Source organism: Lepus europaeus, chromosome 20, assembly GCF_033115175.1.
Source record: "Lepus europaeus isolate LE1 chromosome 20, mLepTim1.pri, whole genome shotgun sequence".
NCBI classification, from domain to species: domain Eukaryota; kingdom Metazoa; phylum Chordata; class Mammalia; order Lagomorpha; family Leporidae; genus Lepus; species Lepus europaeus.
This window is the reverse complement of record NC_084846.1, coordinates 35,483,721-35,595,193: the sequence shown is the minus strand read 5'-3', so window position 1 is coordinate 35,595,193 and position 111,473 is coordinate 35,483,721. Positions and strand designations below refer to the sequence as shown.

Below are 111,473 nucleotides of genomic sequence, written 5' to 3'. Positions count from 1 at the left end.
GGATGCCCTCTCTGGGCCCACAGATGTCCACGTCCTGTCCCCAGAACCTGCGAATGTGTGACCTAGCGTGGCAACAAAGGCTGTCCAGAGGTGGTTCATGATCATTCAGGATCATTCAGAATGGGCCCTTAAAAGCCGAGAGCTTGTCCTGTATGGGCACGGACATGTGAATGGGGAAAGGGCCCTGAGACAGACAGAGAGAGAGAGAGAGAGGGAGAGAGAGAGGAGAAAGATCTTCCATCAGCTGGTTCACTCTCTAAATGATTACAATTCTCAAGGCTGGGCCAGGCCAAAGCCAGGAGTCAGAAACTCCCATTTGGGTCTCCCACGTAGGTGGCAGGGACCCATGTACTTGACCCATCATCTGCTGCCTCCCAGGGTGAACATTAGCAGGAAGATGGCAGGCACTCTGATATGGGATATGGACCTCCTAAGTGGTGGCTTAACCCACTGAGCTACAAGGCCCACCCCGACATGGGCATCCTAACTGGCATTTTAACTGCTAGGCCAAATGCCTGCCCCATGCCACCTGTGTCACACCTTGAACCTAGAGAACTGTGAGACAATTGTTTTTTGTTGTTGAAGCCACTGAGTTTGTGGTCATTTGTAACATGGTAATAGGAAACCAATACATTCCCTCATTAGCCCATGAGGTGAGAGGAGACTCCCATTGAGGGGGTGAGCACGGCCCTCCTGGTGCACCCCAAGGCAGACCAGTCTCCACCCTCCACAGTGACAGCCCTGGCTTCATGTGTAGAGTACTCCGTACCTTTTACAGGCAGCATCTAATTTTATGTTCACAATATTCCTCTGGTGGGGCCAAGGCAGATGCTACTGAGCTCAATGACATACAAGGAAACTGAGGCAAAGGGCAACTGCCTGCCACTGGCAGAATCCCAGGAGGGCAGGCTCCTTCCCCAAGTGCCACCAGTAGTAAGAAAGCCTGCAGGAGAGCCCGCACGCTCACGTGCAGACCACGTGCCGTGTGCTCATGCCTCTCCCCTAGCTGGGTGAAACTGACTTCTTGCAACCGTCCCCCGCTTCCCCAGGCCTCCTTCGCCAGGCAGGCTCCGTGTTCACAGGAGGCCCTGGGATCGAGGGCGCCCTAAGGGGCCGCTTTCCAGGACTCTCAGCTTCCTGGTGGAGTTGCTATTCCTTAGTTCTCTGAATCGCTCCTCACCACTTCCTACAGCTGCATCCGCTCTGACCCGCTCCTCTTCTGCTTCTCAGCTGACGGGGTCCCCTTTTGGGTGGGGGTAGAGGCCCTGAAAATCTGCTCAACTTCTTCATTACCTCTGTTTAAAATCTCACCACCTTGGGGAGGCAGCTGGGGCACAACAGGTTAAGCCACTGTTGAGACATCTGCACTCCATGCTGGAGTGCCTGGGATTCAGTCCTGCCTGCTTGCGATCCAGCTTCCTACCGAGGCACCTGAGAGGCAGCAGGTGCTGGCCCAAGCATTTGGCTTCCTGTCACCCATTTGAGACACCTGAATGGGGTTCCGGTCTCCTGCTTTGGCCTGGTTCAGCTCTGGCTGTTGTGGGCATTTGTGGAAAGAACCACTGGACGGAAGATTTCTCTCCCTGTCTCTCTAGCTCTCCATCACTCTCTCTTTCAAATAAACAAAATCTCTTAAAAAAAAAAAAAAAAAAACCTTCACTTATGCAGCTCAATGCCACCTACTGCAGGAAGTCTTCTCTGATTGTTGCAGTTGAAGACTGCCATGGCATGTACTGGACTGCTCGACATGCGCCTCATTTTTTATTTTTTATAAAAGATTTATTTATTTGAAAGGCAGAGTTACAGAGGCAGAGGCAGAGAGGGAGAGAGGTCTTCCATCTGCTGGTTCACTCCCTAAATGGCTGCAACAGCTCTAAATCCAACAGTGCCGATCGGAAGCCAGGAGCCAGGAGCTTCCTCTGGGTCCCCCATGTGGGTGCAGGGGCCCAAGGACTTGGGTCATCTTCTACTGCTTTCCCAGGCCATAGTAGAGAGCTGGATCGGAAGTGGAGCAGCCGGGATTTGAACTGGTGCCCATATAGGATGCTGGGCCCCTCTTCACTTTCTTTATGCCACACATTTGTCTTCTGGACTCGGTACCTTGCCCGTAGTAGGTTTTGTGACTCCGTGGATCTGTATTGACTCCCGTTGGGTCTGCAGCAGGTGAGAGCTGCCTTCTGCCCTCAGACTGTAAGTGCACACATTGTTCTCTGTGTGGTGTGCAGCATTTCTGCTCGCGAGCATTTTTGTTGTTGTTTTTTAAAGAATTATTTGAGAGGTGGAGTTAGAGAGAGAGTGAAAATCTTCCATCTGCTGGTTCACTCCCCAACTGGCCCCAACAGTTGGAGCTGGACTGATCCAAAGCCAGGAACCAGGAGCAGGTGCAGGGGCCCAAGCACTTGGGCCATCTTCCACTGCTTTCCCAAGCTATAAGCAGAGAGCTGGATTGGAAGTGGAGCAGCCGGAACTCAAACTGGCGCCCACATGAGATGCCGGCACCGCAGGCGGAGGCTTAGCCCAGTGCACCACAGCACCGGCCCCTTGAATACCTTTTAAACCACACTTTGGTGCTCTATTTTCTGGCTTTCTGGTGAGACCTTGCTCCCACAAGCAACACTGCCCATGTGGAAAGCCGTTTTGAGTTCCCAACAAATTGTCTTAGAAACTGGAAACAGTCTGCTCTTCAGAGGGGTCACGTGACAACTTTCAAAAGGAAATAAGATGGGGTGGGCATCTGGCACAGGATGTCCACATCCGATCTGGAAGTGGCCAGTTTCAATCCTGGCTCCTCTTCCAATCCCAGCCTCCTGCTAATGCGCTCCCTGGAGGCGGCAAGTGATGACACAAGGAGTTGGGTCCCTGCCACCACATGGGAGGCCTGCACTGAGCTCCTGGTTCTTGGCTTTGGCTTGGCCCAGCCCTGGCAGTTGCAGGCAGCTGAGGAGTGAACCAGCAGAAGGAAGATCTCTTAGAGAGAGGGAATCTTCTGTCCTCTGGTTCACTTCCCACAAAGCCACATGGCCAAGACTGGGCCAGGCCAAAGCCAGGAGGCTGGAATTCCATTCTGGGTCTCCCACGTGGGTGGCATGGACTCAAGCACTCAGGCCATCTTGCACTGCCTTTCTGGGCACATTCGCAGGGAGTAGGATGGGAAGTGGAGCAGCTGGGAATAGAACTGGCACCCAAACAGGAAGCTGGCATTGCAGGTAGCAGCTTAACCCACTTTACTACAAAGCTGGCTCCAAAAGAAAATTCTCAGGATCAAGCACAGATGGTCAGAGGAGTGGAACGAATCCCCTCAAAATGAAGCTTTGAATCGCAAAGTGAGAGATCTATGAATGGAAAACACACTTCAGAGGTTGTCAAATATGTAAGATTTAAAACCTCCAGTCCTGCTGGTTGTGGGGTTTTAATGACGATAAAGTGAGTGACACAGAACATACTCATTTGTCCTCAGCCGTTTACAACCTCACCTGGGAATTCCCAGCGCGAAGGCACGGCGACTTTGGTTTCCAGGTGGCTGATCCTATCCAGAGCCGCCGCAGGCCATGGACCTGACGGTGTGACAGCGCCTCAGAAGGAAGTGCTGCGCAGAGACTGTTGCCCCGAGGCCATCAGTAGCACGCAGGTGCAAAGGCTCCTTTTCAAACTCTGACTTTGGACCCAAGCATTCCCCAGACCATGTGCAAATTCTGTTAAATTCTGCCAGACCTCCCTCCCGCCCCCTGCAAAAGAGAAATCCATAGGTTGAACTAAACATACAGGAAAACGCACATGGTAGTGACGGGTGGGCTTTTAAAACAAACTCCTCCCTTACCGCGTGTACACGACACGAAGGCAAAATGAGCTTTCTCCAGGTTTAAACAGCCACCTGGCGGCGCCGTGCCCTTGGGTCTCCGCTTGGACAAAGGAAGTAACTGGAGCTCTGGTGCCCTCCCTGAATGCCCAGGCACTTCACCGTCCCTTTTCCTGCTAAGCCAGCCTCTGGTGAAGTCCCAGCAACGTCCACTGTTCTTGGAGTGACTATTTTTTAATTAGTTTTTAAGAAAATATTTACTCATTTGAAAGGCAGAGTGATGAGAGGGAGAGAGACAGATTCAGAGATTGATCTTCCATCTTCTGGTTCACTCACCAGCTGCTCACAACAGCTAGGGCTGGGCCAGGCGGAAGCCAGCAGCTCAGAACCCCACCTGGTTCTCCTGCGTGGGTGGCAGGAACCCAACCACTTGAACCACTACCTGCTGCTTCCCAGGGTGTGCACGAGCGGGAAGCTGGATAGCAGCAGAGTGGGGACCCAGCGGAGGCACTCCGATATGGGACAGGGGTGTCTGAAGCGGCATCCTAACTGCTGTGCCGACTGCCTGCCCCAGTATCTTTTGAGGGATTTCATTCAGTTACGTTCAAAGTTATTTTGGATAAGACATACTCTTGTCATGCTGTTAACTTTTCCCCCCTGATCACAAGTTTATTTTTTCATTTTATTCAAAACGCAGAATGAGACGAGATCTTCCCTCCACTGGTTCATTCCACAGATGTAAACAGGCAGAAGCCAGGAGTAAAAAACTCCATCTTGGTATCCCACGTGGATGGCAGCAGCCCAAGTTCATAGCCCATGGTCCACTGCCTTCCAGGCATGGTAGCAACAAGCTGGACTGAAGTGTGGAGTAGCGAGGATTTGATCCCAGGCACAGATGTGCTACGTGGCTGTCCCAAGCGGTACCACAAGGCTGGCCCCTCATCACTTTGTATGTCTATGTTCCTTTCTTCCTCTCATTTACCAAACGATTTTCACCATTTCCCCACAGTCCTGGTCCACAGCTACACGCACAAGGACAGCAGCCCAGTTCAGTAAAGGATAAAATATGAAAATATCTGATCCCTAGTTGTTGTGATGTCAGGACACTAGTGGTTCCAAAGGCAGATGTTTGTGGGATCAAGAGCGAAGAATACAGCCATTTTGATCTGATTCTGATGCGGAAGTTGGACAGGTCAGTCCCGTGCCGTGTGCTTCCACAATCCTGGGACTTACACCTGGAAAGCAGCGCTCGCTGGGGAGAACTGGCTCCATAACCACGCTCCTTTCAGGGGTACCAGACTCAGTAACAGTGACCTCTATCTTTACAGAATGGAGCAGAGGCAGCCCTCAACCTGGGGGTGACAGGGACCCACTGTGTCCCCCTAGCAGAGCCTGAGCAGGTCATCAGGAAGCAGGGTGCCTGTGGCCCCCTTATAGTCCTCATGCCATCTCATCAGTGCCAAGGCTCTCACAGTCCCCACCAGAGAACATCCCCACTTACACTTACCCCCGTCCCATCACTAAAGGGAGCACACGTCCCCGGGGGTCAGGACAGTTTCCGGGGAACTGCAATTTATGGCCACATACATGAAGGTGCCAGGAGTCGTCGGTGGAAATGCCATGGACTGTTCTGAAGCTTACCAGTCTGCCTGGCAAGATGGTGTGCTCGGACAGTGTCGTATTCCCCTGCGGGGTTCCTGCAGCGACGTGACGGGACACGACCGTGACCAGCCCGTCCGTGTGTGTCCTCTGTGCCTCACGGACTGCAGGTGCTCTTCCTGCGGAAGTCACCCCTGTGAAAGCTGAGGGACCGCCAGGAGCGCCACAGCAGAGGCGAAGGGAGCAAGAGGTGCTGCAGCTCATTTGTGTGATCTTTCTTTCAAGATGGACTTATTTATTTTGAAAGGCAGAGTGACACACACACACACACACACAGAATATCTTCCACCCACGGGTTTAACTCCCCAGGGCTACAAACAGCCAGGTCTGTGCCAGGCTGAAACCAGGAGCCGGGTGCTCCATCTGATTCTCCCACCGGGGTAGCAGAGGCCAAGTACTTGAGCCATCGTCAGCTGCCTTCCCAGGTGCATTACATTGGCAGGGAGCTGGACGGGAAGCAGAGCAGCCCAGACTGGAACCGGCGCTGTGATACAGGATGCTGGCGTCCCGAGAGGGGCTTAACCCACTGCACCACAACATCAGCTCCTGTGTGCTGGTTTCTTAACAAACGATGCTGGTACTGTCACCAACTTTTAAGTGGACCACAAGTCACACAGATGATACACAGGACAGGCCAGCCACAGATGTATGCAGGTCAAACAGGGTAATTTTATTCTCATTTTTTAAGAAATATACAATAGAAGTTTTACAATTCAGTATGATTAGACTTGATTTATAATTTTAACACTTAAAAAAAAAAAACCAGCAACCAACCAGAATTAGTACAAACTACAGAACTATCACAGCAAAGAGGAGCTACCCTTCTGATCAAAACACGTGCTGCAGCTAAGCTTCTCAGAAAACTTCCTGGGTTTTCTAAGCTAAACCTTCTGAGACAGGGTTTGTGGAAAACCTTTCATCTCAAGTAGTTCTACTATTTTTGTAACCATTAAATGTTTTCACAAACTCAATCAGATGCTTCCTGAATGTAGGAACCTATGCCCTGAAACACCTAAGTCTTCACCTTTCTTTTCTAGCTATAAAATATTAGTATTTCAAGAAAATAACAAAATATTTTCTAAGGACAGAAGCTTTCTCAAAACTTCAATTACCTTTTCTGGCTCAGTACCTGACTGAAATGTTCCAATGTTTTATATTGCACAGAAAAAAACTTGAGCAGCATACTATGTGTGTGTAAGCTGATGGAAAATAAGATTGGACAAAAACCCCTAAATTGCGTTCCATTTTACATGATTTAAATATATAGTTTCTATATCTTTAATTGGCGTAAGTAAAAAGGTAAACTTTACAACAGCACAGGAATACAAATGTATTTAGAATTTTACAAAATATATCCTACTCCTTAGAGACATGCACAATCTTTTACTTTCAGAGTTACCACACAGGGAGCTAGTTTATCCTCCTTCATAAGGAAAGTTAGAAGGCAAGTGTATAAAATGTTTTTGAGTAAGGATCCACATTCCTTTTGTCTTAGACAAGTATCTATGGAATGCTGGAAATAATGGAAGAATTCCCCAGTTACAAAGTCCTAAGACTTGAGTGGCACATTATGCTATGAGGAATGACAACAGACTTCAAGTAACAAGGGCTTCTGGCTGGGGGAAGGGCCCCGAGTGGTGGCCTGAGGAAAGGGTCACAGCAGGCAATCTGATGCCCTCTCCGGAGTCCCAGCCAGCTCCCCAGTACGGTTCCAGGCTCCCCGGCGCAGCAACACCCCCCCCCCCCCCCCCCGCAGACCCGCTCCCGGGGCTGAGGATCAGGACACTGGCCCCTCACAGCGCTGAAGGGCGCCCGACTCATCCCAAGGCCACAGGGCAGAGGGCCGCTGGCTGCGGCTTCCACCTGACTTTCTGCACAACATGTAAGATGGGAACAAAACCCGCCTGCAGACACTGCTCTGGCTTCATCGAGAGACCTCCAACCAGCAGATGAAATTCTCATTCTTTCTAAAAGAACTCTTACACCTCTGTACATCAGACACTGCTCTTGGGATACTTGCGGTCAGACTAAGTGCTTCCCTCGTTCCTTGGCTATGCTGCAACTTTTCACTTCTCTTCCGTGCTCATGTGCTTTCTTCCCGGCTTTCCAAAGGAAGTTCTCCTCAGAAATGTTAAATGCTTACTACAGCACTTGGAAAGCAGATAAGGCTGAGGGAGCCTGGTCATGTGCTCTGGTTTCCTGCTGTTTCCTGAAGCCCAAGTAGATGAGAATTGTTCTGGGGCTTGGGGGCCAGCGATCACAATGGGATTTGGGGATAGACTATTCACATTGGTTACATATGCAAAACAATTCTAGGCCTTTATCTGACATGCAGCTTTTCTATCCATGGAGGCCAGGACCAGTAGCTTGAACTTCCTCTTCCTTACCTACGTCACTGGCATTTTCGCGCTTGGGATGAATTCAAGCGTATGAGAGGTTTTCTTCCAAACACTCCTTTCGAGTCACCTGGAAGCAGGGAAGCCGCCAGCAGGCTACAGCCGGAGTCTGCAAGCCCGCACACCTGAGGAGGCTGGTTCCCCGTGGCTTCCTCAGGCCTTGGCCAGGGTGGCGTGGACACTCCACCACTCCCACTGTTCTCAGTGACATGCTAGAAGCTGGCCTGATGCCGGCACACTCAACTTATGTTGGTTAGGAGGCTACTGCTTCAGAGCTGGCCAGCCAGGGGAGCCTGGAATGTAAGCCGGAAGTGTGCAGGCTCAGGGGCCAAGGGGCCAGGCTTCCCTGGGACCCCTGTCTACCAGGCAATGGCCTGGCCTGCCTGAAAGTTCCACATCCCAAGAAGATATACTTACAGGAAGAACACTTACACTCTTCCAATCCTTTCTATGACAACAGTTCTATTTCCTGAAATTATTCATTTTAGGTTGAAGGCCAGTTAAGTGACCACTTTATGAGTCAAATTTTAACTAGAAACATTAATAGAAAGTTCAAATAATATGTATATTCAAATAGGGGACAAGTAATACTAAAGCAAAAGTGAATTTCATGTAGCTATTTTTATTTCAGTGGATTCCAAAGTATAGGTTGAGCTGATTCTGAGTAGTGAGAGATGGGAGCTCACCTCAACCATGCACACCACACAGACTGAGGAAAACCAGCATCTTGTCACTGTCTGCCCCTCCCAAGGGCTCCTGGCTCCTGGCCTTGTAACCTTCTGGGGCTGAAAGCAAAGACTGCGCGCAAATGCACAGGACTGCCCTGGCTAATGCTGTGCCCTCACAGAACAAGAGGCCAGAGTGGATTCTTTGTAGTCTCGGCACAATGCTGTTTCAAGTACCTTTGAAGGCTGTGTTTGGTATTACTTCCTTTTCTTCAAATATGATTTCCCAAGGTTCACTTTCCTGGTGGAAGTCAATTAATGGAATCCTCACATCAAACCCTTCCACTGATCATCACCGGAAGCTTCTTATGCTATCATGCTCAAAGGAAAGTCAGCTTTCGGCTTACTGGACTTGTGTCAGAACACAAACGGGGAAACTGAGGGGTATCTGGCTGACGCCCTCGGCTCACTTCACATGCCATAGGAGGATCAGCCTCTTAGATAAGCATTTCCTAAATGATCAGTCAAGTGTAAACAGTGTCTCTCTTCATCAGGCCCCTTATTTCACCAACATTCTTTAGAATACACAGATTAGGCTCACAAGGTATTTTTTCCCCAAGTGTCCTTTGTTACACAAAAGGCAGCCTTTTCACCGTAAGTACTCCCTGAGAACACCCACCCCAAGTCCCCCTGGAAAGCACATGGGAGCTGAGCATGGCAAACACGTGAGGTCCAGCTATGTACAGATCAGCAGTGGATGGCACAAACGTGCAGTCGCTAACGTGAAACCAGACGTCTTCTACAACAGGTGCGGCTAACGTGAAATCACATGTCTTTTATGAAATAGGTGACCAATGGCCTGGCTGCAGTTTTAGTCTGCACGCGAAGATGAGGTTTTTGTTTTAATATTTACGAGTAATCGTGCTTCTCCTTTACAAGAGTAAAGGACCTGACTACAGGGGGATTTTCAGTCTGGGAAGTAGGAAGGCCAAAGGCCTTGAAAAGCTTTATGAAGACTAAAACTGAGAATACGACAGAAAAACCTGTACCTCTGACACACCCTATGGAACCTGCTCAAAAGAAGAACTAGAAGGCACACACATGGGGCTAAAAAAAGCTGTCGAAAAACTGTAACACGACTGGAGCTGACAAAAGCCACGGCCAGGTCTCTAAAGGACTGCTGGACAGACTCGCTCCTGTCAGCTGCTTCCAGCACGGGACCAGCACGAGGCCAGCCTGCACAGCCTCTTCACAGCTAGGACGGGAAGGGAAGTGAGCTCCCTGAGGCCTCAGAACTGGCCCTTAAGGATTCGGAAGGAACACCACCCCCTCCTGCAGGCTACTGCCCCTAGCTTTCACACATTTGGGAAGGAGTGAGATGATAAGTGTTTTGAAATCATCATATAATTCAGGGAAATAACAAAGGCTGGACTACGTGGCCACTTAACTTTATAAGCACATTTTAGGGCCAACTTGAGAGAAATTAAAATAATAATATAACTTAATTTTAGCAAATATAAATTACATCGACCATGTAGATATCCAAATAGCAAAGCAAGATAAAATTTACAGAAGTAAAAATTTTTCTAGAGTAAACAAATGTATAACGTCAGAACTGAAAATCGATGGAAAGGTCCACGGTGCGTTTAATCAGGCTCAGAATGAAACAAAAGCAGTCAATCTCAACCCAACCTGGAGAGCCGTCCCTGTGATGGCTACGATTTCATCTCCAGCATCCTGTGACAATCACTCAGACAGGGCTCAAGTGTCTGTGTCCACAGTCCGACGCGTCGTCCCCCTGCTGTGCACCGTGGCCAGTGACTAGTCTGGCAGCAGCAGACACACAGGGGACACTGAAACCTAAGACAGCAATGGAGGCCTCCAACGCCCTGCTCAGGGCTTCCCGTCTGGCGGCTCAGTGAGACTCTGAGGGGTGGAGCTGGTGAAAGTGGAAAGCCACGAAGACATAGCCGTCTTCGCGCTGGAAAAAGCTCCTCCCACTGACTGGCCTGGGTGAAGAGGCGGGGAAAACAAGAAGAATGTCTTCACTTTGTCAAGAGACAATCAAAGACCAATGCTGTTTAATAAATGTTAACTCACTGGAATACTCCAGTATGTTCATAGTTACTAATATAATTGACATTTCTAATTTCAAAATGGTTCCTTTTCATGTGAATGTCTTATAGGAAACTGAATAATTTCCTGGGGTAGGTGCCTAGTCTAAGCATTCTGAAATTATCAAACTGTTTAGTACCCACAGGGATAGCAATACTGGCCATACATTAGCATTACTTGGAAAGCTTAAAAAGTGATCCCTGCTCTCTGTACCTTAATTACTAAGTGGACAATCAGGAACATCCTATCTAGAGTGGAGCAGTTAGGCTGTTTTAGGGAAATTTACTTTTGTCATCTAAAACTATGTTATACTAAAGGAAAACATACAGAGTTCTACCTGTGTCAGGTCTGTTTTGTATTAAAGAACTTTACCTCAAAAGTTGGTGCTAAAGGGAGCTCATTTGCACATGATAATCACTATTCTTGAGGAAGGGAGTGTGGAAGGGCTTGGGCCTGAGAGTATAATGGCCAGCAGCAGCATCACTCACAAGTGGGTACAGCAGTCCTCCCTTACTGTGGTTTCACTGTCAGCCTTGCTCTGAAAACAGTGAGGGAAAATTCCAAAACCAAAGAATTCACGAATATAAAATGGTGCACTGTTCTGAAATCTCACACCGTCCTCTTCCACCCTGTTCGGGACATGAATCATCTCTCTGTCCGGTGTACCCACACTGCCTCAGGTACCTCTTACAGCTCAGCAGCCCTCTGGGTTAGCAGAGTGACTGCCTTGGATCACAGTGTTGGCATTCAAGGAACCTTTCTTTGACCTAACAATGGCCCTGAAGTGCAAGTGTAGTGACGCTGGCAACTCAGACTTGTCAAAGAGAAGCCATAAAGTGCCTCCTTTAAGTGAAAAGGTGAAAATGCAATAAGATACCTTGGGAGAGACCATGTTTACATTTTCATTATAGCATTTTTCATTATAATTGCTCTCTACTTTATTAATAGTTGTTTTTACGATGCCCAATTTATAAGTGAAACTTTATCACAATTATGTGTACAGGAAAAAGCTTTATGTATACAGGATTTGGGACTATCTGTGGTTTCAGGCATCTACTGTGGATCCTGGAACATACCCCCCACTATTTTAACAATCTACATTGTATACATTTAAATGGAGTAGAATTTTTGTAATAAAAACAAATTCAAAATAAGTCAAATATATACCACTGCATGGAAATAAATACATCAAATTCCACAGCAGGGCTCACTGTTCTGCTGGTCTTTTAAATAAATGAGTCTAGGGTTATCTTAGTCTCTCTCTAGAGCTACAGAATGTTGAAGTCATAAGCACACCTACACAGAGATCAGCTGGGTTTGAGGCTTCTGAATTGTGTTCAGTATGGGTTAGTCAACCTACTGCAGCAGCTAAGTTTATATACTGATGTGACAAAGAAAATGGGGGACAATGTAAGTAACTGGTGAATCAGAGATAATCGTGAACTCTTTGTACTACTGCAATGTTCAAGGTTGAAATTTTATCAAGGAGTGGCCTAGGACTGCTTGGTGGGCTGTCCCAGAGCCAAAGTCAACCTCATGGAATTTCTAGCCACTCTCTCAAGACAACATCTGTGGGACTCGCCTCCTCCACCCAGCATTAGTGCTACTCGTGGGGATTTGTAATGGGGCAGTGGCTGTTAATATCTGAGAAGCTCCTGACTCTAGTCCATCCCTCTGGAGGTACCTGGGGACCTGCACGACAGGGATTCCAGCAAATGCACTGAGCCACAGGAACACTCCACATCCCTACTACTACTACCAGCCACTATCGCAAAAGAAAAATAAAAAGAAATGTAAAAGGAGACTATTTACTATGGAGTCCAACTGGAACTAAAGACATAGAAGGTAATCTTCAGGAAAAAGCCTCCAAGCTTTTTTTTCTAAAAGCTATCTTCCAAAAGTGATAGAAACAACCGATCCTCCAGATGTGCAGAAACAATGAAATACGAACAACCAAGGCAAGATGATGCCCTAAGGGAACACAACACCATCAGTGACAGGCCCTGAAGGAAGACTGGTGGAATGCCTGAGAAGGACTTAGAATGATTAAAGGGCTACTCCAAGAGACACAGAGCGTATGGACACACAGCTGTGTAGAGGAAATCAGCAAAGGACAAGAATGAGGGACTCAGCAAAGAGACAGAGATACTGGAAATACCTGGACAGAAATATTAGAAATCAAGAACTCAGTCAGACACTGGAATGCCTTAATAGCAGACTTGATCAAGTAAAACAAAGAAGCTGATCTTGAAGACAGATATTTTGAAATATCTCAGTCACATAAAACAAAAAAGAAAGCAACCTAAAAAGAATGAAAACAGAGTTTGGGATCTCTGGGATACTAGTTTTGGGAATTCCTGTAGAAGGGGAAAAGAATGGCTTAGAAAACCTTTTCAATGAACCAAGAGCAGAAAACTTCCCTAATTTGAAGCAAGATACAGACATCCAAATACAGGAAGCTCCTAGGACCCCAAAGAGACATGATCAGAAAAGAACCTCACCACAACACATTTTTAAAAGCACAACAAGAATATTCTAGAGTTTGCAAGAAAAAAGTACCAGGTCACTTTTAAACGAATTCTCATTAGACAGCAGAATCCTCCACAGAAACCATGCAGGCTAGCAGAGAATGGAGAGATAATACAATTTCTGAGTTTCTGTAATATTTTACCTATGCTGTTAAATTTGTAGTAGTATAGTTGTTTATAATATTCTCTTATTATCCTTTTAATGTCTGTGAGATCTATGGTGACATTTCCACATTCATTCCCAACAAATAATTTGTATATTTTCTTTATCAATGTGTAAAAATTTTGTAAATAATGCTGATTTTTTCAAAAAGCCAACTGCTGGTTTCATGCATTTTCTTCATTATAAGATACTACATTGAAAGGCAGCAGCTATTAACGCCTACTTTATTACAAGTCTCTGCTATTTATAAAAAACATGGTCAGTAAGAAGAATGGAGTAGAAAAACTCCAAAGCCTCAATCAGAACAGATCCTATCAGAAAATTCTGTCACACTCCATCAGGTGTGGCGAAATTTGCTGACCTTTGATATCTTGTGACACAGGATATCAGTTTTTTAATGAATAAGACAAAATATTTAAAAACTTCTGTATTCTTATGTGTACCCAGATCTGTATAACTTTGTTTTTATCAGTTATATAATGAAGATAGAAAACAAGTGTGTTAGAATTCTAGTGTGTTCCTGGCTAAAGGCATGCCTTACCCACAGCTTTTCCTGTTTGTACAACATTCCGGCTGGTTGTGACCATGACGTTTCCAATTTTTTTGCCACGTTCACTGTTCTGGACAGAACTGAGTAATGAAAAGAAGTGTTAAGTACAATTTTAAAAAATCTTACACACACAAAACACACACTAACTACTCTGAAACCATCCCAAATTAGAACTATTGGGAAAAGGAGATCAACTATTCATTTTTTTGTTATGAATAAATTACTTATCTTTTAAGCATATGAACTTTCAAAATATACTAAAGGAACATCCAGTTGAACCAAAAAGTGGCCAAAACATAAGGATGTATGGTTACATCTTCTAAGAGTCACACTTTGTTAAAGGCATTTCACCAAAAAGAGAATGGCAGATTCTGTTAGTAGTTCACACCATTCTTTGTGGAACAGCAGTGTTTTCATTTTTAAACATACACACTGCTGAGCTAGAGAATGTTCTGCACATATTTGGTTACTATTTGAAGCCTAAGTGTATCAAGTAGAGAAATACAATTCCCAATTAGCAATGAAACACATGGCTTAAATTCAAACAAGAATCTTCCCATATTTTCTCTAAGTACTCACTGTGAGAATCTTAACTTCATGTCTGACACTGAGTACTGGCCTTGAAATGGATGGCTGCAAAACAAAGTTTGAATTTGGCCTATGAGTATTTCACCAATAATTGCAAAAAATAAAGTTATTATCAGAAGATATATATTTACTAATATCAGAATATTAGTAAACCTCTAAGGGGTAACATGGCTGGGAGGTAGTGATCTGAACCTGATACAAGGAAATGAGGCTTTAACAGAGCTCTCCACTTACAGCTGTGAGATCCCAAAGAGATTACTTAACCCTCTGAGCTTCAGTTTCCTCAATTATAAAACAAATGTGTGTGTGAGTGCGAACCCCTGGATTGGGGAGGGGGCAGGGCATGCTGTGTTAATGCTACCCTCATATTCTGATTTAGCTGGTCTGGGATGTAAGCCAAGCATCAACATTTTTAAGGCTGCCCTGGGTGAGTCACTGATTTAGGCCATGGTCACAGATATACTTTGATCCTAGACACCTTATAAATGTGTGCTATTCTTGATCATGTGAAGATTTGTAGATGATTCAGCAAAATCTGTACTTTCTATATTATTCTTACTTCCCTATTTCCATTGTACAAAAGGAGAAAAGTATATTAAAACAAAACAAAACAAAACAACAAGCAACTTGATCACAGTTACACTGTAAAAGACAGGGTCAATAAATACCAAACTCATCTCATCCTCCTGGGTCTCTCTCTCAAGGTCTAGGAGAGAAAGCATCCGGGTGAAACTGACAGCTACTTATCAAATGCTGTTTATGGTTTTTCAAATGACAACAAACTTCTAAGGGCTAAAGTAAGCAATGTAACATTTCTTCCATTTTCTGGATTCCTCAATCACAGTGTTGAATAAATTAAAGGATCATTTAATCATTCTCTATGTTCCTGGAAAGGTTGTATCTAAAGAATGAAACTTGTCAGCAGCACGTTAACTTAGAGAGCTGTCCTTTAGGAACTGAAATTACTATTAGTCTAAATTACACTCTGTGATAATGACTGAAGACTATTGCCTTTTATTTTTAATTTGATGAAAGTGTTGCAAATCTGCTATCATGGTTGCATAATTTCCCTACTTACAAGGGCCTTCTTCAGCCTTCTTTTCAACCTCAGTGACCTCAATTTCCTTACACATTTTTCTAACCACTATTTTACAATCCTTTAAAAGCTCGTTCCAACTAAGCCTCTTAAGGACCTGCATTAAAATCTGCAGAGCCGGTTCAAGTCAAAGGCCCCAGATGCAGAGACTGGGATGACAGCTGACAGCTACAGCAGAGCTGCCTTCAGGGCGTGGCCACTGAGCTTCTCCCCCGCAAACGGGCTCACATCTGTTTCCCTTCAGCATGCTTCAGAACACAGTCCTTGTAAGTCAGTGTGGGAGAAGTCTTGGAAATCTTAGCCCGTTCATTTAATATTACTAAAGTGGCTTTGCCTTTTCATTCTCTATGACAATCTAGCTTTCTGGTGCAGCCAAGCGTGATGATGAAATTCATCAGCACTGGTGCTGGGCCTCGTTATTTTCCTTGATAGATGACACAAAGCTTAACAGACACATTCTCCAAAAAACGCTCTTTGCCAGCTCACCCACAACACTTCCCAAGTTGCCATGGCTTAAGTATCTGGGTTATGGGTATGTGGTGGTGAGGGATATCTTTTCGAACATCACTTAAGTTCTATCTCCAATTTATCTAAGTAAACACCAACCCCCAAATAATAGGATAATAAGTACAAAATTAACTTTTGACTCTTTTTTCACCAAAAAGTAAAAGTTTAAAATACAATGAGGTGGAAAGGAAGGAGGGAGGATGGGAATGTCATTATGTTCTTAGAATTGTATCTACAAAGCACATTGAGTCTGTTAAAAACTAATTACAGGGGCTGATGCTGTGGCACAGTAGGTTAATCCTCTGCCTGCAGCGCCAGCATCCCATATGGGCGCCAGTTCTAGTCCTGGCTGCTCCTCTTCCCATCCAGCTCTCCACTATGGCCTGGGAAAGCAGTAGAAGATGGCCCAAGTCCTTGGGTCCCTGCACCTGTGTGGGAGACCCGGAAGAAGCTCCTGGCTCCTGATCGGCGCAGCTCCGGCTGTTGTGGCCAACTGGAGAGTGAACCAGCAGATGGAAGACCTTTCACTCTGTCTGTCCCTCTCACTGTAACTCTACCTCTCAAATAAATAAATAAAAATCTAAAAAAACAACAAAAAAACTAATTATAAATTAAAATTAAAAATTTTAGGAAAAGAAAAAAATACAATGAAAACAGGCAATGTATGTTTCTATCATTTAAAAAAAACAAACAGGCAAGGCAGGGCATGGCAGGGCAGTGCTGCGGGAGTCAGTGGGTTAAGCTGCTGCTTTTGACGCTGGTATCCTACACTGGAGGCTAGTGGAAGTCCTGGCACCCTGCTTCCAATCCAGCTCCTTGCTAATGTGCCTGGAAGGGCAGTGGAGGATGGCCAAAGTGCTTGGGCTCCTGCCACCCATGTGGGAGATCTGGATGGAGTTCCTGGCTCCTGGCATTGGCCCGGCCCAGCCTTCGCTGTTGTGGTCATTTGGGGAATGAACCAGAGAATGAAAGATTTCTCTGTATCTCCTCCTCTGTCGCCCTGCCATTCAAATAAATACATAAATAAATAAATCTTAAAAAACAACTGGGGGTAGATATTTGGGCTTATGATTAAGATGCTGGCTGAGGGGTCAGCATTGTGGTACAGCAGTTGAGCTGTTGCTTGTGACACCAGCATCTCTTATTGGAGAGCAGGTTTGAGTCCTGAATGCTCTGCTTCCAATCTAGCTCCCTGCTAATGGGCCTGGGAAAGCAGTGGACAATGGCTAAAGTACCTGGGCCCCTGCTACGTGGAGACCTAAATGGAGTTCCAGGCACCTGGCTTCAGCCTATTCAAGTCTTGGCCATTGTGGCCATCTGGGGAGTGAACCAGCAGATGGAAGACTTCTCTCTCTTTCTGTATAACTCTGTCTTTCTAATAAATAATTAAAAAAAAAAAATTCTGGCTGAGATGCATGCATCCCATGTTGGAGTGCCTGGGTTTAAGTCCCAATTCTGCTTCTGATCCCAACTCCCTGCTAATTCACACCCTGGAAGGCAGTGGATGATGGCTCGCATAGCGGAGTCATTGGCAGCCATATGAGAGTCTTGGGTTGAGTTCCTGGTTCTTGGCTTTAGCATGGCCCAGTCAAGGCTGTTGCAGACATTTAGGGAGTGAACTGGCCCATGGAAGCTCTCTCAAGTAAATAATTTTAAAAAATCATTGTAATCGGTCGGCGCCGTGGCTTAACAGGCTAATCCTCCGCCTTGCGGCGCCAGCACACCAGGTTCTAGTCCCGGTTGGGGCGCCGGATTCTATCCCGGTTGCCCCTCTTCCAGGCCAGCTCTCTGCTATGGCCTGGGAAGGCAGTGGAGGATGGCCCAAGTCCTTGGGCCCTGCACCCGCATGGGAGACCAGGAGAAGCACCTGGCTCCTGCCTTCGGATCAGCGAGATGCGCTGGCCACAGCGGCCATTGGAGGGTGAACCAATGGAAGGAAGACCTTTCTCTCTGTCTCTCTCTCACTATCCACTCTGCCTGTCAAAAAAAAAAAAAAAAAAAAATCATTGTAATCTAGAAAGCGATTTCCCAGAGTGTACACACTATTTCAATCAATCTCCTTCAATTCTATTCTGTGTTCTGTGGCATTCACACATAGATGCTATTTCATAATGGCCCCAATCTACAGCATGTCTTCTGTGTCTATGTAGGGATAAAGTCTTCAGTTAGTCAATATTCAATGTGTCAATGCTGTGACAGGAATTAACTTTTTGTGAATTTTAGAATCTAACGTGAAAACCTGAATACACATCGAGGAGTTCATATATCAATTTTAATGGTTTGCCACACTTCCTGTTTTAAAACACCCTTCCAGTTTGATACCAGGGGTATTTCCTTCTAGGCTTCTATCTTATTTTGAATCCTGTTAAAGGATGCGTTACAGCTCCAGGGAAACGTAGAGAAGAACCACCATGCAGCAGCATCACCACGAGCCCTGTGCTTCCTCTCCGCACCACATGAAGGGCGGGAGAAATGTCACTGCTGCCAGTATTACCATGTGCTTTCTGGATAAGAACTTTGAGTGTGGAAACAGTTTGTAAGCTGCTTCTCTGTATTTGGGAGCCTTTTTGTAACCTACTTATGGAGACTCTTGAAGATACAATATCAAAATTAAGATGATTTTCTTTGTATTGGGCACATGGAGAACTACCATTTTCTGTATCATACGTCAATCTTCAGAGAATGTGCTTACTTTGGATTTATTTCTGCAAGTGCTGGATGCTTGTTGCTATTCCATACCCTGTAGTTGTGAGTATTCTTCCACGCTGTGACAAAAGTTGTCCCATAGTCCGATAATATCTTTTCATTATCTGCCAAGGAAACATTTGAAAAAAGTTGAGCTGGACCATAGCCATTCAGGGACTTGAAGAGTAACAACCAAAAGGGGTAAAGGAATGGCTTTATCCCCCCACCCTCCCACTCTTTTTGGAAGATAGCCTACCAGATGTCAGGAAACTTGGGTCTAGTTCCAGAAATCCTGTTAAGAAGCTATGTGGCCTTTGGCAAGTCACTTAATCACTCAGAACTTCATTTTCCTAACTGGAAAATAAGAGGGTTGAGCCAGATATTTTCCAAGGTTCCTTATAACTCCAAAATATTTCCATGTTCTCCTTACATTATGAGGATAGCATTATTTATTAAACAAAAACTACAGACTTGAAGGTGAATAAACAAACTGATTTATACATATGGAGTAGGCAATTAGGAGATCTTCCTATCTTTTCACAAATGTCATTTTTCTATGAAAAACGATTGAGAATGATTACAATCAATCGGCTCTTTCAGCCACTATTCTCTTTTTTGGGCTTTGTCTATTTAGTGTTTCCTTCTTGGGTTTCCAAGCATTTCACTGTCAAAAATATTTGAGATAACAATAGAGATTTTCATATGTAATGTAAAAAGTGTTTGGCTTTATCAATACCAAGGGAATGCTTCAATGTGGAGCACTTCTTCCACTGGGAAGAATACAGAAAGTCTGGAGAACTGATTCAAGTGGCTACTGCTACACATATTAACTGCCTGCTGTTTGCTTTGAAGGTGAAATCCAACTACCTTCTGCTATTGGGAAAGGAAGAGAAGTTCCATATGCAGCATGAGGAAGTTTTTCTAAGAACCTATTTCTTTCCTTGACCTTGTTCATTTACGAGCATGGGTCTGAGCCAGACTGGGTTAAAATCCCAGCTCAGCCTCTTCGCAGGTGGTTGAGCCAACTATTTAACGTTTCTGCTTCTCATTTCTTTTCCATAAAATGGAGATGATAAGGTATCTACCTCCAGGATTGCTGTGAGGATGAAATACATTATTAGATGTAAAGTGCTCAGACAGGTCCCTTCACAGGTTAACTGTTTAAAAAAAAAAATTAGCACCTATTATTCCGTGGCTTACGGCCTCCTGGACTCTTGAAGCCACATGAATGATGGGAAATAGGGTTTTCTTTCACGGTAACTCAGTAAGTCTCAGGTGTGACATCTGCAGTGGCAATAAAAATTTTCAAATACTCCATTGACAGAAGAAGACTTCTTTCTTAGCCTTCCTTTACAAATGAAAAACATGTCTGAAGCCTGGTGACTGACTAACCTGGAAGGTGGAGGTGGTATTGATTTAAACAAATCTACTGACACAATAACATGAACGTTCTTGGTGCCATTATGGAACTGCTTATACAAAAATGGCTGAGATGGTAAATTTTATGTGTATTTCACTACAATGAAAAAAATAGTAGGAGAGATAACTGAAGAGGAAGAACACAGCTCAACACTCTTTTAATGACAACAGAGCTACTAATTTTTGTCGCACGTCTGAGGTGGACAATCTCACTGCAGAGCTCCACTCTCATTTTTTTCTCTGGAGAACAATACAGCTTTAATACAGTACTGGATTCATGTTCACCTGCCCCATTTTACCCATTTAATAGGAATGATACTGTTTCTCACAATGGGATGTTAAGTATGAAGGTTTAAGCAATTAGATTGTGAGTTTCAATGGTTTCTGTTTTTACTATTTCTTCTCTACGTATCTTAAAAATTTCTAACAAGTACTCATAATTACCCACCAAATGCTGATATTCCCTTACAGACAATGAAATACTTATCAGCTATATAAAGTCATAAAGAACTGCATTTACTGACTTCATATATGTTTATGTTTTTCTTATAAAGAAAAGGTAGATTTCAGGAAACATGTATGAAGGGATCCATTTTTGTAGAAGGACCACCCAAAATACCATAAAACCCAAGTCTAGAATATATGCATAGAAAAAAGTCTGGAAGGATATAAAATACTCAAAATGTTTAAGATTGGTTATTTCTATATAAGGGAGTAACAGGTAATTTTCTATAATGAATATATATTTCTTGTGCAATTCAAATTACCATAAATGTTACAAAATGAAAAATTACAACACAAAAGGTACCTATGTGCTTGGCATGATTTCTTACCTAACGGTAGCGTGGCAGCCAGCAGGGCGTGGATGTAGACTGCAAACTGGGCCCGGATCCACTCGTCACCTCCCTCCCAGCCTGTGCCATCCAGGAAGACGTCATCCCGGTTCTCAGTCACGTGCCTCACCAGGTAATCTGCGAACCTTAGGTCTGCAGTGGTCGGGTTAAGCAGCTTCCTGAGTTCTGGATCATGGATCTGGATCACAGCTTCTTCCACCTAGAGGGCACCCAGGTGTAAGTCAGAGTCTGGGCAATTATGCAAATACAGACACCCATGCCACACTTTGAAGAGGAATTATTGGGAAGGCGGAGCTGGAAATATGAGGAACAGCATTCTCAAAAGTTGAGTCTAAGGAAGAAACAGCTTTTGATACTTTTTTTTTTACTTAAAAATGTTCATTTTGTTTCTAGAAAATACATACATAAATGTATTACTTTGATTGGTAAAAGTAATTCATGCAGATTATAAATATTTTGGAAAATACAGAAATACAGGATGATAAAAAAAATCATCTTTATCTTCCCACCAGAAATGAATAAACTTAACAACTAAAATTCCTAAAATTTTTGCTTTTAAGTGCACAGATATTTCAGAATACTTTTCTTATGTACTTTTTTTTTTTTTTTTTTTTTGGACAGGCAGAGTGGACAGTGAGAGAGAGAGACAGAGAGATTATGTATTATTTTGTATACAAAGAAATGTATGTCACTTACAGGTTAGTTCTGAAGTACATTAATAAAATAAATATCCACGAGCCTACCAATCAATTTCAGAAAAAGAGTATAAGCCATGATCTTGAAGCAATTTTGTGGTCTTCTCATTTGTATCTTCCTGTCCTGGATGTTATATTATTTTTTTCTTCCTCAAAACTGGGATCATCATAAATCTAGCTCTGAATCTTAGATCGCTCTTTTATCATCACCATTTTCCAATGAAGCATGTTTTGGTGCTTTGTGTCAGAAACTACAAAAACTTTAGTGCAGCGAAGTTTCTTTTTCTCTTTGAAAAATGAGTTCACTTGTAAAATTCAATGATTTTAGTTTCTTATAGATTGATAAAAATGTTAAATATTTACTGCTAGATTCCTTCATCTTGATAACAGCAGCACACCAAACAGGTTAGAAGGATTTAAATTATTTAAACAATAAAAACATTTTAATGAGTCATGAGATCACGGTAGGCCAGAATGCTGGAGTCCTGGATCACTTGCTTATTAGCTGTGTGCTATCAGGCAAGTCTCTGCTCGTTAGCTTCTACAGGTGTAAAACGCAGACAGTAACAGTACCTATTTCCCGGGGCTGTTATGAGAATTAAATCAGTTAATTTGCATAAAGTGCTCAGATGCCTTGCGCATAGCAAGCAATATCATGATTAGTGCGGTTACTATACTTTCACTTTCAGATTTAAGAAAGGAACAAAGGGAGCACCAGGGTCAAGGGCACACTCATACATGAACGTACTTCCACAATGGCATCACTGAGGTGTTTCTGTTGTCGAAAAAGGATGTTAGTAGCTCCAGCAACAAATCCCCGAACGGTGACATCAGACAGAAGATGATGCTGCTGCAATGCCATATATGGCAGACACAGATACCCCTATGAATTATAAGAGCAATAGACAGTATTAGAGAAGTGAAGGGACAGCTACCTCCTCTTCAAGCCCAGCATGTCAACAGTGGGATGAGATGCTCCCATCGTCCCCTGCCTGTCCCTAATGCAGCCAGCCGACCTCTGACTCACTACACTAACAGTCCAGGTGGAACCTCAGGCCTCGCCCTCACTAAACCCAGTTACTGATTAGCTCATCTTCTCCATGAATGGTCAAATCATGCAAGGTGGTTTAACATGAAGGATGTCTTACTTAGTTACTTTTTTCCTTGGTTCAACTTAAAAGTCTCTACAGTAATTAATAAGCTGGACTTTTTCACTTCAGAAATGAAGTATTAAACTCATGAAAAAAAAAAAAAAACCTTAAGAAATGAAGTATTAAACTCATGGAAAAAAACCACCGTTTAGTAGAAAGTTGTTAAGATTTTAAATCACAAACTCTGGCACATAACACCAAAGAGAATAAAAAAGCACCTCACAGCATTTATTTTATATGGTTAAAAATCATGCAAAAATATTTCAAAGCATCTGCTACTAAATATTTAATGAAAAAATGACACCAGTAGCAGTTACATATCTAATTAACTTCCGTTTGAATTGTATTTAAAAATAACACTGCCCTGAAAATCAGTTGAAGTGATAAACTGCAGAAGACATTTAAGTATTCAAAAAAACCCATATATTATCTGACAGTAAAGGTGTTACCTGACACTGGGAGGGGTTGGTGTTGTGGTACAGTGGGTTAAGCTAACATTCATGATGCTGGCATTTCATACTTGAGTGTTGGTTTGAGTCCTGGCTGCTCCCATTCCCATCCAGCCCCCTGTTAATATGCCTGGGAAGGCAGCAGAAAATGGCCCAAGTGTATCAGCAGGAGTTCCTGGCTTCTACCTTTGGCCTAGACCAGTCCCAGCTATTGTGGCCATTTGGGGAATGAACCAATGGATGGATGATTGCTGTCACTCTGCCTTTCAAAAAATAAATTGGGGCCAGCGCTGTGGTGCAGTGGGTTAATGCCCTAGCCTGAAGCGCCAGCATCCCATATGGGCGCCGGTTCTAGTCCCGGCTGCTCCTCTTCCGATCCAGCTCTCTGGATCCAGCTATGAAGACTGAGTCCCTTAACTTGTTTTCGCCTCAAATTTTATGCCAGTTTTTTTTTTTTTTTTAAACTTCTCATTCTCCTTTTAAACACTGAATTACAGTTATCTGGATGACATCTTGTTCTTTTTATATAATGAGACAAATCTCTCCAAGGAGAGGAGATCCCTGTTGTAATTTCAAATTCTTTACTGCATCTAGGAGAGTGTTTTGTACCTAACATGTGGGTTGTTACATGAGGGAAGCTTCTGGAACTGAAACAGAGGTCTAGTAATTTGGTTTTATCCTTACTCTTTCTTTTTTTTTTTTTTTTTTTGACAGGCAGAGTGGACAGTGAGAGAGACAGAGAGAGAGAGAGACAGAGAGAAAGGTCTTCCTTTTGCCGTTGGTTCACCCTCCAACGGCTGCCGCGGCCAGTGCGCTGCGGCCGGCACACCGCGCTGATCCGAAACCAGGAGCCAGGTGCTTCTCTTGGTCTCCCTTGCGGGTGCGGGGCCCAAGGACTTGGGCCATCCTCCACTGCACTCCCTGGCCACAGCAGAGAGCTGGCCTGGAAGAGGGGCAACCGGGATAGAATCCGGCGCCCCAACCGGGACTAGAACCTGGTGTGCTGGCGCCGCTAGGCGGAGGATTAGCCTGTTGAGCCACGGTGCCGGCCTTTATCCTTACTCTTGATGTCTTTACCTACTCAGTAAAAACACTAAAAGAAGCAGCAAAAACAAATCCATGTCTGTGTGTTAGAGACAGACATTTAGTACAGTGTTTCTTGATGCAGGCCCTTGGGACTAGAAGCAGAAAGGACCCCTGCTCTTCATCCAGAATCACTTAGTCCAAACAACAGGTTTGCAGATCAGGGGTCCTAGCGGATGCTTGGCTTTGTGTATTGTGTATTTACTTTAATTTTTGATTATTTATGTAAGTGATGGAGAATCAGAGGAATAGAATGCTCCTCCATCGCTGGTTCACTTTCCAAATGCTCACAACACCTTGGGCTGGGCCACAGTGCAGAGCCAGAAACACAATCCAAGCCTCCAACATGGTTGGCAGGAACCCAATTATTTAAGCCATCACCATTGCACTACCAGGCACTGTGTTAGCAAGAAGCTGGAGTCAGGAGACAGAGCTGGGAATCAAACTCAGGAACTCACATGTGGAACACGGGCATCTTAACCAGCACATTAATGGCTAGGCTAAATGTCCACCCTGACACCTCCTTTCCCAAGTGCCTCTTTCTAGACATAAACAAGACAACACTGAATGCTCTTCTATACTTGAAGTGACCGACCCCCAAGGAATATCCACCCCGCCAAACAGGATGAGAATCCTTCCTCATCTTCTTGATAAGGTACTTTCTGTTAGAGAAAAGTTTACTATCAACAGTGGTATTTCCTTTTTTAATTAAAGAGATTTAAAATTATTGTTGTTTGAGTAAAAAGGAGAGAGAGAGACAGCGTTCTTATCCCCTGGTTCAGTCCCTAAATGCCTGCAAATGCTTGGGCTGGGCCAGAGCTGGGTGCCTGAGGCTCAACCCAGGTCTCTCATATGGGTGGCAGGACTCAGACACCTGAGCCAGCACTGCTGCCTCCCAGGGTCTACATTAGCAGGAAGCTGGACTCAAGAGCAGAACTGAGAATTGAACTCATGTACTCTGATGCTGTAAGTGGCTGGACCACGAGGCCAAGTGCCTGTCCCAACAGTGGGATTCTTGGCTAGATCTATAGCAGCACCAAAACTCAGAATATTTTTTAAAAAGTAGTTCAAAGCTTTAAAAAATATATTTAAAAATATCTTCCAAATTTTAATAAACAGCCTTTGGTCTAGCATTTGACGTCTTATAATTTCTTCTATAGATATCCCTGCTCAGTGTGATATTATATTTATGAAAAGTCATTTATTATCCAAACTGCTCATCAATTGGGGGCTAAATAAATTTTCAGCCGTATAATAAAACATCCCACAGCCAAAAAAAGTGACAAAGTTCATCTCTAAGAAGTATTATGTAAAAAGGAAAATGGGACAAAAAAGGAGCATATTCTGCTGCCACCTTGTTAAGGTAGGGGAAAATATCCATGTATCTGTGCATAAAATATCCTCAGAAAGAAACACAAGACACTGGCCATGTTGAGGGTAGCTGGGTAGCAGGAGATAGAATGGAAGTTAGATTTTATTATAGATGGTTTGGAAGTACTAGTCATAAAATTACTTAAAATATCTGTCCAAAACAGATTTACAATTATGCCATTAATTTCAGTGGTGATCACTTTAGCCTAAAGCTTTGAAAAGTCCTTAACACATGGGAGCAGCAAAAGCAATGGGTTCTTTCATATGAAGAAGCTTCAACCTCCAAGTCCACTGTTGGCCCTCTACTTTCCAGAGCACCTTCACCTGCATGTCTGAAACCTCAGTGTGTTAAGAGGTAAAGGAAGCCTCAAACACGATGAAATATATGCATATCCAAGTTCATGGCAGCATTATTCACTCACAACAGCCATTCATTGATGGACACATGAATAATGAAAACATGCCACATCCACACAGTGGAGTATTATTCAGTCCCAAACAGGAAGAAAATCTCATTACATGCTGTAATGGATAAACCTTGAGGACACTACGCTAACTGAAGTAAGCTGCTCACAAATAGACATCTGCTGTGACTGCACTTCAATGTGAACACACTTAGAACTACACTTAAAAGTGGTAAAGAAGGTAAATTTTGTTTCATGTGTTTTTCTTTAAAACCACAATTAAAAAGCAAAGAGAAATACACCGTAACTCTTGATAACTCTAACAAAACTACTAAGGAGCTGATCTGCTGAAGACATGCAAGAGCAGAGTAGGCCTGCTCTCAGCCCACACGGAAAGTGCTAAGAACAGATCAGGACCAACTGCTGTTTTCTCATCTCTTCCCTAGTCAAGGACAACAAGCACATTCCTAAGGTGGAATATGGAGGCCTCTGTGCTGTAGGGATGTCAGGTCTCCCCTAAACTGACCTATGGAACAATAAAAGAATCCAGAAACAGACTTCCTTCCCCAACCATACACAAAAATCAATTCCAACTAGGTGACACCTAAAATGTGACAAAATTATAAAACTTTAGAAAGTAATATAGGAGAGACTGCTTTAATAAATTTGAGGATTTCTTAAATAAGACTCTCAAAACCCTAACAAAAAGTAAAAAAAGGATAAACAGAAAATTATCTAGAGCATGTGAAGAAGCTCCATTAGTCAGCGACAAGGAAAACAACCCAGAAGCTTTGAACCGATACCACGCAAAGAGAAATCCAGAAGGCCAAAAAATATACGAAAAGATGTTCAATGTCAACAGTGATCACTAAGAAATGCAAATCTGGAAGATTTCTTTCTCTGTAACCTTGCCTTTCAAATAAATAAAATCTTAAGAAAAAAAAAAGCCATTTGAACCAGCAGATGGAAATGCAAACTAACAGCCATCAGATTTCATCAGGCTGGTTAACAATTAATGTCTGACAATATCAAGTGTTTGTGGGAACAGGGAACAATGGGAAACTCTGATACACTGCTTGTGGGAATGGAAATCATCACACATTCTCTTTAGAAAACATGAAGAGTCTTCAAAAGTTCATGGAAACATGTATTATGAAAAATTATACACGGATTTCAAGATTGCATCCTACCAAAATAACTTTCTAATTTACCTACAAGCTTTCTGAAGTATCTTTGTAATTTGGAATTACCCAATAAAGCAGAAGATATCTATTCCTATCATCAAGTACTCTCTCCTCTAGGTACTGAATCCTAGAGAAATTCACGATATGTACAACAAAATTAATGAGTAAGAATTTCATAGCAGCATTATTTGTAGTAGCCAGAAACTGGAAACAATGCAAGTGATCATCCATACAAGTGCTGAACTGTAGAAGAGCTGTATAAAGGAAAACTACCCAGGAAAAGTCATAAGAAAGTTCATGCAGGGCTGGCACTGTGATGTAGTGGGTAAAGCCACTGCGCCTGCAGTGCTAGCAACCATATGGGCGCCGGTTTGAGCCCCGATTACTCCACTTGCAATCCTGCTCTCTGCTAATGTACCTGGGAAAGTAGTAGAAGATGGCCCAAGTGCTTAGGTCTCTGCACCCATGTCGGAGATGGGGAAGAAGCTCCTTGCTCCTGGCTTTCAAATGGCCCAGCTCCGGCCATTGCGGCCTCTTGGGGAGTGAACCAGCAGATAGAAGACCTCTCTCTCCATTTCTCTGCCTCTGCCTTTCTGTAACTTTGCCTTTCAAATAAATAATAAATCTTAAAAAAAAAAAAAAAAAAGGAAGTTCATGCAGATACAGCTGAAATCAGAAACACTGAGAGGAAAAAATATGGTTCCATTTAAATAAAATTAATAAGCATGCATTCCTTACATTTTAGCTAGTCTATTAAGTTATGTGAAGTTTCCCTAAATCTGAAAATGACAATCAACAATCAAGCAAATCAATTATAAACTTAAAAGAAATGCTTAAATGAGTTGAATCAGTCTGACAGAAAATATGAATTCTAACTACATATTTAACTTTTATAAATGTATATGGTTTCATTTAAAGTTACAGATAAACTGAAAAGAGCATTCTAGATTAAAATGATCTTTTGCTGGAGGCAATGTGTATTTTTTTTTTTTTTATTTGACAGGTAGAGTTTACAGACAGTGAGAGAGAGAGACAGAGAGAAAGGCCTTCCTTCCGTTGGTTCACTCTCCAAACGGCTGCAACTGCTAGAGCTATGCCAATCCGAAGCCAGGAGCCAGGAGTCTCTTCTTGGTCTCCCTTGTGGGTGCAGGGGCCAAGGACTTGGGCCATCCTCCACTGCTATCACAGGCCACAGCAGAGAGCTGGACTGGAAGAGGAGCAACCAGGACTAGAACCCAGCACCCACATGGGATGCCAGTGCTGCAGGTGGAGGGTTAACCTAGTGCGCCACGGCACCAGCCCTGCCAATGTGTATTTTTAAAAGTACCAGATACATGCAATTAAAAAAATCTAAGCAGCTGTTGGTCTTTTAAATTGAAAATTTTTAAAACAATTGCTGAAAATCATCTTCACTAACCCCCAGACTAAAAATCACATTAATTAAATTAAAGACTGAGTTAACTAAAAATGTATTTATTTGAAAGGCAGGAGAGAGGGACAATCACATTTAGTTCGTAACTCTCAAATGACTGAAATAACCAGGGCTGGTCCAGGCCAAAGCCAGGAACCCAGAACTCCATTCAAGTTTCCCACATTTATGGCGGGAACCCAAGTATTTGGGCCATCATCTACTTCTTCGCAGGTGCATAAGCAAGAAGATGGATAGGTATTGTGGAGTATCCAGGACTCGAAATAGCACTCTGATATGGGATGCCAGCATTTGAAGTGGCAGGTTAAACTACTGTAACCACAATGTAACTTAATTATATTAGGTGACTTCTAATCAGAGTTGCATTTATGGTAACTCACCTAGTTTTCCTAAGTGATGACTGTTATCTCATAACTAGAAAAGAAGAGAAGGAAAGCTGACTTGTGTGACTCAAAGGCGTGGGAATCCAAACTCCCACTACACTAGTTCTTTCCAGCCAGGTCCAAGCTTTGCTCTAGTGTGCTGCCAATTTGAGGACATTTACAGCAGTGAAGTAGGAAGACTTAAAATAAGGGAAAAACAGAAGAAAAGGTCTCAGGACTGTCTTGTCTTTTCTTCCTTTTTTTTTTTTTTTTTTTTTTTTTGTGACAGGCAGAGTTAGACAGTGAGAGAGAGAGACACAGAGAAAGGTTTTCCTTCCATTGGTTAAGCCCCCCCCCCCCACTATGGCCACTACGACTGGTGCGCTGCGCCGATCTGAAGCCAGGAGCCAGGTGCTTCCTCCTAGTCTCCCATGCAGGTGCAGGGCCCAAGCACTTGGGCCATCCTCCACTGCCTTCCCGGGCCACAGCAGAGAGCTGGACTGGAAAAGGAGCAACTGGGACAGAATCCAGCGCCCCAACTGGGACTAGAACCTGGGGTGTCGGCGCCGCAGGCAGAGGATTAGCCAAGTGAGTCATGGCGCCTGCCAGGACTGTCTTTTCACATAGGAAAATACTCCATTCTCCTCTCTCTCTCGCTCTCTCTTTTTCCCACTGCCCTTCAATGTTTCTCTGATTATAAAGTGGCACAGCAGCAGACCGTACGTATCACACAGGTACATGCCTTTTCCTAATCTTCCTATTTCTTCTTCTGGCTTACCCAGTCCTCTCCTCATTACCTCATGGACAGCCAACCCCACAGGTGCCTCTGGTTCCACCCTTTCCTCCTGTGCCTGTTTTCTCTGCACACTTAATAAACCAACTTTCAGGAAAGGCTCTAGTATATTTTAGAACCAAACGCAGGAGGCCTGGTCTTTAACACTGACATGAAAGGATGCTAGGCAAGCTCAAGTATCAGAAAAAAGACTGGACAGCTGGAGAGTAGAGGAATCTCTTATAGAAATACTTTTTTAAAAAAATGCTTAAAATTTTTTTTTTGAGAGGCAGAGTGGACAGTGAGAGAGAGAGAGACAGAGAGAAAGGTCTTCCTTTTTTCTGTTGGTTCATCCCCCAATGGCCACTGTGGCCAGCGCATTGCGCCGATCCGAAGCCAGGAGCCAGGTGCTTCTTCCTGGTCTCCCTTGCGGGTGCAGGGTCCAAGGACCTGGGCCATCCTCCACTGCACTCCTGGGCCACAGCAGAGAGCTGGACAGGAAGAGGAGTGACCGGGACAGAATCTGGCGCCGAAATACTTTTTATTATGTAGAAATCTGTTTCCATTTATTCATATGTTAACTATCCTACTTCAGCAATATTCCCCAGGCATCCAGGCTTCTCTCTATTTCTGATATAACTTTCAAGATATTTTGCTAGGGGCCGGTGCTGTGGCACAGTAGGTTAAAGACCTGGCCTGCAGCACCAGCATCCCATATGGGTGTCAGTTCTAGTCCCAGCTGCTCTACTTCCGATCCAGCTCTCTGCTATGGCCTGGGAAAGCAGTAGAAGATGGCCCAAGTCCTTGGGCCCTTGTACCCATGTAGCAGACCTAGAGGTAGTTCCTGGCTCCTGACTTTGGATCGGCTCAGCTCTGGCTGTTGCGGCCATTTGGGGAGTGAACCAGCAGATTTAAGACCTCTCTCTCTCTCTTTCTGTCTACTTCTATTTGAAACTGTCTTTCAAATAAATAAAATAAATCTTAAAAAAGAGATATTTTGCTAACTTAATTCCTTTTGTGTGAGATTTTAAGAACTTCTACAGAAAAAAAGTCAAAAGCCCAAAGACAATTTATTTATTTATTTTTAAAGATTTATTTATTTGGAATGCAGAGTTACAGAGATGCAGCGGCAGTGAGAAACAGAGAGAGAGAGAGAGATATCTTCCATCCACACTTTCACTCCCCAAATGGCTGCAATGGCTTGGGCCTTTTACTGCTATCCCAGGCCATAGCAGAGAGCTGGATCGGAAGTGGAGCAGCTGGGATTCAAACCAGCACCCATATGGGATGTCCACACTGCAGGCGGCAGCTTCATCCACTATGCTACAGCACTGGCCCCAACAATTTGGTTTTAATAACACTGCATATTCTAGTTACTGACATGAAAAAATTAGCACTTGCACTTAAAATGGTGATCAAACAACAAACCAGATTTTATTTATTTCAGAGGGAGACACACACATACACATACAAGGAAAGAGAAAAAGAAATCTGCCATCCACTGGCTCATTCCCTAAAAGCCTGTAAGGGCTGGGGCTGGGTCAGGGTTGAAGCCAGGAACTCAATACAGGTCTTCCACATGAATGGCAGGGACCACCTGCTACCTCTCAGTGGGTCCTGGAACTGGGAATGGAGTTGAGATTCAAACCCAGGCTCTATGGTACGGAATGTGGGGAACCCAAATGGTGTGTTAACTGCTAGGCCAAACACCTGCCCCAACAAATTAGATTTTAATCAGTACACAAGAAACAAAAGGAAGAATGTTTTATTGAGCATAATGATGGTTATAAGACCATCATATTTTTTTACTTTTGACAGGCAGAGTTAGACTGACAGAGAGAGAGACAGAGAGAAAGGTCTTCCTTCTGTTGGTTCACCGCCCAGATGGCCGCTACGGCCGGTGCGCTGCGCCAATCTGAAGCCAGGAGCCAGGTGCTTCCTCCTGGTCTCCCATGGGGTGCAGGGCCCAAGCACTTGGGCCATCCTCCACTGCCTTCCTGGGCTACAGCAGAGAGCTGGACTGGAAGAGGAGCAACCGGGACAGAACTGGTGCCCCGACCAGGACTAGAACCCGGGGTGCTGCCGCCACAGGCGGAGAATTAGCCTAGTGAGCTGCGGCGCTGGCAAAAGCCCATCATATATTAAGTACTAGTATAAAGCATAAAAACCTAATATTCTACGAAACACGGTTAATTTGAAAGGACATAAAGTACATCTTTTGCGTTGCTTTAATTCAATAATGTAATGGAAAAAAACAAAAAAACAAAAAACCTAGATTCACCCCCAGTTTAATTTTTTTTTTACTATCTCTACAATGATAAAAATTAGAGGATGGATGGGTAAAACAGTAAAGTAAGGGCTTCAAAAGGTATAGGAAATCATGCTTGTTCAGAAAGGCCACCCTCTGTGGCTACTTTCCACACATAGTTTGAGAGACCTCAGTTTTCTCCCTAGGTTCTTATTCCAGTAAGAAACACTGCATTGGTTTTAAAAATAAAATATTTTCCCCATTTATCTGAAAGGCAGAGAGAGCAGGGGGAGAGGGAGAGGGGGAGGGGGAGGGAGGGAGAGAGAGAGAAATTTTCCTTCTGCTGGCTCAGTCTTCAAATGCCCACAACTGCTGAGACTGGGCCAGGCTGAAGCCAAGAGCCCAGAACTCAATCCAGGTCTCTAATATGGGTGGCAAGGAACCAATTATTTTGGCTATCACCTGGTACCTCCTAGGGTGTGCATTAGCAGGAAGCTGGAGACAGAAGCAAAGCTGGGATCAAAACCCAGGCACTTTGTTACAGGATGTGGGCATTCCAAGGGGTATCTTGACTGCTGTGTCAAATACTTCACCCCACCCCTTTTATTCTTTTTAAAATTATAGCTTTGGGAGCAAGTATTGTGGCACATGGGAGGCCCAGATGGAGTTCCTGGCTCCTGACTTTGGCCTGACCCACCCACTGCTGTTTCAGGCATTTAGGGAATGAACCAGTGGATAGAAAATCTCTTTCTCCTGCTCACTCTCAGCCTCTGCCTCTTTTGCTCTGCTTTTCAAATAAATAAAAACAAACTTCTTATGCACAAAGGAGCATAGAAGTGCAATTAAAGAATAAGCTTATTAAAAAATTAAATAGTAACTTTTAGAATTGTAGCATTTTAACATATTAATTAAATGCAATTAAGACCTGACTTCTTCAATTCATTTTTTCTAAAAGATTTATTTATTTGAAAGAGTTAACAGAGAGAGGAGAGGCAGAGAGAGAGAGAGAGAGAGAGAGAGAGAGAGAAATATCTTCTATCTGCTGGTTCATTCCCCTGATGGCTGCAATGGCTGGAGCTGAGCCGATCTGAAGCCAGGAGCCAGGGGTTTCTTCCGGTTCTCCCATGTGGGTGCAGGGGCCCAAGGACTTGGGCTATCTTCTACTGCTTTCCCAGGCCACAGTAGAGAGCTGGATCGGAAGTGGAGCAGCTGGGACTCAAACTGGCGTCCATAGAGGATGCTGGCACTGCTGGCGGTGGCTTTATCGGCTACGCCACAGTGCTGGCCCCCTCAATTCATTTTTTTAAAAGAAAAATTTTAATAATTAAAAACACTCATTACACAGATTACTGATATTATATCCATAGCTTCAAAAATGTTTCTAATCAAACCCTCTGAATTACTTGCCTACACACACACTATGGTCAGATGCACCATACATTTGGTATGTATTATATACTTCTGAAAAGTATATAATATAAGTATAAAAAAGAGAAATTAAGATTTGAAAATGTGTTCAACACTGAAAGGTGAATTCTAGAAAGATTTTGTCATGTTCTGTAAGGGATTCTATAAAGGACATTACACTTTACCTTCGTGAAGATGGCCAGCGGCATGCCGTATTGGTCCTCCTCTAAACCTGAAATGAGCCCTGGTGTCAGGACCACTTGCCCTGTATTAGCTTGAGGTTGCACAGTAATTGGAGGACTGTCTGAGGGCACAGAGTTCTTGGGAAGGAGATCTGTCTGGCCTGGCCCCATCTGTTCCCTTTCTTTCAAGTTGGGGTCTTCTAGGACACTAGGATCCAAGGTCTCCCAGTCACTTTCTGAAGACTCTGGAGAAGGGCGAGATGGAGGTTTCAAATATTGATTGGTGTCATTGAGTTCCTGTCCTTTGCTGTGGTTATCTTCTACTTGGAACGGAGGTACTTCAGTCTTGATGGCAGCATCTCCTCCATGGCTTCCTGCCATGATTTTCTTGACAGTTCCCAAGTTGCTATTTGAAATGTCAGAAGCAGACCCAGAAACAAAATCATCTGCAGGGGGATTACTTTCCTGAAGCCCAGCATCTTCTGACATACTCTTTCGGGGTCTGTACTGAGAACAGTCACTGAGACCATGTTCAATCATGCCTAAAATATACAATATTGGAGAACAATTTGGCTTACAGTAATATAGAAGAAAACAAGAGCTGTATTCTTTACATTTTCTTTTCTATAGTGGGATTCTCCTACAAAACCTTTAAAAAGCTATGTTTGCACACAGTTTAACTAGAAGAAAATCAAAAAAAAAAAGAGAAACAATGCCAAAGGAAAATGTCATATTAAAATAGAAATGTTAATTCTAATAATTTTATCCTTGAAAACCTCTATTGTTGAAATTTGAAGTTCCAATACAAGTTAACAAAAGAAAGAATAGATATTGCTGTCCTCTTACCTGGAAAAAGGGACAACACAGTCATCAGTGCACCCACCAATTTATTCACTGGAGAAATATAAAAAAGAACCTGAAATGGATTCAATCAAAATTACATTAGAAGATCCAGGATATAATATTGATACCAAAAGGGCGGGGGGGGGAGAAGAAGAGAGGAAAATTTCTTTACAGAATAAGAGCTAAGAAATGTAGAAGCAATGACAGAAAATCACAATTTAGCTTCTACTATGATTCAGGTATAAATGAACAATGGATGGTAAAATTATCGTGAAAGGTTGTTAGACAACAAGATACTCCCAATGCCTCAAAATTTATCATTCCCACAGATTACTCATTAAAATGGTAACCATCACTCTAACCAAGTGATCAAGCTTCATATCACAAATAATACCACAAATAGTTATGGGCCTTCTGATGTAATATTCTAGGAAAGACACACAACAATCTGTGAAGCTTTCTTGCTAGAAAAGTTTAATCTGAAACTAGCTACAGGAAAACAGACAAATCTAATCCTCTAACACTAGTCTGAATTCTTTAAAAAGTATCAATGTCATGAAACACAAAAACCAATGAACCAGAAGAGTAAGACATGGGGGAACTGCTTGAGATTGGAGACAGCCAGCAATGTAACACATGATCCCTAACTATCTGGTTCCCAGACTGAAAACAAGTAGTTATAAAAGATATTATGGATAGGCCGGCACCGTGGCTTAACAGGCTAATCCTCCGCCTTGCGGCGCCAACATACGGGATTCTAGTCCTGGTTGGGGCGCCGGATTCTATCCCGGTTGCCCCTCTTCCAGGCAAGCTCTCTGCTATGGCCTGGGAAGGCAGTGGAGGATGGCCCAAGTCCTTGGGCCCTGCACCGGCATGGGAGACCAGGAGAGGCACCTGGCTCCTGGCTTCGGATCAGCGCTTTGCGCCGGCCGTAGCGGTCATTGGAGGGTGAACCAACGGCAAAAGGAAGACCTTTCTCTCTGTCTCTCTCTCTCACTATCCACTCTGCCTGTCCAAAAAAAAAAAAAAAAAAAAAAGGATATTATGATATCTGGGGAAATTTGAAATGTACTATATACTAGATATCATTTATTCTTATCAATGATAAATCCTTGAATGTGAAAATGGTATTATGGATATGTAGGAATGTATTTTTGTTCTCAAGAAATGTATCTGAAATTTCTTAGGGGTCAAGTACCATGATATTTACAAATTACCTTCAAAATATGATTAAAGGGAGAAAAATGATCAAACATAAAGCAATATAATGTAAAAGTGGCAAAATGTTAACAAGTGATAAATAGAGATGAAGGCTGTAAAGGTGTTTCTTGTATTGTTACATCAACTTCTCAGCAGCCTTGACATTTTTCAGAATAAAAATTGAGAAAAAATTAAATTATAAACAGGATTCAGTAAGATACTGCACTAAAACTAACATGACCATTAAATTAGTAAATTAAATCAAAGGTAGATCATATTTTAGGAGAAGTCATATAGCTTTATTAAAACAAGTTTAGCACCCTAACCTGAAAATATGAGAACTGACAACTGATGTGATACTCAAAAAGTTCCAGATTTTGGAGTGTTTTGAATTTCTGGGTTAGAGCTACTCACTCAATAGGTGAAGTGTAAGTAAATATTCCAAAATTTGAAAACTGAATTTGAAACACTTCTGGTCCAAAGTATTTCAGGGATATTCAATATGTAGTCTCTTCTGTAATTTAAAACAAAAAGAACCCAAACAAACTGAAGGGTAACAGATTTAGGAGAGGAATTATGACTGCCACCAGTTCCACGTGACAAGTAAATAAGATAATTACTACCTAAGTACTTAATTAATCTGGAACAACTCAATCAGCCTGACGTCTGAAGTGAACTAATACATTTCCTTTTTATTTAAGTCAGTTAAAAATTAGGTTTTATCTGTGATGAAAACAATCTAGAATATAACTGAATATACTGTCAAACTGCTTCCAGAACGACTGTACAAATTTGTACTTTTATGGCAGTGAACAAGAATATGTGCTTCAGCTCATTACAATTTGATAGACAGAAATGTCTTTAATACTTTATCATGAGGTTCAACACAGAAGTTAAATATCCCATCCTTCCTTTTATCTCTGTAAATCTCACCTTTTTTTCAAGAAGAATTAATTTAAACAGGATTAAGACCTGAAGAAAGAAATGTTGTATTACAGTTAGAAAACCAACCCTATTATTCATTTGCTTTTCCCCTCCTCAAACATAACCACATATCATTTATCAATATTAAATAGTTTTAAAAATACATGAAAAATTATGAATGTCTACTAAGAGATGAATATTATCTATGTCCTCTAAAAATGTGGGACTCATTTATATTTCTAACAGAAAGGATCTTTTTTGAAAAGAGTGGCATCATTTTTGCTTAAGATATTTGCAAGATTTTTAAAGGACAGCAAGTATTCATTTATTTCTGGATATTCAGAGCTATCGTAGTGTAGGTCCTCAATAAAAGTTTATTCAAGGAATGAACAACATATGTATATCCTAGTCATTGTACACCTTAATAATAAAGCATATGAGTATGTTTTGCATCAGTACAGATATTTTATTGAATTATTTCCATCAGAACATATAAAATACTCTACAAGTGGAGGATGTTTGGTCCACTGGTAAGCTGTTACTTGGGACAACCCTATCCTCTAACAGAGTGCTTGATTTGAGGCCCAGATCCTTTGATTCTAGTCCAGCTTCCTGCTAATGCACATCCTGGGATGCAGATGATGTCTCAAGTAATTGTGCCCCTGTCACTCATGTGAGAGATCTGGATGGAGTTCTGGCTTCCTGGCTTCAGCCTGGCCTAACCCTAGCTGTTGTGGGCATTTGGGTAGTGAACCAATGGATAGTTCTGTCTCTGCCTTTCAAATAAGATGAAAACAAACACAAATAATAATTAAAAATATTCTACATGATCAAAATGTTTTTTTGTGCTTTAATCTCATGATAGCTAAAATCTCAAAGACAATAGAAAAAAAAATTCTGTATTACAAAGAAGGAAAAAGACAGTATCTGTACTCTTGTAGGTATTTATGTAATATAAGCCCCACCAATATTTTCAACTCTATTTTGTGAGACCAAGTACTGTCTTAGAAAAACAAAAATATAGATTATGCCATAAGCTACAACTGATGTAGTACACTGAATCTGTCAGTTAAATGAACACATGTCTTCCATTTTAGTACATCCTTAAGTTAAATAAGGTGTCATACCTTGTGTCGAAAATGAAGGACAAGATCTCGAGGAGACAGACCTACAATGTTAACAGAAAAGCTAATATGTGACTACAACCTACTGTTTTTGTTGAATAAAGATTTTTTTCCTCTCAAAGGAAAGGGAGGTAAAAAAATGAAGGCAGGAATATACAAATACTAAAATAGAAGAGGTCTTCAAAAAGCTCCTGGAAATGCTCATCAATTAATTCTATTTTTCCACAATATCTGAAGTGACATCACATTACATAATACTTCAGTGAATACACATATGCTTGGAGATAGTGCTGTCTGCTAGAATTTTCTACAAGAATGACCATGTTCTAAACGTGCCCTGTTCAATTCAGTAGCCACATATGACTACCAAGTATTTCAAATGTGGCAAGCGTGACTGAGAAACTGACTTTTACATTTTGTTTAATCTGTGATCAATTAAATCTAAATGTAGATAGCTATATGCAGCCAGTAGTGGCTAATGTTTTAGACAGTGCTGGCTTAATACGTCCCTCCATTCTATAAACATTACTATACAAGTTCAGAAATTATAAAGCTTATACTTCAGTGGCAATCATCTAGATAGTTTTTGGTCACTGAACTCTATATGCTACTATTTCTGAATTGCATACTTCTCCAATCATCTGCCTCCAACATAACAGAACAAGAGAAAAATAATTTGGAGAAAAATACATACTCAGAATAGGAGCTCTGTAACTAGCTTACATTACACACAGGATTGCACTAGGTGCACTAGGAAAATACCACCATTTGGCTACTTCATCTTAAAATAAAAATTGTGTGAACATAAATCACTATATGGTTAAAATTTAAAAAAAAAATGGAGAGGGTATTTATTGTCTACTGAGCACCTGAGATACCAATGGATATTACTGCTGTCAAGACGATATAAATTAAACTAAATCACTCACTTGAAGAATTAAAAAAAACTTTGTTGTTATTTTGAAAAACCGAGGCTGGCAGAACAGGGAGGGAGCTTGCTGTTCTAGTCTAGGGGAAGACAGTTAGAAAAAAGTGGAGTGCAGTCTGGGGAAGAGTTAGGGAGAAAACTACAGAGGAAACTATACCCAAAATGGAGGGATACTGTGGATCTATGAGGAGGATGTGGACGTGCACAACTCAGGACCTCAGCAGTCAAGAGCCTCAGCACCAGCTTTGGAGAGTGAAGTAAGATCGGACTGCAGGGGCTGGCACTGTGGCGTAGTGGGTAAAGCTGCTGCCTTTAGTGCCGGCATCCCATACGAGTGCCGGTTCGTATCTCGGCCATTCCACTTCCGATCCAGCTCTCTACTGTGGCCTGGAGAAGCAGTGGAAGATGGTCCAAGTCCTTGGGCTCCTGCACCCACATGGGAGACCCAGCAGACGCTCCTGGCTTCAGAGTGGCTCAGCTCTGGCCGTTGCGGCCAACTGGGGAGTGAACCAGCAGATGGAAGACCTCTCTCGGTCTCTCTGCCTCTCCTTCCCTCTGTGTAACTCTGACTTTCAAGTAAATAAATAAATCTTTAAAAAACAAAAAATCAGACTGCAGCAGCCCAAGCCACTGGCGATAGAACTGTGGAAAGAGCCTAGCCTAAGTCCGGCTTGGAGCCCTGTGGGGGACAATGTACCTGCCAACCTAGAGGAAAATAAGACAGGGTGGGGGTGGCACATTTCTGGCTCCCTGATCACCACGTGTCCTGTAATTGGCTGAGAGAGGGCAGGCGCCATTTTGGACAAATGTAACAGTTGCACTAGCTTGTATCTGCATTCCCAGCAACCAGCTGAGACACCCGAGTCTGGGAGAATTGACAGAGGGCTGTGTGCTCCTGACTGTGGGAGCCTTGGGTGCTGGGATAGACTGTGAAAACACCCGGCCTGCGTCAAAGGGCACAGAGTGTGGCTTAGTCTCTGGGTAGTCACTGAGAGCATCCACACAAGGCTCCCTGATTGCCTGATAAGGATCATTGCTGTGGGATCTGTGCTCACACTGAGGACTGCATGGATCCTTTGTGTGGTTCTTGTGGCAGCATGGATGAAAACTGCACCCACTGGGGCCAGCACCCAGGCATTAGTCTCCCTGGAGGAGAGGAGGTGAGTGTGAGACTATGCCAACAGAGCTGATCATATCCTTCCCTCTGGGGAAAAAAAAAAAGATTTACCACACCCAACTTGGGTGCTACCTTGGAAACTCCCCTCACCCTAGAGCACTGAACAGAGCTCCTGGCCACACGCCACACCCAACACATGCCTCTGGGTATTCATTGAAAGAGCTGACACTCCACTAAGCAACAGAGGAATAGTCCGAAGATAAAAGCCATCACAGGGGGAAAACCCAAATCCACAAGTGTCGAAAAATATAAAAATAAATGTAGCAATTCAAGAAATAAGAATAAGGAAGACAACATGACGCCCCCAAAAGAACACAACAACACTCAATACTAGAACATGAAGATGAAGAGATTGAATAAATGCCGGGGGTGGGGAGGTACCAGCACTGTGGCATAGCGGGTAAAGCCGTCGCCTGCAGTGCTGGTATCCAATATGGGTGGCAGCTTGAGTCCTGGCTGCTCCACTTGTGATCCAGCTTCCTGCTATGGCCTGGGAAAGCAAAAGATGGCCTAAGTTCTTGGGCTCCTGCACTTGCCTGAGAGACCTGGGGGAATTCCTGGCTCCAGGCTTCGGATAAGCCCAGCTCTGGCCAGAGTGAACCAGTGGATGGAAGACCTCTCTCTCTTTGTCTCTGTCTCTACCTCTCTGTAAGTTTGCCTTTCAAATAAATAAATAAATCTTTTTTTTAAAAAAAAGAAATGAAAAGAATTCAAAAAGCTAATTGTAGGATTACTTAGAAGTAATCAGAAGCAAATCCACAAATTAAAGAAATCCATACATGACACGAATGAAATGTTTTCCCATGAACCAGATTATAAAGAGAAATTAAAATGAAATATTAGAAATGAAAAATTCAATAGATCAAACAAAAAATGCGATGGAAGGCCTTAACAACACACTCGGTGAGATAGAAGAAAGAATATCTGAGTTAGAAGACAAATCTCTGGAAATTTTATAGTAAAACTGAACAAAAGAAGAATAAATTAGAAAACTAAAAAACAGTGTTGGAGATTTATGGGATACTATCAAACGATCCAACATACAGGTCTTAGGAGTTCCTGAAGGCATGGAAAGAGAGAATGGTTTAGAATGCCTTTTTAGTGAAATAATTACAGAAAACTTCCCTAATTTGGACCAAGAAAGGGACATTCAAGTACAGAAAGCACATAGAACTCCTAATAGACATGACCAGAAAAGATCTTTACCATGATACATTGTAGTCAAACTCTACACAGTAAAACAAAGACATGATTCTAAAATGTGCACAAGAGAAATGCCAGGTTACTAGGGGGCCGGCACTGCGGCTCAATAGGCTAATCCTCCACCTGTGGCGCCGGCACACCGGGTTCTAGTCCCGGTCGGGGCACCGGATTCTGTCCCCGTTGCCCTTCTTCCAGGCCAGCTCTCTGCTATGGCCCGAGAGTGCAGTGGAGGATGGCCCAAGTGCTTGGGCCCTGCACTCGCATGGGAGACCAGGAGAAGCACCTGGCTCCTGCCTTTGGATCAGCGCGGTGCACCGGCCGCAGTGGCCATTGGAGGGTGAACCAACGGAAAAGGAAGACCTTTCTCTCTGTCTCTCTCTCTCTCACTGTCCACTCTGCCTGTCAAAAAAAAAAAAAAAAAAGAGAGAGAGAAATGCCAGATTACTTTCAGAGGACCTCTAATTAGACTAACAGCAGACTTCTCATCAGAAACCCTACAGGCTAAGAGAGAATGGCGAGATATATTCTAAGTCATAAGAGAAAAAAATTTGTCAACCCAGAACACTGTACCCTGCAAAGCTCTCAATTATGAATGAAGGTGAAATAAAGACTTTCCATAACAAAGAGAAATCAAAAGAAATTTGTCACCACTCATTCAGCCTTATAAAAGATGCTTCAGGATGTGCTACGCACAGAAACATGGTCATCACTATGAAAGAAGGTGAAGGCAGAAAATCTCCCAGTAAAAATACAAAGGAAATCCAAAGTAAACAATAAGAATATTTATGGAAAAATGGCAGGGTAAAGTCACTACTTATCAATAGTCACCTTGAATATAAATGGCCTCAACCTCCAGACAAAAAAAGACATAGATTGGCTGAATGGATTAAAAAACAAGACCCATCTATTTGCTGCCTACAAAAAACCACATCTCACCAATAAAGATACAATGCAAACTAAAAATGAAAGGATGGAAAAATATATTCCATGCTAACAGAAACCAAAAAATAGCTGGTGTAGCAATCCTAATATCAAACAAAACAGACTTTAACAAAAAAAAACAAAAAATAAAACCAAAACAAACAAACAAACAAACAAAAAAAACAAAAAACCTGTTAAAAGAGAAAAAGGGACCAACTCAACAGGAGGATGTGACTACAATAAACACACATGCACTGAATCACAGGGCATCTGACTATTTAAAATAAATGTTAATGGATCTAGAGACACAGACTCCATTACAATAGTAATGAGGGACTTCAATACCCCACTTTCAACAATGGCCAGATCAACCAGACAAAAAATTAGCAAAACCACAATGAAGTTTCATCTCATCCCTGTTAGAATGGCTTTCATACAGAAATCAAAAATCAACCAATGCTGGCAAGGATATGGGGAAAAGGTACGCTAATCCACTGTTGGTGGGGATGTGAACTGGTACAGCCATTGTGGAATATGGTATGGAGATACCTCAGAAATCTGAATACAGACCTACCATATGACCTAACCATCTCACTCCTGGGACTTTACCCAAGGGAAATGAAATCAGCAGATGAAAGAGTGAACTATACCCCCATGTTTATTGCAGCTCAATTCACAATAGCTAAGATATGGAATCAACCCAAATGTCCATCAACTGAAGACTGGATAAAGAAACTACAGGATACGTACACCATGGAATACTACACAGAGGTAAGAAAAAATGAAATCTCATCATTTGCAACAAAATGGATGGAACTGGTAAACATACTTTGTGAAATAAGCCAGTCCCAAAAGGACAAATACCATATGTTTGCTCTGATCTGTGGTAATAGAGCACCTAAAAGGTAACCTATAGAACTGAACTTGACACTTTGAGATGCGGTAACTTTGAACAGCCCTTGTCTCGACCATTGTTCAACAGTTCTTTTTTTTCCATACTATTTGTTGAACACTTTTCTTAGTATAGAGTTAACCTCATGTGTATAAAGTTAATTGAAAATAGATCTTAGTAAAAAATAAGAATGGGAGTAGGAGAGGGAGGAGGAAGAAGGATGGGAGTGTGGGTGGGAGGATGAGAGTGGGAAGAATCACTATGTTCCTAAAGTTGCTATTTATGAAATGCATGAAATTTGTATACCTAAAATAAAAGGTTTCTCAGGAAAAAAATAAAAAAGAAAAGCAGAAATCTACTTTGTACAATCACATGGTAAACAAAGCTACCAATATGTTATGATAACCCTTCTCAGTATGAACACTGGAAGAAAATATTTAAGGAAGATGCAGCATCAAACACGAAGAATTCAGATTCCATATAGAGGTTTAATTCTGATCATGAAGTTTCTCATGCTGCTTAATTCACCAAACAAGAAGAATAGAGGATATCTCTTCTAATTGTAAAAATGTTACTTACCAAGATATACTTGAGATCCTTCTAATGAAGTTCCTCCCAAGGAACTATTCATATGCTCATACAGCTCCTATAAAATACAGGTTGTGTTTACAACATTTTATTATCATTTTAGAAACTGAATTAGAAATATGTCAAAAAAAGTTGCTTTCTTAATTGGCATTAAGCTTAGAAATAATGTTTCTCTGAAATCTTGCCAGTTTCTAGCACTCATTGCTTCTCTTCCACAGATGAGCAATATCAGAAGAGATGTGGGCAGAAAGGGTGCAAAGCTACTCAGAGTACTCCTCTCCACATTTTAGAGTCTGATTCATTCACACGGCAGAATGAATTCCAAAGATAAAATTCCTTATGTTATTTAGCTTCCATGCCAAATACCTAACTGTCCTAATCTTTCCAGGATTCAGAAGAGATTCATATTCTATACATCCATGGCAGTCTTGAGAAAGTATGTTATCCATTTCTATAAAATAATGTTTTTTCTAGCTTATGTTTTTCCAAGGTAGGAATTACCAAATGGCATATAAACGTAGTATGAAGTTTATTAATAAGCAATTTTATAGACACAGTGCTGTAGCAAAAAGGCCACTGTGCATTTATGTTTCTTATCTGTAGTTACTATCTCTGAAAAAACACAGTTTGGTTACATTAATAAGTATTTGGGCAGATCCCTGGTTCTTCAATGTTTTAACACAAATATATTTTCAAAGAATATCTTTCTTAAGCTAATAAATGATTATTCTTAACAGTATTACTAACAAGATTCATTTGACTGAAGACTCTATCTTCACCCAAACACACTGTAAAGGGGTATAGTTACCTTTAGAATGGAAATCTGGGAAAAATCCTTCTCTTCAAAATATGCATGTGTAATGAGCTGAAGTTTTGCTTGAAGTAAACCATAGAGAGGCTTAAAGAAAAAAACAGAAATGACTATTAGGTTGATAGTGTGTGTGTATGTACCAAACAAAGTTATTCCTTAATTCTTATTTCTCCTATTTAAGATCCTCTTCTACCATTTCTATTTTCTTATCTGTCATGTTCTTTTCCAGAGGTTCTTCCATTTCTAGGTCCTTTTTAAAACAAGTAATGCTGGAATGGCTTTTCCTACCAATATCCTTATTAACATATCATTACTAACATCTAAGTATATTCATTATATATATATATATACACACATATATATATATATGTATTCTCTCTCTCTGTCACACACACACACACACACACACTCTACAATGTACTATGAACAATCAGACCTTTCTGGATGAGCTATATCTTCCCATCCCTCATATCTGTTTTAGCAACAGACAAAACTGGATTCACCCCAATTTTATCATTTATTAGTTATTATGGATACTTCAAAAAGTTTATGGATAAATGGAAATAAAGATTGGTGTAACATTTTTTTGAAATCCATATATGTGAAGGGCATTCAAAAAGTTCATGGAAAATGTATATCATGGAAAAAAAAAAAAAACTATGTGTGGGTTTCAAAATTCTTTGTAGCAGATTAAACATCTTTTAATTCCATTTTCCCGAACCTTTTGAAGTATCACTAATTCGCATAAACATAAATGAAGAGGTACCTCTTCATTTATAAAACAACAACAGCAGGGGCCAGCATTCTGGCATGGCATGTAAAGCTGCCACCTGCAGCGCCAGCATCCTATGTGGGCACTGCTTTGTGTCCTAGTCTCCACATCTGATCCAGCTCCCTGCTAACGTGCCTGGGAAAGCAGCAGAAGATGGCCCACGTGCTTGGGCCCCTGCACCTATGTGGGTGTCTCAGAAAAAGCTCCCAGTTTGGGTCTGGTCTTTCACTGACTGTTGTAATCATTTGGGGAGTGAACCAGTGAATAGATTTCCCTTTCTGTCTCTTCCTCTCTCTCTGAAATTCTGCCTTTCAAATAAATAACAAATCTTTAAAAAAAACACCTTATTGAGGCCCACAGTACTAAATTACCATAAAATACTATTACTCAAGGTTTCTTTCTTAGCTTAGTAATAAAAGCTAAAATAAATCTTATTTTAAAAATTCAATTTATAGTAAGCAAATTACATTTAAACTGCCTATAGATATAGAAAACTGGACAATTGCAGAAGACATAATAGAATTAAACTTAAATATATTTAGTGACCAGGCAAGTGAAACATCCTTAATTTTGGTATAGGTTAATTGCAGAAACTGTTGTATATTGTAAATCATACAGTTCTTGGCCGGCGCCATGGCTCAACAGGCTAATCCTCCGCCTGCGGCGCCGGCACACCGGGTTCGAGTCCCAGTCGGGGCGCTGGATTCTGTCCCGGTTGCCCCTCTTCCAGGCCAGCTCTCTGCTGTGGCCTGGGAGTGCAGTGGAGGATGGCCCAAGCGCTTGGGCCCTGCACCCCATGGGAGACCAGGAGAAGCACCTGGCTCCTGCCTTCAGATCAGCGCGGCGCTTCAGCTGCAGTGACCATTGGAGGGTGAACCAATGGCAAAGGAAGACCTTTCTCTCTCTCTCTCTCTCTCTCTCTGTCCACTCTGCCTGTCCAAAAAAAAAAAAAAAAATCATACAGTTCTAAGATAATTATGATACGTAAATCTGGATTTTTCCCCACAAAGGAGATTTTTAAGACTATATTTCAGATGTAAAATTATGCATGTGATATTACTGGTAAAGGTGTTATCCCATTACTAATGGACATGAATCATCATAAACAATCTAAGACTTCTGAAATACTAGACATGTTATAGATTTTCTTTTTAAAAACAAAGTTAGGGCCAGGTATTTGTTCTAGTGGCTAAGAAGCTGGAATTCCACATGGAAGTGTCTGGGTTTGGTCCTCAGTTCTAGTTCTGACTCCAGTTTCCTGCTAGTGTAAGTGCTGAGAGGCAGTGGTGACGGGTCATGTTGGGTTCTTGTCACCTACTTGGGAGACTTGGATTTCATTCTTGGCTCTTGGTTTCAGCTCTGGATCAGCCTCAGGCATAGCTAATATTTGGGGAATAAACCAGCTGGTGGGAGTTTGTTTTGTCTGCATAGCTACCTATCTCTGAGCCCTCTCAAATAACTTTTTAAAAAAGTTAAAATTACACACTTGATCAGACTGTACAAAATAGAAGCACAATGAAGCACAATTAAAGTACTGTTATAGTATGGCTTCACTGTCATTTCCTTTCCTCAGCCATTATAAAATTTAAACAGTTGAAGCTAAACTTTTTCACTGCAATAGTCATAAACTTCTATTATCACTGACAAAATCTAAGTAATTATGATATTTTGAATTTTAGGAAAATACCAACCCAAAATCTTGAGAATAAAACAAAAAGAGATGCATGAAATATACCAGCTACTTAATTTTGTTCAAGTGTCAACTTCCTTCCCAACAATCTTTCACATCTCCTTCCTCTTACCTAGTCTTGGGAAGAGGTACAAATGAGAGCAAAACTGCTGAGAAGCAAAGAAAAACAGAAGACATAAGAGCATAAATAATAAGCTCCTAACTTTAATATATCATTGTTTTCTTAACTTTCTCATTTTAATCATGTCTTACCCTCAAATAAAAATCTGTCATGAGAGTTTAACACACACATGAACAAGTTACTGGTTCTCTTACCAGCTTGCTTAGGACACAGACACTTTTCTGAACAGTCTCTCTGGTAACATCTGCTTGCCTTACTTTCAATGCCTATTATAAACAAATAGTTATTATCAGAAATATTTCACAGCAATATTTTTAAACCATTTTTCAATACAAAAATAGCAACAGAAGAAATTTCTTACATTTAGTTAAATTGAGAATCTCAGAAAACACTTATTGAAAGAAGGAGTCAGCCTGGAACTACGCTCTTATTCTCAAGGAATATAGTCAGATGGAGATGAAGTTATACATAAGTTCACTCACCCAAACAACCATTGGTCATTCTAATTTTAAAATGGGCAACTTTTCCAAAGAACAAAGCTTCTGGTAAGAAGGGACTGTTTTAACAGATAACAAAAACACATGGATTGTCTCTCTAGAGATGAAAAAACTGTCAGCAATTTTTTTTCTAAATTTAAAAATTTTACCAAACTTTAAAAAAAAAAACGGTAATTTTTTTTTGATTAATAGTAATTGTAGGGGCTGGTGCTGTGGTGCAGCAGGTAAAGCCGCTGCCTGCAGTGCCAGCAACCCCTACAGGCACTGGTTCCAGTTCTGGTTGCACCACTCTTGATTCAGCTCTCTGCTACAGCCTGGGAAAGCAGTAGAAGATGGCCCAAATTCTTGGACCCCTGCACCCGCATGGGAGACCTGGAAGAAGTTCCTGGTTCCTGGCTTCAAATTGGCTCAGCACCATCCATTGCAGCCATATGGGGAGTGAACCAGTGGAGGGAAGACCTCTCTCTCTGCCTCTGCCTCTCTAATTATTTCAAGTAACAAATAAACCTTAAAAAAAGCCAAACAAACAAACAAAAACCACACAGTAATTGTACCTATTTATGGGATATAGTATAAAACAATTTTAATATAAAGATAACCAATATTCCCCTCTCTTTGTTATCACTTTGGATTGTAGCCCATTGCTCAGAAAATTCAGAGCAGATTACTGATAATGAGTCACCCCAATGTGCTATGCAGTACTTGGAACTTATTCCTCCTGTCCAACTGTGATTTGGCACCTGTTAGTCAACTTCCATCTCTCTCTCCCACCCCTCCCAGTCTCTAGGAATTATAATCCTGTGTTTAGATGAACTGTTTTTAGCTTCCAGTGTGAAGGAGAACATGAGGTTATTTGTCTTTCTCTCTCTGGCTTATTTTACTGACATAACATCCTCCAGTTCCAGACATTTTGCTTTAACTGATGTTTAAAACAGTATGGGACTGGCATAAAAACTTATACATAGATCAATGGGACATAAATTAATCCATGTACTGCAGCCAACTGATTTTTGTCAACAGTTTAACAGCTGCTCTATGATGCCTGGAATCTATTCTGGTGAACTTGTACCCCTGGACTGAGCATGCACCTCATGCCTCAGTGAGTGTGAGTGAGAATACCCACGTAAGATTTCTATAATTCTCTGCTGGGAAAGGACAAGTCTTGATTTGGTCAACAGCAAATAAGGCTTGTAAGGAAAGGTAAGAGCAACTCTTCCCCCTCTAAGTGAAGTGCTGGCATCTCCTTGAGTCTGTCCTGAGGACCAACAGGGTTCAGTGTGTTCAACTGACTGATGACCCATGACTAGACATCAGGTCAGAGCAGAGCTTGGGTTGGTGCTGTGGTGCACTGAGTTAAGCAGCAGCCTGAAACACCGACATCCCCTGTGAGCACTGGACCGAGTCTGGGCTGCTCCCTTTCCAATCCAGCTCCCTGCTAATTCGCACTAGAAAGTAGAGAAAGTCGGCCCAAGCACTTGGGTCCCCCTTACCCATGTGAGAGACCCTGATGGAGTTCCAGGCTCCTGGTTCTGATCTGCACCAGCAGCAGCCATGAGGCCATTTGGGGAGTGAACCAGTGGATGAAAGATGACTCCCCCCCCCCCCTTTCTGTAATTCTGGTTTTCAAGTAAATAAAATAACAAATCCTTAAGAAAGAAAAAAGCAGCAGAGGCTTTCCTTTTAACTGGACGCATCCATTACGTCCTACCTTTATTCAAAGGGAATAAGTTTTTTTCCTAGGCTCTAGGTCTCCTCTAACATTTAGCTTATCTTTCTCATTCTTGGGCGAGACTAGGTCCTAAACAGCTAGCTTATTTTTCTGGTTCTTGTATACAGGTTAGAAGATTCAGAAAAATGAACAGCCCTGATACTCTGGAGTTAGTCAGACCCAGAGGTGGAGCAGACAGTACTGAAAGGCTCTGCACAGCATGAGAATTGTTGTTAATGAGTGGAAAAACTCTGGGGAAATAATTTTACTAATGCTTACATGATCTAGGAGGGATAAGAGGTAGTAAAAGGAAAAAATGTCAGGCCCAGCACTGCAGCACTGGCATCCCATATAGTCGCTGGGGAGACTGGGAAGAAGTTCCTAGCTCCTGGCTTTGGCCTGGCCCAGCCCCAGTTGTTGCAGCCATTTGAGGAGTGAACAAATGGATGGAAGATCTTTCTTTCTCTCCTTCTCTTGCTCTGTAATTCTGCCTTTCAAATAATAAATGAATCTTTAAAAATAATAAATTTAAGAAAAGGAACACATGTCTAAGAAATGGCAACAGATCAATCCACTTTACATTTAAGTATGTAATAGTAACAGTACTGAAGAAATCAAATGCAAAAAGCTACCAGGCTGACTCTTACCCTCAAGTTTCTTTTATTTCCTCAGCTTTATTGAAGTGTAATAAAACCATATATACTTAAGGCGTATATGCTGATATAATATCTTGAGCTTTAGATTCAGTTATTCATTTCACAAACACTAAACACTCAATGGGTGTGTTCAATGTCCCAGAACTTGTTATTTTAAGGTGGCTAATTAGTTTGTGTATCCTGGAATTTACACCAACGGTTTACTTTCTTTATTTTTAATTTTTATTTATTTATTTGAGAGGTAGAGATACAGACAGTGAGAAGGAGAGACAGAGAGAAAGATCTTCCATCCACTGGTTAACTCCTCAAATGGCTGCAATGACCAGAGCTGCGCCGATCCAAAGCCAGGAGCCAGGTGCCTCTTCCTGGTCACCCGTGTGGGTGCAGGGGCCCAAGCACTTGAGCCATCTTCTACTGCTTTCCCAGGCCACAGCAGAGAGCCAGATCAGAAGAGGAGCATCTGGGACTAGAACCAGTGCCCATATGGGATGCTGGCACAACAGGAAGAGGATTAACCTACTGCGCCACTGCACTGGCCCCAACCAATGGTTTACTTCCAAATGGCTCAGGGAAACAAACATACACACACAGAACAACAATTACTGAATGTAGTTATTGAATGTACAGGTGTTTTTGTACTATTCTTTTAATTATCTGCATGTTTAAAAAATTAGAAGAAAGTAAGAACAAGTTTACTAAGTAGATTATTCACCTGAGGAAGCTCTAAAAACTTATAAATACCCAAACTCTCTAGTCCCAGAGATTCTAATTCAGTCAGGAGAAAAAGAGCAGACACATATATTAAAAAAAAAAAAAAAAAAAAAAAAAAAAAAAAGTCTCCAGGTAGCTCTGGTGAAGAACCACCGTTTCAGAGCAGTGGTTCTCAGTCTTGGCTACATGAGAATCCCCAGGGAGCATTTAAAACTCCTCATGTCCAGACATTAAAACAAAACTTCTGGGGTGAGGTCCAGTTTTCCCATTTTTTAAGCTCTTCAAGAGATGCCAATTTGCAGCTGAAGTTATGATCTGCTCTAGAGTATCAGTGAGCTCAAAAGAGGAAAGAAGGCCGGCGCCGCGGCTCACTAGGCTAATCCTCCGCCTTGCGGCGCCGGCACACCGGGTTCTAGTCCCGGTCGGGGCACCGATCCTGTCCCGGTTGCCCCTCTTCCAGGCCAGCTCTCTGCTGTGGCCAGGGAGTGCAGTGGAGGATGGCCCAAGTGCTTGGGCCCTGCACCCCATGGGAGACCAGGAGAAGCACCTGGCTCCTGCCATCGGATCAGCGCGGTGCGCCGGCCGCAGCGCGCTACCGCGGCGGCCATTGGAGGGTGAACCAACGGCAAAAAAGGAAGACCTTTCTCTCTGTCTCTCTCTCTCACTGTCCACTCTGCCTGTCAAAAAAAAAAAAAAAAAAAAAAAAAGAGGAAAGAAAAGGGAGCAGTGGGTTAATAAGCTGCCACCTGCAATGCAGGCCGCTTCACTTCTGATTTAGATCCCTGCTATGAGCCTGGGAAAGCAGTGGAAGATGTCCCAAATGCTTATGTCCTGCCACCCATGCAGGACACCTAGATGGATCTCTAGGCTCCTTGTTTCAGTCTGGCCCAACCGTAGCCAATGCATCCATCTTGGGAGTAAGCCAGGACATGGAAGGTCTCTCTTTGTCTCTCCCTTTCTCTTTCTGTAACTCTGCCTTCCAAATAAATAAATAAATTTTTAAAAAAGGAGGAAAGAGTTTTATTTTAAAGATTTATTTATTTTACTTGAAAGTCAGAGTTACACAGAGAGAGGAGAGGCAGAGAGAGAGAGAGAGAGAGAGAGAGACAGAGAGAGAGAGAGAGAGGTCTTCATTCCGATGATTCACTCCCCAAATGGCCACAACGGCCGGAGCTGCACTGATCTGAAGCCAGAGCCAGGAGCTTCCTCCGGGTCTCCCACGTGGGTGCAGGACTTGGACCATCTTCTGCTTTCCCAGGCCATAGCAGAGAGCTGGACAGGAAGTGGAGCAGCCTGGTCTCAAACTGGCGCCCATATGGGATGCTGGCACTTCAGGCCAGGGTGTTAACCTGCTGTGCCACAGCGCCGGCCCCAGGAAAGAGTTTTTTACCCATAAACATGATCTCTATCACAAAAAACAGTGCTACATGTAAGCAAGTTGGGTCACTCATCTTGGTTTATTTGAATTTATTCCCTAGAGCTATTACAGTAAATCAGGCATGAAGTGGCAGGTAGTTTAAAAATAATCAAAATCTTCGTTATACATAGTTAAGATACTATGTGAGTAGCTGGAAGTCACTGTAAGTTAATTCCACTTTCTCAGTGTTGCTCAAACAAAACACACACTGACACTCCATTTTTTAAAGTTATGTATCAAAAACCAGAAATAGAAAATTCAAATTTAAAGAAAGTATGAAACTTAGATACAATATTTGATAAATGGATTTAGGATTCACTATTTAAAAACAATGTACAAAATATTATGATGCAAATATAATCACAACTACCAATGTCAACTTATTTTTTTTTAAATTTTTATTTTATTTTTTTATTTTTTGACAGGCAGAGTGGATAGTGAGAGAGAGACAGAGAGAAAGGTCTTCCTTTTTGCCGTCGGTTCACCCTCCAATGGCCGCTGCGGCCGGCGCATCTCGCTGATCCGAAGCCAGGAGCCAGGTGCTTCTCCTGGTCTCCCATGTGGGTGCAGGGCCTCCACTGCCTTCCTGGGCCATAGCAGAGAGCTGGCCTGGAAGAGGGGCAACCGGGACAGAACCGGTGCCCCGACCGGGACTAGAACCCTGTGTGCCGGTGCCGCCAAGGTGGAGGATTAGCCTGTTAAGCCACGGCACCGGCAATAAATGGATTTAGGATTCACTATTTAAAAACAATGTACAAAATATTATGGTGCAAATATAATCACAACTACCAATGTCAACTCATAAAAACATTTCTGTGAATAAATTAGTACTATCAGAAAAAGAGCCACAAATTCTCTATAAAAGTCTAAACCAACTTCACAGGTACCACATGAAAAATAAAGATTATATATTTCTCTAAGGGACAAAAATCTAAGAAAAGATTTTGGAGTTTTTTTCCTATTATTGTTAATCATTAATTATCGTACCTTGGCTTCAATTTGTCGATAGCAAGAGATACCATATACCGTGGCTCCATTTCCATTTCTGGGTGGTAAGTGAAAAAACACAGTATCTAAGAGACACATAGAAAAATGTAAATACCAAGGCGAATCACTCTCATCAGTAATAAAATTGAAATCATCATAATGTAATCATTAACATAAAACTGGTAACAAGGAACTCATGTTGTACTTATTTCCAACATCACAGCCACTCTCTCTCATCATCTTACCATATATAGCACCACAAAATGGAGGAAGTGCTCCTGGTGGTGACTGACCTGCTCTGGTTTATTTAGCCACAGCTCTAGCAAAAGGATGGTCAAGGTCACCACACAAGGCCAACAGAAGCCTGGCATTCCTCTGGAGGTCCGGTCCTCTAGTGCATGACTAGTCATCTCCAGAAAAGCATTTAAATATTCTACAAATAGGCACAAGTGCCCAAAGGGCTTTTATTTACCAAGGCACATGGAATCTAAGATGTCTTAGCAATTTTCAAAAATGGCACCTACTAACTGCTTTATTACATACCTTCCTGGTAGTTGTGTGCACCATCCGGTAAGGCAAGGAAGGGCAAATATTTCCATTCTTCTGGCAAAGTATGGCTGTCGTGTCCATCTCCCAGAATCAGGGGAGGATAGGAGAATTCGACCTAAAATGATCAGGAATGTAAGCTAAAAGGTGGTTGCTGAGAAAGAGCATTTTGTCTTGAAAAGCAGAAATGTTTGTAAATGCTGAACAGACAGAAGTGCAACAAAGCCATACCTGTTGACATCTGACATTACCATAAGCCTATGGCCCAGGAGAAAAAGAAAAAAGTAGTAAAAGGAGGGAAGATCAGTAAGCCTTTCCCCCTTTCTGACTTAATGGCTATTAAACTTCAATGTACGTAAGAGGCGAGGAGCACGGGAACAGTGGTGGTGGTAACTGGACTGGAGGGTAAGATCTGGGAGCTGTCTTCAAATAATTGAAGCAACAAGACCCAGAGGAAAACAATATCCTACTGACCTGCGTAAAGTCCAGCAGAAGAGCCTGACTGTGCCAATATCCAAGTTTGCTTCTTATCAACTGGCTTCCCTGCTCGCAGTTCAGGTAGCTTTGGGCCTAGGGTTTTGATGGGGTTGTGCTGGTGGTGGTAATGGCGGGACAGGCTTTAAACTAGTCTGGTGATTTACTTCCTTTAATGAGAATGCAGTTCAATAAAGTATAGTGTGAAGTCTCTCTGTCTTTCAGACATAAAGCTTTTAGTATGCATCCTTAATCTCTAGCATTCTCCCTGATATTTTTTAATTATAGTTGGCTGAATCCATAGACATGGAGGGCCAATGGTACGGATAAATCAAGTTAGTCATAATATAATGGGAGGTAAGCAAATGGCCCTCCAAAGATGTCTGGATCCTAATACTTGGAATCTGTCAATGTTACTTTACACTATATTAGGTATTGTAAGTAATCAAGAGATGATTTAAAATATATGGAAGGGCATGCAGGGGTCATAGGTAATTACTGTGCCCTTTCATATAAGGGATTTGAGCATCATTAGATTTTTATCTTTGGGGGGGGGAGGGGAGGGTTGGAACCAATCCTTGAGGATCCTGAGGGACAGCTGTATATATTACAGCTATAGTTTGAATATGATTTGGCTCCCCAATTCATCCAGATACTTAAAATCACTAAGTCACAGGTTGATGGTTTAGGCGTGGAGGCTTGACCCAACTTTGATGCCTGAAGGTAGTCCCTTAAGGAAGTGGCTGGATTGGATTAGGTTGTTAAGGTGAAGTTGTCACAACTGAATGATGGTGGTGTTTGTAAGAACAGACCACACACATTGATAATGTGTGGTCTGTTTCCTTCCAGGTTTGCCATATGATTCTCCTTCTGCCACCTTTAGCCTCACCAGATGGGGCCTGCTTATTCTTTGTGAACCTTCAAAACCATGAGCCAAAATAAACCTCCTCCCTTCCCAAGTAGATCCTCTCAGGTATTTGTTATGGTGACAAAAAAGGTGCCTAATATATATACGGATACAAAAGGCACTTTGCAGGTATGAGTAATCAACTTCAGCTGGAAATGAACTGGAACTTCAGCTGACCCAATGCAAATTGCAAGGGTCCTTACAGGAGAGAAACAGAGACATGTGAAGAGGCTGTACTACTGCCTGAAGATGAAGAGACATGAAACAATGAATACAGGTGACTTCCAGAAGCTGGGAAAGGCAAGGACGTCTAGTCTCTCCTGGAGCCCCTGGAAGAAACGGAATCCAGCAAACACCTTGATTTTAAGCCCAGTGAAATCCATTTCAGAACTCTAACCTTTAAAACTCTAAGAAATGTATTAGTTTAAATCAATGATTGTGTTAATTTGTTATAACAGCAAAAGAAAATATATACTGTTAAATTTACAAAGCAAGTAGGGTATCAGTAAATACAGTATGATTCTATTTAAACTATTATTTCATTCATGCAAAATATACTTCATGTAAATGGATTTTAAAAATATGCTTGAAAATATGTAAGCTATACAGTTACATAGTCCCTGGAGAGAATAAGGTTGGGAACTGGAGATACAGGAAATACTCCTTTTTTTTTTTAATTCCCATCTTTTTGTTTTGTAATTTTCACATTTACAGGAAAGTTGAAAGAATGTGACAACCTTATGAACTTTCATCTATATTCACCAACTGCTCTTTTTTGGGCCACATTTATCTGCATTGTAGGTGTGTACAAACATTTTTCTAACTATTTGAGAGCAAGCTGAGGATATTACTATCTACTTTTAATTAAGTGGGCTTACTTTTGAATGAGTATGTAATTGCTTTTAGAATGTAAAAAAACAGAAGTAAAAGACAACCACAAGCAGTTCCTAACTTATGAAGAAAATCCTATTCTATCCTCTTAGAGTTAAGGGTACAAATCTGTCTTCTGAAGATTCAGTTAACAAGTTGTCAATAGCCAGAAGTTTAATTAATTAATAAGTATACTATGCTCACTATATTCTTCCTCGGGTCTAGTGTTATGGCACAGCAGGTTAAGCCACCACTTGCAACGCCAACATCCTCAGCTCCTCTACTTCCAATCCAGCTCCCTGCTAATGGGCCTGGGAGAGTAGCAGAGGATGGCCAAGGCCTTGGGGCCTGTCACTTACATGGGAGACCAAGATAGTGTTCCAGGCTCCTCACTTCAGCCTGGCCCAGCACTGACTTTTGGAGCTATTTGGGGAGTAAACTAGCAGATGGAAGATATCTCTTTTTCTCTCTCTCTGTAACTTAGTATCTTTCAAATACGTAAATAAATCCTAAAATAAATTAAAAAATGCAGTAGTCTCATAAAATTGTGATACGCTGAAATTAAGTGTAGACACTACATATATTCCATGAATTCGGGTGAAATTAAGGCTGTTCTAGGCTGACTTGGTTTCGTAGAGAAAATGTATTTAGAACTTCAAACAATCACCTTTTGGAACACAATTCATTCATAAATTGTAGACTGCCTGTAGTGTGTTGGCAGCTTTCTAGAATTCTTCTCTCCTCTGGCAGATTTGCTGCCAGCAAATCCTTGCCTTTGCTAATCAAGTTCAAAACAGTTATATAAACTTTTATATGTCTGTATCTACAAATAATTTTAAGGGCTATATGTTTAATCAATTCTCTATTATTGAACATTCTTCTAGCTTTTATTATATTATTATAAACTGTTCAATATTATTCAAGTGTGTTACAACAAAAAAATATGTATCTGGTCTTTGTTCCTAGAACAAATCTCCTAAAACATTAGAGTTTATACAAATTAGGTGACTCTTGGCAGGAACCTTTCAGGATTGAGGATGTTCACCCACAAAGATCAAGCCTTGATTACAAAGCGGAACTTTTAGTCTCACTTCTCGACCTCTGGGAAAATGAGCCAAATCATTACTGTCCAATAATTTAATCCATCAAGTTTTGTAACAAAGCAACAGGGTTCAGGGAGCTCCTGGGTCAGGTGCTGAGAGGGTAGCATGCTGGAGAGAGCAGGATGCTCTGTAACCCTCTCCCCATCCCTGTCCTATGCATCTCTCTCAGTGGGCTATCCCTGAGTTGTTTACCTTTTATAATAAACTGTAAAATGTAAGCAAGGTGTTTTTCTAAGCTCTGTGAGTTGTTATAGTAATTATCAAAGCTCAGAGAAGATTGTGGGAGCCCCCAAATTTGTAGCTAAGTTGGATGGAACTGCAAGTAGCCTGGGGACCCAAGATTTATGAGTAGTGTCTAAAGGGAGGGCAGTCTTGTGGGACTGAGCTGAGCCCTTAAACTTATGGAGTTTGATGCTAATTCCAGGTAGTTAATGTCAGAATAGGACTGAATTTTCAGAATTAGAGATCAAGTATGAGGATAATAAAAGACAGAGCCACTTATTTCCAAATTGATGATATTTTAAAATTGTGTTTCATATTTAAATTCATACCTCAAATATGCACCACTCTATATGTCATTTTTCTACACAGCCAAATTAATCCAGATAGACACACAATTCACAGAACAGATGCTTAAGAGGAATTCTCCTGGAAGTTATCTTAGACTTTCAAATATACTCAAATAAATAATAAAATTTTTAAAAAATAAATACGCTCAGTTGACTCCAAAGGCAAATTACACAATAGCAATTAAGCTAACCAGGTCCACAGAAAGTGAAGGTAGGTATAGTAGGAGGGCCTACTACACAACTCCAGGGCTAACCATGGCCAACAAATGGCTCTTTATGGAGTTATCTATAAAGCTGTACATGGTAGTCCAAAGTATATGTGAAAAGTCACAGACAAAAACTAACATTACAGAGATGAAGAGAGACTAAACTCCCAGAGATTAAGAAACATTTAGACTGATTATCATCCAGTAGGGTTACTATCAAAAGAGTAAATTCATGGACCAAATCCAAGTTAAATTTGGGGACAGAGATGGGTGCTTGGCCTCTGGTTTAGTGTCTAGGTTTGAACGCTGGTTCTGCTCCAGTTTCTGGTTGAGTGTCTGTCAGTGTCTGAGTCTGAGTCATGGTTCTGCTCCAGATTCTAGTATCTCACTGATGCTGACTCTGGGAGGCAGTAGGTACAATGGCTCAGTTAGCTGTGTCCCTTACCACCCATGTGGGAGACCTAGTCTAGGTTCTTGGCTTCAGCCTTGCCCAGCTCTGGCCATTGTGGGCATCTGGGGAATGGGCCAGCAGATGGGAGCTGTCAGTCTGTCTCTTGGTTTCTCTGCCTCTCAAAAAAACAAACAAACAAAAAAAAACCAAAAACTGGGGTATCAAAGATGGTGTCTGGTAGGGCATTAATATACACAATGTGACAGATGTATTAAATGTACTCCCAAAGTATGTTCTTAAATTATGCAAGTTATAAATATTTGTCTTTATGTAACCTATATACAATCTTATGGCCAAATCTACTTTGAATCCACTTAGTAGCAATATTTTACAAAGTGACAGGATTACAAATGGAGAAGATGAAGGAAAAAGAGGACAATGGCTATTTTCTAAAAGGTGAAAATAAGATGTTCTAATTACAAGAAACAAAAAGGCAATTTTTCTAAATGCTGACTGAATCTTCCAAGTAGGGGTAACAATGTTTGTCTTCCCAGAATAACAAAAAAATTATCATATGACCTGTTTCACAGGCCAGAAATCAAACTAGTGTCCTCTAGTCAGATTCCATTTACTTCATCTTCAGAAAAACAGACTGAGAAAACAACAAAGAAAAACCACAAAACAATACCATAATACTCTTGTGTGAGTTTTGAGTACTTCAGAAGTATCCTTTGTTCACTTTTTTAAATGCAATATCCACACCACTGTAAAAGCAGCATATAGCAAATAGAGGTCACAATACCAAACTACTAACCCACAAAGGTAAAAACATCCAGGGACCCTACAGACACTGATCTGCGTGGTTTACTGAAGGAAGGACAGGAAGCCTTCCCAGCACTTTCTCTGCCTCTCTGCTCCCTTTCCCGGCATCTCAGAGATTCTTTTCCCTCTCACTGAGAAACACAATCTATTTGTTTTCTGAACAGTCATAACATTTTAGGCACCCAAGCCAAGGCTCTGTCATATTTTCCACTTAAAATAACAGCAACAAAAATCCTGGAAATTAAAGACATATTTTCTCTCAATTATGTTTTCTCTCCCAAATCTCTTGAAAAGTCAACATTACAATACAATGGCTATTTTTCCTCTTGATTATATTACAAAGCTAGCAGCAAACCACTATATTTGTCAACTATTGATTTTTGAACAGCTTGTACTTAACACTCCTTGCTCTGCATGGCATAGGATTTTATGGCATTATGATTACACTAGATGCCCAGAAAAATAAACACAAATTATAGAGGTAAAATGGTACTATTGAGAATTACCGATTAAAAAGAAATGTTTTTAAATTAACTGGAGACGAGTATCTTAGTTTAAAGCATTTGCTTTTATGCATTTAAGTGAATTAAAGGCTATGACTTCTTTTTTTATCTAGAATTAAGGAGCTATTTTTCTATTCCACATTTTTTAAAGATTATTTATTTAAAAGGCAGAATTACAGAGAGAGAGAGAGAGAGAGAGAGAGAGAGAGATCGTCTATCTGCTGATTCACTTCCCAAATGGCCGCAATGGCCTGACCGATCCAAAGCCAGGAGCCAGGAGCTTCATTTGGATCTCCCATGTGAGTGCAGGGGCCCAAGTACTTGGGCCATCTTTTGCTGCTCTCTCAGGTACATTAGCAGGGAGCTAGTTTGGAAGTAGAGCAGCCAGGATGCAAATCAGCATCCACATGGGAAGCCAGCACTGCAGGCAGTGGCTTAATCTGCTACGCCACAGCAGTGACCCCTAAATCACATTTCTTTGGAGTACTTGAATTATGAACAGGAAGATAGATGACTTTTTAAAAAATGTATAAATTGGGCCGGCGCCGTGGCTCAACAGGCTAATCCTCCGCCTTGCGGCGCCGGCACACCAGGTTCTAGTCCTGGTTGGGGTGCCGGATCCTATCCCGGTTGCCCCTCTTCCAGGCCAGCTCTCTGCTGTGGCCTGGGAGTGCAGTGGAGGATGGCCCAGGTGCTTGGGCCCTGCACCCACATGGGAGACCAGGAGAAGCACCTGGCTCCTGCCTTTGGATCAGTGTGGTGCACCAGCCGCAGTGGCCATTGGAGGGTGAACCAACAGCAAAGGAAGACCTTTCTCTCTGTCTCTCTCTCTCTCTCACTGTCCACTCTGCCTGTCAAAAAAAAAAAAAAAAGTATAAATTTATTTTTTATGGGCCAGTGTTGTAGTGTAAAGGGTTATGCCACCACCCGTAACACTGGCATCTCATAGGGGCGCTGGTTTGAGTCCCAGGTGCTCCATTTCTGATCCAGTTTCCTGCTAACGTGCCTGGGAAAGCAGCAGAGGATGGCCCAAGTGCTGGGGCCCTGGTCACCAGTGGAAGACCCAGAAGAAGCTCCTAGCTCTGGCCTGGCCCAACCTGGCTGTTGTGGCCATTTGGGGAGTGAACCAGTGGATGGAAGATTCTCTCCCTCTCTCTCTTCTCTGCCTTTCATATAATTAAAATAAATCTTTAAAAAAAAATCTTTTTAAAAAATATATAATTGGGCCGGCGCCGTGGCTCAACAGGCTAATCCTCCGCCTTGCGGCGCCGGCACACCGGGTTCTAGTCCCGGTCGGGGCACCGATCCTGTCCCGGTTGCCCCTCTTCCAGGCCAGCTCTCTGCTGTGGCTAGGGAGTGCAGTGGAGGATGGCCCAAGTCCTTGGGTCCTGCACCCCATGGGAGACCAGGAGAAGCACCTGGCTCCTGCCATCGGAACAGCGCGGTGCGCCGGCCGCAGCGCGCTACCGCGGCGGCCATTGGAGGGTGAACCAACGGCAAAAGGAAGACCTTTCTCTCTCTCTCTCTCTCTCACTGTCCACTCTGCCTGTCAAAAAAAAAAAAAATAAATAAAAAAAAAATAAAAAAAAAATATATATAATTGCAAATCCCACACTGAAACCAGAATCACATCAACATAGTGTTATATAGAAGAAAATGACATTTTGCAAGTGTCAATAAAACTATATAATATGAAGGAAGCTAATATCATATTAAAGATATTTGAGGCACTAAAAATAATACTGCTTCATTCTGCTTTTCTGCTTTAAAATCACTGGAATGGAGTGGCACTGAGACGTGGCAGGTAAAGCCGCTGCCTGTGGTGTCGACATCCCATATGGGCGCCAGTTCGAATCCCAGCTGCTCCACTTCCAATCCAGTTGTCTGCTGATTAACCTGGGAAAGCAGCAGAGGATGGCCCAAGTTCTGGGCCCTGCACCCATGTGGGAGATCCGGAGGAAGCTCCTGGCTCCTGGCTTTCAGACTGATCCAGCTCTGCCCGTCATGGCCATCTGGGGGATGAACCAGCAGATGAAAGATCTCACCATGTCTCTCCCCTGACTCCCACCATTCTGTAATTTTGCCTCTTAAATGAATAAATTTTTTTTAAAAAAATCACTAAAGCTTTGTTAATAGACATGTTCATTAACATAAAACAGTGTATATAGATTATCAGTTAAGATATGTAGGATCATACTCCTTTTTTTTATTTTAAAGATTTCATTTATTTGAAAGACAGAGTTACAGAGAGAGGTAGAAACAGAGAGGTCTTCCATCTGCTGGTTCACTCCCCAAGTGCCCACAATGGTTGGAGCTGAGCCAATCTGAAGCCAGGAACCAGGAGCTTCCTCCGGGTCTCCCACATGAGTGCGGGGGGCCCAAGCACTTGGGCCATCCTCTGCCACCTTCCCAGGCACATTAGCAGAGAGCTGGATTGGAAGTAGAGCAGCTAGAAATCGAACCATATCGGATGCCAGCACTGCAGGCCAGGGCTTTAACCGGCTATGCCACAGCATCGGCTCCAACCATACTCCTTTTAAAGAAATACTTTCCCAGGAAAGAATCTTTATATACAGAGACTACAACTGAGAAACTACCAATAGGTATCCATCTCCATTAATGTTAATGATACAAATATATCTGCTATGAGAATTAACAGCACTGTTACAGGGACCTGGGAGCCACTGGAACATAAATACCTCAGATGTACAACTCACAAAATCAGAAACGCCCTTGGATATGGAGCTAATACAGTTTGATTTCTAAGTATTTCAGGAAAAAAACTGTCAGTAGTATCATATTAGTTTTGGAGAGCTACTTTATGTAAAACTAGAGAGCTTCAAATGCATCTACTTATTATGAACTTTTACTTAGAAGTAAAAAAATTATCAAGGATCAGAAATATATTTGACTTAGTAGAATCTTTTATATTGAAGAAATCTAGTATTCCTCTATTACGCTAGGTTTCAAGTAAAACAAATTTTATTCCTGGAGCAAAAATATGTGGAAAAATAATGCCAACCCCTTTTCAACTGAAAGAAACCTGACAATTAAAAAAAAATACAAACTTTTTAAGATAAAATACTTTAAAAAAAAAAAAAAGATTTTATTGGGGCTGGTGGTGTGGTACAGAGGGTTAAAGCCCCAGCCTGCAGCACCAGCATCCCATATGGGCGCCAGTTCAAGTACCAGCTGCTCCACTTCTGATCCAGCTCTCTGCTATGGCCTGAGAAAGCAGTAGAAGACGGCCCAAGTCTTTGGGCTCCTGCACCCTCCTGGGAGACCCAGAAGAAGCTCCTGGTTCCTGGCTTCAGATCAGCTCAGCTCTGGCTGTTGTGGTCATTGGGGAGTGAACCAACAGATGGAAGACCTCTCTCTGGCTCTACCTCTCTCTGTAACTCTGTGTTCAAATAAATATTTATTTCAGGCAGAATTACAGAGAGATGGAGATACAGAGAGAGAGGTCTTCTACCCGCTGGTTCATCCCCTAAATGGCCACAACAGCTGGAGCTGAGCTGATCTGAAGCCAGGTGGCAGGAGCTGCCTCTGGGTCTCCCACGTGGGTGTAGGGACCCAAGCACCTGGGCCATCTTCCAATGCTTTCCCAGGCCATGGCTGAGAGCTGGATCAGAAGAGGAGCAGCTGGGACAGGAACCAATGTCCATATGCGATGCTGGCTCCACAGGTGGAAGCTTAACCTACTGTACCAGGCCCTGCTTTTTGGTTTGTATGCAATAATTGAAAACTGGAAACACAGGGCTGGCACTGTGCTGTAAAAGGTTAAGCCTCTGCCTGCAGTGCCAGCATTCCATATGAGCACAGGTTTGAGTCCTGGTTGCTCCACTTCCAATCCAGCTCCCTGCTAATGTGCCTGGGAAAGCAGCAGAAAATAGCCCAAGTCCTTGGTTCCCTGCACCCATGTGGAAGATCCAGAAGAAGCTTCTGGCTCCTGGCTTTGTATCGGTCCATCTCCAGCCCTTGAGGCCACTAAGGGAGTGAACCAGTGGATGGAAGATCTCTCTCTCTCCTTCTATTTCTGCCTTTCAAATAAATAAATAAATATTTAAAAAAAAAAAAAACTGGAAACCTGTACATGCATCATCAGAGGCATGGGTGAGCAAATCGTGGCGTATCTGCAACACAGAACACTATCAACTACTGATACTAGCACAACAAAGCTCAATCTCAGGCGTAACTGCATGGTAAAGAAGTCAAACACAAAGGAGGCAACACACATTGGGCACCCTCAGGTGGGTACTGACTGGCAGGGGACGCAGAGAGGGATCATCTGAGGCTCTGGAAGTGCTCGCTATCTGGAACTGCACAGTTGTTATTTAATTTTTACATATTAAAAATTTTTTTAAAAAAATGAGACAGAGATAGCTCCCACCCACTAGCTCACTTCCCAAATGCTTGAGACAGCCCTGCGATGGGGCCCAAAGTCAGGAGCCAGGAATTCAATCCATGACTGCCATGTGAGTGGCAGGAACTCAACCACGGGATCCATCACATGCTGCCTCCCATGCCATGCATCAGCAGGAAACCGGAATTAGGAGTCTGAGTTGGGACATAAACCAGGCACTCCAATATGGGATGTGGGCACCTCAACTGGGGGTTTTACTGTAGACCAAATACTCATCTCAAGTTTCACATACTTTGTTGCTCATAAATTGTATTCAATTTAAGAAAGTAACATACTTCAAAGGATCAATATGAAGACCAAGTGTTTAAATACCTACACCTGGGCCAGCGCTGTGGCGCAGCAGGTTAATGCCCTGGCCTGAAGCATCGGTATCCCATATGGGCACCGGTTCTAGTCCTGGCTGCTCCACTTCCAATCCAGCTCTCTGCTATGGCCTGGAAAAGCAATAGAAGATGGCCCAAGTCCTTGGGCCCCTGCACCCGCATGGTAGACCGGGAAGAAGCTCCTGGCTTCGGATCGGCGCAGCTCTGGCAATTGTGGTCATCTAGGGAGTGAACCAGCAGATGGAAGAACTCATTCTCTGCCTTTCAAATAAATAAATAAATCTAAAAAACCTACACCTGTGAAACTGAATAAACATGGAGTTTCAGTCCCAACTAACATCTCTAAACCTCAATTATCCTCATCTATAAAAGGGGGCTAATAAATTGCTGGCACTGTTAAATAAAATTTATGAGAGACCATTATTTTGGAATGAGCTTCTGAATTAGGCCCAAGAGTCCAGATCAAATCAGAATGGCGTCATTCACGCTAGATGAGTAATCAAAATGATCTTTGGAACCAGTTAAAAAAAAAAACCTCAGGTGATTCACAGCAACCAATCAGAAGGGGATTAGTTTACCTGAGCTAGCATGATAAGGAAGTCCCTCTATTTTTAGCCCAAAGAGGAGAGTAAATTTAAGATGACCACTCTCCTTTTGGTTCCCTGTTTCTGCTCGCTTCAGCCCTTTTCTGTCAAGCCACTTCCTCTGCTCAGCTCATGGACAGTGCCTCTTCTAAATTTTCACATGCAGTGCTCCCCTATTCGCGAGTCAATAATAAAAGCCAATTAGATGTTTGGGCTAAACTTACTGAAATTTTATTTAACAGTTCTTTGTAAGGAAAAAACGAGATTAGGGGCCAGTGCTGTGGCACAGCCAGTTAAAGCCACGGTCTGCAGCGCTGCAGGCATGCCACACGGGCACTGGTTCAAGTCCTGGCTGCTCCACTTCCAATCCAGCTCTGCTATGGCCTGGGAAAGCAGTAGAAGACGGCCCAAGTCCTTGGACCCCTGCACCCACGTGGGAGATCTAGAACACACTCCTGGCTCCTGGCTTTGGATTGGCGCTGCTCCGGCTGTTGCGGTCAACTGTGGAGTGAACCAGCGGATGGAAGACCTCTCTCTCTCTCTGCCTCTCCTTCTCTCACTGTGTGACTTTCAAGTAAATAAATAAATCTTAAAAAAAAAAAAAAAAAATCTAGGCTGGTGCCATGGCTCACTAGGCTAATCCTCTGCTTGCGGCACCGGCACCCTGTGTTCTAGTCCTGGTTGGGGTGCCGGATTCTGTCCTGGTTGCTCCTCTTCCAGTCCAGCTCTCTGCTGTGACCCGGGAAGGCAGTGGAGGATGGCCCAAGTGCTTGGGCCCTGCACCCGCATGGGAGACCAGGAGAAGCACCTGGCTCCTGGCTTTGGATTGGCGTAGCTCCAGCCATAGCGGCCATTTGGAGGGTGAACCAACAGAAAAGGAAGACCTTTCTCTCTGTCCTCTCTAACTCTGCCTGTCAAAAAAAAAAAAAAAAACACACAAAAACCTAAATCAGTAAATCTAAAGCAGTGCTTAGTATATAGTTAGCATTCAAGAAATGGCAGCTATTATTAATATCTTTACAGGATAGTAATGAGGAATTGCATGGTGACTAAAGCTTCATGTTGGGATAAGCTCTCATAAATGGTCTTCTTCAACAGTTAACAACAGGCAGGGATCATATCAGGGCACACTTTATGGAGTTTAGAATCTGCCGTAATTGTTCATAAAGTGTGCAGAAAACCACTTCATAGAAATTTATATTCTTAGTACCCAACTTATATTGGCATCCAAGAGAGATCTAGGTTTCTCTATAAACTGACTTTTAAGTCTCTGAAGATACCAGGCTTATTTAGAATACTACGTGAAGACAAAATATTAAGAACGATCTGGTTCGGGCAGGCATTGTGGCACAGCTGATTAAACCTCTGCCTGCGAAGCTGCCACCCCACATCAGAATGCAAGTTGAGTCCTGGCTGCTCTGCTTCTGATCCAGCTCCTTGCTAACACACCTGGAAAAGCAGCTGAAGATGGCCACTTGGGGAGCAAATCAGCAGATGGAAAATCGGTCTCTATCTCTCCCTGTCACTCTGCCTTACAAATAAAAAAATCTTTATTTAAAAAATGATCACAGCTACTCTTTGAGTAATTTTTTCCTAAAATAGAGCTGTAAGGCTCAACATTTAAAGACTACAAATGGAGAATCATTCCTTAGTTCCAGCTCTGCACACAGAATGAGCAATTTAAAGAAAGAAAATTATTGGGCCAGTACGGTGATGTAGCAGGTAAAGTTACCACCTGCAGTGTCAGTATCCCAAATGGGCGCCAGCTTGAGTCCTGGTTGCTCCACTTGCAATCCAGCTCCCTGCTAATGTGCCCAAGAAAGCAGCGGAGAATGGCCAAAGCCCTTAGTCCCCTGCACCCACGTGGGAGACCCAAAAGAAGTTCCTGGCTCCTGGCTTCTGACAGGCCCAGTTCCAGATGCTACGGCTATTTGGGGAGTGAACCAGTAGATGGAAGATCTCTCTCTCTCTCATGTCTTTCCCACTATCTCAATAAATAATTTATTTAAAATAAATAAATCTTAAAAAAAGAAAAAATTATATGAATAAAAAATAATTTTTGGAAAAGCTCTTTCAAAAGTATTGAAGGTTGTGAATGTTGTGATGTTACACAGCAAAAATGTTTAATTTTTAAATTCTTATTTATTTTTATTATTTTTTAAGATTTATTTGAAAAGCAGAGTTACAGAGAGGCAGAGGTGGAGAGAGATCAATCTTCTTTTTTTAAGATTTATTTTATTTATTTGAAAGAGTTACAGAGAGGTAGAGACAGAGAGAGAGGTCTTCCATCCGCTGGTTCACTCCCCAGTTGGCTGCAACAGCCAGAGCTGCGCCGATCTGAAGCCAGGAGCCAGGAGCTTCTTTTGGGTCTCCCATGCAGGTGCAGCGGCCCAAGGACTTGGGCCATCCTCCACTGCACTCCCGGGCCACAGCAGAGAGCTGGATTGGAAAAGGAGCAGCTGGGACTAAAACCAGAGCCCATATGGGATGCCAGAGCTTCAGGCCAGGACTTTAACCCACTGCACCACAGCGCTGGCCCCTCAAAATATTTTTAAAAAGCAAAGCTGCGCCAGAGACATGTACAAAACAGTTTATGTTGAAATAAAGGGCGACTGTCACAGTATGATTAACACTTTCCATTAAGACAGAGTTACTCAGACTAAAATTGTATTAAGAGGCCGGCACTGTGGCATAGCAGGTAAAGCTGCCACCTGCAATCATACAGGTGCCAGTTCATGTCCCCACTACTCCACTTCTGATCCAGCTTCCTGCTAATGGCCAGCAGAATGCAGTGGAAAATGGCCCAAGTACTTAGGCCTCTGCCACCCCTGGGGGAGACTGGAATGATGCTCCTGGCTTCTGGCTTTGGCCAGGCACATCACTGGCCACTGTGGCCATCTGAGAACTAAACCTGTAGATGGATGATCTCTCTCTCTCTCCTCTCTGTTAACTTTCACTTTTTTTTTTTTTTTTTTTTTTTTTGACAGGCAGAGTGGATAGTGAGAGAGAGAGAGAGAGAGAGAAAGGTCTTCCTTTTTGCCGTTGGTTCACCCTCCAATGGCCACTGCGGCCGGCACATCTCGCTGATCCGAAGCCAGGAGCCAGGTGCTTCTCCTGGTCTCCCATGCGGGTGCAGGGCCCAAGGACTTGAGCCATCCTCCACTGCCTTCCCGGGCCATAGCAGAGAGCTGGCCTGGAAGAGGGGCACCGGGATAGAATCCGGCGCCCCAACCAGGACTAGAACCCGGTGTGCCGGCACCGCAAGGTGGAGGATTAGCCTGTTAAGCCACGGCGCCGGCCAACTTTCACTTTCAAAGTAAATAAATACATTTAAAAAAAAAAAAAAGCTGTTCGGTATATTGTTTCAAAATCTTTTGAAAATATTTATTTATTTATTCGAAAGCTCTCATTAGCAGTTCACTCCCCAAATGCCTGGAACAGCTAGGACTGGACAAGGGAGAAGCCAGGAGCAGGAAGCTCAATCCACATCTCCCATGTGGGTATCAGGAACCCAACTCTTTGTACCAATATCACAGGGTGTCTCCCATGGTGCCCAACAGTAGGAAGCCAGAACTGGGAACTGAACTGAGCCTCCAATCCAGGTGCTCCAATATGGAATGTGGGCATCCCATCCATTATCTTAACTGCTAGGCCAAACATTGGCCCCTCAAAATCTATTTAAATAAGATACCCATAAGAAAAAAAAAATGACTAAAATACAGCCCATACTTGAGAGATAAGGCACAAAGATTTAGTAACAAGAGTGTTCTTAGTAGCACTATTCAAACCAGTGAACAATTAAGTGTTTAAAAAAGGATATCAGTTAAATAACAGTATTTCTACAAAACAGTATTTAGCAATTTTAGAATGTTGCGATTCAGCATTTATTGATATGAAATACTAATGGCACAGTGTTACATGAAAAAGCAGACTATAAAACAGTATTACAGTAGCATAGGTTACAGTATAATACATTTAAGAAGGTTAAATCTATTCACAGAAAAGTAACTACAGGGGTGGTCATAAAGCAGTTGTTACAGAGCAGATCAGTTTAGGATATAGGATTTTAAAATGTCATTTTTCTTTTTATGGTTCTCTTAGGTTTTTACTTCTGATTGAGCTATTTTCAAAAAGAGCTGGGATATGATTTATAAATTATTGGTTTGGATAACATTTTCTAAAAATATCCTACCAAGACCTAAGGTGGTTTTTTTTTTTTTTTTTTTTTTTTAAGATTTATTATATTTATTTGAAAGAGTTAGAGAGAGAGAGGTAGAGGCAGAGACAGAGTCTCTTCCATCTGCTAGTTTACTCCCCAGATGGCAGCAAAAGCTGAGCCGATCCGAAGTCAGGAGCCAGGAGCTTCTTCCAGGTCTCCCACATGGGTCATCCTCCACTGCTTTCCCAGGTGCATTACAGGGAGCTGGATAGGAAGTGAAGCAGCTGGGACTCGAACTGGCACCCATATGGGATGTTGGTACTGCAGGCCCAGACTTTAACCCTCTGTGCCACAGCACTGGCCCCAAAATCTAAGGTTTTAATCTAATGCATCTTAACCAAATATAATTGGACCAGTCTTACTTAAAATTATTAAGTAGGTAAGTAGACTCTTCACCCAATCTATCTTCATCTTCCTCTTGCAGTGCCCAACCCTAGTAGAAAGGAGCCTGTAGTCTTCTCTTATTTAGCAAAATCTATGCTCAGCAAAGGATCTGAACTACATTAATAACACGAAGGAGGTTACCCACAGTGTATAATCATCTTACTACCAAAGATTTAAAGATCAAAGACTTAACCTAAAGAAAGAAAATTAGGCCCTTTTAAGCTAACTGAGAGGAATTCTAAGAAGACAAAAGAATCTCCTGATGTCTCTAAATTCCCATTCTTTAAGTTGATACCCACTCTGTTCAGCCATGATGCCAAAACCTCCATGAAAACTTCCAGTGTTCTAAGTTGTTAATGCTGAAGTCCTGTCAAGTCAGATATTTTCGTGATTTCAGCATACACAAAAGCAGAGTCAAAATTAGGAGGAAAAAAAACTCCATCAAAATATTAAGGTTTAAGAAATAAAAGTGCTGTGGAGGACCAGAAAATGCAATCTTTTTTCAGAAAAAAATTTCTCTACAACCAGCAATAATTTTTTTTTGTAAAATCTTGAGGCTTCTGCCGGCAGTACCAGCATCCCATGTGGGTGCTGATTTGTGTCCCAGCTGTTCCTCTTCCTACTTAGCTCTCTGCTTATGGCCTGGGAGAGCAGCAGATGATGGCCCAAGTGTTTGGGCCCTTGCACCTACATGAGAGACCGGGAAGAAGCTCTTGACTTTGGATTGGCCCAGGTCCAGCCGTAGCAGTCACTTGGGGAGTAAACCTCTCTCTGTAACTCTGCCTCTCAAATAAATACATCCTTTTTTAAAAAAAAATCTTACAATGTTATTTTTCTCTAACATGTAACCCTCCAAAGTTCTGTTGTTTCTGTTCCAAACTCCTTCCTCCAACAAAAATCATAACACCTCTTGAATGCTTCACGTTGCCACCACACAATTCTGCCACAAGCAGGTGCCAACAGAAAGCCATCTGTTAGCAAAATCTGAATGGTTCAGTGCTTTAAGACAGTCAAGTCACCCTAACATAAACCAGCTCAATCCTGAATCTGCAGTGACTATTCTGCTACCCATGGAATCTCCCATGACCAGCCCACTCAGATTAGCAGGGAAAATGTGCCGCTTACGTCACTGCTTCTGGTTGCTTCACTGTTGGAACTATTGCTAACACGAGCTCTAGTTTATAATTCTGTAATTTTTAGAAGTACAATCCTGGGGCCAGTGCTATCGTGTAACGGGTAAAGCCACCACCTGCAGTTTGGGCATCCTATATGGGCACTGGTTCGACTTCCGATCCAGCTCTCTGCTATGGCCAGGGAAAGCAGTGCAAGATGGCTAAGATCCTTGGGCCCCTGCACCCATGTGGGAGACCTGGAAGAAACTCCTGGTTCCTGGATTTGGATTGGCCCAGCTCCAGCCATTGTGGCCATTTGGGGAATGAACCAGCAGATGGAAGACCTTGCTCTCTCTCTGCCTTTGCGTCTGTGTAACTCTACCTTTCAAATAAATAATAAAATTATCTGAAAATTAAAATTGCTAGCTATGTCCACAAAAGCAAAAATCTTATAAAAGTGGTCTAAAATCAAGAAACAATTTCAACTTTTTTAAAAAAGATTTATTTATTTGAAAGTCAGAGTTACAGAGACAGAGAAAAAGAGAGAGAAAGGGAGAGATTTTCCATTTGCTGGTTCATTCCCCAAATGGTTGCAACAGAGCTGGGCAGATCTGAAGCCAGGAGCCAGTAGCTTCTTCCAGTTCTCTCACGGGATGCAGGGGCCCAAGTACTTGAACCGCCTTCTGCTGCTTTCCCAGGTGCATTAGCAGGGAGCTGGATCAGTAGAGCAGCTGGCACTGCAAATGGCAGCTTTTACCTGCTACACCACAGCGCCATCCCAAATTTCAACTTTTATGACATCACTCGGAAAATTAACTATTCCCTACTAACTTGAGTGTTTAAAATAAAGTTCCAGGGGCCGGCACTGTGGTGAAGCAGGTAAAGCTGCTGCCCGCAGTGCCAGCATCTCATATGGGCACCGGTTTGAGTCCCAACTGTTCCACTTCCTATCCAGTTCTCTGCTATGGCCTTGGAAAGCAGTAGAAAATGGCCCAAAGCCTTGGGCCCCTTCACCTGCATAGGAGACCCAGAAAAAGCTTCTGGCTCCTGGCTTCAGATCAGCGCAGCTCTGGCTGTTGCAGCCATCTGGAGAGTGAACCAGTTAATGGAAGACCTCTCTTTATCTCTCTGACTCTCTGTAACTCTTTCAAATAAATACATCTTAAAAAAAAAAAAAAGTAAAATAAAATAAACTTCCAACTTATCCATGAAAGAACTGAAGAGTTTATCTGACATATCTTGATTAAATCATTCAGCAGAGATTATCTTAATCTGCCAAAATATACATTGGAACAAGCAAAACTCTGGAACACATATTCCCTAACAAGCAAATTTACTATAGAGCTGTATTTAAGTTATTTCATGTCAAAGAGTCTGATTTCAGGTAAGTTTTTAAGGAAGAAAAGTCCTTAGCTAAATGCTAAAAAAAAAAATATTCAGGAGAGAGAGTTGGAATGGATAAATATTTAAAAATTACTTCTAATGTTGTGGTAGGTAGATCACTTAAAATACTGTAAATGTTAAGTTTCTCAATAAACCAGAAAAACTACCACCAGAAATCAGCAGGCTATCTTTAGAAGAACATCTCCCACCAGTTACCCAATAAAAGTGAACAAAAGATCCCAGATTTCCATTTTAAGTGGAAGAATTTTTAATTTAAAATACATGTTTAGGGGGCCGGCCCCATGGCTCACTTGGTTAATCCTCTGCCTGCGGCGCCAGCATCCCATATGGGCGCCGGGTACTAGTCCCAATTGCTCTTCTTCCAGTCCAGCTCTCTGCTGTGGCCTGGGAGGGCAGTGGAGACGGCCCGAGTGCTTGGGCCCCTGCACCCGTATGGGAGACCAGGAGGAGGCACCTGGCTCCTGGCTTCGGATGGGCGCAGTGCAGGCCATGGCAGCCATTTGGGGAGTGAACCAACAGAGGATAACTCTACCTGTCACATAAAAAATTATATGAAAAAAATTAGTAAAATACATGTTTAGGTGAAAAAAAAAATCAGTAAACAAGATGAACAAATATCTTCCACAAGCTGTACTTGCAATTGAAAATGGCTTTCACCTTGTAGTCCATGTGAAGCAACAAAGCTGATCATGCTTGACCACGCACAATGCTGAAATTCATTACTTTTAAACAAAGGTTTTACTTCAGCACACTTGAATCTAAAAGTTACAAATTACAAACAAGCATGGGACTCTGGGCATGCACTTTTTTTTTTTTTTTGACAGGCAGAGTGGACAGTGAGAGAGAGAGAGACAGAGAGAAAGGTCTTCCTTTGCCGTTGGTTCACCCTCCAATGGCCGCCGCGGCCGGTGCACCGCACTGATCCGATGGCAGGAGCCAGGTGCTTATCCTGGTCTCCCATGGGGTGCAGGGCCCAAGCACTTGGGCCATCCTCCACTGCACTCCTGGGCCATAGTAGAGAGCTGGCCTGGAAGAGGGGCAACCAGGACAGAATCCGGTGCCCCGAACGGGACTAGAACCTGGTGTGCCGGTGCCGCTAGGCGGAGGATTAGCCTATTGAGCCGCGGTGCCGGCCTGGGCATGCACTTTTAATCCTCTACTCCTGGAAGGAAAATCTTAAAATGGAGAAATGGTTAGCTGATTAATCTGTCCAGGGGAAAATCTTCCATAGTCAGAGCCTCTGATAACAACTGATACACTTGTTAAAAATAATGTGTCTAGAGTGACTATTCTAAGACTTAAGCGTGTTAATACACACACTTTCCAAAACAAAAAACATGGATTTCAAAGGGTGAAGAAAGCATAGTTGTAAGGCATCTAAGAAGACACTGATTTGCAAAAGTGAATAATCTCCTTTAAGAACTAATATACTGTATACTGGAAATTTCTGTACATTGCTTTTATAATATTCCTCTACCCAGCAAAAATCAAGTCTTAATATTTTATAAAAATAAGACTAAAATGGGAAAAAGTAGGGTAACTAAAAATGAAAAAATGCACGGAACAAAATAATTTTCTCATCTTCTAATACTATTATACATCTTTACATATCCTGTTCCAGCTATACGAACTGCCACGAATTTGTACAAGTTAGTCTCCAGTAGCTTTCTTGTTTTTGATGGTGTGAGACTGTCATTCACTTGCTCTGCTGAGTGGACTGGTTGATTGTGCTGGCAGCCCCTCAACACAATCAGACTAGTACCATGGGTTTCCTGGATGATCCACATCCCCAAACAACTCTCTATAGACTCCAGAAATCATTATCATTGATCCAACTAACTTCCACTAGGGAACAATAAAAACTAACAGATAATTACAAGTACACCAAAGTTTTCCTGAGAAATCCTTATAATTCCACTAAAATTACAAATGTTTGACTCTTGCAAAAGCAACAGAACACATAACAGATCTAAAAATCTCTACTGCATTTAAACTTTGACTTGCTTTAGCACATTCTCAAGTTTGATTTGCAAAACCAGCGTTAGTACTTCATTTTCTGCTATACAAGGTAGGTGTGATTTTTAAAAAGCTACAGTTATAAAACAAGCCACTCTGAGCACCTGAGAAAAACAACCCAAATGGGGTTTAACATCTTTCAAAGTCCTGTGACAGAATACTTTGCATTCTCTTCCATTCTATCAATAACCCAACAAGTAAATTTATTTTAAAAATAAAATTGCCATTGTTGCTGTGAAGCACCATTTAGATTACAATTTTTTTTTTTTTAATTTTTCTAAAAGCCTACAACCTCAAAGTGCTATTAAAAGAGATGTACTTGTGGGGCTAGCATTGTGGTACAGCAGGTAAATCCTCCACCTGTGATGCCAGCATCCCATATGGGCACTGGTTCAAGTCCTGGCTGCTCCACTTCTAATCCAGCTCCCTGCTAAGACCTGGGGAAAGCAGCAGAAGATGGTCAAGTGCTTGGGCTCCTGCTCCCCACATGGGAGACCTGGTTGAAGCTCCTAGTTCCTGCCTTTATCCTGGCCCAGGTTCGGCTGTTGTGGACATCTAGAGAATGAATCAGCGGATGGAAGATCTCTCTCTCTGTGACTTTTAAATAAATAAAATCTTAAATATATATATACTCATATACTGCTTAATGGGTACAGTTTTTGTTGTGGATGATGAAAAAGTTTAGGGCACAGATCGGGTGATGGTTATGCAATTTGTGAATCTATTTAATGTCTCTCTACATTTGTGAGTGGTTAAAATGATAAATACCATCATATGTATTTTTACAAGAGCAAGATACAGTTATACTGACTAAGGACATCTGAGTTTCAATGTTAGTGCCACACTAGCTCAAAGTACTTAACTTTTCTGGGCTTCATCAGGGAGTTTGAGTGGATGATCTGGAATTCTTATGAAGAATGTGGTAGAAGAAACAGAGATGTATTTTCTCCTGTCTTATCCAAAGCGTCATTCATTGTGGTTTCAAATGGCTTCCCATCCTATTGTGCCCTGAAAGACGACTAAAATGCCACAGCAGAATGAACACATATGGCCTGGGAAGCAAACCTAGGTCTTTGTGCAGGTCTGTTTAGCAGTGTGACCTCAGCAAGATCATTTTGTCTCCTCAAATGTTTCAGTGACTCTCCTCACAACTAAGAAAGTTTATAAAGAGATTATTACATTCAAACACATGGAGCTGTAACATACTGAAAAATCTGCTAATGATGAACACTATGTTTATCATGTGACAATCTCAAGTCAATTCTCTGTATTGCGGCTGGCATTATGGCATAGCAGGTAAAGCCCCCACCTGCAACACCAGCATCCTGCACCAGCACTGGCTCATGTCCTAGTTGCTCCACTTCCCATCCAGCTCCCTGCTAATGGCCTAGTGCTGAGGTTCCTACCATTCCTAGACGAATCTCCTTGTTTTGTTGCCACTATCTGCAGTGAACCAGCAGATGGAAGATCTGTCTCTCCCTCTCTAACTCTTTCAAAATAAATAAATCTTTATATATATATATATAAATTTGCAATTACTGTGGAATTCTTTTCTTACCACACTGAACAGTACTACTTCCTTCTCGGTGTCTTTCTACATCATTAGTAAGCAGTGGATGAGGAATACGACATTTTAAAGCTAAGTAGTTTAAAACACATAACCCAACCATCTTTTCACTCCCCTCACAGCTTTGGTACAATCCTCTAATGAACTTAACTCTTCCCAATACATCTTCCAAAAAAAAAAATTTTTTTTTTTTTGTGAAAGGCAAGAAACCAAGTATTATATTAACCAATGGTAGTAACTAGTATTTTTAAATTCTTAGAAAAAAACATTTTAATTTACTGCTCACTAGCACATTATGACATCACTGCCTTCCAGTGCTGGCTGAGCCATTAAAGAATCCCGTTTCTGTTTTGATCCTTTGCCTACAAAACGTACAATGCAAAAGTTTCGTTTCAGAGTCAGGGAAGAAGCTGAACAATGCCTTTCTATTTGCATATTTAGTGTGGTAAATCCACTTCCTATTATTGCAACTGATCAAGCCAATCTCACCAAATGGCCAGCCCAGGACGAGGTAAACAGCACAATTAAGAGCCAGCGGCGAGGGGGCGGGGCCGATCGACAACCCTAACGAGACAGACTCTAAGCCTCACGACCGATCAACAAAGGAAGTCGATTCTCCCACGGCGCCAGCCTGTGCGTGCAGCTGCCCGAGACTTGTGCGCGTGTGCTCACTGCGCTCATTAGTTGAACACGGTCCAAACGCTGAATTTTTCTAGAGTCCCCTGCAAGTGACTGGAGAAGCTGACCGGTCTCCCATCCCTTCCGCCCACACCCTCAAAGGCGAGCACGTACCAAGCAGCATCCCCGCAGCTCGTCACGCAATTTTCAGGGGCAGCAGAAAGGATTTGTGGGGAGGATGGAGCTCCACGCCAGCAGAGCCGGGTGGAAGAGGGCAGAGGGCAGTGGGCGCCGGGGGCTAGGGGCCAGGGGGCTGGTGGGGGGGGCACGAACGCCGGCTGGGTCGCGGGACCCGGCCCCTTCCTCACCTGGCAGCCCTTCTTGTGGTGAAAGCCGACCACCACGATGTGCAGGACGGGCCCCCGCGGGGCGCCATCGCTGCCCCTCCCGGCCGTCTCCATGGGTAGCCACCGCGGGCCCTCACCACGACGGCTTCACCGCGGAGGGCTGCGCGCCGGGCCGGACGACCTCGCGGTCGCCGGAAGACACAGCGCGGCGGGCTCCAGGTGTCAGCGAGGGCGCCTCATGAGGACCGCGCAGGGAGCCCGGGCCGGGCCGCGCAGCTTCGGCAGGTCCGCGCCGCCCCCGGGGCCCGCGGCCCCACTTCCTTCATCCGCTTCCGTAGCTTCCGGGCAGTCACCTGACGCGACGCCGGCCGGGTAAGGATGGGAGGGACCTGCAGGGGCGGAGTCTGACGTGCGGGGGCGGAGCTTAGAGGAGCGGGGCGGGGCTGAAAGGCGAGGTCGAAGGGGGGGGACAGCACGGGGAGGGACCAGACGGAGGCGGGGCGGGGCCAGTGGGGGTTGAGGGGGATAGGGGCGGGGCCTGGCGGAGCCACCCGCACACCTGCTCTTTTCTCCTGGGGTTGGATCTCTAACCTCTTACCTTCTGCTTTAACTTTTTTTCTTAAGTTTCCTCCCTTTCACCCCTTCATTTTGGACGCCTCTTCTCTCCAATTCCTTCGTTGCCCTAGACTCTGGCCTAGGCCCCTCTGCTCGACAACGTGCTGGCATCTTTTATTTTTTTTTAAAGATTTATTTTATTTATTTGAAAGACAGAGTTACAGAGAGAGGCAGAGATAGAGAGAGAGGTTTTCTATCCGATGCTTCACTCCCCAGATGACCACAAGGGCTGGATCTGCGCCGATCCAGAGCCAGAAGCCAGGAGCTTCCTCCAGGTCTCCCACGTGGGTGCAGGGGCCCAAGCACTTGGGCCATCTTCTACTGCTTTCCCAGGCCACAGCAGAGAGCTGGACTAGAAGAGGAGCAACCGGGACTCGAACCAGTGCCCATATGGGATGCCGGCGCCGCACAGGCCACGGCTTTAACGCTTTAACCCACTGTACCACAGCGCCAGCCTCTGTGTATTCAGTCTTTAAATTAATTGTTTATCTGAGATTTCGTTTCAATTTTTCTTTCTTATTTAAATAATATGTACAGCAGTTTGGGAGCAATTTAAGATCTGAAGCAGGATGTCCTTGACAATAAAGGAAGCTTCCATAGAAACAATGTGAAATGATTATTCTAGCACAGCAAACTAAAAAAAATTTTTTCATTCCATCTAGTACTCTGGGAAGCCTAAAATATATGGTATCTGTTGTTGCAACAGTTTTGAAATTACTTTAGTCATAGCACTACACTTTAAAAAAAATACAGTGAATCTCATATGATTTTAAAGGGAATACTAACAGATTAAGCAAGTTTTATCCAGGACAGTTTTGTAGTAAACTAAAGGATAGGTGCCGGCTTCAGATAGAACTTCATATTACTACAACCGACTATGACATTGCCATAACTAGTTGCGCATCCCTTAGTTTAGGTAACCTCAGGGTTTATTTTTCACTTCTAGTATTGAAGTGTAAGTACCTCCATTCCAGCCTAAGCATAACTGAGGGTAACAGTAGACTTCCTAACTGAAGTTTAGTTTTTATGATTCAGCAGAATCATTTTATGTTTTAAAGATTTATTTATTTGGAAGGCAGACTTATAGAGACAGGGGGGTGGAGGGGGGTTACCTCTGCTGGTTCACTCCCCAAATGGCTGCAGAAAGCAGGGATGGGCTAGGCCAAGCCAGGAGCCTGGAACTACTGTGTAAATGAATTATATATAGCTCACTTTTCAGAGCCAAAGAGACTTTCCTTAGTCTTCATGAATGGCATTGAAAATTGCTAATGTTTATCCTGTTCTTGTGATGGGAAATTGAAGATACTGACTTCCTTAGAGTATATCTTTCTAATTTTTTAGCTATGTCAGGTAATGATAATGCCTTGCATTTTGTCCATACTCTTATTGTGGTACAATGAAAATAAAACAGGAAAAGAAGTGAAGAAACAGGAAAAGAGAAGAATTTCGCAAATAAACTTGGCATTACTTTGTATCTAGAACCTTATGAAGATTGAGGAGAATGTTGATTAGTAGGGTAAAATAGAATCAATTCCAGGAACATTCATGAGACACCACAGTCCATGTACAAACGTGATAGGCAGAGTGCATCCAAAAAAGGGGAGGAGCAAGGAGAACGGGAAGGAAAAGAAGGGAAGACCCGGAAGAAATTGCTCCTATACAGTGGCTTGTATCTGGTTATAAATGTAAGATCATGCAATGCCAGCTAGCAATGTGAACTTCATGTAGCACTGGCTCTTTGCCTGCCATCACCTTAGGCATTAGGAAACAGTAATACTATCTCCCATTTAATAGGGCTTACTGTGTGCCAGATCTGATGCTGTTTTCATGGATCATTTCTTTCAGTCTTCGAAACAATCTAACAAGTGCACGTAGATACTCTTAACCCATTTCCCCCAAGGGGTTACTTGGGACTTAAAAAGCTTAGTAACTTGCTGATGATCCAACAAAGGGAACTATGGTGAAGCTGGAATGTGAACTGACATCACCTGATTCAGAACCCCTGGATTTAATCACTAGCTGCTGCTGCTTCCCACTGTGTTTGGCCTTGAGACCTCACAGTGTTTTGGGGAGAGGTAGCCTTGTCAACAAACAGATCATTATAAGAAGCACATTGTAAGAGCTATAACAGGCCGTTGCAAGTGTCAGAAAAATGTGGGTCAAACTCGACCACGTCTTGATGGATGAGCAGGGTTTTCCCAGGATTTTGGGGAAGGAACATCAAGAAATGCATTCAAGTAGTATCACTAAAGTCTGGGGTCGTTGCAGGAAAACACTTGAGAGAAGAAAGGTTTTTGGTCGTCGCCCTTACGCTCCCCACAGCGTGCAGGCGATGAGCTGCTGCGGGACCAGAGGGCCAAACGGGTGGCCTGCCAGGATGCCAGGTAGACCTAAAATATTTCTCCTCCACCCTCCCCTTGGATCCTCGAGTTCCTCTGACTTCTCAGAGGGAGACCTTTGCTCAGCCATTCAGAAACAGTTGTAGTCAGGAGCCATCATTGATCCTGTGTTTCCTGGGGAAATAAGAATCGATCAATATTGCACTGAATGCTGGTGGTCTCGAGGCCCTAACTAATAAAGAGCCTGTGAAAACTGTGTGGGGTTTAAGTGCAGGCTTTTGTCAGAGGACAATGACGCTGCAGGTTTTTCTTTGAGTGCAAATGTACATTGCTAAGTTTTTTTTTTTTTAAAGATGGCATGTGCTTTGAAAGAGGAAATTGCATTTTTAAGAGTTTAAAATCTTATGAGGGAAAAATATAAGAAATCTTTAGAAGAAATAAAAGATGTTTCTTATAAAAAGAAAGGCTTTTGCTAAATTTAGGAAGTGTGTAGGCTTAAATGAGAGGGCGAGAAGCGAGGTTAACAGGTGGGTGCATGCCAGTTGCACATGGTGGGCCCTCCACTTGGAATGCCATGCTTGCTGCTTTTCTGCCTACCCAATTCTTATTCATCTTTCAACACTAGACACCTGTCAATTCCTGTGTGAAGTTTCCCAAGCTGTCTACGTGGCCAGGGAGCAAGTGTAACTTCATGATGATCCCGCCTCAGAGGATGGTTTTAATTACTAGAGGTACATTTCTAAGTGTCTTGGCACATGATCGGTACTGAAAAACAAACAAAAAAATCAAACAGAAAATCAGGACAGGCTTGACATTTAGAAGGGGTTTGAATTCCCTAAAATCCCTGAAGCTAAAAGAAGTCGTTCTGCTTCATGTGTTAAATTTCATGACACCTTGTACATAAAAGTTTATTACTTGACTTTGTCTCCCATTCATCTTTAGAAGGGCAGAAGACGCTTCTCCCACACTTTTACACTCATCAGGTTGTTCCAGAAGGAATGATGGCTGCTTAACAACTGTTTGTTGTTTGAATAATTGATCTTCTTTGTGGCCTCCCATGTTTAGACTGTTTGAGTTCCAAGGATACAAATGTAAAATAGACAAAGGCAGAGAATTTGTTATTATTTTCAAAACAGAAACGTAAAAGTATGTTTTCTAAGTGTGATAATATTAGCACATAACTTAGACTGACATCTGGTGATAGCCTTAGACAATACTTTGTTGAATAAGTAGAAAATAAGCTTTTAATAAAACTATAGACTTTTAGATTCAGCAAGGATGATAAATGAAGAAAGTAGCAACAAGTTAAAAGGAAAAAGCTATTATAAATCCTCAGTATAAAACAAAATTTTACATTAAAAAATGTGTAAACCATTTTGAAAGAAAAAAAAAAAAGATTTACTTACTTATTTGAAGCAGAACTACAGAGAGGAAGAGGCAGAGAAGAGAGGTCTTCTATCCACTGGTTCACTCCCCAGATGACCACAAGGGCTGGAGCTGTGCTGATCCAAAGCCAGGAGCCAGGAACTTCTTTTGGGTTTCCCATGCAGGTGCAGGGCCCAAGGACTTGGACCATCTTCTACTGCTTTCCCAGGCCACAGCAGAGAGCTGGATCGGAAGTGGAGCAGCTGGGACTAGAACTGGAGCCCATATGGGATGTTGGCATTGTAGGCAGCCTTTACCTGCTACGCCACAGCGCTGGCCCCTCTTTTACTTTTTTTTTTTTTTTTTTTTGACAGGCAGAGTGGACAGTGAGAGAGAGAGAGAGACAGAGAGAAAGGTCTTCCTTTGCCGTTGGTTCGCCCTCCGATGGCTGCTGCGGCCAGCGCACCACGTTGATCCGAAGCCAGGAGCTTCTCCTGGTCTCCCATGCAGGTGCAGGGCCCAAGCACTTGGACCCTCCTCCACTGCCCTCCCGGGCCACAGCAGAGAGCTGGCCTGGAAGAGGGGCAACCGGGACAGAACCGGTGCCCCGACCGGGACCAGAACCTGGTGTGCTGGCGCCGCAAGGCGGAGGATTAGCCTAGTGAGCCGCAGCGCTGGCCCCCTCTTTTACTTTTAAATGCTGTTTGTGGGGATCTGAATCCGCCGTCCTTTAAAAAGGAAGCAATAGATTCCTCAAGAAAAGGAATGTTTTTGGGGCCCGGCGTCCTGGCGCACTAGGTTAATCCACCGCCTGCGGCGCAGGCATCCCATAAGGGCGCCGGTTGTAGCCCCAGCTGCTCCTCTTCCGATCCAGCTCTCTGCTGTGGCCTGGGAAAGCAGTGGGAGATGGCCCAAGTCCTTGGTCCCCCGCACCCGCAGGGGAGACTCAGGGAAGGGCCCTGGCTCCTGGATTCGGATCGGCCCAGCTCCGGCCGTTGCGGCCATTTGGGGAGTGAACCAGTGGACGGAAGGCCTCTCTCTCTGTCTCTCTCACTGTAACTCTGCCTGTCAAACAGTGAATTGGTGGCGGGAAATACTGATTTTTACAAAGACAATTTTATGGGAAAACAAGCCAAAAGTTTCCTTATGCGCTGTCCTCTCGGTTGGAGGAAGAATTCATTCACCGGGTTAGCAATCTTTAACGTCTCTCCGCCGCTCCGAAGCCTGGGAACCAATCTGCAGGGCAGCACCCCAGGACTCCCAACTCCCCAGCCAGGCAGCGCGCGGGCGCCGCCCACGTGGAGCACGCCGGCCGCACGCTCGGCCTGCGATTGGTCGAGCCTGCCCGGCCGCGGGCAAAGGCGCAGGCGCGCTCTTTTAAAGTCACCGTGGAACGTCGATGGACGCAGGCCACTTCCGGCGTAGCCATGGCGGCTAACGCTACTACGAACCCCTCGCAGTTGCTGCCGCTAGGTAATGGTTTTCCTGCGAGGGAGCTTGGGCGGGAGGCCGGGGTTCAGGACTGGGGGCCGCGGGGTTGCGGCCGAGGCACCCCTGGCGGGTAGCGGGCCAATGCGTGGGCCCGAGCGTTTTCCCCTCCGCGGCTCGCGCCGGCTCCCGAGCTCCTGCGCGCCAGGCCGCTGCTGCGAGGTAACGTGCTCCTGCCCCTGGGGGCAGCTTCCTCGGACTCCCCCGGAACGGACCGTGGGCGGGAGAGGGCCACACTGGGCGGGCGCACCGTCGGCCCTGTTTGTTGGGAGCGCTCCGGCGCCGTGTCCGGAGTGGCATTTAGGATCCCCAGATGGGGTTCACCCCGTTGTGTGTCTGGGAGTTGAGCGCGAAGCAGCGCGCTGTGGAACGAGCCTTAAGAGGAGGAATCTGGAAACTAGCCCTGTTTGCCATTCATCCATTCAGTAAGAGCCCGCGTTGTTCCTGCGTGCTAGTCCACAGTGACCTTAAACCACAGCCACCGCTCCCAAAGGGTACACAAGCCAGTGGAGGAGGCAGTACTGGACAAGTAAACCTTGTGCCCCCCGTGCCAGGCTGGCCAGAGGTGCTGAAGCTGCCCCCAGCACCGCAGGGCTTCACTGGCGAGGGGGGAGGTGACAAGGAGGCTCTGACTGTGTAGCCGGCGAGGGGTGGTTGCGTTGACGGACTTCAGTGATTAGGCTGTGGAAAGCCCCGTAAGTGCCCGTCCCTGTCCACTGAAGATCCAGCGATGGGCGAAAATGACCACAGTGTCTGGGCTCGTGGCGCTTAAGAGTCTGGGGGGATGTGTTTGTGTCCCTAAGCTAATCACGTGATCTAGGATAAAGATAAAGCCACAATCATGATAGGTTGCTGCAAAGAAAGGAGAAGTGGAAAGGCTTCTGATTAAGTAGTGAGAGCGCAGAGGGATGTTCTTTCTAGTTTAATTTTCACTGAATGCAAGTAACAAATGCCAGCGTGCACTCGAGTATGTGCTAAAATGATGAATGGGTAAAATAATCTCTTTCCTCACGCAGAGCTTGTGGATAAATGTATAGGATCCAGAATTCACATTGTGATGAAGAGTGATAAGGAAATTGTTGGCACCCTTCTTGGCTTCGATGACTTCGTCAGTATCCTTTTAAAACGTGGTGCTGTGGCTTTTTCCTGTGCATTTAATAACATAGAGCCATAGACAGTGTGTTTCTGGGTGTTAACGATAAAAGTCAGTTCATCTCCAGGGCACTTGTGATGGTGTTTTCAGAGGTGAGTGTACTGGAAGAAGGTCACGTTCCTACCAACAGTCAGCCTTTTGAATATGAGCCATTGTGTTAAATATTATCATTAAAACTGAATAAAGGCAGAAGCCAGAGTTGTTTCAACCTGGTGTGTTTATTTCCTTAACACCACCTTTCAGATATGGTATTGGAAGATGTTACTGAATTGTGAGTAGTGTTAAAAATGACAGAACTCGGCTCTTTTTCAAATTCAGGGCATTTTAAGTACTATTTAGTCAGCAAAATGGAATTAGAGACAACTTTTATTTACTAATGCTTGTAAAATGTATGTAATGGTTGCTGAATTGCTAGGAAATTAGTGGAGACAAAGCTTGAAGGTAAGGCTCAGGTCATATCAAGGACCTGATGATGAAAACATTTAACTATATAATGTAAAATGTAAGTGATAAGTATTAGTTACATAGTAGTTTAGTGGATAGAAATCAGTAGTAATACAAAATGTTAAAGAGTGAGTCTACTAAATACCTTATTTTATATTTGATCTTGGCAGGTTCCAGCTTTTTTTTTTTTTTTTGAAGATAAGTCTCATGGCTGTGAATCTTTTTTTTTAAAGCTTTATTTATTCAAAAGCCAGATTACAGAGAGAAAGAGAGGGAGGGTAAGAGATCCTTCGTCTGCTGGTTTACTCCCCAAAGGGCTGCAATGCGGGGGCTGGGCCAGGCTGAAGCCAGGAGCCAGGAGCTTTCCCCAGATCTCCCACGTCTGTACAGGGGCACAAGCACTTGGGCCACCCTCTATTGCCTTCCCAGGCACATCAGCAGGGAGCTGGATTGGAAGTGGAGCAGCCAGGACTCAAACCAGTGCCCATATGGGATGCCAGCACTGCAGGCAACAGTTTAACTTGCTAAGCCACAGTGCCAGCCCCCTTGGCTATGGATCTTATTTATATCCATTGGTGTACTCTTGCTTTTGATGAAGAGTGTACATTACCCAGTGGATAACTTTTATTTCTGAAAATTACCTTTATAATTGCTGAACTTATACAAACATTACCTTTTTAGAGACAGAAGGTATTTCTAAAATGCTGCCTTTGGTTACCACCATTTATCCTGACTTATCCTGGTTACCATTTATCCTGACTTTCTGTTTTATCGCTTCATTTAGTGAAATCACACCAGAAGGAAGAAGGATCACTAAATTAGATCAGATTTTGCTAAATGGAAATAATATAACAATGGTAAGATATGTTAAAGCTGTTTTATCTATTAGATGCTAGCCTGTTTCTGTGGGACAAGGCTTACAGACCTAACTATTAATGCTTCTGGTTATTTCACTTATGCTGTAGCTTAGTGGTACTTAGGGTGGGGAAGAGATTGTCTGGTAGTCAGGGCCCTAAAGCCAAGCTCTTGAGAAGGTTTTAGGCCTAAGGATTAGTTTGCTGGGCTTTTAATCTTTTGCTTTGTTAGGAATCATTGTTGAGACACTAAGTATTAATTGGTACTGGGAACTGGAAACAGTTATTGATGACCTGGAGAAAATGAGGGAGAGTGGCCTTGGTTGGTGAGGGGCATGTGGCAGGCAGAGTTTGTAGGTACAGTGGTGTTTTCATTAATCAACTCTTTTTTTTTTTTTTTTTCTTTTATGCAGTTGGTCCCTGGAGGAGAAGGGCCTGAAGTGTGAGCAGATTTCCTTGACTTATGCTAGATTCTGTGTTGTCTTCTGGTGGCAACAACACGGTTTTTTTTTTTTTTTTTTTTTTTACCTTTTTAATGTTTAGATCTCATAAAGCTAAGTTTTCCGTTCAAGGGAAATGCTTTGAAGATATATTGTATACCCATTTTGTAAGTTAATCATGATTATTTTGGAAAAAGAAGAAAAGAGTTTGTTTTTTGAAAACTAAAACAATAAAGGTGTCTTTGGTTAACTGCATTTTATTTAATATACTGCAATAGACAGTGGAACAAAAGATTGTAGTTGTTTTGACACTTCCTTTCCTGTCTTTTTATTATACCTATCTGCTTTCTCATTTACACAACCATTTGGTTCTCAAGAAAATATTATTCCAAATAAAATGATGAGCTTTGATTTTGAGCAGGTGCATTATAAAAAGCTGAAATAATTAGGAGATACACATAATTCTGATGTTTTGTGGTAAGGATTTTCCTACAGAGCTCAATTCCCATTAACTTCTATTATAAACAAACAAAGCATACAGGTAATATATGCATGTTAGAGAAGCAGAAAGAGAAATGTTGATCTTACTTTGCTATATATTAGTTTTTCTCAGTACATGCTTAGCACAATTTTATTTTTATAAAAATATGTTCACCCCAAATATACTGTTTTTTTTTAATTTATTTTTTTTTTAATTTTTTGACAGGCAGAGTGGACAATAAGAGAGAGAGAGAGACAGAGAGAAAGGTCTTCCTTTGCCATTGGTTCACCCTCCAATGGCCGCCGCGGTTGGCACGCTGCAGCCAGCGCACCGTGCTGATCCGATGGCAGGAGCCAGGTACTTATCTTGGTCTCCCATGGGGTGCAGGGCCCAAGGACTTGGGCCATCCTCCACTGCACTTCCGGGCCACAGCAGAGAGCTGGCCTGGAAGAGGGGCAACCGGGACAGAATCCAGCGCCCTGACCGGGACTAGAACCTGGTGTGCCAGCGCCGCAAGGCGGAGGATTAGCCTAGTGAGTCACGGTGCTGGCAAATATACTGTTTTAAGCCTCCTCTTAAGTCCTTTTTTGAATTTAACTGATGACTGTCTTTCCATATCAAATATTCCAACAATATTAATATGTGCATAATATTTCATTACATGGATTTCCTGGGGCAGGTGTTTGGTGTAGTGGTGAAGACATTGGCATGCCTGGGTTCGAATCTGTGCCTCTGATCCTGCTTCTTGCTAGTGTGCACCCTGGGAGGCAGCAGGTGATGGATGGCTCAAGCACTTGAGTCCCTGCCATCCAATGGGAGACCTGGATTGTGTTCCCAGCTGCAGGCTTAAGCCTGGCCCAGCCTCAGCTGTGATGGGCATTTGGGATTTCTGCTGCTGCTTTCCTGGTGCACGAGTAAGGAGCTCGACCGGCAGTGTAGTGGCTGGGCCTTGGACCAGCACTCATAGGCAGTGGCTTAAAACTGTGCCACAATACTGGCAACCTGTAGTGTTTTTTTTTTGACTTACATGCTATATGTCCTACTATGGCTGATTGCAGATTACCAAGGGTTTATCACCATGCTTGCAAACTTGGCGAAGACTTAACAGTTGGTTCTCAGGTTCCAGTAGGACCCAGTTACCCCAACCACTGCTTCTGACTCTGGTTAGGGTAAAATGCTTTCCCTCTCCTGTTGTTTCATTCCCTTTGGATGGAAGCTAAATGATTTAATGCCAGCTTTTTCTACCCTTTTACCTGCTCTCTTGGGAGTTGGTGGTCATGCTTCTCTTTATCTTTCCTTCTTAGGAGTTAGTTATCTGCAGGGAGTGCATTTTCTTAGCTGTGACGAGATGAGTGTTACAGGAGCCTGATTCCACTTGGGGAGGCGTGCATTTACCTCGGCTCTGGCTGCCTGAAGGAGTCTACTTGCCTATTGGTAAACTCTCAGCATAGTCTTTAACAGTCATAAAGGTGTAGGACTCCTACCTGCTTAGTTTTGTGTTCCTACAATTTGTTTAGAGTGGGTGCTATTCTAACTCAGAGTTTGTTAACTGTTGACATTTTTGTCTGGAGATTTCTCTGTGTGGGCTGTCCTTTGCATTGTTGGATATTTAGCTACATCCTGATCCTCTACCCACGAGATGCCAACAGAATCCTCTTTTCTCCCTCCTCCCTCAGTTGTGACAGAAATATCTCTAGATATTGTCAGATGCCCCTGAGGGAAAAATAATTGCCCCTGGTGAGAACCACTGTTCTTTTTTTTTTTAAATTTTTAAAAATATTTATTTATTTATTTTTGACAGAGTGGACGGTGAGAGAGAGAGACAGAGAGAAAGGTCTTCCTTTTGCTGTTGGTTCACCCTCCAATGGCCGCGCTGATCCAATGGCAGGAGCCAGGTGCTTCTCCTGGTCTCCCATGGGGTGCAGGGCCCAAGCACTTGGGCCGTCCTCCACTGCACTCCCTGACCACAGCAGAGAGCTGGCCTGGAAGAGGGGCAACCAGGACAGAATCTGGCGCCCCGACCGGGGCTAGAACCCGGTGTGCCGGCGCTACAAGGCGGAGGATTAGCCTGTTGAGCCACGGCACCGGCTGAGAACCACTGTTCTTAACAGAGGTACGATGGATTGGGTCCTCCAGGGTGTCCTGATATTTGATGTATGGGCCAGGAATCTGACTTGGATGAGTAAAAATTGGTGATAATGCTGTGGGGGTTCCCAAAGGTCAAGATGAGTGGTTTTAAGCTCAAAAGAAATTTTTTTAAAAAAGATTTATTTATTTGAAAGAGTTACGGAGAGAGGTAGACAGAGAGAGACAGGGCACTTAGGCCATCTTCTACTGCTTTCCCAGGCCATAGCAGAGAGCTAGATCGAAGTGGAGCAGCCAGGACTCAAATTGATGCCCATATGGGGTGCTGGTACTGCAGTTGGCAGCTTTACCCACTATATGACAGTGCCGGCCCCAAAAACCTTTCATTTTAAATAAAATAATGTTAATAAATATAGAAGGACTAATAGATAATCACCATTTTACAACTTCAAATAATTGATTTAAGAGTCATTGATGGCTGGTGAAACTTGGATAAAAGATTGATGGAGAGCTGGATATTCTCATAATGTAAGAATATCACCCTATACACTACACTTGGAAAGGGGAAATCACTGTACAGTGGTGAGATCTCTCTTTCTCTCTTTTTTTTTTTTTAATTATTTATTTGAGAGATAGAGTTAGGACACAGAGAGAGAGAGAGAGAGAGAGGTCTTCCATCTGCTGGTTCACTCCCCAGACAGCCACAATGGCCAGAGCTGCGCCCATCTGAAGCCAGGAGCTTGGAGTTTCTTCCAGGTTTCCCATGTGGGTTCAGGGGCCTAAGCACTTGGGCCATCTTCTGCTTTCCCAGGTCATAGCAGAGAGCAGGATCAGAAGAGGAGCATCTGGGACACAAATAGGTGCCCATATGGGATGCCAGTGCTGCAAGCAGAGGCTTAGCCCACTGTGTGACGGTGTCAGCCCCAAAGGAGAGATCTTGTGCCTCCAACATGGTGGTCAGACTTCCCATCATGAGACAATGATTGAACCCAAACTGTTCCTGTTGTGATGTAATACAAAATGCAGAGCATCACCTATAAAATATTCTTGTAAATATACTGAAGGTGCAAGTGCAAGTCCTGGAAGTTGAAGATCTAACTTCCAGTTATATAGAGGACAGAGGAGTAAGTTTAATGACAGCGCAAGGAAACAGACAATCCAGAATGTGTGACATACAAGACAGTTAGACCTGGTGTCTCAAAGTCATGAAAAAAAAAAAGTATAGGTGAGGATTGTCCAGAACTAACTGCAATAGGTGGTTCTTGACTCTCATCTGATTTGAACAAAGCTGTAAAGAGTTTGGGGAAATTTTAATATATTAGATTCTATTAGAGAGTTATTGATAATGCTAATTGTGGTAATTTATATTATGGAAAATAATGTATTTCTTTTTGCTTTGCATGCTAATGGGTTTAGGAAGTGATATAGGTAATTTTGTTAGTTGAGTAATCTGTAGACAAATAGATGGATAGAGCAAACATGGAAGAATTTTTTTTGAAAGATTTATTTATTTATTTGAAAGAGTTACACAGAGAGAGAGAGAGATCTTCCATCCAATGGTTCACTCCCCAGTTGGCCGCAGCAGCTGGAGCTGCGCCAATCCGAAGCCAGGAGCCAGGAGCTTCTTCCATATCTCCCATGTGGCTGCAGGGGCCCAAGCAATTTGGGTCATCTACTACTTTTCAAGGCCATAGCAGAGAGCTGGATCAGAAGTGGAGCAGCCGGATAGAACCAGCGCCCATATGGGATGCTGGCGCTTCAGGCCAGGGCGTTAACCCACTGTGCCACAGCGCCGGCCCAGCATGGAAGACTTTTAACAATTGTTGAGTTTTGGTAGTAGTTTTAAGAGTTATTACTTTTGGCCGGCGCCATGGCTTAACAGGCTAATCCTCCGCCTTGCGGTGCCGGCACACCGGGTTCTAGTCCCGGTTGGGGCCCCGGATTCTATCCCGGTTGCCCCTCTTCCAGGCCAGCACTCTGCTATGGCCTGGGAGTGCAGTGGAGGATGGCCCAAGTGCTTGGGCCCTGCACCCGCATGGGAGACCAGGAAAAGCACCTGGCTCCTGGCTTTGGATCAGTGAGATGCGCCGGCCGCAGCAGCCATTGGAGGGTGAACCAACGGCAAAAAGGAAGACCTTTCTCTCTGTCTCTCTCACTGTCCACTCTGCCTGTCAAAAAAAAAAAAAAAGAGTTATTACTTTTAATTTTCTTTATATTTGGAGTTTTTTTCAGTATACTTTTTTTTATAGATTTATTTATTTGAAAGGCAGAGTTACAGAACAAAATCTGGTTCACTATCATGGCTACAGTGCTGACAGCTGGGTCAGGCTGAAGCCAGGTCTCCCTAGTGGGTGACAGGGGCCCAAGCACTTGGGCCATCATCTGCTGCCTTCCCAGGCACATTAGCAGGGAGCTGGACTGGAAGTGGAGTAGCTGAGACTCAAACTGGCACTCATACAAGATGTCAGCATTGCAGGCAGTAGCTTAACCTGCTGTGCCACATGCTGGCTCCTAAGATTAAAAAAACAAATCTTTAAGGAGCACACATGTTTTTGTCTAATAGTACTGAAACTCGTAGAGAGGATAAAGAACCTATTTAAGAAGCAGTTAGAAATATGACTGAGTCTTAATGAATGAAGCAGAACAATGGAGGGAAAGGAAATAAAATGAAATGGGCATATCCCACTGCTGCAGAGCAAAGTGGAGAAGTGGCAACAAAGGCTTTTGCAGGCTCGTAGCCTCCAAAGCTGAGGAAACCGTTTCTAGGGCTCCTGCCGAGGTTTGGGTCCTCAGTAGGCATCAAGAATCCCAAGCTTCAGAATATTCAGAATATTCTGCTGAAGTCATTGAGTTCCTGCCTCCGTATGTTCTCTTGGATATAAGTGAGGAGTGGATTTGTCAGGTCCTATGGAAACGAAACTTTTGAAGAATCTTCGAATTCTTTTCTACTCTCTTCTGTAGTGCACTTCATTTCGTTGCCAACACTTAACTATTTTAAAAAAGTCTAAAAACAGGTCGGCACCATGGCTTAACAGGCTAATCCTCCGCCTTGCGGTGCCGGCACACTGAGTTCTAGTCCCAGTTGGGGCGCCGGATTCTATCCCGGTTGCCCCTCTTCCAGGCCAGCTCTCTGCTATGGCCCGGGAAGGCAGTGGAGGATGGCCCAAGTGCTTGGGCCCTGCACCCGCGTGGGAGACCAGGATAAGAACCTGGCTCCTGGCTTCGGATCAGCACGATGCGCCGGCCACAGCGGCCATTGGAGGGTGAACCAACGGCAAAAAGGAAGACCTTTCTGTCTCTCTCTCTCACTGTCCACTCTGCCTGTCAAAAAAAAAAGTCTAAAAACATAAGCACACAAAATCTTGTATATGAATGTTTACAGCAGCATAATTCATAATAGCTCCAAAGTGGAAATAACCCAAATGTCCATCAATGATGGATGAATAAAATAAGGTGTATGCATATACTGGGATATTATTCAGCTGTTAAAAAGGAATTAAGTGCTTACACGTGCAATAATGTGGATGAATCTTGAGAACATTATACTAAGGGAAAGAAGCCAGTCACAGGGCAGATGTTTGGCCTAGTGGGTAAGGTGCCTGCATGCCACACTGGAGTACCAGGGTTTGATTCCTGACTGACTGCTGACACCGACTTCTCACCAGTGCAGCCCTTGGGAGGCAGCAGTGAAGGCTGAAGTAACTGGGTTCCTGCCACCTGCAGGAAACATGATTGAGTTTCCATCTCCTGGCTTTGGCCGTCTTGGCTCTTGCAGGCATTTGAGGAGTGAAGCGGCAGATAGGAGATGCAAAGGTGTACTCTACTCTCCCACCCTCCATTCTTTTTTATTTTAATTTATTTTTTTGACCTGGCTCAACACTTCCATGCAGGGCTGGTTACATGTCCTGCAGGGCCTAGCACCCAACAGAAGTTCAAGTAGGATTCCCAAGTGGTTCATCATTGTCCATTTTCTTTTTTATTTTATTTATTTATTTTTATTTTTTTTGACAGGCAGAGTGGATAGTGAGAGAGAGAGAGAGAAAGGTCTTCCTTTTGCCGTTGGTTCACTCTCCAATGGCCGCTGCGGACTGCACATCGTGCTGATCCGAAGCCAGGAGCCAGGTGCTTCTCCTGGTCTCCCATGCGAGTGCAGGGCCCAAGCACTTGGGCCATCCTCCACTGCCTTCCCGGGCCATAGCAGAGAGCGGGCCTGGAAGAGGGGCAACCGGGATAGAATCCGGCGCCCCAACCGGGACTAGAACCTGGTGTGCCGGTGCCGCAAGGCAGAGGATTAGCCTGTTAAGCCACGGCACTGGCCCTCATTGTCCATTTTCTAGGTGGAAGCTGAGAGGGACCTCAGAAACTAGAAGGTTCTTGAACATTCTGAAAGGTTCTCAGGGATCAGGCAGCAAGGGAGGTGTCTTTTCCAAGACACGCAAGCCAGGTTTTCTTTTCTTTTTTTTTTTTTTTTTTTTTATATTTATTTGAAAGAGTTACAGAGAGAGGTAGAGTGGTCTTCCATTCCGCTGGTTCACTCCCCAAATGACCACAACAGTCAGAGCTGCGCTGATCCGAAGCCAGGAACCAGGAGCCTTTTCTGGGTCTCCCACATGGGTGCAGGGGCCCAAGGACTTGGACCATCTTCTGCTTTCGCAGGCCGTAACGGAGAGCTGGATTGGAAGAGAAGCCAGGACTCGAATCGGCGCCCATATAGGATGCTGGCTCTGGAGGCTGGGGCTTTAACCCATTACGCCACAGCGCTGGCCTCAACAAGCCAGGTTTTCTTTTGTGACCTGACCGAAGATGAAGGGTACTAGAAGGAAGACCCTGTTATATCGTCTGCAACCATGGCTGCTTTTCAGGAAAACAACTCAAGCAGCTCATGCTGTGCCCTGTCCTGGATCCCAGGTAAACAAATCCTGTTCTGCTGTTGGCCCGGAGACGAGTCTGGGCAACTGCTAGTGCCAAATGATCCAACTATGAGTTTGACCCTTGAATGCAGTGTCGAAATTGGGGTTCTGCCTGTCACCAGGGAAGGTCAGAGGCAGAAGCTCCAGAGGGTCCTTATGCTTGGTGAATCCACAATTGGAAGACAGCAGGCCCCGTCTGATAGCTCTCTAACTGGTGGAGCTGGTGCTGGATCTGAGATCAGCCTGTCCCCAGATTCATGCTCTGTCTACTCCAGTCAGGAGGAGTATGAGGTCACTGGGTATGAGCCGGCAACAGGGAATGGCCAGGAAACAGACTTAGTCAACTTTATCCAAGTCTGACCGTAACTGAATCTTGTTTATTAAACATTTTATTCTTGCGTCGTTAAGGAAAATCCTGCACAACACTGACTGACCACCAGAGGGCACTGTGGAACCAGGAAGCTAGTTAACAAAGCTGAGGCTGTTTTTCTCCAGAACCTTACAGGAACTCAGGCTTTTGGATGCCCACTCTGCTATACTGCTAGGGAAACATCAAGAAGTTAGTGGAAATGGACTTAAAAGATACATTTGTGTTGGTGCAGAAGGAATTTGACATCCATGCGTAATTTTTTCATAATACACATTTTCTGTGGACATTTTGAAGGTCCCCTTGCGAGCATACATTTCAAAAAATTTTGCATCAAAATAAACAGATTAAACCACCGCCTGCAATGCTGATATCCCATATAGGCACTGATTGGAGTCCTGGCTGCTTCACTTCCAATCCAGCTCCCTGGTAGTTTGTCTGGGAAAGCAGCAGAGGATAGTCCAACTCCTTAGTCCCCTGCACCCACGAGGGGGACCCAGAAGAAGCTCTTGGCACCTGATTTCAGCCTGGCCCAACTCAGGGCTGTTGTGGCCATTTGGGGAGTGAACCAATGGATGGAAGCTGTCTTTCTCTGCAGATATCTCTCTTTCTGACTCTGTGTTTAAAAATAAATTAAAATGAATCTTGAAAAAAAAATAATTGAGCAACAGAGAAATGGGGAGTGGGGTGAAGCGGGTGTGTTACCATTTGTGGTTCATTTGTCAAATTCCCTCAGCTGCCAGGACTGGGCCAGGAGGAAGCTAGAAGCTGGGAACTCAATCCAGGTGTGCCATGTGGATGGCAGAGACCCAAGCCATCAGTGCTGGGATGAGGAGCTGGAGCCAAATATGCACCCAGACACTCCAGTGTGGGATGTGGCCCCGCAACTGCTGGGCTAAATGCCTGCTTCCCAAATGTATCTTTTGATTCCATTTTTCACAAACTTTTTGAAGTCCCTGTACTATTGGCTCACATCACAAATCAGGTAAAGGGCTGTAGGTACATTGCTCTTTGCTCTTCCACATTGGTGTTTGAAAATGAGGAATTTATTATTTTTATTTATTTATTTTTTTAATTTGTTTTATTTTTTTGACAGGCAGAGTGGATAGTGAGAGAGAGAGAGAGAAAGGTCTTCCTTTTTGCTGTTGGTTCACCCTCCAATGGCTGCTGCGGCCAGCACATCATGCTGATTTGAAACCAGGAGCCAGGTGCTTCTGGTCTCCCATGCGGGTGCAGGGCCCAAGGACTTTGGCCATTCTCCACTGCCTTCCCGGGCCATAGCAGAGAGCTGGCCTGGAAGAGGGGCAACCGGGACTAGAACCCGGTGTGCCGGCGCCGCAAGGCGGAGGATTAGCCTGTTAAGCCACGGTGCCGGCCGGAATTTATTATTTTTTTTTAAAAGATTTATTTGCTTGATGGAGTTACAGAGAGGAAGGGAAGGAGGGAGGTAGGGAGAGAGATATTAATTCCATCTACTGGTTAACTCCCCAAATGGCCACAGTGGCCCCTGGCTGGGCTGAAGCCAGGAGCCAGGAGCTCCATCTGGGTCTCCCACATGAGTGACAGGGATCCAAGCACTTGATCATCTTCTGTTGCTTTCCCAGGCACATTAGCAGAGAGCTGGATTGGAAGTGGAGCATTTGGGGCTTGGGGACTTGAATCGGTGCCCATATGGGATGCCAGCATTGCAGGAGGCAGCTTAATCCATTGCACCACAATGCCATATCCTAGAATACATTGCACTCAGGTTTTCCACATGAGGTGTCTTTTTCTACTGTAAAATATTTTCTCTAGTATAATGTTGGAAATCAAATGTGAGCTCTAGAGTAAGACTTACCTGGACTCTAATCCCAGTCAGTCATTTGTTAGTTGTGTGATTTGGGGCAGGCTACTGAACTCTGGCCTCAATTTCATGATTTGTAAATTGGAAATAATAACCATCTCTTATTTGCAGTATAATTTCAGTTATATAATAGGTGCTCAGTAAATGGTAGTAGTTATCACTGTTGTTTATTTTTGTTTTTATAGGAAGGCAGAGAGAGAAGACAGATCTTCCATCCGGTGGTTCACATCCTGAATGCCTACATCTTGGGGGGTGGGCCAGGCTGTGAAGCCAGGAGCCTGAAATTCATTCTGGGTCTCCCGTGTGAGTGGCAGGGACCCAAGTACTTGAGCTGTCATTTGCTGCCTCCCGGGGTGTGCATTCGCTGGGAACTAAAGTGCCAATGCAGCCCGGACTTGAACTGAGGGACTCTGATATGGGATGCAGGCATTCTAAGTGGTGTCCCAATTGCTGCACCAAATGCCTGTCCAGTTATTACTACTATCAAAAGAGCCACAGAGTCAATGTGGCTTTTCTGTCTTAGCAATTCCTTATCGCCAATTCGAGCTACCTGTCGCTTAGTCCATTACACTGAGCAGTAACAGTTGAGTCCCTTGTCATCTTTAACTCTTCCAGCACACAAAACACTGTTCTTGGGACAAAAATTTGTTGAATAAGTAATGACCATTGAGTGGGAAACTATCTTTTTTTTTCTTTTTAAAGATGAGACACAAAATGATCTTTATTAATCAAAGAACTAAATAATCACTTAACTTTAGGATAGTAATGGGGAGGAAAATAAAGAGGCAGGGAGATTTCAAAATGTGCTCATGGTCATAACTCTTTAATAAAGCAATCACTTACTGAGCACCTGCCCCGTGCCTGCCCTGCAGGAGCTCACTGCCCAGCCAGGGAGATGCAGCACCCCACCCTGTGATGTGATGTGATAAACAATTTAGGTCACAGCATGTAAAGAGGGAAGTGCTGGACTCTGCCTGTGGTGGGAGTGGGGAGTGGGGAGTGGGAAGGCACCTGTGCTGATTTTCCTCTGTCTGCCCCTCACCCCTTCTGCCCAGAATCTTTTCTGTGCTCCTCTCAGCTGCTCTGGGTCCTGGGCTACTGAATCCTGCCCCCAGTGTTGCCTGTGCCCCTTCGCCCTTTGGTGTCTGGTTGGCTTCTTCCAAAGGGGAGCAGCAGCTGGAGTTCAGAGGTAGGAGGAGACTGAGGTTGGGCATTTCTTCCCCACCTCTTTTCCTCCTCCAGGGTTGTGTCCCTAGCAGTGACCGTGACTCCACATGACTGCAAGGCATCTGGCAGCCCCTCCCCTACGCCTGCAGCTCGTGTGACTGTTTTCTCCCCTTGTCACGTTCAGTCTTGGGGTAGTAATGGCTTCCTACGCTTTCTGTTGTCTGGGTGACTTACTCTGCCTCACCTCTGTGAGCAATCTTCATTAAGTAAATTCTGTCTATCTGAACCTTGCTGGAAGCCAGACAGACACAGCACCCTAGAAGGGGAGATACTTGAACTGAGCCTTGGTAAATAGTTGGTATCTGTCCAGCAGAGAAGAAGGAGAGAAGGAAGTCGTGGAGATGTGAACGATTTGGCTTGGAGTGCTGCAGGGTAGCTGGACCACAGAGTGGATCTGGAGCCCGTGTCTGGCTGAGTCAGGACTAAGCCTGGTAGTATCTGGAGGGTGGTGGTAAGGGAGTTCCTTCCTTAGGATCCATTTTATTGTTTGGTTTACAAGGATTGGAAGTGCTTTGGGGGTTGCAAGTTCAGACCCATTCAGGACTACCTGGCAGATGTGGGGAAGAGTGCTACAGGAGCTGGGTTGAAGGGAAGGAGTTTAGGGGCCGGCGCCATGGCGCAGTAGGTTAATCCTCCGCCTGTGACACCGGCATCCCATATGGGCACCAGTTCTAGTGCTGGCTGCTCCTCTTCCAATCCAGCTCTCTGCCATGGCCTGGGAAAGCAGTAGAAGATGGCTCAAGTCCTTGGGCCCCTGTACCCACATGGGAGACCGGGAAGAAGCTCCTGGCTCCTGGCTTCAGATCAGCGCAGCTCCAGCTGTTGTGGCCATTTGGAGAGTGAACCAACGGATGGAAGACCTTTCTCTCTGTCTCTCCTTCTCACTGTCTGTAACTCTACCTCTAAAATAAATAAATAAAATCTTTTTTTAAAAAAAAAAAGGAAGGAGTTTACAGGTTTTGAGATTTTATCGTAGGGGAAGAAAGAACAGCAGGTGTGATGAGAGGGCTTCAGAATCAAGCATGAGAATCAGGAAGAAGGAACATCCTAGGAGAGCATGTGACTGGTCTTGAACTAATCTGACACCTTCCCTGGGGTTGCACATCCCAGGGAGGGGAGGAGTTAACCAACCCATATACTAACCAACCAACAAGCGCACCCACCAACAGACCGTCCACTCACTCACCAATAAACTAACCCACTGAACAACCAACCAACCCATCCACTAACCAACCCACTCACCCACCCAAATCAAGCGCAAACCCAAACCAAACAAATGGTATGTGCTGCCTCCCTACACTGTACATCTCTGGGACGTTTTCCCTTGGGTATTTTGTAGGAGTCCTGTGTCATTGTGATTCCCTCAGGCACACATGGGCAAAGTAGGGGGGTTAACAGACTGGAAAAGGGAATGGGAACACAATCCGGAAGCTGAGTTTATCGCCAGGTGGCTGTGTATGCTTGGAGATGTCGTTTCTTTGCCACAGGGCAAAAGAAGTGTAGCAGCTAGGACAGGAACCAGCGTCCATGTGGGATGCTAGTGTCACAGGTGGCAGCTTTAATGGCTAATGCCACAATGCCAGCCTCAAGGGAACACAGCAGTTTTTGGATATCTAATCTTTTAAGGCTGTGATACTCCCTGTTTTCCTTGAAAACCGTCAGAGTGAAAACTACTTGGAGAGGACTCATGGTCGGTGGATCTGCTGTACTGCTGAGACTGCGTGAGCTCAGTCAAGTCATTTATACTCCTTAGGTGGTCTTGGTTTCCTCATCTTTTGAATCAGGGCAAGAACTTTTATCCCACACAGGTATTTCTGCACCATTATCCTGAAGACCTGGGGAGCTCAGAGAGGAAATTGCTATAACTTGAGTATCTGTCCATAAGGACACAAGGACCAACTCCATACCCCTGTTCCTTCACTGTGGGAAAACAACGAAACAACTAGAGACATTCCAGAAGATCCTTAAATCTCTACCCTGCTACTTTGCAGAAAGAAAATGTGGCAACCTAGAAACATGGCTAAAGAAAGAATTGGCCGTTATATTTCCTATAAGATAAAGAAATATACAGAGGACCATGACTACCAGGTATGGTGAGTCACAGGTGTGTGGGTCACGGGCTCTCCTGCGTCTGCTCTCTGGGAAGAATGCTATTTACTTACTGTGAGGTATTTCCTTTTGTCTCATAATTGCTGTTTCTTGGGCCCTGGGCCCAATTAACACTCTCATGGCAGCCGTGTTATCTGTCATTGGTTTTAGGCAGCTTCATGAAGTCAGCATCTCATGAGGGTAGTGAGAAATGGGAAGGACCTTATTTTTTTTCCCTTCACTGAATTGCCTGGAGAGCATCTCTGGGTGATTAACTGGAAGGGTGACATTTAATTAGTGGAGAAAATGAGTCAAACAAGAGGCAGCCTGTGCCAGCAGGAGGGCAAGAAAGGACACTATGCCAGTGGGGCGATTTGGCCCAAGTTTTCTCCTAGTTCCAGATTGTGTGAGTGTATTGGTCAGCTTTTTGTGACTGCAACAAAGTACCTGAGGCAGCTTAACTTAATAAAGAAAAGAGGTTTACTGTGGTTCATGGTTCTGGAGGGACAAGGACTTCTTGCTGTTAGAATCCCACAGAACATAGAGCATGATGTGGCAAGAGATAGGGAGCCATGTGTCTGTCTGTCTCTAGCTTCTTCCTTATAAAGCCACCAGGATTCAGTCATGGGGGCTCTACTCTGACAACCAAATCCAATCCAATCCAACCACTCTCAAAAGGCCCCAGCTCTAAACGCCCTAACTGGATGAAGTTTCCATTCTCTTAGTACCATTAATCTGAGACTCTGGGATTCAGCTCCTTAGTCTGGGGACAGGGGGGAGTGTGGGACACATATTTAAACCAGAGCCATATGCACAGTCATCACAGATGAGGATCTCGGAAGCTTAAGGCATTTTCTATTGTGTTGGGAACCATAAATGAGCCCCCATAGAGACCTAGTTTCTTTTAGTCCATCTGACATCATTGGTAGGAAAATAAACGAACTCTGAGAGGCAAGCACTTCACCTTGGAAGAAAGAGGGCCTGGAAGGAATGTAGAGGCTGTGTGGGGGTTGTGAAGGGATCAGACTCACTTTTCAGTGGTGTGATCTTGTAGAAGTTCTTTAATATCTCGAAGCCCTAGTGCCCTGCTCTGTAAACTGGGGATGATAGTGTGCATTTCAGGGTTATATGAGAATGATATGATGAACAGGATAATATGAGCATACCTCAAAGAAGTTTATGGAAAACAGAATTAACAGGTAAGTTTATTTTGAGCAAAGCGTTTGAAATGCATTCATGTTTTTCATAGCACACATTGCTCATGAACTTTTTGAAGACCCTTTGTGTTCTTTGATTTAGAAATGTTCTTTCCACCAAAGGAAACTCACTTGTTAAGTCCACTTTCCACGTAGTCTTTGAAGTTCTCAGGGGTATTGATGATACATACAGGAGGTAACTTATAGAATGTATGAGATGTGAGTGCACCCACACAGTGTGGTGCGCAGCAGGCATCAGCAGGCGACAGCTTCCTTATTTCCAGCTCCTTGCTAATGACCCTGGGAAGGCAGTGGAAGATGGCCTAGGTAGTTGGGCATCTGATAGCCACCTGGGAGTTCCTGACTCCTGGATCAGGCTTGGCCCAGACTGGCTGTTGTCATTTGGGGAGTGAACCAGCAGATGCAAGCTCTCTCTCTTCTCTTTTTTCTTTTTTTTCTTTTAAGAACTATAGGTCTGGGAATATACAAGCCAGGTTATGGAGTCCACTGTTTCCTGATTTGCTCAAGTGTGTGATTTCTTTAGTTTTTATGTTTTATGTTTTAGTTTCTTTAGTTTTTATGTTTGTAAGAATTCTCCTGTAGAGTAGTTTATTGTAAATGAACAATGCAAGGGCAAGCCAGCATTAGTTTCTCCCTTGGCAGATCCCTGCTAATGTACTTGGGTCCCTGCCATCCATGTGGGAGACCTGGATGGAGTTCTGGACCCTAGCTTTGGCCCTGCTATTGAGGCCAGTTGGGGTTTGGGGAGTGAGTCAGTGTCTTCCTCTTTCTCTGTCATTCTGTCTTTCAAATATATCAATAAATATATATTATATTTATATATGAATAAATATATGAATATTTATATGAATAAATACATGAATAAATGCATTAATATATGAATGAATATATATGAATAAATACATGAATATATGAATAAATATATGAAAAATACATTACTAAATATATGAATATATACATAATATATATTATGAATATATGAATAAAATATGAATAAGCACAATAATAAATATTTAAAAGAAAAAGGAAGGCTAGCAAAGCAGCTCTTAATTACGTGGAGGACAGCAGTGTGCTTTTTCAGCTGCAGGGCACTCCATAAAGAAGTAGGTGCACGGGTGCACGAAGCCAAGGGGAAGTGTGACCAGCTGTGCTGCTGGCCGGCCGCGAGGGCCTTGCCTGCAGAGATCCTCACTGAGCGGGGTTTGCCTGGTAAGGGGAGAAGTGTTCCAGAAAGTGGGAATAGAATGGCAGCAGTGCTTTAGAAGTCCCGTGATGGATGTTTGCCCCATGACAACACTTCTTAGGACAAATTCTAACAATGCTGTCCCACTGATCCCCGCCTTGCCTCCCATCCCTTCCCAGACTTACAACAGAGGCAAAAACATACACTCCCACACTCCCACACTCTAGAGATTCCTGAGTTGCTGATTTCCAGCTTCATTGCATTGTGGTCCAAGAAGAAGCATGGTATGATTTTGATTTTTTGTTGAATTTGCTGAGATTTGCTTTATGGCCTAACATGTGGTCTTTCCTAGAGAAAGTTCCATGCACTGTTGAGAAGAATGTATATTCTGCAACTGTAGGATGAAAAGTTCTGTAGCTTTCCGCTAGGCCCATTTGGTCTATAGTGTCAATTAACTCTGTTGTTTCTTTGCTCTTTTCTGTCTGGTTGATCTGTCCAATGCTGAAGTGGAGCATTGAAGTCCCCCATTATGAATTTCTCCTTTTTTTTTGATCTGACTATAAAATTTCCAGAGATTTGTCTTCTAAGTTGAATATTCTTCCTTCTGCCTCACCAAGTCTGTTCTTAAGGCTTTCCACCATATTTTTAAATTTGTTCTATTGAATTCTTCATTTCCAATATTTGGTTTTGATTTCTCTTTAAAATCTCTATTTTGGGGTAAAAATTTTTATTCATGTCATGTATGGATTTCTTTAATTCATGAATTTGCTTCTGATTACTTTTAAGTAATCCTATGATCAGTCTTTTGAATTCCATTTCTGGCATTTTGTCAGTTTCTTCATCTTCACATTCTAGTACTGAAGTGTTGTGTTCTCTTGGGGTCATCATGTTTTCCTTATTCTTGTTTCTTGAATTGCTGAATTTATTATTAGGCATTTGTGGTGATACTTGTTGGTGCTTTTTTTTCCTCTTTGATGACTTTTATCTTTGAAATATGCCTTTGTGGCTTAGTGGAGCGTCTGCCGTTTCAGTGGATACTAGGGGTGTGTGCTGGTTGTGGTCAGGGAGCTCTGTTCAGTGCTCCAGGGTGAGGGGAGTGTCCATGGTGACACCCAAGTTGGGTGTGGTAAATCTCCTTCATTTGTTTATCAGAGGGGAGGTTTGTTCTGCTCTGTCGGTGTGTTCTCATGCTCACCTCCTCTCCTCAAAGGAGACCAATGCCTGGGCGCTAGCCCCAGTGGATACAATTTTCATCCATGCTGCCACAAGAACCACACAAAGGATCCATGCAGTTCATGCAGTCCTCGGTATGAACATGGATCCTGCAGCAACGACCCTCACCAGGGAATCAGGGAGCCCCGAGCATATGGAGCTGCCCACAGTGACTGCCCAAAGTCCCAGACACACCCTGCACCTTCCCACACAGCCACAGTTCTCACAATCCTGTCACACAAGGCTCCTACAGTCACGAGCTCCCAGCCCCCTGTCAATTCTCCCAGCCAGATTCAGGTGTCTCCTCTTGGCTGGTTGCTAGGTACGTGGACAGAACGTGGTGCAGCTGTTATGTATGTCCAAAATGGTGCCCGCCCTCTCTTGGCTAATTATGGGACGCTGGTGGCAGCTAGTTGGGGAGAGAGAAACGTGCCTCCTTTTTTTCTCCCGCTAGGTTGGCAGGTAGGTACACTGTCCCCCACAGAGTTCTAAGCTGGACTCACATCAGGCTCTTCCCGTAGCTTTATCGCCAGTGGCTTGGGCTGCTGCAGTCTGGTCTCACCTCATTCCAAAGCTGGCGCTGAGGCTCTTGGCTGCTGAGATCCTGAGCTGTATGGGCCACACCCTCCATGTACATCCACAGTGTCTCTCTAATTTGCGTGGGGTTTCCTCTGCTGTTTTCTCTCTAATTCTTCCCTTAGATTGCTCTCTCTCCACTTTTTTAAACCATCTTCTAGACTAGAGCAGTAAGTTCCCTCCCTATTCTGCCATCTTGAAAAACCCCTCCTTTTCTTAAATGAAAACTGCCAAACCTATTTGTCCTAGGTCAATGACACTTGATAGCAAGGTGGACTCCTCTCCTGTCTAGAGCCAAATCCTGACTGTAGAATTGAGGAGATCCTTGAGGAAATCCCATGAATAACCTAGATGCCTTTGGGAAGACTTTGATGCTTCTTCTGAGCTCAGCATCACCTGAGCACTGTGGTCCCAGCTGTTTATGGACAGCTATGACACTATGACAGAGTGGGCTGAAATTCGGAATGTGCATACTCGCTTACTCAGTAGCTCTGCAAGGTGAGGGCAGATTGGCTCAGCTCCTCAGGGCAGAGGAAACATGGGGTGAGGGCTCAAAGTCCTTGGGGACCTGTCCTACCTCACAGCCACTAGCATGATCTTCCCTTTGTGCCAGACACTGTCCTAGGGTATGCTTTTCACAACAACTCAGTGGTGTGGGACACTCCTTTGCCTCTGTGGAAGCCAGGATTCTTCCAAGAATCTGAAGCAGTTGGATGTGTGTGTGTGTGTGTGTATTTCACTTTACACATCACTGTACATGTACTTAAGAATGGAAGAAATGACTCATGACACCTGTTAAAGGATGATGAAGCAGGCATTACTTAGGGGGATTATCTTGTTAGGTGTAATGGCTATTGAAATATGATCTGTGCATAAGAATGAGAGATTGGGCCCAACTCTAAATACAACAAGGAAATGTGAGAATTTGTAGCCCAAGAGCAGAGTCAGAATTCCAGTCCAGGCTCTCCAGCTCAGGTCCTTAACTACTGCCCTGAACTGAGGCCTAACTGGAAGTAATTTTCTTAACTAAATGTAAGGTTGATAATAGTGCCTTTCTTTGGGGTGGGCGTTTGGTGCAGAGGTTAAGATGTTGCTTGGAATGCCTGCATTGCATGTCAGAGTGCTTGGGTTTGAGTCCCAGCTCTGTACCTGATTCCCATTTCCTGCTAATGTACATCCTGGGAGGTAGCCAGTGATGGCTTAAGTAGTTGGGTCCCTGCCACCCAGTGGGAGAGATAAAATTGACTTCTTGTTCCTGGCTTCAGCCTGACCCACCCTTGCTGATGTAGGCACTTGGGAAGCAAACCAGTGGATAGGAGCTACCTTTTCCTCTGTCTTTCAAGTACCTAAAACAAGTAAAAAAAAATAAAATAATGGCTATCTGTACTTAGTTATTTGCCTTTATCCTGTCTCATTATATATTGCATTTGAGGAGGCTCCGAGAAACCAACAAGAAAGTCTCATAGAATATTTTGAAGACCATGAGGGCAAAGGAAAAAGACACTCAAATTCCCTGTATCTTCATGTGTCAGGCACTTGGCTATCTATTGTGTCACAGCTGTTCAATATAACATTCGTATTATGGGCCGGCACTATGACGCAGCGGGTTAAAGTCCTGGCCTGAGGCGCCGGCATCCCATATGGGTGCTGGTTCTAGTCCTGGCTGCTCCTCTTCTGATCTGGGTCTCTGCTGAGACCTGGGAAAGCAATAGAAGATGGCCTAAGTCCTTGGGCCCCTGCACCAACATGGGAGACCCGGAGGAAACTCCTGGCTCCTGGCTTCAGATCAGTGTAGCTCCAGCTGTTGTGGCCATCTGGGGAATGAACCAGCGGATGGAAGGCCTCTCTCTCTGTCTCTGCCTCTCTCTGTAACTCTATCTTTCAAATAAATAAAATAAATCTTAAAAAAAATAAAAACACCAAAAAAAAAAAAAAAACACATGCATATTAAGGTGAACCCCCCATCTGAGGTTCTTGGAGGGCAGTAGACCTTACTCCTATTCATACCCTTGATGTTTTTATGGGCCTTATAGGAGTGTAGGTGCCCATTAGATGCCTATGAACGTGTGAGGTTACTTCCCAAGGGTGTAACATGAAACCATGGGGATTGTGCAAAGGATTTTTTGTGGGACCCAATATCTTCCAGCAAATGAAAGAGTCATCCCAGCTCATGTTGCCTGGAGAGGGAAGAAGTCTTTTCCAGAGAGTGGCTCACTGGGGAAATCACCCACAGGTGATCTTGCTAAGATTACCCAGTTTTTTTTTTGTGTGCAAAACTTTTGTTTTCCCCAGATTGGAAAACACCACTTCATACGTCACATGGACTCTTTAAAACTTGCTGTCCTGTGGGCAAACCTCTCCGTTTCATAGGTACAGAATTCCTTCAATCCCAGCCCTACAAAGTGTCCCCTTGGAGCAAGATAATGCATAGGTTTCTGCCCTGTGGCTTGCTCCACATCAGTCCTTTGCAGATAAACTCAAGGCAGCAAAAATAGGGATTTGTGTTGTCTGGATGTGTGTTAAGGAACGTTTTCACGCAAGCAGAGAACAGGGGGCTATTTAATTAGTAGTAAAATATATCCTGGCAAACAGGTGTAATCCATCCCAGTGACTGGGAGGACTGAGGCTTTCTGAAGTTCCTAGAAGTTTTCTAAACTTGGGACTCTTGACCTAAGGGAAAGGTTCTTGAGTGTTGAAGAGGCACTGGGTTCTCTTCCTGTGCTAGGAGGAAAGAGCGTGAGGTTTTGGAGTTAACCACTCTTGCTTAGGTCTTGGTTGTGTCACTGTCTACCTGCTTGAGAGGGAACAAGTTACCTCCCTGTGCAGGCTTCAGTTTCTATACACTTACAATGGGGATGATCTTGTCTACATCATAGGGCTGTTTTGAGCATCACCTGAGACTAGGTATCTGTTGAACCTGACCTGTAATAGTTACTCAGTGCATGTTGGGTTTTGTCCTTTTCAGAACCACTGCTGAGGTCTGGCCCAGTGCACACAGATGGGGAACCACTCCTCTCTGTCTGCCAGTTGAATCCAGATGACATCTGGTGGAAATGGACACGATGGTCCTGTGAGAGGAGAGGAAGTGGTGAAGGTGTGGAAGTTGTAGGGTCTGCCTGCAGAGTCGGTTCTGGGAATGGTCTGGCAGAAGCTGTCATTCTTCCCTGCAATTCCCCTTGATCTACCCTGTGAGTCTCTTGTAACTTGGGTGGATGGCTTCCACATCATGTCAATCACATCTTACCTTAAAAGCGCAATTCTTTGGGAGGGCATTGTGGTGTGGTGGGTTAAACTGATGCTTGGAACTCTGTATCCCTGGGTGCCTGGGATCAAATGCCACCTCCTTTCCAGTCCAGCTTCCTGCTAATGTACACCCTGGGAGACATAAGAGATGGCTCAAGTCCTTGGGCCCCTGCACCCATGTGGGAGACCTGAAGGAGGCTCCTGGCTTCTGGCTTCGGATCAGCACAGGTCCAGCCATTGTGGCCATCTGGGGAGTGCACCAGCGGTTGGAAGACCTCTCTCTCTGTCTCTACCTCTCTCTGTAACTCTGCCTGTCAAATAAAATAAATCTTTTTTTTTTTTTAAAGAGTTGATGGATAACTAAACAAACAAACAAACAAGAAAACAAAATAAAACAAATTCTCCTAAAAAAGAGTTGATGGATAAATACCAGCCTTTCTTTTGTTCTTGATGGGGAGTGGTTCTGATATGTGCTCCACACAGTCTCTCTGAGGGTCCCATAGTTGTCCAATGCAGCAATGCGTTCATTAACATACCCTGCTCTGTAACACGTGTCGCTGCTCTCTCAGGGGCTTCCTGGCACCACCTCCAGAAGGATTTGCGCCCAAATCTTTCTCAAGATCTGCTGCCATAATGTGACTGAACACTGAAACCATTATACCGTGAAAGAAGCCAACACAAAAGGTTGTGTATTGTGATTCCTTTTATACAACATAAACAGTAGAGACAAATCCACAGAGAAGGAAAGCAGATTAGAAGTTATCAGGGGAAGAGAGTGGGGGAAAGTTGTGAGTGACCACTTAGTGAGTAAGGGGTGCATTATAGGGTGATGAAGTTCTGAAACGTACACAATTCTGAAACAGTGAAAGTCACTGAATTGTATGCTTTAAAATGGCTAATTGCAGTTACGTGCATCTCATCTCAGTAATAATGATAATAATAAAAAGAGCTGAAAAAGTTTTTTGAAAAAAATGTGAGCTCCTCCTACCTTTAACTCTGCATTCTGGTTTGCCTCCTAGAGACTGTATTGATGTGCAGGCCCTCTTTATAAGCCATGTGAGTTTGAGCCAGGCCAGTGACAGGACTCTAAATCATCCCTCTGCAACCTGCCATATATCCATCTTCCGACCTGATCTGTGTCCATCTCCTGATCTGCCATGGCTCCAAGACAATTAGGAGCAAGGAACATCCAGACCCTAACCAAAAACGACCCCTACTGTCCTATGAGGGACTTCCCCAAGCTGCATCCATGCCCTAAGTAGCCCAATGTGACAGATATGTGACCTTTCTGGCATGGTGGCAGTAACGTGGCCATTTGGAGAGAGCGGGTGTGTAAAAAAATGAACAGTACACTCACAGAGCACTAAGCCAGGTGCAAAATGAAGTTTCGTGTGCTGAGGCAGGGGCTGAGCCAGAGCTCTGGGCAGAGTGTGGATACAAGCGGCCATGCCGACACTTCTGCCCCTCCCCACCTGATCAAAACCCCTGCCCTGCTCCTCTCATTGAACCTGATGGCAGAACCTCTTCTCACAATGCTGTCTCCCTTGTGTTCCAGCATAAGCCCCCAGTAAGCCTTGTCTGGGTTGCATGTTGGCCTCCTGTCAGTTTCCTTTATAAGGGAGCCCAAAGACCTGGGGTCAGCATCAAGGTGATTACCTGGCTTCAAATGACTCATCATCATTTATAAGGCAAGTTGGAGACTTGAGAGCAATGCATTTTGGGTGATTTGCTAATTCCTTTGAGTGATCCTGATGCTGAGCCCCGTGGGTAGCAAGAAATAGCGTGTGATTAGAGCAGAAGCAATTACTCTTGGAAAAGCATCATTAATTTCAGAAGCTCTTGTCCTGAGCTATGTGGCTAAGTGGAGATAAATCAGGATGCTGTCTAGAGGAGAGAAAGTGAAGTCGTTTTCCCGTCTTTAGGATGGAAAGGAAAGTTAGCGTCATCAGTTCCAAGCAGTTCATCTTCCTTGGGGGAGGGCTGTCGGGATGGTGGACTTGGGAGAGATGTGGGGCAGGACGCTTGCTCAGAGGTGGCCTAGGGTTCGAATCAGTTCTACTTCAAGTGGCTTCAGTGCCCTGTTGCTTTGTTCCTCTGTGACTATGATACAAAGGCGAGTTCATGCTTCCTGTCTGTCCCTGTCACAGAGACTTTCTGGAGTCTAATGAATCCTGTAGGGAAGACAGGGCACCTTCTCAGGGGGCCCAGCTTCCAGGCTGTTCTGGGATCCGCTGTGTCCACCCACAAGTCTTGTCCTTGTCCTCAGTGAAGAAAATCAAAGCAAATGCAAGATCCCATTAACAAGGGTTGCAAAGCACTTGGACAGGGTGCTCATTTACTTCTCACTTCTGAAACTCTACTAAGGTAGACTGCAAGGAAAACCAAACTCAAGCCAATGCCGGCGCCGTGGCTTAACAGGCTAATCCTCCGCCTTGCAGCGCCGGCACACCGGGTTCTAGTCCCGGTCGGGGCGCCGGATTCTATCCCGGTTGCCCCTCTTCCAGGCCAGCTCTCTGCTATGGCCCGGGGAAGGCAGTGGAGGATGGCCCAAGTGCTTGGGCCCTGCACCCGCATGGGAGACCAGGATAAGAACCTGGCTCCTGGCTTCGGATTAGCGCAGTGCACCGGCTGTAGTGGCCATTGGAGGGTGAACCAGCGGCAAAAAGGAAGACCTTTCTCTCTGTTTCTCTCTCTCTCACTATCCACTCTGCCTGAAAAAACAAAAACAAAAACAAACAAACAAAAAAACCCTCAAGCCAAACCTCAGTAGCTAGCAAATGCCATGGGGAATCTGTTAAGATTATCCATGATTACTCAGGATAGTACTTGCTCTCTCTCTGAGGCATAAAATAATATACAGCAGTAGGCATTGAGCCTGGTGGTTAAGATGCCAGTTAGGAAGAACTTCAAGTCTTGACTGCAGCTTCCTACAAATGCAGACCTGGGGAGGCAGTGGTGATGGCTCAAGTGGATGCGTTTCTTTCATCCATATGGGAGACCTGGATTGAGTTCCAGACTCCTGGGGTCTTCCCCTCACCATTGCAGGTATCTGGGGAGTGACAAACAATATTTTGAGGTATTACTTTCCCCATTTTATAGATGAGAAAGCTAAAATCCAAAGATATTGTGTAACAAGTCCTAAATCTCATAGCCAGGATTTTTTGTTTTGTTTGTTAAAAGATTTAGTTATTTATTTGAAAGGCAGAGAGAGCAAGAACAAGAGTGAGAGCGAAAGCGAGAGGGGGAGAGAGAGAGAGAGGAGAGAGAGAGAGGAGAGAGAGAGAGAGAGAGAGAGAGAGAGAGAGAGAATAGAGAGAATCTTCCATCTGCTGGTTCACTCCCTAAATGGTTACAGTAGCCAGGGCTATGGCTAGGCCAGGCTGAAGCCAGGAGCCAGGAACTCCATCTGGGTCTCCTATGTGGGTGGCAGAGGCCCAGGCACTTGGGCCATCTTCTGATGCCTTCCCAGGAACATTAGCAGGGAGCTTGATTGGAAGCAGAACAGTGGGGACTTGAATTGGTGCTCTGATAAGGGATGCTTGTGTCACAAGGTGCTGCTTAACCTGTTGTGCCACAATGCTGGTCCCATAGCTGGTGTTTGAATTTAAATTTTTGACTCCAGATTTAGTGTTCTTTCTATATCACAATATGTAGGTGAATTTTCTTTAGGAGTGGCTTTCTCTTTCTACCTTTCCCCCTTTCTGGTCCCCAGATACAATCCCTAGTCTTTCAAAAAAAAAAAAAAAAAGCTACATTAATCTATATAATTCTACATTCCTAATTTATTTGATAGCCCAGAGTAATATGAATTTCTTTTTTTTTAATTTTTTTTATTTTTTACAGGCAGAGTGGACAGTGAGAGAGAGAAACAGAGAGAAAGGTCTTCCTTTTGCCGTTGGTTCACCCTCCAATGGCCGCCGCGGTAGGCGCGCTGCGGCCGGCGCACCGCGCTGTTCCGATGGCAGGAGCCAGGTGCTTATCCTGGTCTCCCATGGGGTGCAGGGCCCAACGACTTGGGCCATCCTCCACTGCACTCCCTGGCCACAGCAGAGAGCTGGCCTGGAAGAGGGGCAACCGGGACAGGATCGGTGCCCCGACCGGGACTAGAACCCGGTGTGCCGGCGCCGCAAGGCGGAGGATTAGCCTAGTGAGCCGCGGCGCCGGCCTAATATGAATTTCTATTGCAATACTCTGCAAATGGTGGTTTCCAAACATGAAAAACCAAGCATATTGAATTCCTGTTCTCAGTGGACCTCTCCATGGGGCCTGCACCATTTGCCACCTCTCACTCCTCTTGTTGCCTTGTCCTGGTCTCTCCTGATTCTCCCTCCTCTCTGAAGTCTGTTCCTCATTCTCCCTTGAAGGTTCCTCTTTCACTCTGGGTGATCAGATGTGGAAATGTCTGCAGTACAGGGAGGAAGCCTCATCATCACAGTCCCACAATGGCAGGACACCAGTGCATTTCCCAGGCTGAATGATTCTAGGTAAATAGCACCGCCCAAGTTTCTCAGTCTAGGTTGGGTCCCAGTATAACTTTTTCACTTCTGAATCCTCACTGCCTGATCCACATCGACTTAGAAGGAAGTATTTGCTGAATACATGGAAAAAATGACAGGTAGGAGATCTCCAAATAAAGAGTGGGTTCCATCCATGCAGAGAGCGCAGAACGCAGCCAGAAGTGCTTGGAGCTTTCCTGGGCAACCATGAAGACTGCAGTGGGACTACAGTATAGGCCGAGGGCTGAAGGGACTGCTGAGGATGAGGCTGGGAGATGCAAACAAAAAAGACAACAACAAAACAAAAACAAAAACAAAACACCACAAAACCAACCAACCAAACTAAAAATCCCAGAAAATCTGAAAGTTTTTTTTTTGAAAGGGATATATATGTATATATATATATATATATATATACACATATACTTATCTATTTGGTTCATTCCACAAATACGCAGTGGCCAGGAACTCAATCTAGGGTTCTGACATGGGTGGCAGGGATCCAACTACTTGAACTGTCACTGGCTGCCTCCTATCGTGTGTGTTAGCAGGAAGCCAGAAATTAGAAGTTGAGACTCTAACCCAGACATTCTAAGGGAATATGGTGTTCCAACTACTTCCTTAATCACTGAGCTGAATGCTTGCCTCTGTGAAAGACTTTGAAAGGACCAAAAGAAAAAAAAAATAAACAGAAACAAGATTACTGGGTGCCCCGGAATGCCAAGGATTGTCTATGCACTCCTACATTGAATCGAGTTCTGTTGTGGCTTGTAACTTTCACAGTCTTTGAGTGTTCTTAGCACCCTTTAGGTTGTTGAAAACTGAGAGTAATGCATGTCTGGTATAAAGAAATGATAATGCATTTAGTTAGGTGAGTGCAATTGACTCCTCACCTCTTCCACTCCCAAACCCTACTGTGAAAGTATCATTTTGTGTCTATTAACAAATTCATTTCTGCATTCCTCCCCACTTAGATGTCTGCCTTGTGGACATACCATTGAACCTTCTTTTAACACCTTATCATTTCCTTATTAATTGGTGGGCTAAATGAAATCTTTGACTTGTGCTCATTTTACATTCATGTGAGAATCATGATTTTACCTTTTGTATATAAAACATCTTTTAACAGGGACTAGATGGGACTTAGGTTCTGAAGGGCCTTGAAAGCCTCCTGGAGGGCTTAGACCTTAGAGTGTCAGAGGGTTTCAGAGCTGGAACAAGATGGCCTGAGATGTGTGGTTTGGAGAAGCACATGGGAGTGCCTGTGGTTGGGGCATAGAGCAGCTACTGTGGCATTGGCTGAGGACAGAAGGGACAAGCAAGATTCTTAGCATGTGGGGTGATGGCTGTTGTGTCACCAGCACTTACTGAAGGAATAAAGGAATGGATGTTCTAAAGAATTAGCTTTAGGAAAGAGGCTGCCATGAGAAGTGTTTCTGAAGGAAAGTTCTAATTAGGCACACCTGCTAACAAGCTAGTTTGATCCCCAAATACCCACAATGGTCAGGGCTGGGCCAGGGCTGAAGCCAGG

At 43.7% G+C, this 111,473-nt stretch overlaps 2 protein-coding genes across 5 annotated transcripts; one reads left to right on the top strand and one right to left on the bottom strand.

Moving 5' to 3' along the window:
- Nucleotides 1-7,199: 7,199 nt before the first annotated feature.
- On the bottom strand, nt 7,200-76,568 carry AVL9 (AVL9 cell migration associated). 4 transcript variants are annotated; one of them, XM_062179248.1, is made up of 16 exons: nt 76,338-76,563; nt 53,472-53,592; nt 52,929-53,014; nt 47,147-47,218; nt 44,367-44,456; nt 43,550-43,616; nt 37,853-37,893; nt 36,735-36,773; nt 34,605-34,674; nt 33,762-34,300; nt 22,465-22,599; nt 21,001-21,220; nt 18,756-18,873; nt 14,452-14,505; nt 13,864-13,952; nt 7,200-10,525 (listed from the first exon to the last, which is right to left on the bottom strand). In XM_062179248.1, the coding sequence occupies exons 1-16, from the start codon at nt 76,428-76,430 to the stop codon at nt 10,410-10,412; spliced, it is 1,950 nt and encodes a 649-aa protein (XP_062035232.1). In that variant the 5' UTR covers nt 76,431-76,563; the 3' UTR covers nt 7,200-10,409. The 4 variants fall into 4 exon arrangements, 3 of the variants coding, with proteins under 3 accessions (XP_062035232.1, XP_062035234.1, XP_062035233.1); XM_062179250.1 differs by lacking the exon at nt 22,465-22,599 and having other exon boundaries at nt 76,338-76,568; XM_062179249.1 differs by lacking the exon at nt 47,147-47,218 and having other exon boundaries at nt 76,338-76,566.
- A 5,430-nt stretch (nt 76,569-81,998) lies between these two features.
- On the top strand, nt 81,999-85,119 carry LSM5 (LSM5 homolog, U6 small nuclear RNA and mRNA degradation associated). Its single transcript, XM_062178331.1, has 5 exons — nt 81,999-82,108; nt 83,140-83,235; nt 83,520-83,547; nt 84,505-84,577; nt 84,988-85,119. Exons 1-5 carry the CDS (start codon nt 82,063-82,065, stop codon nt 85,018-85,020), a joined length of 276 nt encoding a protein of 91 aa, XP_062034315.1. The 5' UTR covers nt 81,999-82,062; the 3' UTR covers nt 85,021-85,119.
- Nucleotides 85,120-111,473: the final 26,354 nt, after the last annotated feature.

Coding starts and splice junctions, on each gene's coding strand:
- AVL9 (XM_062179248.1), bottom strand. CDS start 76,430: ATGGAGACGGCCGGGAGGGGCAGCGATGGCGCCCCGCGGGGGCCCGTC. Junction 47,219..52,928: donor ATCGACAAATTGAAGCCAAG/GTACGATAATTA, acceptor TGTTTATAATAG/GCATTGAAAGTAAGGCAAGC. Junction 36,774..37,852: donor TCCTTCATTTTCGACACAAG/GTATGACACCTT, acceptor TTCTTTCTTCAG/GTCTTAATCCTGTTTAAATT.
- LSM5 (XM_062178331.1), top strand. CDS start 82,063: ATGGCGGCTAACGCTACTACGAACCCCTCGCAGTTGCTGCCGCTAG. Junction 83,548..84,504: donor TTGGAAGATGTTACTGAATT/GTGAGTAGTGTT, acceptor CGCTTCATTTAG/TGAAATCACACCAGAAGGAA. Junction 84,578..84,987: donor ATGGAAATAATATAACAATG/GTAAGATATGTT, acceptor TCTTTTATGCAG/TTGGTCCCTGGAGGAGAAGG.